This window comes from Dasypus novemcinctus, chromosome 2 (genome assembly GCF_030445035.2).
Source record: "Dasypus novemcinctus isolate mDasNov1 chromosome 2, mDasNov1.1.hap2, whole genome shotgun sequence".
Taxonomy (NCBI): Eukaryota; Metazoa; Chordata; class Mammalia; order Cingulata; family Dasypodidae; genus Dasypus; species Dasypus novemcinctus.
In genome coordinates this window covers 18,170,463-18,314,641 of record NC_080674.1, presented here as the reverse complement: position 1 = coordinate 18,314,641, position 144,179 = coordinate 18,170,463, and the positions used below count along the sequence as shown (strand labels likewise).

The following is a 144,179-nucleotide window of genomic DNA, read 5'->3' as shown; positions in this document are numbered from 1 at the left end:
AAATCTTCTTCCTTCCCCAACTCTTCCCCATCTCCAAGTATTCTAGCTTCTCAGGTAAAAAGTGTTGCCATAATTTTTATTCCTCTGTTTCACTCATTCCAACCCATCAGAAAATCTTGACTCCACCTTCAAATATAATCAGAATCTGACCACTTTTCAGCACCTCACCACTGTCTTTGTAGTCTAAGCCAGGCAGAACTACCACAATAGCCCCTAAGTGGTCTCCCAGTATCCACACTTATTTCCATACCCTCTAGTCTCCACTCTAGAACCAGAATGTAAACAGAAACCAGATCACGTGCTTCCTATGCTCAAAACTCTCCCGTGGTTGCTGATCTCACTTAGTACCAAATTCCAAGTCCTGGTCACTGACAGATTCTCCTCTAAACATTTGTGAAATAAATACTATTATTATCCCTGTTTCATGGATATTAAAATTGAGGCACAAAATAAATGACCCAGGCAAGATTCAAACCCACACTTTGGATCCTCTACTACTTCCAGTTTTATTAAGGTTACTCCACTTGCTCTTTTACACTGATTATCCTACATAGTAGAAGTAGTTCAACCAGGGCTATTCCAAGGTTTGTTGGCTGACCAGTGCCTGATGGGAATTGTTTGTTACTAATCCACAGCAAGGTTACTTCAGAAAACAAGGGTCAGCATTTAGAAATGTAATTTGGCAGAGTAATTTTATGTCTGGTGATGCTAATAATTCTTTTTAAAAAAACTGGTGCTGCATTTTGCACATATTTTTAAATTTCATTTTCCTAGTAAATTTCATTTTCCTAGTAATCCACTGAATTGTATTTTATAGAAGTAACAGTCCAGGACAGACTTGGAAGTTAAAAACAAATAAATGGAAGTGGACTTAGCCCAGTGGTTCGGGCATCCATCTACCACATGGGAGGTTCATGGTTCAAACCCCGGGCCTCCTTGACCCGTGTGGAGCTGGCCCATGAGCAGTGCTCATGCGCACAAGGAGTGCCGTGCCACGCAGGGGTGTCCCCTGCATGGGGAGCCCCATGCGCAAGGATTCCACCCCTTAAGGAAAGCCACCCAGTGCGAAAGAAAGTTCAGCCTGCCCAAGAATGGTGCCGCATACACAGAGAGCTGACACAGCAAGATGATGCAACAAAAAGAAACACAGATTCCCATGCTGCTGACAACAACAGAAGTGGACAAAGGAGACGACACAGCAAATAGACACAGAGAACAGACAAACAGGGTGGGGGGGTTTAGGGGAAGGGGAGAGAAATAAATAAATAAATCTTTTAAAAAATAAATAAATAAATGAATAAAAATAAAAAATCAATCTTAGTGATTTACAAAACACTAATTTAAACAACTAAAAGTTAAATTCCTTTATTCCAGTATATTCTGGATTCCAATTATATTAAAAGAGAAAATCTCTTCTAAAAGATCATGGTGTCCCTGAGCCAACTGATTCAAATTAGATGAAGCAGATACTTAATTAACACTGAATATCAATTGAAAGCCTTTGGAATAAAAAATTTTATTCCTTTCCCAATGTGTTTCCCCAACTCTTCCTCTCCGCCTTATAATAAATGTCTTTGTACCTGATTATGTGCAGGATTATCCTTAAGGTAATATTTTCAACTTCATGAAACATAAAATTTTGACTGTATTTTTGCCTATCTTACTATATATACACCATACTTTTTTCTCATTATTGAAACTTAAAACTAGAAATTAGAACAAACCAAAAGTAAATAGTCTCATAATTTCACTTAGATCAGTACTCAAATTTGAGTTGTATCAGAACTACCCAGAAGGCTCATTAAAGCTCAGATTCCTGGGCCTGACATCTGGGAAGGGCTCATGATTTGCATTTCTAACAAACATTCAGGTGGTGCTGATGCCAGGCGATTGAGGAACACTGCTGCAACAAACAGGAAAAGCACCAGGGTATTTTGTGAATTCAGCCAAATTGATCAATTCATTTAATTATTTTGCATGGAATACATTTTTAAATATTGCTTTAAAATTTAAATTTAAACAGATTCGATTAAAACCCAAGATCATTGATAAACATCAGTTTTTGAAGATAAATGTCACATACTTACCAGCACATAATATTTTTCAAATTATGGGTATTTCATAAATATTCACAGAGAAGAAAAGAAGTCAGTAGTGACAAAGAGGGCTTGTGGACTCATACACACACACATAACTGGAACTATTGATTTTGGGACTGTGCATTATTTTGATCTATTCTAGTGTAGCCATGTAAATTAAACTTTGCCAAATATTGCTTTCTCTTCATTTCAGTCCAAAAATGTTTCCAAAGAATCTCCTCTGATTAAAATATCACAAAATTCTCAGACAACTGGGATTCTTGCTTTCCCATTTTCTATTTACCCCTTCCATATAGCTTTCCAAGTAACACACCCATACACCTCCACCATCCACACCGTAGGAAGTGGCTTATAGATCCTAGTTTTGAGTTTGAAACTGAACCCCCTTCATCACAGGGACAGTAAGGGTTCCCAAAGGACACTTTTTCTTTGACTTACATATTATTTATACAAACACAAATAGTTAACACAGAAAAATGTTCCCACCATATGACGATGAGGTTGTAAGCTACCTGAAAGGAAGAATGAATTGGTTAAAAAATGTAAGAGTGCACCATTCTTTGATATTTCCCTCCCCTGTTTTTCTGTTCATTCTTGTTGGTAGTGGATGTGTTTTATAAACTAAAAAGGCAGTTTCATTTACTAGTTTATTAAGCTGTCAGCTTCCATAGAAATTAATGGAAATACTGAAAGAAAAATAACAAAACTCAATGATCTTAGGTACAATTAAATCTGAAATATCAATTTATTTCAAAGGGCTGTCAATTGCTTTGTGTATGGCAGTGGCCCTATGTTGGAATGCTTAAACATTGTGGAAAAAGTAGTTGGGCCCTCCAGTATCTTATATTGTTTGGGGTAGGTCTGTTTCCTTAATCCAAGGAAAGATTTCATTAAAAACAGCTTGCATCTCATTGTATAAACATAAATGAATTATTCTTTCTATGGCACTGATTCACTTTGATACAGAACCATGAAAAACCATATTCATGGTGCCTTTTTCACAAAAATTAATGAGTACGTAGCCAAACACATCATAGGATAGGGTACCCATTTTAAATCTCCAAGTTGTAAAATTTCGTATCAAGTAAATTTAACTCTTACCCTCCATTCAGGAAACATGTATTTAGCTAGAAGTAAATAATGAGCAACCTGAAAGAGTTCATTTCCTCCAATGTCCTGACAATCAGTCCAGGGAACTGTCTAATTCTTTGGAGATGAAAATACTTCATCTAACAGGAGAACTAGCTGATGGAAATCATGTAGGCAAGTATTACATAAGCAACCAGGTTTTCCACATAAACTGGTTTAAAGTTCTCTTGGAAAGTGGTTTTACCCAGAGACAACCTGACACATTTCCTAAGGAACTACCACAATTCTAATTTTTTTTCTCACAAATCTTGTGCCGCTCTCAAATGGCAAAATTAACCTGATAAGTTGCTTGTCGCCCCTCAGACCCTAGTTGTTCACCTCAATTCAGTTTGCAGCGGCTGCTGGGTAGGACCCCTCCTGTCTTTCATTTATGAGTTTCTTGATAGAACTCGACTGAAACAAACATCACATCAATGAAGGTAGTTATGTGCATTGGAGTTTCTTATTTTCTCCGACTGTCTTGATTTTTGTTCGGTGTCATTACGATGATGCTCTTGACCACAGCAGGGTCTTCCAAGTGTTGTTTGTGGCAGTTTCGTTTCAGAAGTCACAGAGAATAGTAAACACAGGATATCAACCCTGGCCTTACAGGTATAATTTGGCCTCTAGGTCAGTCACTACTAGCATGGGTCCTTTCTGTCAGTCTCCCGGTAAATGTGCTGAAGCCTTCTGGATGAACCCAATGTGTGTTGTGAGAGAGTAGTCAACCTACTAAGCAGACATATTAGAGATCATCTTATTTGATAACATGTAAAAAGCTGCCAGTTAAGTATTTTATCTTAGGCTATCTCAGACATGATTAGTCAAAGATTTCTTTTCCAGTCCTACAGCTAGATCTTGCACAGCCGAAAAATGAAATGAGCATTCAGTTTATACTGATGTGGGGTCAACCGGACAGATTGCCACCTGCTAGCCATCTGTGCCGTGCTGTCACTGTTTTTCCTGATATGAGGGAGTTACTACTCAGCCGGTGGTACCGGCGACTCTCCTAAGAGGTCACTTGTTCATGTTTTACTGCCTATAACTTTTATAGAAAAGGAAACTGAGGTCTGGAGAAATAATTCGTGCAATGGAACAATGTTGCAAGGATTATAACTCAGGTCTCCTCAGTCTCAATTCTGTTCATTTAATCAAAGTGAAGACCAATAGCAAATATTCAGCCAAAGATTTCATATAGGTGGGTGTTGAGGGTGGAGAGGGCAGTAAATTCCAAAGCTGGGGAAGAAAATACGCACACACCTACATACACTTTAATATTAAGGAACAAAATCTGAGAAAAAAATCAATGTTTGATGAAAGACAACCCCAAAGTGTTGAAAAGAATACAGAAAGAGGAAAGAAAATTACCTTTTCTATGAGAAAAAGGGAGAAATGTTCCCAAAAGGGAGAAGGAGCTAAGGGGGAGAAATTAAATTCAGCTTTTGATCATATTTATACAATGATACTTAGACTTTTTTTAATACAACCCTATTTTTATTTTCACTGCAGAGCAGTGTGTATCCCAGAGCATGCACTCAATACATATTTGTTGCATTGAAATTAAATTACTTCAGTTTAGCAAAATTATTTCTTTCTCATAGGGCTCTGAGGGAAGAATCATTAAATGGATTTTTTTATCTTGCTTTTCATAAATGTCTCAATAGCACTTCTCCCCCTGAGGTTTTCCCTTTGCAAGAATTATGTTTCACTTCTTGTCTGTTATAGCTCCTTTCTCTGTTCCTCTACAAAAACTGTAAGTAACAGAGACCTCCTCAGTCCATACTGCCAAATTTCAAAGACTTGAAAAACATGCTAAGGGTCTTGAAACCAGCCAGTTCTTTCCAGGAGCCTGCTGAATGCTCATTTTTCCCTGCATGGGGTTGTTGCTGTTGTTTCACTTCAACTGTCTCAGGCAGAGAAGAACAGGATATTTTCTTGGACTTCAATTAGTGTGTTTATTTATTTAGAGCTTTGCAAGAGACTTGAACATTACTAGGAATGAGAGAAATCTTTGGGGAACTTAAGAACTCCATTTGGACAAATTATTTACTATAAGAACCTTCCATTAGTGATTAGGTTTAATGATCCATTTAGGATCTTATCAGCTTGTAGAATGTTTTAAATATGGTGTTAAACTGTCTTGAAAATTTTACATCAATAAATCTAGCTTCAAACACTCACCACTTTTCTAAATAAGGGTTGTTGTTTCCAAATGCTCAGAATATATCTTAGAACCCTTTCTTTCCACATTTCACAAAATTATACTAAGCCACAGAATTTTATGTTGGGAAGAGATTTTCTTCAGCTTTCTTCTGCTTTCAACTTGCCACATGATCAGGGTGGGAGAAATAACTGACCTTATAACTTTCCAGTCAAGGGTGATTTTCTGCTTATTTAAAAGCACACCACTCTGTTCCTTTGCACACACATGTGCATAATAATTAAATAAATTGTAGATTGGGCCATAAAGACTCTCTGGTCCCACCTTCTAAATTGACCAATGAGAAAATTAAGGCCCATGGAGATTAAAATCCTCTCTTGAGGGGAGCAGATGTGGCTCAACTGATAGATCATCTGTCTACCATATGGAGGGTCCAGGGTTCAAACCCAGAGCCTCCTGACCCATGTGGTGAGCTGGCCCATGTAGTGCTGTGGCGTGCAAGGAGTGCCATGCCACACAGGGGCATCCCTGCGTAGGGGTCACCCACATGCAAGGAGTGTGCCTGCAAGGAGACCCACCCCACTTGAAAAAAGCAGAGCCCACCCAGGAGTGGCACTGCATGCACCACCCACATGCAAGGAGTGTGCCTGCAAGGAGACCCACCCCACTTGAAAAAAGCAGAGCCCACCCAGGAGTGGCGCTGCATGCACGGAGAGCTGACGCAGCAAGATGATGCAACAAAAAAGAGATGCAGTTTCCCAGTGCCTCTGGATAATGCAAGCAGATGCAGAACACACAGTGAATGGACAACAATGTGTGTGGGGGGGGCAGGGGGGGTAGAAATAAATAAAATAAATCTTTAAAAAAAGAAAAAAATCCTCTCTTGAGATGAGTAAAAAAGCCAGAATTAGAAATGGAGCTGAAAGACTCCAAATGATTCTCTATGTAATCTTAGTAGTCTCTTGAATTGTCATTTAACTTTTTGTTGACCTGTGTCTCATCTTGCCATCCAGATTGTCTTTACTTTAGTTCAAAACTATTTATCAATCACATTCCCTTTCTAGATACCATTTTAGATGTTGGAAGTAAAAGGTGAATAAGACACATACCCTTCCCTCAAGAATTTTAAGTTTTTCACCATGCCAATGATGCTTGATTGCAAAGGAAACCAGGACTCAATACGGCATTCATTCATGTATTTATCACATTATACATACATACTTGACTATCTGTTTCATGCCAGGCACTGTTTTAGACACTAGCCATACAAAAGAGAATAAAAATAATAAGATTCCTGTTCCCATAAAGATTATATTCAATTGGGGGAAGAGATAGAGAATTGACAATTATATGTCAGTTGGTGAAAAGTGCTATAAAGAAAAGCAAAGGGTGAGAAGATGAAAAGTGATGGGAAATGCAGAAAGGATGGGCAGAAAGGATAATCCAATAAGTAACATTTGGACAAAGACCAGAAGGGGGTAAGACCAACCTAATGCTCATTCCATCTCCATGGGTCAGTCAGGGTTGTTTCAAGAAGAAAATAAAAAGATGTGAGTATAAGGACCATAGAAAATTAGATTCCTTTGGTTTTATTCTAGTCTTATGCTCCGTCCACTGCCTGAGATGACTCCCTCGTCTGTATGCTTATTGTTTTTGCTCATTGTTTGTGCTCGTTTTCTGTTCTGTTTTTTCTTTAGGAAGCAATGGGAACCGAACCTGGGACCTTCCATGTGGGAGGTAGGTGCTCAACTGCTTGAGCCACATTTGCTCCCTGCTCATTTATTTTTGCTCATTGTCTGCTCATTGTTTATGCTCAATGTCTGCTCATTGTCTGCTCATTGTTTGTTAGTCTTCTTTAGGAGGCAATAGGAACAGAACCCAGGACCTCCCTTGTGGGAAACAGGCAATCAGCTGCTTGAGCCACATCCACTCCCCTATTCTTTTTTTATGGGAGGGAAATTCATATAACATAAAATTAAGTATCTCAAAGTGTACAATTCAGTGGCATTTAGTCATTCACATTATTGTGCAACCAATCACCATCTTGCTGTAGTTCCAAAGCATTTCCATTCCCATACCCATTAAGCAGCCACTTCTTCCCTCGAATACTAAACTAAAAACAATTAAAAGAAGACAGTGCTAAAGTATACATAGCTGAGTGCAAACTTAGCAGAGACTTGTTCCACTCTGGAGGGTAGGAGGGAGTGGGGGGAAAAACTTGTGAAGAAACAAGCTTTTCACCGTCTGTCCTCTACAACTGTTCACCCACCTCATACACTTTTCAGTGGTTAGAAAATTTGGCTGGGAGTTTTTCGCAGCATTCATGTTATTTATCTGTCATTACCAGAAAATAAACACTAGCCTCCAGATTTGTCAGTAGATTTACTCTGGGTTTCACCTTGAAATTACACAAATCTTGTAAAAAGCAAATGGGAAGAGGTCGTTGTGTTTTGTTTTTTTTTTAAGGTTTATTTTATTTATTTCTCTCCCTTCCTCCCTCACCCACCCCCCATCGTCTGCTCTCTATGTCCATTTGCTGTGTGTTCTAAGTCCACTTGCCTTCTTGTCAGCAGCACCGGGAATCCGGCTCTCTTTTTTTTGTTGCGTCATCTTGCTACATCAGCTCTCTGTGTGTGCAGCACCACTCCTGGGCAGGCTGTTCTTTGTCACTTGGGGCAGCTCTCCTTGCAGGGCACACACCTTGCGTGTGGGGCACCCCAATGTGGGGGACACCCCTGCATGGCAGGGCACTCCTTGTGCACATCAACACTGCACGTGGGCCAGCTCACCACATGGGTCAGGAGGCCCTGGGTTTGAACCCTGGCCCTCCAATATGGTAGACAGATGCTCTATCAGTTGAGCCAAATCCATTTCCCTGTTGTGTTTCTGATTGTGTAACTTGGCATTAAAGGAATCTCTAATTTGTTTATTTATCACACAACTGCTGACATCATTGCCTGAAGCAATATCAAGCAGGTCTGATCCCAGCTTGTTTGCCACTCAGACAACAACATTTGAATGAGTTGGGACACTAAAAATTCCATTTTAACTAGAGCCAAAGAGCTCAGCAAAGAATCACTTGGCCACCATTTGAAGCACTGGCATTTGACAGATCTACTGAAGAAAGTTTCTGAGGCCTTGGACTATTCCAGTGTAGCTCTGACCTGTTTTGTCATCTCCAACGGTGTACCTCTTGCATCATTCATTCCACTTCCCCGGTATGGGGAGGTTATTTTACCTGACCCTGTGTACCTCACCAAAGTCTGCAAGACTTATTCTGTATTTATGATAGTCTATTATGGTCAGTTCCGTCAGAATGGTTATAAGTTGCAAAAGTCACTACTTAATGAAGATCACGTTTTGATTCCTAACATGAACTACGCCATTTTTTTCCTTTTACTTCAATTAAGGATTCCTTCATTTATTACAATATTAATAAGGTTGGCGAGAAAGAATTATAACAAGCGGAGTAACTCTGCAACATGTAGCTCCTAGCAAGTTAATATTCTCACAGAAGTGGCAGTTTTAATAAAGACTTTTTGTACTCCTTAAGCAAACAAAACTTTTCTCTTCACTGTAAACAAGATCCTTATTAAAATATTTGATATTAGGGCTCTTCTACTTGCAGAAACTAATTCAAGCTCTGTTTTTAGTCACTATATACACCCTCCTTCTCAGTGTTTCAGACTGCAGATAGATGGAAGCTCTCAGAAAATTCTCCCTAAGTGCTAAAAGACAAACACAGCAAGAGGTCTTCACTGTCTTAGAACCGAGTGACCCTACCACATTATCTTCAAAACGTAGGCCAGAGATAGCTGTGATCTTTCATTCCAATCAAAATGGTGACGTAAGATGCCTCAGGGAACCATCCCCCCACAGAAGCTCGAACAGTCAGCAAGACCTGGTAGAAACATCTTTCTCAAAGTCCCCAGGAAAACAATTAAAGTACCACAACAAGAGGGCAAATGCTGAATCAAGAAAAAGGCTACTTAAAAGCAGTAGGATCTCGTGGCACCCTGTCTGGCCCTTTCCCCACCCTTCACTGGCTTGGCACAAAGCTGACCCATGGTCCTAATGTCAGTCACTGTCACTGGTCCCAGTTCTGGAGGAAGAATAGTAAACCTTGTGCACATATTGGAATCAAGTATATCTGGCCCTATAGGTATTGTACAGTATGTAAAAGGACATTGTGGAAGAGCAGTCAAGTGACTGCCTGGACAAGAGATTGTCAACTGTAGGACATATAGTGCAGTGGCCCAGGACTACAAGGAAACTGTTTTCTAGACAAGAGGGAACATCTGTATCCATGAAAATGGGGCAATTCCTTGAACCAAACCTACATGCTCAAGACAAGAGACAAGCACAGGAAGGACCTTTAGCTTGGAGCTATTCTCTAAACTTATTGTATGGATAAACCCTGAAAGAGAGCACTGGCACAAGTCAACCTGCAAAGGTGTTTTATTTTTTCCTTACTTTTTTTGTTGTTGTTGTTAGCTCTTAGAATTCAAGGAAAGTGCTGTCATAATACTATTTTATAAGATTAAGGGACAGATGCCATAAAGTCTGAATTCCAGCAATAGCACATTAAAATATCAAAATTTCCAAGTTTCAACAAAAGATTAAAAATATACAAAGAAATAGGAAGTGAAGGCCCAGGCAAAGGAGAAGACTAAAGCATTATAAACATCAAAGAAGGACCAGACCTGGGGCATTTCAGACAAAGACTTTTTTAAAAAATGGCCTTAAATATGATTAAAGAGCTAAAAAAAGACATGGTTAAAAAAAAAACAAAACTAAAGGAAATCAGGAAAATAATGAATGAACATTCAGAGGACATCAACAGAAATATGGAGATTATGAAAAAGAACCAAATAGAGCTTAAGTCCACAGTAACAAATATTATAAATTCTTTTGAGAGGTTTCAGTCTGCCAAAGTCTGCCAGAACAATGTACCAAAAATGGGTTGATTTTTATAAAGAGAATTTATTAAGTTAAAAGCTTATATTTCTGAAACCCTGAAAGTGTCCAAAACAAGGTGTCATCAAGAGATGCTATCTCACCAAGTCACAGCTTTTGGTGATCAGGCACATGTCAGTGTCATCAAAAGATGCTTTCTCTCTGAGCTTAGGTGTGGGCAACCAGGCACATGGCAAGGCATAATGGCCACTCTGCCTATATCTTTCAGTTTCTCTGTGGCTTTTTTTCTGTGTCTCTGTAAAGCTTTTATTCCTCCATCTATAAAGGACTCCAGCAAGAGGGCCAAGACCCACCCTGGGTCATGCCTCACTGAAATAATACAATCAAAAGGTCCCATACTCATTCACAGAAATGAACCAACTCCAAGACCATGATCTTTTCTGGGATCAACAAAAAGCCCCAAACTGTCACAAGATTCAACAGCAAGTTAGAGTTGGCAAAAGAATCAGTGAACTTGAAGATAAGACAATTGAAATTATCTAGTCTGAGCAGCAAAAAGAGGAAAGAATGAAGAAAAGCGAGCAGAGCCTGAGGAATCTACAGGACACTATCAAGTGAATCAATATGCACACTGTGGGAGTCCCAGAAGGAGAGATAGGAGTAGAGAGAATATTCAAAGAAATAATGACTGAAAACTTTCCAAAGTTAATGAAAGACATGAATATATACATCCAAGATGCTCAACAAACTCCAAACAAGATAAACCCAAGTAGATCCATGCCATAGCATATTATAATCAAACTGCTGAATACCAAAAATAGAGAGAATTCTGAAAGCTGCAAGAAAGCAGCAATATGTCACATACAAGGGAGACTCAATTAGAGTTAATGCTAATTTCTCATCAGAAACCATGGAGGCAAAAAAGCAGGGGAATGACTTGCTTAAAGTGCTTAAAGCAATAACTGCCAACCAAGAATTCTATATCTGGCAAAACTGTCTTTCAAAGATGAGAGATTAAGACATTTCCAAATAAACAAAAACTGAGAGAGTTTGTCATCACTAAACCAGTCCTATATGAGATGCTATAGAGAGTTCTGCAGGTTGAAAAGAAAGGACAATAGACAAAACTTCAAAGCAGAATTATAGATCTCCAGTAAGGGTAATGACAGGGGTAAATAAAAATACCAGTACTATGGTTGGGTTTTGACTCTACTTTCTACTTCCTACATGATCAAAATTCAAATATATAAAATGTCCTGATATATCAGTAGTTCTGGACTCATAATATATAAGCATGTAATTTCATAGAACTACATACAGATAGGGGAAGAAAGAGGTACAGGAACATAGTTTATGTATATTATTGAAGTTAAGTTAGTGTAAAGCAAACAAGATTGTTACAGATTTAAGATGTTAAACTTAAGCTTTGTGGTAACTACAAAGAAAATATCAGAGAACACCCAAGCTCATAGAGACAGAAATTAGGGAACAGGTGGCCAGGGGGTGATGGCAGGCGGAATTGGGAGTTTATGCAAAATGAGTGTAATGTTTCTCGGGGTGAAGAGTATAGCCCTAGTGATGGATGGTGCCTGAAGGTATTGCAACATTGGGAATGTGATTAATCTCACTGAATGATATGCTTAGGAGGGACTGGGATGGGAAGATTTATGTTGTATATATGTTTCCAGAATTTAAAAAACAAAGAATGAAAAACTAAAGAGATCATGGAATGGAATATGAGTCAGCAGTAAAAAGGTATGACGTTTTGATACACACAACAGCATGAATGAATCCTGAAGACAACAAGTTGAATGAAATAAGCCACATACAAAAGGATGAATATTGTATGATCTCACTGATATGAACTAATTAGAATAATCAAACTCATAGAGTCAGAATCTAAAATACAGGTTTCCAGGGAACAGGAAGGAGTAGGAAATAGTGAGGTAAGGCTTAAAATGTACAGAGTTTCTATTTAGGGCAATGGAAAAGCTTCAGTAATGGATAGTAGTGATAATAGTACAACATTGTAAATGCACTAAATTATATATATGAATATGGTTGGAAGGAGAAATGTTAGCTTGTATATATTGTACTAGAATAACAATTTTTTTAAATCCATGAAACTACATAACACAAACAACCTTGATTTAAACTATGGGCTATAGTTTAAAAAAAAAATGAATGAGCAATTAAAGAGATAATGACAATTAAAAGCAATACATGATACTGGATAGGATCTAGGAATGGAAAAGAAAGGCTCAAAAGAACATTATTGGGACATAAGGAAAATTGGAATATAGACATAAGCTTTATACCAAGGTTAAAATTCTTGACCTTTTTTTTCAGACATTTCCCTGGAGGTGGTGAGAATATGTTGGATTAATTTGTATGGAATTTGTTTTGTTTTGTTTTGTTTTGTTTTTTGCAACTTGCAGGTAAAATTAAAATTATTTCAATATAAAAAGTTCATAAAAGAACTTTTTCCAAAGATGGCTGATTAGAAAGACATAGAACTCTCTCTTCTCACAGAAAAATAGTTAGAAAACAGGCAGAAATGGCCTCGTGAAAAACGTTCTGTGGTGTAGGACACCAAAGGAAGGCTGGACACAATCCAGAAGAGAGAGAAGCACAGGAAAGGAACCTTGGCAATAAGACAGTGAGTGGACTGCAGTTGTAGCTGCCAGCGCTCCTCCCCACCCTACTAGGAGAAAGCACTGAATTCTTCAGCCTCAAACTCTAGGCAACAGAGAAAGGGGGTTGCAGGGATCCACCTTCCCAGGAAATGGAAGAGCGAGGGACACAGCCTGTATTAGTCACCAAAGGGGTGCTGATGCAAAATACCAGAAATCTGTTACCTTTATAAAGTCTATTTATTTGGGGTAGAAGTTTACAGTTACCAGGCCATAAAGCGTAAGTTACTTCCCTCCCTAAAGTCTATTGCCACGTGTTGGAGCAAGATGGCTGCCAATGTCTGCCAAGAGTTCAGGCTTTCTCTTCATCTTAAGGCTCCATGGTCCCAGCTTCTTCCAATATCAGCTGTAGGCTGGGATAAGTCTCATCTCTCTCCCCAGGCTCATTTCTCTCCCGGCTCAGCTGCTCTGCTCACTCCAAGGCCAGGTATAGACTATCAGGCAAATGGCTCATCTCTCTTCCCGGGGCCTCTGCTGTGTCTAATGGAGGCTTACCTCTTTCCTCACATATCTGCTTCTCTGTGTGCTTACTTCCCAGGCTCCAAAATCAAATCTCTGTCTCCTCTGCCTTGTTCTACTGACATGGCCCAATCAAAGCCCTAGTCAAAACTTAATCAAGTAAAAGTGAAACCTCTGAACTCAATACCATCTAAGGGTATCACTAGTCTGGACTGCTTTGCAAACATAATAAGTATTTCTTTTCAAAATTTATCAATAACAAACTGCCACACAGCTTAAGGCTGATTCAGCTTTTGACCCACAAATGGCTCATGGGTCTGCTCTGTCTCATGAGCGATTCCAGGCCAGATGGACCCCTACCATTGTTTGCCTTGGGATCTAGCACAGAACTACAGCTCTTCTCAATGCCCTCCCTATTGACGAGGACTGGTAGTTCGGGACACAGAGGGAGGTGGAATTATTTACCACTTGGGAAAAGAGAGGGGGCTGCCAGAAAGTTTGGAGAACTGTCTCTGAGAAAGTTTGATTTGCAAGACTCTTAACCTTCACAGAGGAAACTCTGTCATATTGAGCCAGTCTGTGTTGCAGCAAACACACTATAGACAGGCTTTGAACTGAGCAGCCTGCCAAAGCGTATCATCTGCTGGCCAACTAAGAAAGTGCATGTGAGGGAATTAAAAGTAAATGAGGCGAAAGACTTGGCCCAGTGGATAGGGCATCCATCTACCACATGGGAGGTCCGTGGTTCAAACCCCGGGCCTCCTTGACCCGTGTGGAGCTGGCCCATGCACAGTGCTGATGCGCGCAAGGAGTGCTATGCTACGCAGGGTTGTCCCCCGTGTAGAGGAGGCCCAAGTACAAGGAGTGTTCCCTGTAAGGAGAGCCACTGAGCGTGAAAGAAAGTGCAGCCTGCCCAGGAATGGTGCCACACACACAGAGAACTGACACAACAAGATGACACAACAAAAAAAGAAACACAGATTCCCATGCCACTGACAACAACAGAAGCAGACAAAGAAGACACAGCAAATGGACACAGAGAACGACAACTGGGGTGGGGGGGTAGGGGAGAGAAATAAATAGATAGATAGATAGATAGATAGATAGATAGATAGATAGATAGATAGATAGATAGATAGAAAGAAAAAAAGTAAATGAGAGGCTCTTTCTGGCTTTTGCAGCCTACCTCCCCAAGGCCCTTGCAAGTAGGTCTTCAACCCATTCCTGGGTCCAGGGCCCAGATTTGAGCAAGTAACAGGGAAAATCCTAAAGATGTAGAACAGGTTGAACCAAGAATTGAAGAATGACAATAATAGTCTTCCACCACTAAATCCCTATGAGAGAGAGAAATTGAGCAATAGTGTAAACTCATCATCATGATCAGATGCCTAGACATCTGCAAAAACTTACAAGCCATACTAAGAAAATGAGAGAAATGGCCCAAGCAAAGGAATATATTAAAGTCCCAGATGAGACACAGGATTTGCAACAACTAATCAATGAGATTCAAACAAATTTCCAAAATCAAATTGATGAGTTGAAAGGCAATATGGCTAAAGTTATAGATGACATCAAGAAGACAATACTGAGTGAACACAAAGAAGAATTTGACAAACTGAATAGAAAAATAACTGAGCTCATGGGAATGAAAGACATACTAGGTAAGATCAGAAACACATCCGAGGCAGACAATAGCAGACTTGAAATGAGAGCAGAAAGAATAGGTGAAACCAAAGACAGAAATCAAAGAGAGAAAAGAAAGGAAAATTTTGAGAAAGGACCCAGAGAGTTGAATGATAACACAAAACACAGCAAGATACATATCATGGGATTTGCAGAAGGATATGAGAAAGGGAAAGGGGCAGAAAGAATATTTGAGGAAATAATGGATGAATATTTCCCAACACTCATAAAAGAAATGAACTTACATGTCCAAGAAGCACAATGTACCCCAATCAGAATAAATCCAAATAGACCTACTCCAAGACACATACTACTCAGAATGCCAAATATCAAAGATAAAGAAAAAATTCTGAGAGCAGCAAGAAAGAAACAAACCATTACATTCAAGGGACACCCAGTAAGACTTACTGTGGATTTCTTACCAGAAACCATGAAGGGAGAAAACAGTGGTATGATACAATTATGATGCTGAAAGAGAAAAATTGCCAGCCAAGAATTCTTTACCTGGAAAAATTGTCCTTCAAACATGACGGTGAATTTAAAATATTCACAAACAAACAGAAACTAGGAGAGTTCAAAAAAAAAGGACTCACCTGTGCAGGAAATATTAAGGGAGATTTACAGCCTGAAAAAAAAAAAAAAATAGGAGAGAAAAGCTTGGAGGTGAGTGTAAAAGGCAAGAATAGCAGAAAGGATAACCAAACCAGTAAAAAAGACAGATGGAAATAAGATATGACACATGAAAACCAAAGAATAAAATGGTGGAAGTAAATAATGCATTTACAGTAATAACAGTGAATGTGAGTGGATTAAACTCCCCAATCAAAAGTTATAGACTGACAGAATGGATAAAAAAAACACGAACCATCCATATGCTTACCTTAGACCCAGGGATACAACTGGCTGAAAGTGAAAGGTTGGAGAAAAAAAAAACTCCAGGCAAACAGTAACAAAAAAGGAGCAGGGGTAGCTATACTTATATGAGAAAAAACAGACTTTAAATTCAAAAATGTTATAAGAGATACAGAAGGCCATTATATATTCATAAAAGGGACAATTCACCAGGAAGAAATAACAATCATAAATGTCTATGCACCTAACCAGGTGCCCCCAAATATATGAGACAAACTTGCACAAAACTGAAGGGAAAAATAGACATCTCTACAATAATAGTTGGAGGCTTCAACACACCAGTCATATCATTAGATAGAACAACTGGGCAGAAGATCAAGAAGAAAAAAGAGAACTTGAACAATATGATAAACAAGCTAGACCTAACAGACGTACAGAATGTTGCATCCCAAATCATCAGTTTATACATTCTTTTCAAGTGCTCATGGATCTTTCTCCAGGATAGAACACATGTTAAGTCACAGGGCAGGTATCAATAAATATAAAGGAATGAAATTATACCAAGCACCTTCTCAGATCATAATGGAATGAAAGAGGGAAATTCACAGATGTATAGAGGCTGAACGACACCCTCCTAAAAAGGGGGGGGGGGGGTCAAAGAAGAAATTGTAAGTGAACTTATTAAAAATATTGAGACAAATGAAAATGAGAACACGACATATTAAAACTTATGGAATTCAGTGAAGGCAGTGCTAAGAGGGAAATTTATAGCCCTAAATGCCTATATTAAAAAAAGAAGATCTAAAATCAAAGATCTAATTGAACAATTGGAGAAACTAGAAAAAGATCAGCAAACCATTCTGAAAGCAAGCAGAAGGAAAGAAAGAATAGTGATTAAAGCAGAAATTTATGAAATTCAGAAAAAAAAAACATAGAGAAAATCAACAAAACCAAATGCTGCTTCTTTGAGAAGATCAAAATTGTCAAACCTCTAGCTAAACTAACAAAAAAAAAGAGAGAAGATGCAAATAAAAACAATCATAAATGAAAGGAAGTTACACAACCAACATCAGAAATAAAAAGTGTCATAAGAGGATATTATAAGAAACCATATGCTAACAAACTAGACAACCTAGATGAAATGGACAAATTCCTAGAAATGCACAAACAGCCTACACTAATGCTACAAGAAATACTAGAATTCAAAAACCCAATCATATTTAAAGAGATTGAATCTGTCATCAAAATCTCCCAACAAAGAAAAGTCCAGGACCAGATGGTTTCACAGGTGAATTCTACCAAGCATTCCAAGAATTAACACCAATACTGTATAAACTCTTACAAAAAATTGAAGAGGAGGGAAAGTATCCAATACATTTTATGAAGCCAACATCACCCTAATACCAAAGCTAGATAAAAATACTACAGAAAAAGAAAATTACAGACCACTCTGAACATAGATGCAAAAATTCTCAACAAAATACTTGCAAATAGAATCCAACAGCATATCGAAAGAATTATATACCATGACCAAGTGGGATTTATTCCCGGTATGCAAGGGTAGTTCAACATAAGAAACTCAATTAATGTAGTACACCACATTAACAAATTGAAGGGGGAAAAAAAACACATATCACCTCAATTGATGCAGGCATTCAACAAAATCCAGCATCCTTTCTTGATTAAGAACACATCGAAAGATAGGAATAGAAGGGAAATTCCTCAATATGACAAAAGGTATTTATGAAAAACCATGGCCAACATCATACTCAGGGGGTTAAGGTTGAAAGCTTTCCCTATAAGATCAGGAACAAGATAAGGATGCCCACTGTCACCACTGTTATTCAACATTGTGCTGGAAAGCAATTAGAAAAGAAAAAAATTAAAGGCATCCAAATAGGAAAAGAGGAAGTAATAATACTCTATTCACAAATGATATGACCTTGTATTTAGAAAATTCTGAAATGTCTACAACAAAGCTATTTGAACAAATTAACAAGTTTACCAAAGTGCCAGGATATAAGATCAACACATAAAAAATCAATAATGTTTTGGAAAAATTCCATTTATGAAAACAACAGAAACACTCAAATACCTAGTAATCAATTTAACCAAAAAAGTACAAAACCTACATTCAGAAAACTACAAAACAATGTGAAAAAAGATAATGAAACCTAAACAAGTGGAAAGACATTCCATATTCAAGGATTAGAAAACTAAATATTGTGAAGATATCAATCTTACCCAAACTGATTTATAGATTCAAGGCAATACCAATCAAAATTCCAACAGTCTACTGTAGAGAATAGAAAAGGCAATGACCAAATTTATTTGGAAGGGAAAGTACACCTGAATAGCCAAAAATATTCCAAAAAAGAACTGTAAAATGGGAGGAATTTCACTGCCTGGACTTGAAACATATTACAAAGCTACTATGGTCAAAATAGCATAGTATAAGCATAAAGATAGACACATTGATCCATAAAATAGAAATGAGAGTCCAGAAGTAAACCCTTAACTTTATGGCCAACTGGCTTTTGAAAAACCTACCAAGTCCATGTTAACAGAATAAAATAGTCTCTTCAACAAATGGTGCTGGGAGAACTGGATATCCATAACCAAAAGAATGAAAGAGCATCCATATTTCACTCCCTTCACAAGAATCAACTCAAATTGGATCAAAGATCTAAATATAAAAACCAGGACCATAAAAGTACTAGAAGAAAACATCAGAAAGCATCTTAAAGATTTTTGCTGTAGGTGGTGGTTTCAGGGAATTTACTCCCAAAACATAAGCCACAAAAGAAAAAATAGGCAAATGGGACCTTCTCAAAATTAAAATTTGTACCTCAAAGGACTTTGTCAAAAGGGTGATAGGGCAACTGACTCAAAGGGAAAAAATAGATGGAAATCACATCTCAGATAAGGGTTTAACATCCACGATATATAAAGAGATGTTACAACTCAACAATAAAAAGACAAATGACCCAACTAAAAAATGGGCAAAAGACTTGAATAAGTATTTGTCCAAAGAAGAAAAACAAATGGTGAAAAAACACAAGAAAAAATGTTTAAAATCATTAGTGATTAGGGAAATGCAAATCAAAACTATAAAGAGATATCATTCATACCTATTAGAATGGCCTCTATTAAAAATACAAAGAACTACAAGTGCTGGAGAGGATGTAGAGAGATAGGAACACTTATTCACTGTTAGTGGGAATGTAGAATGGTACAGTCACTGTGGAGGACTGTTTAGCAGTCCCTAAAGAGGTTGATTTACCATGTGACCCTGCAATACTACTAGGGTATATACCCAGAACTGAGAGCACTGACACAAACAGAATGCACACTGATGTTCAGAGCAGCATTATTCATGATTGCCAAAAGATGGAAACAACCCAGGTGTCCATCAACCGAGGAATGGATAAACTGTGTTATATATACATGATAGAATGTTATGCAGCAGTAAGAAGAAATGAAGTCATAAAACATGACATCATGGATGAACCTGGAGGATGTTATGTTGAGTGAAGCAAGCCAGACGCAAAATGACAAATACTGTTTGATTGCACTATTGTGAACTAAATATATTGTGTAATCTTATGGAGTTAATAACTTGAATATGGGTCATCAGAAAACAGAATGAGTTTAGAGAATGGAAAGCTGAGGGCTAACCAGTACAAAATTGGTGAAAAGAATGTGTGTTAATTCTGGAAATGAATAGAAAAAGTGAAGGCACACCATAGCGTTGGTAACTAGAAGTGCTATTATACGGGTATGGCAGTGGTTGAAAGGGAAAGTCTATGGTCATGTAAATTATCAGAAGGAAAGCCTAAAAATGTAACATGGGACTGTATAGCATAGAAAAAACCTCATGTGAAATATGAATATGGGTAATATTGTATATATAATACTGTTTTTTAAACTGAACAAATGCATGTTACAAGATGTAAATATCACATAAAAAAAACAAGTTATGCTAAGTGAAAGAAACCAGAAACAAAGTACTATATATTGTATGATTCCATTTATTTAATATGTAAATATAAATCAATTTGTAAAGATGAAATAAGATTAATGATTATGTAGGGCTGTGGAAAGATAGAGGAATTGAGAGGTGACTGCTAAGGTGTGTAGAGTTTTTCTTTTTGAAGTAATGAACTTGTCCTAAAATTTTGAGGGTGGGGGGTGGCAGATGTAGCTCAATGGTTGAGCACTTGCTTCCCATATATGAGGTCCCAGTTTCGATCCCCAGTACCTCCTAAAAACAAACAAACAAATGACAAAACCAACTCTCATTGGGGAGAGGATGTAGCTCACTGGTTGAACTCCTGCTTCCCACATATGAGGTCCTGGGTTAAATCTTCAGTATATCTTTAAAAAAAAAAGTTAAATCTTTTTTGGTGATGAATCCATAACATTGTGATTATACTAAAAGCTAATGATCATACATTTTAGATAGATTGTGTGGTATATGACTATATCTTAATAAAACTGCTTTATAATAAATATAGAAGAATAGTTAGATATAACACCTATGTACAGCAGGGAAAGCATAGAGAGATTGTGACAATGAATTTTTTGCTTGTTTGTCTGGTTTTTGTTTGGCATTATTATTGAAATAATGAAAATATTCTAATAATGATTGAAGGAATGAATGCACAACTGTGATTATGCCAAATACCACTGATTGTATGCTTTGAATGGATTGTATGCTTTACTAATATGATCAATAAAATTGATTTGCTTAAACAGAAAAAAAGGTCAAACTGCAAGCAAGGCAAATAGCATCATAAGCAGTATTTCTCTATAAGAAAAATACTTTCCCACCTTGCAGTCTTGTTGACCTTGACACAGTAAGCTATATGGTACAGACAAACACACCGTCTGAAACACACTGGTCTATGCCTGCCACAATTTCTATCTTCCACTAAAAGGTCTGTAAGGGCAAGGATTTGTATTCCTAGTGTCTGGTAATTAATGCTGGGATGCTGAACAAGTATGGAAATGAGTAAGTGTTCAATTCATATTAATTGCTGAGCAAGTAGGTTCAGTAAATTCCCTTTCCTAGAACTTGAAAGCTCAGAAAACAAGTTGCCAGTGTGGCCAAGACTCCTGGAAGCTTTTTAATCTTTCACTTGCTAGTATTGAATAGATTGTTCAGAAAAGAAGACTGCAGTTGTTTTGTAAGAAGGCACCATCTTCATTTCTTTCAAACCTTCTCTGATCACCTGTCACTCTTTCTCCTCTACTGGACAAAAATTATTCCAGGTAAGGAGCAATGTCTTAATCATTTATGTAATTGTACCAGCCAGCATAATGCCTCATATCATAATAATTTCTAGAACTGATCTATTGTTGTTAAGCTGAGTCTTTAAGGGGTGAATCATGCAATAAATGAGTAAGGTGGGGTAAGGGGCCCCATCACCAAATGTAATTCCCTCCCGACTGAGAAATTTTTGCAGAGGGAACACCAGTTCTTTCAAATCTTCTGATGAAGGCATTCTCTCCATCTAGCGTAAGTGAAGCAGGGGCAGAGAGGGAGATTTTTGTCATCTTCATTTAGAAAGACTTAAATTCTTTCCCAAGTCCTATCCCCATGGAGTACAAACTCAGAGTCATCAGATCTTTTTTTTTTTTTTTTAATTTCAAGACATATACTTGTCAAATTGTCCAATGATCAAGACAAAGAGACAATACTGAAAGCAGCAGGAGAAAAGAGATCCATCACATACAAGGGAAGCTCGATAAAAATTAAGTGCTGATTTCTCATCTGAAACCATGGAGGCAAAAAGGCAGTGGTATGCCATAGTCAAGTGCTAAAAGATCTTAATATTGATTTCTTAGTGAAACTGAGCCTTCTCAAAGGAATTCCAGTGTTTCTCCTTAAAATAAAAATAAATCACGTTTCCTGAAAGTACAAGAGCATCAGGTAGGAATCTTTCTGAGGCAAAAGATGTTGTCTGCAGCAATGTTTTCAGATGCCAACCTGCCTCTTCAGCCACCTCTCAGATCAGTAAATGCGACCAAAGTCAAGGCAGCCCAGTTTCACTGGGCCCACTGGGAAAGGGTAAGGGCACAGAGAAAATACATAGGCCCATCCAGGACCAGGGACCAGAGAAGGGAAAGAGCTCCTTTGGGGCATGCTACAATGTTTTTTTGGAAAATGAATGATTGAGTTTTCCAAAAGTTATGGTATAGGAGAAAGAACCCTGGAGGAAAAGACAGGAGGAAAAACCGCAGGGAGGAAGGTGGGAAGATAAGAAGGGAGGGAGCTAGGGAAGAAGAAAGCATAGATCTGATGCTCATGGAACCCTTGTAAGGAAGGTAAGGGAGGGGATTTGATTTCTGTTTTATTATTGAGGAAATTGAATTATCTCAGAAAGGTTGTTTGGCCCAAATCTCACAAGAAGTAGAACTGAGACTTGAACCCATGTCTTCTGATTCTTTGTCTTGTGGTTTCCTGCTACAAATAATACAGCATCTTTTTGTTTATTTTTACTCGAATGCAGCCACTTAAAATTTCTGGACAATATGTATGGGAACATGAATGAAATCACATGGATACAGGGACATTTACTGTAACATCTTCTGCAATTGAACAGTTTAGAAGTTTGTCACAGGGGAATGGTTAAATAAATGATACCATTTCTTCCCTAAAAGCACTAGATATGGTGCAATCTCTAAGACACATTGTTAGGGGAAAAATGAGCAAAAGCAGAACAGCCTGCACAGCATGCAGCCCGAGGATGCCAGGACTGAGTGCCTTTCAACCATGGGTAGGAAAAGACTCATCTCCTCCTTTCCTCCATGGAATCCTCAGCAGCTCTTCTGCCACCAGCCCTCCAACCAGACGGGCCACAGGGCTGTAAACACCACCCAAAATTGCACCTTGGAGCAGCTTAGTCCCTCTTGAAAGGAGCTCTCTGCAAGATTCTGGGCTCCCTCTACACAGAAATTCTCATGGGAGAAACCCCAAAAGAGGGAGTTCCTCCAGGGAACAATTTACTCCCAGTAGGTCCTGTAGCGTAATAATAAGCAAAGAGACCCAACTGCATCCAAATAATACAGAGTTGGAAGGCGGCACAGAGGAAAGTAAGTGTACAACCTGCTTCAGCAGAAACTGTGGGGCAGGGCAGAAGCAGAGATAGATTTCAGAAACTGGGAGTCAGAAGCCGTGCCTCAGTATTTGAGAAGTGGCAGTGTCCAATGGTGACCTCAAGGCACCAACTCAGACTACCAACTGGCCACTTGGCTAAGATCTAAACGAAGCCATCTTAGAGCAATGATGGATTCTTTGAAATACCCAGAGATGCAAGGATGATAAAGGAGTGGAGATTTGAGGGTAAGCAGGGTCCAAGGAGAAGTCACGCAAGTATGTCCAAGGTGAGCAAGGGACTCCCTGGAAATCATACCTGCCAGAGGCCAGGCAGTATGATATCTTTGGAGATGGTGAGTATCCTAAGGATCACCAAGGGGTTGATATCTGAGAAATAAGGTGTTTTGTCTCACCCCTACTCCCACCCCACAGGTCTGTGTAGTTAAACTAATTGTCATAAATCTCATGCCACAAACCCAACTCAAAGCTGAAAAACTTTGAGAACTTCATTGCCCAAGACTAAACTGGGCATTATTGAGGCATACATCAGAGGGAAAAAAAGGAAGTGATTAGTAGCAAGGGTGAATGGGTGGCTTTTGTAGGTTTTATGGATCCAGAACGTTGCAGAGGGGTTCATATGTAAGAGACCAAAAATTTATATTTACTAATCCAAACTAAACTAAAAATGTCAATAAATGTTACTCGGGAAACGGACTTGGCCCAGTGGTTAGGGCATCCGTCTACCACATGGGAGGTCCACGGTTCAAACCCCGGGCCTCCTTGACCTGTGTGGAGCTGGCCCATGCTCAGTGCTCATGCACGCAAGGAGTGCCCTGTCACGCAGGGGTGTCCCCCGCATAGGGGAGCCCCACGCACAAGGAGTGCACCCGGTAAGGAGAGCAAAAGTGCAGCCTGCCTAAGAATGGCGCCGCCCACACGGAGAGCTGACACAACAAGATGACACAACAAAAAGAGACACAGATTCCCGTGCCGCTGACAACAACAGACGCGGACAAAGAAACAAGACGCAGCAAATAGACACAGAGAACAGACAACCGCGGTGGCGGGGTAAGGGAGAGAAATAAATAAATGAATGAATAAATAAATAAATCTTTTAAATAAATAAATAAATGTTACTTATGACCAATACAATCCACTCTGACTTTCCTATTTCCATGATTTGATAAAATGTATTTATTGTACTGTGGAACTGATTGTAATTACATTTCACTCAAATTAGAATTCTATTCCTACCTTCTTAAATTTGCCCTGGCCACATCCTAATAGTTTAGAGGGTTATGCACAAGCATTGAAGAATATTAAATAGAGTTTTATGGTTTTTATTGTCAATTCATGTTTTTATCTAAAGAAATATGGTACATTCTTTTCTCTCGTTATTCCAAAGCTTAAAGATTAAGTAAGCCCGTGAAATATAAGAATGTTTTTCCCAAGATGCCATTCGTAACTAAAGTGTGTATATAATCCTATTGAGAAATATATCACAGTCCACAGTTATACTAAAATACAAGAGTACTATTGTCGTTTTGCCTGACATAGCGTTTTAACACATTTCTTTGTCTTTAATATGCATCCGCTTGATCACAGATTAGAGTAGGAGTAGACTCAGAGATGGGCTAAGCAGTCTGAGGTGAATTGACCCACAAATATGCTTTGTTTGTCTTATATACTTTTAAATATTACATTAATTCACATATAAAAATTCAGAGATTTCCCATAAAAATCCAAATTGTGGCCTTCTTTTGAGAAAAAGGTTCGGCCACTCTGAACTGCCTTTCCCTCATAGCAACGGTCTGCAGGGGCTGAGCTACATCTGACCTCAGAGCAGTTTGCCGCAGCCCCCACATACTTTGCTCATCGAGGCACCCGAGTTTGCACCCTGAAGCAGACTGACTTATGCACCCCAACAAAGTCATGTTCTTAATCTCAGTCTGCCTTCCTGTGGGTGTGAATTTATTTGTAAATAGGACCTTTGGAAGATGTTATTAGTTACGGGGTGGCCAAACAAACAAGATGAGTCTGAATCTGTATTACCGGAAGACTTATAAAGAGACCACAGGAAGGAGCCAGAAGCCGGAAGTCAGTGGAAACCAGAAGAGCAGACACAAGGAAAGACCGCCATGTGACAGGAGGCAGAGGTGCAAGCCAAGGCACACCAAGGAGAGCAGCAAGCCAGCCCTGGACACCGACAGGCTCTGGGGAGAAGGCAGGGCCTTGTCCACACCTTGATTTGGCCTTCTTGCCTTCCAAATTGGGACGCAATAAATTCCTTGTTAAGCCAACCCATCATGTGTTATTTCTCACAGAAGCCTGACAAACTAAAACACAACACTTGGGGTAAGGTGTCTGGCAGAGAAGAAGGACAATGAAGGGATAAGAGTGAGGAATGAAGTCAAAGTCAAGGTAATAACTCTGTGTTCTTCAGTGGTCAGACACAAAGACTTCACATTTTGATGTGGCATCAGAACGTTCTGCTTAAGGTCAGAGACTGCTTGGGGCTTTGCTCAGGTGTATGGAGATGTGAAGGATTAAAGGAGGAGAGAGAAAGTACTCCTCGTAACAGCATAACAAAGAACAATGAGTGTCTGGTGGGTAAATTCAAAAGAAACTGACCCATGAATGACATTGAACATAAGTTGAACTTTATGCACATCAGATATTTTCTTATGGAACTCTTGTTTCCAAGAGTTCCTGAGACATGTAGCAACACTTGCCCCATTGGGGACCCTGATGGACCCAGCCTATGGTGCTTCTTCCACATTTTAGAGTTGTTCTGTCTCATCTCTCTACAGACAACCATCGCTCCGTACCCATTTTGCCATCCTTCTCATTCCCTTCTTTATTTACAGGCAATTGTCTAGATGAGGGACTGAGACTTACTGGTGAGAATTTACTGTAATTTCTGCTCACGAGATTCTTTTGCTTATTTCCGGATTCACTTCTGATGAGTTTCCAGGAGCCAGATCCCCAGGTAAGAGGGCCATCCTCTGCGACTGCGTCCCCAAATTGTGCTCTTTGCACTTCACAAGATGCATTTGCCAAATTTCAGCGGTACAAAGGAAAAAAAAAATCTCCCTTTAAAACTAAAAGTTACTGTGTATAGTTGGAAATATGCATGACAGTCCAATGTGCTTCAATCCATAGCTGTTTATGTTTTTAACTTTTAGTATCTTCTTCTGCAGGGGGGAGGGTTCTTTGATTTATAGATGATCCAAGACAACAAATATATTCTTTTCAATGACAAGACAAAAGTATGATTAAAAAAAGCTTGAGAAGATCTAATCCTAGATCTGTTTTCAGTTCTACTGCAATTTTATGGAAAGAAGTAAACATGTTCTTCCTCAAATTACCACCAACATAGCAATTATTCTTCGACTCTGCCAGCTCAGGAAAGCAGAGAAGAGAGTGAGAGCAGCAGTCATTTTTCCTGTATGATACTGGCTGTCAATCAACCCTCTGATAGGATCTCTGACCTTCTACGCTACTTTAGTGTGTTATTTGTTTTCCACCTACTTACATGCAGGTATGTGCACATGCCAACATATACATGTAGAGGTGGTCTCCACTAATTGTGATTTATCCACATGTAAACTTACAGATAATCTAATATTTGTGCCTCCACTTGCAATGCCTCAGTCTGAGTTCTCTTTCTTCTTCTTATCTCTAATAAATATGGACATATCGACCACACCCTTATCTGAACTCATTATCTGTAAATAATAGCCCCTCCCAACCACATTAGTAGTTCTCTAGGAATGTTGCCCTTTCAGAGTTCCGATTAACTAGACAAACAGAGCACAGAACTCTGGCGGTATTTCCAATGCAAAAAAAAAAGTAGCCTTTTGTTTTAAATTATTGTTTTTACCAGTGCAAATGGTGACTGTAATTTATGAAGACCAAAATTCATAATTCCTCTAGGCAGTAAGTCATTAACATTGCTCTAATTGTGGGAGTCAAACTTTGGAAAATCTAGCCAGCCACCTCCAGCACAGAAATGAAGGCAAAAATAAATTAAGGCCAAGTACAGGAAAATTCAGGAGATTATTAAGTTAGAAAGTGTACCTAACATTGTATGCCTTTAGCCAGCTGCTTGCTAAGCCTGTGCCACCCATGTTTTTGCCCAGTACTTGCTGCTTTCTTCTTTGAAGAAATTCAGACAAGAGAAAGAATTTACCTTCAAATAAACTGGCTATTCAGTCATGGACAAGTCAGGTTTTAACCCTGATTTAAACTTAGAGACTGGCAAAAAATCCACAGAAAATTGTGATATTAGAAAGCAGCAACATAAAAACGTGTGGAGGGTGTCAAACATCTATTTGAGATTGAGATCTCTATACACTTAAAAAATAAAAATCAAAAATGCATGCAGCACTTACCACTGGCCAGGCTCTGTTAACCCTTTGCATCCCTACAAGAACCCCATGGAGTAGGTACTTTTATCATTCTCATACTACAAATGAGGCTGAGCTTAATTAGCTCCTTCAGACTTGCCATCAGTTACAGACAGAGCTAGAATTCAAACCTCATGGGTGAAACCCCTGAGTTTGTGTTATCAACAATTATGAGAGCTGCTAACAAGGTGACAATGATGAAGAGAAACAAATCTTTACTTTTTACACTTTGGTTTGGCTTTTTGTAAGGGATTTGAAATGCTAAAATAGAGCATGTGGTTCCTTTGTTAAAAACACCTCTCACCTTCTGGCCAAAACTTTGTATTTTATATCCAGATGAGTTTCCCTCCTCAGGTATAATGGCACAGGAGGTGAGTATTTAGGACAGCCCTTATCATCAGGCAAAGAAGACAGTCATTCACTCATGCAGTGGGATTTGAGAATACTCACTTTCCCAAAATCTTGCCTATCCAGGGATGATACTGTCTAAAATTGCAACACCAGAAAACTTGCAGGAATCGGTCACATTACACTGTTCAAATGTGTCTTCAAATTGATTTCTGCCATCCCAATTAATCCACAGCAAAGAACACTTAGATAATAGGATGTTGTAGCAATGGCAGATTAAAGGTAGGCACATGTGAAGAGAGAAGCAAGGGGACAGGTGAAGAAAAGTCAAGTTTAGGGAGCCGAGCGTGAAGGATGAGCTGCTTAAAAGAGTGGGCGAGAAGCAGCAGCCAAAAGACTCTCTGAAAACGTCTCAAAGGCAGGGTTTTGCACAGAGAAGCAGCAAATAATTTGTTTCTTTTTGCAAGGTGGTAGTAAGTAGTGACAAAATCAGTTAAGGAAGCTTTTTGATCTTATTAATAAGAGGAATGGATGTGATTCTGAATCACCTTTCACTTTTCACCTGACTGTTAAAGACACAGCAGGAATTATGATCAAAGTATAACACAAGCATATATGGTTTCCATTGAGCACGTGCGCAGTTCAGTCATGGCTCTCCATAGAGTGGGACGTCAATACTGGAAAATGGCAGGATAATGTTGGGGTGCTTGGAAGACCAAGGTGAAATCAGTTCTCCTTTAATCCTCCCAATGAAAGCCAGGTTAAAGCCTCAGTTACAGCTATTAAGTCTTGAACCCCACTCTAGCTCCTACCACTCTCACCTGAGGGGGTGCACCTCCCATCCAGAGCCTGTGGCAGCCCAGGCAACCAGCTAGAATGCTAGTAGTGTTTAGTGTTTTCAGGGACCTTCTAGTTAGGGCAGGTTATACTGGATTTCCATGTTGATAGTGAAATGAGCATTCTTTTTTAAATAAAAATGTCTACGTTAAAAAAAAAAACCAAACACCTCAGAGAGCTGATTTGAAGAAAAACATTAAGTGAACAAGTCCAGGTGTTATATGAATGTAACAAAATCATGAAGTGCATGTGTGAGTGACTGGAAGAAAACCCTCAATTATTTACAGTTTTACTATATTTATATATGTATATATGTGTATACTTATCTATGTATTTTAATTAGTTTCAATATTTCTTGAGAAGTCTAACGAAATATAGTTTTGGGGTTTTTTTAAGGAGCTAAATGTCTAAAATGCTGAATTTCTTTTCATAGGATTAGCTGCCACGCCCCAATGTTAAAACTTGTGAACGTCCAGTTTCTCAAAGAAATGTTTTTCCTAACCAGCTGAGAGTTAGTATAGTAGATGATTAAACATATGGACTTAGAGATGTCTAATGGTGTATGAAGAAGAAAAACTTTATCCTTCTCAGTAACCAGAAGTATGCAGCTCATGAAAGTGAGGTCCTGCCCAAGCAATAAGCAAAGAACACTTCCCAAAACTTCCTGTAACGTCCTTGTCTCAAGATTACAGGTCTTGGTTCTTCTGTGGAGTGAAAACATCAGCAAATACCCAGAAACAGTAGGAACATCCGCTTTCCGGATGCCCATGTCCCATCTCAGGACGGTATCAGGCAGAGTCAGATTCACTGTGGCGGCAAGATCAGACTGGAGGAGGTGAGACCAGAATTAGGTTTGCCCCTTAAAATGGGCCACCTGGGAGTGCCCCAACTCCTGCCAGTTCAGGATTAGAGTGGAGTCTGGCAACAAAACCCCATATTCTGAGAACTGAGCAAACTTCTACCAGTGCAGACAAGTGACCAGTGTTCGAATGCATAAGATATAACAGCAAAACAGAATATGCAGGTAAGCTAAATGGGAGCAAGGGCTAGAAATAGATGGAATGCAGAGATTTTCTTCTGCGGGTGGAATCCACAGAGATTCTGGGAAGCTTGTGTTGGCTCCTGCCTGGGATCCTGCCGTTCACAAGGGGCTCAGACCCAGGCATCCCCATCCTGCAAGGAGTAACAAGATGGTGGTGGGGCCAGAATTCTGGGGGGGCATGGTTAGGAAGACCATTCTGGAGGAGCATGGTTAGGTTCTGGGATAAGCTGCAGATCTACTTACCCTAAGTGAAGTCCAAGGTTGGATTGGGCCTCAGGATCAAGAACACAATGCCATTAGTAAACATCAAGATTATGTTAAGGCATCCTAAACCCCCAAAACTCTCTAAGGAATGGTCCTCTACACTGGTAAGGAATGGTCCTCTACACTGGAGTGGCAGTTTGATATTGTTTATGAATTCCAAAAAATAGATATTGAATTATGTTTGTAAACTGGTCTGTCCCTCCAGGCATATTAGATTATATTGGATTCAGAGGTTTCACTTTTTAAATAATGATTAAGGCTTTGATTGGGCCACACCAGTAAGACATTGCATCCCTACCCTCTTCATGGGAGGGGACTCCCAGAAAAAATGACATGGCAAAGACAAGAGTTGAGAGCTTTGATCCTGGATCCTGGGAGGTAAATACACAAGAAAAGAACACAGAGGAATAAAGACAGATCCACAGACACGGCAGAGGCCCTGGGAAGAGAGATGAGCCATTTGCCTGATAGTCTACAGCTGATCTTATGGACAGACACAAGCCTGAGCCAGGAGAGGACAGAGCCCCAAGGAGAGACACAAAGCTTAGAGAGCCTGATGGCCTACAGCTGATACTGGAAGAAAGCTGGGACCATGGAGCCTTAGGAAGAGGAAAGCTTCCTTGTAGATGGCGGCAGCCATCTTGCTCCAACAGGTGGCAATGGACTTGGTGAGGTAAGTAACTTATGATTTATGGCCTAGTAACTGTAAGCTTCTACTTCAAATAAATACCCTTTATGAAAGTCAACAGATTTCTGGTATTTTGTATCAGCACCCCTTTGACAGACTAATACAACTGGGAATAAAGGTGAATTTTCTTGTGAGAATGGATTCTCCCCAGAGGTAGGAAGAGCAAGGACTCACTGCAGGAGAACCTTGCAGGGCTTGTTCACATAATGGAGGGTGACAGTCTGGTCTTCCCATTTCTATGTGGAACAACACTTGTAAGGCCTATTGATGCCATCTTCTAAGTTGGCAGATTATGCTCTGAATTGGTGTTTCATGTTCAGGAGCAGGAATTACATTAGCATCTATTCTCTTTGAGAAGATTATGCCAAAATGAAGATTCCAAGCATACCCAGTGTCCTATAAATACTCCCTTATGCAAAAACCAAATCTTTGCAGGCTTAATTTAAGTCTATTTCTATTTTAGTCCTAAGCCAATATGTGGGGGGAAATGATCAGCCAACCTTTGGGGAAAAGAATACAATAACTCTACAAGCACTTAAAGATACAAAAGGTATCATTTAACTGTCTCTTTTTGGAGGCCAAGCAATTTCCATTCAATATTTCACCAATTAAACCTAATAATCATTCAAATATAGACAGCAAAGTACAAAATCTAAAGACACTTCTTAAGCACTGGGTTAGAAGAAAATAGATACATTGCTATCACATACATTTTCAGAAATAGATAGCTCCCACTTGTATGGAATAATATTATTCAATTCCCCTAAGACCTTACTACTCAGGTTTTGGAGAAAGGACCAGAAGGATGGACATCTCTTGGGAATGTTTTAGAAATGCAGGGCCTCCCATCCCAGTCTAGACCTACTAAATCAGAATCTGCAATTTAACAAGATCTTTATGTGATTCTTTTTTTTCCCCCAAAGATTTATTTATTTATTTTATTAATCCCCGTTCCCCTCCCCCCTTGTTATTTTTGCTGTCTGTATCCATTAGCTCTGTAATCTCTTTGTGTCTTCTCTTCTCATCTTTCTCCTCTAGGATTCACTAGGATTCGATTCTGGGAACCTCTGATGTGGAGAGAGGCTCCCTGTCAATTGCACCACCTCAGTTCCTGGTCTCTGCTGCACTTCACTTTGTCTCTCCCTTTCATCTTTCTTTTTTTGTTGTTGTTGCATCATCATCTTACTGCGTGACTCACTTGCATGAGCACTGGCTTGCTGACCAGGCACTGACTCACCTCGCAAGCATGCTTCCTCTTCTTTTTCACCAGGAGGCCCCAGGGATCAAATCCGGGTCCTCCCACATGGTAGGCGGAAGCCCAACACTTGAGCCACATCTGCTTCCCTCTATGTGATTCTTAGGTATATAAAGCTTGAGCACTCTAAGATCTATACTAGCCCATTTCTTTTTTCAGTGTAATGGTGAAGAGATAAAATTTCCATTGGCTCATATGTGGGAACTGTTGATCATAGTCTTCACTGATGAAAGTAAATAAGCCACTACTCCCTATCTCCACCCTCCACCTCCACTACCTCAAGAAGGTAAAATCTCTTTTACACTGCAAACCTATTCTCAGAAACACAACTGAAATGAGGAATGGTGCATGCAAAAAGAGGGCAACCCACATGTTTAGGCAAAGCCCTGGAGGATTGGGAAGAAGTTGAAACAAAGAAGGGAAGAAGTTGAAACAAAGAAGGGAAACTGGGGAGATGTCAAAAGCATTGAAAGTCTGCAGTAAATGCACTTTTGGTTTGGTGTTCTGCTCTACAAATCACAAAGAGTTCTGATTTCTGATCTGGTCTACAGACTGGGTTCTCAAATGGATGATGAGCTTCATCTGTGTTTGATTTGATAGTTCCTGGTTGATAGGCTCATTTCTGGGCCCAGAGGAGGCTGGTTTTCAGACATCTATCCTGTCTACAACTATTGTCCCAGAAACTTGACTCTACTAAATCCTCAAAGAGCATGTAAGACTCTCTTCTAATGCTTCCACAAACCCAAAATTGTTTCAAGGAATAATGCAGCACTGCAATCTAAGATATAAAAAAAGAGCCAACTTTCAAATTAAAAGTATATTTAGGCTCAGGGCAACATAATTATGTCTAAATCAACAGCAATACTTTGGCTTCCTCCTACCTTTGAGAGTGGTAGAGCTTGGAGCTGGTGTGGAATCTCTCTTCAGTATGAGAGTCTATATCTACTTCAGAGATCTCACAGAAAGAATTCCAGTGAAAATGTCAGAAGGACTTTGTGTCAGTAAACCTGAGTTATGGACTGCAGATGGTTAGGTGGGAATATATATCCAACCAAGAAAATGGTGGCCTTCATGAAAGTAACTAAGAGCTTACTAGAATCTGAATTTTATAAACTACTGATGGAACCAGATGTCTTCTCAAAGACCAAGATTATAAGGAAGTATCCATCAGGCTAGCAGATATCCTGATACCCACACTTTCTCCCTAAAATCAGATTCCCAGATTAAATAAACTTACTACAAATGCAAATTAAAAAAAAAATACAGAATGAATTTACATACATTATAACTTTATACAGATTATTTTCATTGTTTTATATGTTCGATGATTGACCAAGTTTATGTATATGAAGATTCTTTCTCTTTAAAAGCACAACATAATTTTAGCATCTTTTTTATGTTCCATATATAGAGGAATTTGTTTTTATTACTAAAATGCTATGAAGATCTAGAAATATACATGCACGCGTGTTATAATGCACTATATTTTTTCTTCCATCAGGAAAAAGAAAACACCATGGATAATAAAAAAATAATCTGTATAGGAATCATGTATATTTCCACTAGAACTTTACCAAATCATCATACATTACATGTAGAAAGAAGATAACATTTATGTTAATTCATTATAGGGGCTCTGCCAGAATAAACTTACTCATTAGTTACTTAATAACTCTGATGGATTGATTGTAGACTTTGTACTTAAACCCCTATTTCTTCATTTACAAAAGATAAAGTTATTCAATAATTATCAGTTGTCTTTACAAAGACTCAGAGAATTAAGTGAGAAAATGCCACCTCTTCTAATCAGTCCATACCAGCCCCTTAGACTTCCTATGAAACCTCAGGAAAAGGCCTCAGATTCTAAAACATATGTGAAATTTTCAGGAAACCAAGAAGCCAACAATAAAAGATCCATTGTCCAAAGAATATTGAGTATTATTGAAGCGTTTTAATTGCTTTTACTTTAGTAACACAATATTTCCAAAAAGATTGCTATAAAGCTATTATGAAGACTGTTGGACAGCCATTGGAATGTATTTGGAAATAAGAAGCTCAAGGAGGCAGTTCATTCAACACCTGCACAAAATAATAATGCTTGACTTCGATCTGGAATCCACAGATGTGTATTTTTCACTTATAATATTAGAATTAGGACAAGTTCTTACATCTTTTCTTTCTTAAATGCAAAAGATTGTTGTGTTGTATTGTACATTCATTAATAAGATAAACATTATGTTGCCACCAAGTACAGGGAATTAATTGAGGAAGTAAACAACAGCAACATGTAAAGCAATTGTTCAAAGGTGCTAGGTTCCTACACGTTAATTCTCACATGTGCAAAGTAATGAACGCACAAGGATTTTTATTACAGCATTGTTCGTAATTACAAAATACTGGAGGCAATTTTAATATAGTGAAAGGTTAAATAAACTGTGATGACCAATAAAAATTTTAAAAAGGTGCTGGGATGACCCTCTCCAACAGAACAGTCTCCCTCACCCAAAATCTCCCCACTCTTACCCCAAATAAATGCCTTCTCCTTTGCTTGACCATTACCTGATATTGGACAATTGAGAGTCATTGAGAACCATTTTTATTTTTATTTTTTTATTTTTTTTGGTCTCCTTTTAAAAGGACTAGAAAGGAAGTATAAAAAGTCATACAAGTCATTTAAATCTCCACAAATATTTTACAGTACCTGGTAATGGGACAACATTCAAGGTGTTGGGGATAAGAAAATGGGAAGGAGTGCCCCGGCCCTCAAGTTACAGCCAAGTAGGGGAGGCCCATGTGCTAATGGTCCATGTAAGGGTAAGTTGATGGTTGCTATGAAGTTGCTCACGCAAGTCACAATGGGACCTTAGGAGAAGCTATGCTTCAGTTCTCAGAAGTTGGTCACTGCTTCAGAACAGGTCACAGGTAGAGAATGAGTAGAAACCTAAGGCACCCTTTGGGGGATGGTGGGCAGCGAGGACAGAAAACACATGGAGGTAGTGCTTCAGTTTCTGAAAGCTGCCGTAACAAAGTACCCCAAACTAGGCAGCTTGAAATAACACAGATTTCTTGTCATATAGTTCTGGAGTCCAGAAGTCCAAAATGAAGGTGTCAGCAGGGCCATGAACCTCCCTGGAGGGGAGAATCCTTCCTCACCTCTTCTACTTCTGGTGTCTGCCAGCAATCCTTGGCATTCCTTGGCTTGTAGGTATATATATCTCTGCCTACATCTTCAAATGGTGTTCCCCCATGTCTGTCTGTTACAAGGACACTAGTCATATTGGGTTATGGCTCACCCTAATCCAATGTGGCATAATCTTAACTAGTAACATCTTCAAAGACCCCATTTCCAACTAAGGTCATATTCATGGAATCAGAGAGTGAGGACTTGAACACATTCCATTGGGAGACACAATGCAACTCATAACAGGAGGGAATATGAAAGCGAGGAATGGCAGGCATGTTCAAAGAAACGGAGGTGAGCACAGGGTAGATCTGGGGAAAAGTCTAGGATAGCTGCTGTTTAGGGAACGTGGGGAAGTGAGGAGAAAAGCTCACTTGGCTGCCCAATCTCTTTACACCCTTACTGGGATCCTCGTGCTGTGCTCTAGATACATTTTATCACAGAATTCCCCAGAGTTGGGTGATATTACTGTTCCCACTTTAAAGATGAAGATGAGGCACAAAAAGGTTAATTAACTTGCCCAAAGTCACCAAGTTCATAAAGCCTCAGAGCCAGGCTTCAAACCCAGGCAGGCTGCTAACCTCTTCTAAATTCAAGTTATGAGTGAAGGATGGTTAGGAGAGCATAAAGACGTGGAAGGTCTTGGGAGAGAGTTGAGATTATCAGAGTTAATTGTACTTAGCCCAGGTGTGAAGTTGGTTCAGTCACTACTGCTTTATTGAGGGCCAGCTTACAAGGCAAAGTGAGGGATATCATAGAGAAAATCAAGGACTTCCTCCTTTCTGCTCATTAAGGAAGCATCAACCTCCAAGAAGTCACCACATGTTTTAGCTTGCTGAAAGCTGCTGGGAGCAGTATACCAGAAATGGTTGGCTTAGGAATTTATTAGGTTAAAAGCTTACAGTTCTGAGACTGTGAAAATATCTAAATCAAGGCATCATCAGAGATATTCTCTCATTGAAGGTCAGATTCTGGAGAACCTGGACTCCTGTCATTCTGTGGTTGCTGAGGCTTTTATGGACCCCAGAAAATCATGTCCTGAGGGTTAATCCATTCCTGTGGGTGTAAACAAACATATTGTAGGTGCAAACTTCTTTTAATTAGGTTACTTCAGTAGGGCGTGTTGCAGGGTGGGTCTTAATCCTCTTACAGCAGTCCTTTACAAATGGGATAAATACAGAGAGAGACACTGAGAGAAAGTCACAGGAGCAGAAAGAGAAAGCCACAAGACCAAGGAGCTGACGTCAACAGAACCCTGGAGAGAGGAAGCCAGAAGTTGAAGCACTGAAACCTGGAAGAGAAGGGAGAGAGCAGAAGATGCCTCCATGTGCCAGTCTTTGGGGAGAAAGCATTGCCTGTTGATGCCTTGATTTGGACACTTTCATGGCCTCAGAACTGTAGACTTATAAATTTATAAATGTCCATTGTAAAAGTCAACCCATCTCTGGTATATTGCTCCCAGCAACTTTTAGCAAACCAAAACACATTCATTGACTTATTTCCTTCAAATAAGATTTATTGAACATCTACTTAGACTCTGGTGGTATATCAGCAAAAATGTTCTGACTCCATGGAGCTTACACTTTAGAAGAAGACATAGAATAAGCAAATTAGTTAAGAAAAATATGCATTAATGATTACCACTACAGAGGAAATAATCAGGAAATGGGAAGAAGGTAGGCAAGGTATGCAGAGGGGCGAAATGGTCTGTTGAAATTAACATGGTCAGGGAACCAAGTTATAATGTTATAAATTGACATTTGAGCCAAGTAGTGAAGGAGATGAGAAAGTTTGGAAGAAGTCCAGAGAGAGAAGTTGGCCAGCATAAAAGTCCAGAGGCAGCAGCATACCTGGGGTCTGTCTGGGGTCTTCTTACTGGAGGAACAGCCAGGAGACCAGGTGAGTGAGCAGAGTGGATGGAAGGAACCAACATCAGAGAGGCAAGGGAGGGAGGGTGTTTTGACACTGTTCTCTAGAGAAACAGAATTGGTAGGAGATATCTGTAAACATTAGGAGATTTTTATAAGAATTGTCTCACATGACTGTGGGGATGGGCAAGTCAAAATTCCATAGGACAGGCCACAAGAGGGGAACTCCAACGAAGGTTTTCAGTGACTTCCCCAGGAGAAGCTGGCTGGCTGAAGTAGAGATAGAAATTCTCTTCTGGCTGCTGAAGTCATCACTTCTCCTTTTAAGAGGCTTCAAGAGATTGGATGAGATGGCTTTCATTGTTGAAGGCAATTTCCTCAGTTGACTGCAGATGTCATCAGTTGTAGAAGCAATCAACTCACTGATGATTTAACTCCACAAAATATCCAGCCAGTGCTTGCTTGCCCAAACAACTGGACACTGTAAGCTGGCCAAATTGACACATGAACTTAACCATCACAGAAAGGAGACCTGATGGAAAGCCTGGAGAAAGTGCCAGTTTCACGGGGGTATGGCCTAGGCAGTCATACAGAACCCCATGCTCAGAAGAGCCCCAAGCCTGGTTTAATGCTCTATTCTTGCCATCCTGAAATTCCTAATGATTTATGCACAAGGCCCATCCTGGCTGTAGGACCTAGCAGGTTACTATGTCCTCCACTTCATCTAGTCTTGTAAAGATGTTGACTTTTCTAAGTGATACAGAAAGCTAATTGAAGATTTTGAGCAGAGGATTGACATGATCTCTTATATATGTTGACAGGGTCACTCTGGCTGCTCTTCTGAGAAGAATGTAAGGGAGCTAGGATGGAAGGAGTGGAGAAGTTGGTGAGAGCGCTCTTGAAATAATTCAGATAAAATATTTGTGGTGGCTTGGGCCAGGGTAGTGAGATTGGTTAGATCCTGTGTACGGTTTACACGTAGTGTCAACAGAATTTGCTGCCATGTGGGATATGGGGTATGAGATAAGGAGAAGAGTCAAGGATGGAAACAATGGTTTTGTATCCAGAGGCTAGAAGTGCCATTAGTTGTGCCACAGAAGGCTGTGATGAATGAATGAATCAAGCAAGCAAACAAATAAGTAAAGTAGAAGTCACCAGAAGAGCTGGCATACAGGGAAAAAAAATCCTATATAAAACATGAATAAAGACTGAACTACAATTAATCCATAAAGCAAGATTTTTCTTCAAAAGAGAAACTGAAAATAAAAATCAGGGTGAAGGAAAATGTGAAATTGCCTTGGTCTCTGTTGTGCACATGTCCCAGAAGAAAATGAATATCACAGCAGTGCATCCATTTAACGAACACTTACTAGGCACCAAGCACTGTGCTGTCCATTACCTTCAATCCTCCCCACACCTCCCCCCTCCCCCAGGCAGATATTCTCTACTTCTTGGAAGAGCAATTGAGAATCAGAGAAGCTAAATCTATGCCCAGGTCACAGAACTGACCTAGTAGCAGAGGAGGGACTCGAACTACTTCACTGCCTAGTCACAAAGGCAAGTTGTTCTTCCATCTTGAGTCAGGTTTTAATTTTCTCTGGAATCGAATTTGAATATTCCCAGGAAAACCACCTTGGATTTTGACCTTGTGTGTGTTATATTTTTTTCCTACAAACTAGGCCAAATGTGCTCTCAATTTTATCTCAATTCTGTGGTCATTGCCATTTTTCTTATATTTGCAAGGGAACATTGAGAAATGCCTTCCTACAACATATTCCTCTATAATTGATGTAGACCTGAAATCTTTTTTATTTTAATATCCAAGCAATATCTTACATACCCAGGATATAGTCAAGGTGCATGGTACTTAGGAACCACTGCCCTGTCTTCTGAAATAGAGCATCTTTCAGGATTTCTTTTTTAATGGATTCTTTTTTTAAGGACTACTCCAAATTATCTTAGATGCTGAACAGATTCTCTTTTATTTTCCTTGTTATTTGTATCAATAATTTGGGAGGGGGACGGGTGGTAGGAAGAAGAGGAGTAAAAAAGAGGTAAGCTCCAAGCAGACTGTATTTGTTTTACCTGAACAAATGAAGAATCAAGGTTTTAAAATGTATTTAAGAAGTCTGCATTTAATATGTATATAATTTTTTAGTTCTGGCCCAATGTAAGCATTTGCCTTAGTGTGACAAGGAAAGGAAGGAAGGAAGGAGGGAGGGAGGGAGGGAGGAAAACAATGACACTTTCACTACAGAAGTTAATTAGCTGACAAAAAGAAAAAGTAGAAGTAGGAGATTTGACTGTACAGAGAAAATATAGAGAAAACCAAATAAGGAATAGAGGAAATAAACAATAGGCCAAAAAAAAAAGGTATAATTAAATACTGATAGCATCAGAAATGCAAACAAATCTTTTATACATATATACTTCAATTAGTCTTATAACTGCACCTATTATTGGTTTTATTGTTTTTACCGGGGTATGTATGTTTTACTTTGAAAAGGTGGATTTCGCCCTGAATGTCAGGGCAATTTCAGCTCCTGAGAGGGAAGGCTGCTGAAGAGGTAGCAAATAAAATAGTCTCTATTATCCTCCAGCTCAAAAACAGAAAACAAAAAAAGCCAACCCCTCAGGCATTTGCATACTAGTCAGACTCTGGTGAGCTGCAGTGGGTGGTTCCGGCTGAGTGTCAGCTCTATTCTGGGATGTCTGTGCTGAAGCAGAGGAGGATGAAGTTGTTTACTGCTGCTCTAGACCTGACGGCCAGTTCTTTCTAACAGGGTTCACCTGTAAAGATCACATTTCCCACTCCTGTAACAAACAGCACACCACTCGCTTTATTGCATGGCAAAATTCAAAACTGAGCTGTCTAGGGTCATTTAAGTTCTGAAATACTATCTTTTCTTTTAAGGGGATGGGTTTCTTTTGGGGGTAGAGAGAGATTTTTCTTCATTTTTCTTCCCCACAAAAGTGGATTACAAATAAATGTGACTTTTCTCTGGGTAAACCAGACTCCTTTCTCCTTTGAGCAATACATCACTTGCTTGACTTTTTGGCTGTGAGACTCTTAAACACTAGCTAATCAACATTAAGGATTATTTTATTCAATTACAAACCAAGGGTCTTAGAACCCTCTCCAAACATATTTTCTATATGCATTAAGTTCATAGCTTAAAAAGCCAAAAGATGGTGAGATCGACGATGACAAACCCTCCCTTCTGGGGACTGGAACTCAGTCTTGAAGACAATTTTTTAAAATATTCACATACATTTTAGAAACTGAATATTTTACAGCTTTAGTGTAAGTTTCTACAAACAAGACTGTACAAGCCTGTAACCTGATGTTTTGTTTTTATCTGAAAGCTAAAAGTTACATGCAAAAGACTATTCTTAGTCTCTTAAATCTGAGACCACATAAGCAAAAACATGTAAGAAAACAAATACTCTCTAAATTAACCTAAATACATAAATTGTCCCATCATTTTGTCATATTAGAGTTTAACACATTGACCCAAGAGAATTGAAAGGGAAAAAAAAAAGGGGGAGACTTGGGAAATAAAAAACTACCTTCAAAGAAAACAAAATGGGAACAATTGTGATGTTCTGACCTTAATAAAATATGAAGGTTGAGAGTACACGATCTAGATGCCCATCACCTGTTTATGATGCATATGGATATGTATATATTTTTAACTGATTTTTCTATATCAATGTGCACATTTGTACTAAGAATATCTTTTAAGGATTATAGTTCTTTTTCAAAATTCCTCAAGGAATTTCCATGTGAATGGAAGCGTAAGTTTCAGCATGATAAATAGCTCTTGAAAAAAAGAAAACTGGGAAAACCTTAGAGAAACCTGCTAAACAATATTTCCTGGACTTTGGGATTTCATATACTAATAAAATTTCTGTCATTTAAAAAAGCAGGATGAATATGTGCTTATAATAAGGGACAGGGCTTTAAAACCGGAGAAAAGCCTTCATGAAAAACTCACTACATTGCCCTTTTTAGTATCCTGTTAGCATTCAGGGTTTAAAAAAAAAAAGAGAGAGAAAGTGACACCCTGGCCAAATAGCAATCCCTGAGCCAAATATTTAAAATATAAACTATAGAGCAGACCAAAACTGTCAGTTAGAAATCAAGCACATTTTGCCTCCTTTCTAAAAAATGCATATGGAGAGCAGATGTAGCTCAGTGGTTGAGTGCCTGCTTCTCAGGTATGAGGTCCTGATTTCAATCCCCAGTACCTCCTAAAAAAAAAAAAAAAAGAATGCATATAAAATTTCACTTGGTGAACCCTACAACTCTCGGTGGTACTATCTGGTATATTATTAAAATTGCATCCCAGTATCGTTTTTATTGTGCAAATTAGTTAACTATGAAGCTCAAATAGCTGCACTGTTGCCCTGAAAATGTAGACTAGAAACCAAAAGAATGGACATTACTCTCTTCAATCCTGCGACAAAATTTGGGGAACACCAAAATAGAAGTTTTATAAATTTATACATTTTATAAATAGACTACCCCCCCCCAATGGAACTTGACAAAAATTTGCTATTTAGTCTTATAGCTACAAAGGGACATAAAATCAATGTCCTAACAGCTGGCTCTGACCATGGACATTAAATGGTATGCTGTGGGTTTCAATGAAGATATTGGGTTTCAATATACTGTGATGTTTCATTTAATGACAGTTAAGGCTTTGGAAGAATGCTTTATGAAAACAAAGTCTGTGCAGGAATTGACCACTCCTGGCTTTGCTGGTACCTAATAACCCAAACTATTTAGGCAGCTGAAGAGTATTTAAATCTTGGGAGAGGGTGTAAACTACAAAGTAAACTTTAATCCACGTTTAGTGGCAATGCTCCAAAATGTGTTCATCAATTGAATGAATGTACCACACTAATGAAGGATGTTGTTAATGTGGGAAAATGTGGGAAGCGTAGGGACTGGTACATAGGGAATTCCTATATTTTTTATATAACATGTATATAATCTAAGTATCTTAAAAAATAGTAATAGGTGTAATATGGTGGCACTTCTGGGACACTGGAATTGTCCTGAATGATGTTGCAGTGACAGATACTGGCCATTATATATCTTGTCATAACTTACAAAAATATGTGGGAGAGTGTTTAAACCAAAATGTAAACTATAATCTATGCTTAGTGGCAGGGCTCCAAAATGTGTTCATCAATTGCAACAAATGTACCACACTAATGAAGGATGTTGTTAATGTTGGAAAGTATGGGAGGGGTAGGTATCTTGATGACATCCTTTCTGGTACTAATTGCTTGGACAATTAGAGGATTTAGGAAAGAATGTATATATTGCTCAGATTTCAATTCTTTCACACTTCACCCAACCCTAAGTGTAAATAAACTGAGAAAAAGGCTTCCTTGGTTTCAATTATTTACCCTTATATGGCAAGCTACGGCAATAACTGCTAACCTAGGAGACTGATTTGACTGTTCTAGTTACCTAAACGCCTAGTGCATTTTTTAGTTATGGGAAGTAAAAAGACACTAAATATATAACATACTGCTTCCACCAAGCACATTTTTCTGCAAGAAATGCACAGTATTCAATATGGTAACTATATATTAATAAATGTTCTCTATGGTTCATTGAATGTTATCTCCACACCCTGCCCTAAGCTATTTTATACTTGCTAGGATACACTGGTACCAATCTGGACATTCCCCTGGTATTTTTCTTACCTAAAAGAGTTGCTTGGTGGTTAATGTGTTTACATATTTCTTGTTTGCTGTGCTTCCAAGCATTAAAGTGCAAACTTATTTCACTATACAAACAAGAATCAAAAGTGCCAAAAGGTGATTATAGTCATGAATTGAACCTGACGTGTAATATTTGCCTAAAACTCAGTTTCACCTTTTCTTCTTCCTCAATATTATGCACTGGCTTTTAAGGAGGGGTGCACACTGCAGACTACTTGGAATGTACCTTGCAGGACTTTTCCATTAACGATATGTAATGCAACCGGTAATGATGCAACCAGCCGCAGCCTCCTTCTATCACTATGCTCCTTTGGAAATTATATGCAGTATTCTGCCTCCAGAAATTCCATAAGTAATTTCCTATGTAAGAATTTTTCTAAGGTGTGAAATTGTGTTTATTAACCTGGATAGTCATCTGCAACCCACACCCCCCCAAAACCTCACATGTAACTGATTCAAGCACAGGGAATCTTGGGAGTGGTTAGGGTAAGCTCATTTTAAACAGTGTTTTATACCCAAGATTTGGTTTCTAACATCTAATTAGAAAATACCCAGAGAACTGAGAAGCAAGTCTTCCTTTTTTTGCTTTAAGAAATTGATGTGCACGCCTGGCTGTCCATCTGGAATCTGAGCAAACCAATGGTCACTGTTGAAGTTTTTCAAGAGAAATCAAGGGACAGAGATGACATGACATCTGTTAGCATATTCCTCTCCAACACAATATGAATTGTCACCAGGCACATACAGAAACTACTGAGTATTTCAGAATTGAAAGGGGCCTTGCCTTATAGAACAAAAAGTCTAGGTCTCCTTGTAGGTAAAGCAGAAGAGAGGTTAGATTAGTGACAAAACCAGGAGAATCCGGTCACCATGAAGGCGAGTTCCCTATTTGATTTCACACTGCTGCTGTCTCATTGCCCCTCTTCTCCCCCCCACCCCCCCTCCACCCCAGCACTCGAGCCCCCTTTCCTGGCCCTACCACAAGTATACTATGGAAAAGGGATAGAATAAAATGACCATTGGTGGCTCCACAGTTTGCTTATATCTGGCTTGTTGTTTTACATCTTCTCATTCTTTTCTCCCCAGCCTTCAAAATCAATTCCACTTTATTGTCTTTTAGGGTGTTTTATTAAAAGTACGTTCTTTTTAAATAAACTAATTGCACCCACATTTTTATGGAGTGAATATCCATAGACATAGTAAGCTTTCAGCTTAACCTCCTCCAAGGAAATGTATTGATATTGAGCCAGTGCTTTTTTTAACACAGAAAATGGTCATAAAAAGTTGAGGACCCACTTACATTTTCTATCTAAATATATCCAACAGAAGGCCCAACACAGTCCTCCATTCTCTCCTGGAATAGCTAACAGGAGGGAGGGGGAGACCAAGTAAAAGAAAGCCAGCAGTCTTCATTACTTCATTTAATTGTTTAACTTTATTACTGTTGCACCATTTATACAATTACATATAATTTCAATGCATCCATTGTACATTTTTTTGTGTTTTTTTTTTATTTGTATTTTCCATTTTCCAATGAGTGGTATGTTGGTGTCTGTGACACAGAATGGAAGAGAAACTGGAACTGCAATGAACGCAGACTTTTTTTTTTTTTTTCATTTCCACTGACCAATAAACAGAACTACAGGTGCACCCAACCACGGACATGCATTAACTCGTCATGAGAAATCTAGGTAGGCTAAGTAGGATGAGAGAATGTTTGTTACTCCCAAAAATATCTGGAGAGGGAGGATGGAGGATCGGCATTGAGATACATGTGGACAAGCTAAGTGGGCTCTGCCTGAAACGTGGCATTCATCCACAAACATTAAAAAAATATCAAAATAAGAAAGGCTGTAAATGAAAAAGAAGACACAGAAAATACTGCTTTCATAAAGATCTGATTGCCTTGGCACAGGCCCTGTGGGCAGACTCAAACACATCGCTCCCAACCCCCATCGTAGAAGAAAAGCTATTGGGACCTTAGCGGTGGAGGGCACGTACAGCAGTTCGGGTACAGAAGGTGGACTGTACTTTCAGACATTTATCATTAAAATCCAGGACTTATTGGTAAAGTTGACTGAAGGTCTATTAGATATTTCCCCACAAAAATACTATTTGGATTCTCCCCACCCCCTCCCTCCCTTGATGGGACAACATCCTTTTTATTTTTCCCTTGGGCAATACATATCATTACTTCCAATTTGAAACAAGTTAGTATAGCAGAGAGAGAGAGAGAGAGAGAGAATGAAAGAGAGAATCTGGTTGTTGTTTTTTTAACGTGGTATTATTTTTTCCCATAGGCTGTCCTTGTTACTCTTTCACTGCTACGGTTTGATCCAAATTAGCTGCTGGGGCCTCAGGAGGTTTAACCTCATCCGCTGGGGCTGCAGGGGCCTGGGCCTTAGGTGTAGAACTAGGTGCTTCCGTGGCTGCTGGGGTCTCCTTGGAAGCTGGGGCAGCCTCAGCGCTGCCGGGTTTTGAGTCTGAAGCTGGGGCCCCGTCGCTTTTCGTCTCCTGGGCGGCCGGAGCTGCGGGAGCCTCAGTCTTTTTGGGTTCCCCTTCCTCCTTGCTCTTGTCATCCGCTTTGGTGGGCGCTGTGGTTTCCACCGTGGCGTCGGCGCCCGCCTCCGAGGCTGTCGGGGCATCGCCGCCCGCGGCAGGCGCGGAGGCCGCCACCGGCTCTTGCTCTGTATCCTTCGGGGGTTCGGGCTTGGCCTCGGCTGCTCCCTCCACCTTCTCCGGCTCTGCCTTTGGAGCTTCTTCCTTGGCCGCCGCTGTGTCTTTGTCCCCTTCCTTTTCTTCAGTCTTGGTGGCGGCGTCCTGGGCGTCCTTCTCGGGCTTCTCCTCGCTCTCCTTCACCGCCGTGGTCTCCGCCGCGTCCTGGGTCTCATTCTCCTTCGGGGTCCCCTCCTCTTCCGTCCCTGTGCCTTCGGCCTTCTTGTCTTTGTCCTTGGCTTTCTCGTCATTCACGTTGTAACCCTTCTTCTTCTTGCTCAGCTTGCCTCCCATCTTGGAGTTCTGTGACAGAAACACAAAAAACACAACAAAAAGGAGTTACTTGTGGTGTCTGGTAACAAAAGGAGGCTTCAGTTTACAGAGTAAAGGGCGCAGTTACAGAGCTCTAATCAGAGCCAGAGAAGAAACAGTGATTAGGGGCTAAGCCTGTCAACCGTAAAGAGAGGTGGGGCAGTATTTGTTTCTTATCTAATTCAAACACCAAGGACTGAACATTCATATACAAAATGGTCGTGGCAGCCATTTTACATCTATAGTAGAGCTTAGGTGGTAGAAGTAGCTTTATCATTTTAAACTTTTCCAGAGGAACTGCACAGCTGTGATAAAGCACTAATCACAATTTTCTAGAAAATAATCTCAAATACAAACTCTTTAAACTGTTATTCACATACGCGTCTATATAAGCAAACACGTCCTCAAAGACCAATGTCAAGGATTCAGCCTATCTTGTTATCACACAGGACGGGTTAAAGGAAAACTATCACCCAAGTCATGAAAAGTATATTGTTGTATTTGATTTGCTTTCATTGCATTTAAAGCTATTTTTGGCATTAAAAAGAAGTTCCAAAGTAATATACAATTGTTCTTCATTATCAATTTTCCTCTTAGAATTATAGTTATATATCCAAGTTCAATGGCCATTAACAGCCCTTTTCACACAAAGTAAAGCATGACACTTTTTAAATTCTAGCTTATGAACCTTTCATTTTATTTGAATCCTGAGTTTTTGTACTCTGGTATGAAAGCATAATTTCAAGGCGGTCCAGAACTGCTGCCAGAGCTAAACAGGCATAGTTTGTTTTTAGTTCAAGTGCATTTTTACGGCATCATATATGGGTGAGAATGCACTGAAAAGTTCTTTTGAGGAACACTGGTCAGTCATCCTGGACAGGGCATGACCCTTCAACCTTTAGTCCCCCAAATAAGAAACATTGTCCTGTGCCCCAATAGTAGTGATAAAGTCCAGGTGACACTCCTTGGGTTCTTTCCCTGGTCAGGACAGAATTGCATAGCACTCCTCCACCTGGCATTTTTTTTTTTTTAATATTGGGAAAAGAAAATTTGCTGTGATTCATTACACTTCTTGGAGTTATGATTCATGATAGTGAAATAGCTACATTTATCTTATTTAAATATTGGGTGTTGGTAGGAGAGCACTAGTCTAATTTGATTCAAAATTTGTCTCACAACTCTAAATGCAAATTTCCTTTCTGGAATGTCTTGAATAGTTGGAGGGAGAAAAAAGCAATATACTTAAAAATGACTAAAATATTCTTCCTATTCTCGAGGAAGGTCTTTAATACTTTATCTAAGAAGGAGTTCTTTCATGTCTTTAAAAAAAAGTAGCTCTTGGTCATAATCCATTTCAGACATCCAACAGGTTCTATTTGAATGAATTTTTTGGTGATTTCTTCCTCAGAAATGGAAACAAATATATATGTACAAATATAATAAATATAGTTTTATCTCATAAGCAGTTGGAAAGCAGTAAGTGAAAAATAAAGAAAATAAGTTGGACCAGTATTTTAAATTGCAGTTTGTAAGTCTTTGAAATTTTAACTGATGGGTGTGAATGAATGTTCTATATCGAATATAATTCCAGCTCTGCTATTTCAAGATACATTTTGGTATATCAACAAGCTTGCTATCAAGATCTTCTCTTAATTCTCTAATAGAAACCCATCCACAAACTAGAAATTACAGAATATGAAACAAAGTGTAAATGTACCATCTATTGTGAACATAACATAGTAATACTGTGTTATGGTTTACACAGCATGAAATTCTACATATCTTTTCCCAGAGGCTTAACATCATTGGTGTCTACAAACCTAAAAATCTAAGTTACTAAAACTGGTTTTCTAAAATGCAGTTAAGACCACATGTTCTTCTTTGTTTCCCAGCTGTGGTTAGTATCCAGGCAGGAAGTGAACATAATAATAATCTCTGAGTAAGAAAATTTGTCTTAATTACTGTTTGGTTTTCAAACTTAAAGTTACTAACCATTCCTGCTTTGTAGTAATTTACCTGTGTTAGTTATGGTGAGACATGAGAGGGAAGTTTACAGAATCAGTTAAACTCTGCCAAGGAAGGTAGTCTGGTTATTTCCCAAGAAGATATGGATAAAGATGTTGCCAGACACAAAGATAAACAATAATTACAATTTAATATCTATTGTTTATTAGGTGCCAGGCGCAATCCTAAACACATTACATAAATCATTTTATTTAATCTTCACAACAGCACTATGAGGTAGTATACCATTAGCACTTTCTTTTTACTGACAAAGAAATTCCAACTAGCTGAATTCATGGAACACGTACTATGAGCAAAAATCCAACAAATGTGGGCCAGGCAAGAAGGCACCATTTAGGAAATCAGATGGACTTGCACTAAGCAGCAGATACCTGGGGCAGGGTTCTCCGCCGAGGAATGTTACCTGCCCTGAGTTACAGGTTGGCGCAGCCTGGGGCGATTTGGAGCTCAAGATAGTGACAGTATAAGGAAGAAAGTCAGTCCTTCGGGTACTCTCTGACCCTAAACTGTTGCTCTTCCTATTTGCCAGTAGCTTTGAATCACAGATCCCTAAGAAAAGAAGAGAGACGAGCAAAAATTTTAGCTATTTCTCTAACTTCGATTACTTCCAATTTTGAAGGAAACCATTCGTGTAGACCCTTGAAGTTGAATCTGCTAAGTTAAAGGATAAAATTAAACAAACAAACAAACAAAATACAGCCAACAGTACTCCATCCTGTAAGTCACTGACACCTAATCCTAAACTGGAGTGGCCAAGGACCAAGATTGCCTTTGCATCTCTTCCCATTTAGGAGTGGGTAGTCATGCCATGACACAGCAAGAAAACCCAACCAATCCTGACTGTGCTCTGTGTTTATACAATAGCTGAACACCAAAGGCGGCCGCTCGGTTATGACGCCTCAAAGGAAAGAAAGGAAACTCAGAGCTGGGCCTCAAAATTAGGAGAAAATTCTTTGTCACAGGGACTAAAACTAACACTAACACTTATTATGGCTTGAAAATAGCATAGAAAAGAACCAACAGTGTACAGCACCAGAGGCAGGAACTAGAGTATGTTTAATCCGGAAAACATTGAACAAATTATCGCAAGGAGTTTTGGTAGCATGGTAGACTCATGAGATGTCAAGAATCCCAATTCCCCAGCACACATGGACTGAATCCTCAGGCAAGTCACTTAACCTCACTGTACCTTCCTTTATTTCCTATAAAATAAGAAATGTCAAACTTGGGAGAATTTTATGTGAGGCATCAGCATGACATTTGATATTTTGAGGGTCTGCAATAAACCTTAGTCCCTCTCCTTGTTTAATTTTTCAAGGCTTAGATGATGCTGTGTTTGTAAACCCTAAAATAATAATAATAGAACATAAAGTCCCCCAGCCCCACAAGTTCTAGCATCAGGCATTGTATGCACCATAATTAAAAGAATATCTAAGACATAACCTTTTTTAGAATGTCATCAAAAAGATTTTTGGTGTGTGTGCTCCCAAGCAGGCTTCTGCTGACTCTATAGGTAGAAGAGGAGAAATCTGTACAATGATCTGTTGTCCCTGTATTGCTGAAATTAAAATTAGTCTACGTCTCTGATCTGAATGTTTTATGTACTAAAGAGTGTCAAGACGTAACAAGCCTTTATATATATATAATATATACATATATAATAGAGAGAGAGAGAGAGACTATTACACCAAGGAATTATTTTCCAGATAAAAATAAAAATTCTAGCCTAGTCATCAAATCTGCTTCCCCCTATCCTGGACTAGTATTGGAGAGATCGCAGAAGCTGTTTTATTTCCTCTTTACCTCTTCACCAGTTTGTCCAAAGAGACTCCATTTCAGTCAATAGGATAGAGAAAAAAACAATTCTTTAGGTAAAACTCAATTAACTGCTTCAAATTGTATGTGAAAGGTAAAAAAACAAAACAAAATGAAACAACAACAAAACGCCTTGACCTATGCTTTCCTTCTACTTGTAAGCTAAATATATATTGCTTATGAGGGAAGGTAATATTGTCAAATTCCTCCTTTTTTCTTTTCTTGTTCTTTTTTGCCACTTTCCACAGGTGAAATTTTTCCCTTTGTAAAATATCAAATAGTTTAATGTTCCGTAATAAATGTACTAAAGTTCTGCTTTTTGGAGACTAGAGGAGAGAGGAAAGAGTCTTTTTCTAGCACTTTCAGTTGGTCAGGGCAACCCGAGTGGGAAATGAGAGAAATAGGGGAGGCAGTGGAGTGTTAGAGGGTGGGGCCGTGGTGTTGTGTCTGTGTGTGTGTGATAGGTAGATGGGGTTCATTTATTTATTTTATTTATTTATTCTTTATTAGAGAAGCTGTGGCTTTACAGAGCAATCATGCATAAAATAAAGGATTCCGGCATACCATCCCACCACTAACACCTTTGCAGTGGTGTAGACCATGTGTTACAACTGATGATAGCACATTTTTATCACTGTAAGTATTAATTAATGTCCATGGTTCAACTTCAGGTTCACCATGTAATGGAGTTCCAAGGATTTAAAAAAAATTTTATTCTGTTAGACCCATGGAGTTTGTTAATCACACGAGCATGTACCCTCTTGGGCAGTTCCAACAAATAGCATACACCACCTCCTGAGACCCATTTCACAGGGTGCTGTTGACCAAAACCACACAGTCATTCATGCACACACAGCTCTTCTTTGTCTACTGGCAGCAAATTAATTCTTCCTAACAAATGGAAGTGTGTATTTATGAACTTTTATGATTTCTAAAGCTATGTTTCTCTAACTTTTTCATACCTAGGAAAGCACATACATAAAAGAGCAACTTCCTAGCCAGGAAATGTATGTAGGGGAAAGATTTTCGTGTCCTCAGAAATAAGTGCATAAAGGATAAAATGGCCCAAAGATTGGGAATTAATGATTCCTTCAAAACAAATTTGAGAAGAATTCTGATGAGGCTTGGGACTGACAAGTATTTCCTTTCTTACAGAGAAAATCCTGTATACAAACTGATGTTCAACTTTACAAGGAAATAAAAATATGATCCTACAATATTGCAACAATAGCAAACATTTTAAAATTTGACTTACTATTTAACTTTACATAAAATTTTCTTTGCGTGATTAAGGACAAGAAATAGTTAGAAATGTATGTTGCGATCAAGATACTCTGTAATAGGCAGAAATGATCTCCTCGACACAGTTCTTTTAATTCTTCATCCTTTAGCACCAGAAAGTCAATCTGGGACCGTGGAAGAAACTGCTGAAGCCTTCACATCATCCAGGTCACGTTTATGTCATACTCACAATCGTAAAACACACAGGCCCAAATCAATCTTTCTACAAGCTGAATTACCCTGGAATTTCATCGAACAATCACAATTCTCCAAAACTGTAACAGGACTTCGTTGCAGACATGATCAATTCATCCAGGCTTTAACTATCTGCGTGGAAATATTCTTACCTTAGAATAAACCAATCTCTCAACACAACCTACTGGAATAAAAATTCAGTCGTTTCAATGTGAGACAATAAAGGTGAGCAGATGATAATATGCCAATTTTGGGGGAAATTAAATAAATTCTAAAATCTTTTGTTCAAGACTTGTGTCAAAAACAAGTCACCAAAAAATAAAATAAAAACCCTAAAAAAAATTTTTTTTAATCAATCAATCAAAGGGATTGGACCATGTTATCTTTAAAGTTTATTCTCATTCTTAAAATAAATAAATCTGTGAATGCTCAATAAGCAAAATGCTATGTGTGAGAAAATGTGATATAATCCATAAAGGTTTATACTTCTGCTAAATTTTTACCATAAAGCCTTACATCACCTTACACCCTGAAGATTAAACTGACAACCAGCTGCTTTATTGCTCCAATTGGATGTTTTTATATGTGATTTCCACATATGCGAAGCTCGTTAAAAATTAGAAATAAAAATTTATAGAACAGATATCCAAGTATTCATTTTAAAAGTTTGTTTTAATGTGTTTAATTACATTTAGGAAATGTTTTCAGAATAGTGTATCTGCTTTATAGGTTATGAGTTGGAATGGGATTCTACACTTGAGAACTTGGATGAAGTCATGACTGTTGGAGAAAATTAGGTTTCATTAGCTTCATTCACCTACAGCTGTTTAACCATTATGTGGTTTTAGAAGACCCCTTTACCTACTTAAAAACTACACATATCAAACCTTTTATTTCAAAATCATTTCAAACTTACAGGCCAGTTGCAAAAATAATATGAAAGCCATACAGAGAACTCTACCCAGGTTCTCAGATTCACCAACTTTTAACATTTTGCCACATTTGCCATCAGTCTACGTCTACCTATCCATCAATCTATTTACCTAATCACTGAACAACATTTGAGAGTAGACTGCATATATCATGCTCCTTGAACACTTAATATTTAGATGCATATTCACTTATCCTTTACCTACTTTTGATGGGTCATCTACCAACTCTAGGTGGTCCTATCCAGCAAGATTTACCCTATGCTCAAAGTCCTTGAGCCAGGATCCTTCCTAAAAATAACTACATACTGTTCATCTTTTCCTTTGATATAATGCTAAGCATTACCACCCTAGGAATATTCTTAAACTACCTCTTCAAATATAATTTATGTCAATCTAAGGAAGACCAATCACAATTCTTGCAAACTCACAGGATATTCTGCTTTGTGCTGTGTAGAAATGCTGAGAAAAACTAAGTGGGAAAAGTTCTTAGACCCAAATTTCTAGATCCATCCACCTAGTACTCTAAAAAAATTAAAAAAAAAAAAAAAAAGCCAGGAACTTCTAACAAATAGAAAGATGGCCACACCATTTAAATATATAAATTCATTATTTAGTTATCTAAGACTAAAATTCTATTGCCTATCTATCAAATCCACTTATAAAAGGTAAACTCATCCAAGTGAAGAAATTATTTTTTTGCCACCGTCATCTCCGCCAGGATTGGTTGATATTGTGAACAGTGTTCAAAAATCCTGCAAGAGCACATGCTTGATGTAAATGAACAGCTTGTCTTTTTTCTAAAGCAAGACTGTTCCTGTTTCACAGAATACTGATACTACAAGCCTAGCCATGTGTGTCCTCCCTACATAGTTTATTTTGTCTGCTAGAAATCTGCTTTCACTCACTTGCTACTGGAGAGGCACCTCAACTAAGTAAGCTAGATTCACTTCTGCCTCTCAAATTCTTGGTCATAGAATCCTTTGCCCCCAAGAACTGACAAAAGAAACAGCTGCAGGTCAATTTTATGTACACCTAGGTTAATCTTCTCAGACAAAAAGAAATCCTGAATTTTATGAAGAAACTGGATTAAGTTCTTTAGACAAGATAAATGTTGCTATTGACCAGGACCACAAAATATAGTCTAAAAGTTGCCAAAGTTGAAGGATTTAACTATTGACTCAACCCCTTTTCCTTCCCTCAATTTCAAATCTGAGGGTCTTAATATGTGAACACTTTTATTCCCAATCAGTTATACCATTTTGAGAGAAGTTATTTTGTGCTGAACCCAGAAATAAGGAGAATTTCTTCTAAGGGAAAAAAAATTAATTTGTTAATAAAGGCCCATTCTGTCTTGTGGATTCTCTTGTATGTGTTCGGAATCTGATTAAATAGTCTCAACTAAGAAATCAGTCCTGAATTGCCTTTTTTTTTCCTAACACAAAACAAAGGTATAGCTCTGTGGTGGTTTGAATTCTGCGTACCCCAGAAAAACATGTTCTTAAATCTCATCCATTCCTGTGGGTGTAAACCCACTGTAAGTAAGGGTTTTTGGTGAGGCTACTTCAGTTAAGGTGTAGCCTACTCATTCAGGAAGGGTCTTAATCCTATAAATTGGAGTCCTTTATAAACAGAATGAATACAAAGAGAGAGAAGAGAAAGCCAAGGAAGTAAGAAGCTGAAATCAATTAAACCCAGAAGGGAAAGGAGAGATTAGCAGATGCTGCCATGTGGCAGAGGAGCCAATGATCACCAGCAGCCCATCTTCAGGAAAAAACTCATTACCTTGATGTTGCCTTGGTTTGGACATTTTCTCCACCTCAAAACTGTAAGCTAATAAATTACCATTGTTCAAGTTGAACCATTTCATGGCATTTGCTTTAAGCCGCCTGGGAAACAAACAAATTTGTTCCTACATTTTGCTGGAATGGAAAAGCTACCCAAACAAAACTGGGACATAGCTCCATTTTTACAGAAAGATCAGAATGCAACATTTTAGAAACTTCTGTTTGGACTTTATAAACTAGAAAAAAATTTCAGGCCAACTTCTAGCTTTTAATCCCAAAAGCTTTGCTTTGGGAAGATCAGCACATAGTGACTTCAAACACATTAAGGTCAAAGATTCATTACCATTACATCAAAAAGAGAATGAGACAGCGACAGAAGGAGATTCGTGTTTGGAATAACATATCTCTTCACCCTTTCTATATTGCTGCTGCGCTTCTGAAAACCTGCTCCTCTGCTGGACCCAAATTTCTCCTGCATTTTTAACTTACGGAAATTAAAGGAATAACTTCTGTAGCAGGTCATCTTCAGAGGCAACACGAGAGTGTAAGTATTCAGGAGCATAGGATTTGAATACTCCATTCTGCACTAAAGGAAAAGCAATGGTATGAATCTGGAAGCCCATGGGGATTATGTCTCTTGTCCCCCAGTGCTACAAAAGTAGTACAAGTCAGCAGTCACCAACTGCTGTGGAGAGCAGAGCCACTACACCGACCTGGGTCCTCGTAGTAAAAGGGCACCCCTATCATGCCCTCCACAGAAGACAATGCTGCCCCTTCCAGGGACAGAGTCTAAAATCCTACTGGGGGAAGCAGATGTGGCTCAAGCAGTTGAGCTCCTGCTTACCACATGGGAGTCTCCAGGTTCAGTTCCCAGTGCCTCCTGGAGAAGACAAGCAAGACAGTGAGCCAGTGCAACAGGCAGTATGGCGAGCTGATGCACCAAGAAGACACAAAGAGGAAAGACAATGAGAGAACAACAAAGCAAGGGGCTGAGGTGGCTCAAGCAACTGAGAGCCTTTCTCTCACCAGTTCCGTTCCCGGTGCCTCCTAAAGAGAAGATGAGCAGACACAGAGAGCACACAGCGAATGGACAGAGAGCAGACAGCAAGTGCAAACATCGAGGGGGTGGGGAATAAATAAATAAAATAAATCTTTAAAAAATAAAAAAATAAAAGCTTATTGGTATTACCAAGTAAAAACGCTGCCTTGACACTGCTTTGCTTTTGGTCAAGACAAACACCGGTGTTCTGCGACCTGGGAAGGCGTAGCCATACACATCAAGACAGTGTCTAGTGGGCATTTTCCCCAGGAGGGAATCTGTTCTTATGGTTTTCCAATGAAAATATGAGGTTTTCATGAGTAAGCACTTGCTGTTTCCTTTATTTGCTCATCTGTGTTAGGCACAGATGAGGAAGAAAGGGAGAAATGTTGGCTCAAAAGGAGTTTTGAGTGGGAGAAACTTTAAGAGTTTAATCCTTTGAGGCAGGTCTAAGCCATGGTTTGCCATCAGGCTTCCTAGAAGAGCCCGTCTAGAGACCTGGGCCATCAAATAGCTCTCAAGAGCCCTTCTTCATCTTATAAAAGTATTGTCAATTAAATGTCAAGGTATATCCCAGCCTACTTACTGGATTGTAGATGTTCTGATAAGTAGCTGATCATAGTTTGTAATTGTTGGATCTTCACTTTGGTAGCACCTTGTTGGTTATATCCATTACTTAGTGTAGCCCAAGTCTTTGAATGAAACATGCAAACTTTAATTATAGCATTACCCCAATTCAGAAAATGCAATCTTGTACAATGGCACAGTTTCCAAGAACTACTCCAAAACTGTGGAGCTTGTGTGCATTGTATTCTTCCTACAAGTACTATATACTCCATGGCATCTTCCAGTTCCATTTTTCATTAGCACATTTTCATATTTATATTGCATATATTTCCCCCAATCGCATGTCTCATGTTCCTGCCATAACTACTTCAATAGAAGCCCAGTTAAGTGGTGGGTTCTAAAATAAAAGACAATTATTGACATCTAATTTTTACATAGGTCTTCAAGTGCCTATAATCTCAATTTCTTGTGCTAATAATATCTAGGCACTTTTGAGATAAGATAGTTTGAATCATACAAAAGTCTTATCCACTGCCAAGTGTCTATCTTCAAATGAAAACATGGATTAATTAATAACCAACCACCCTTCCATTTCATCTAGAGCCAGACAAATAGAGTTCTTAAGGATGACAGCAAACAGGTTCCAGGAAGAAGATGATATGAGGCCTATAGAAAAACCCAACATGAACATGCAACATTATCAGCCAGAGACTAGAGTGTTATTTTTGGCTTCATCACTTCTTCATCGCATGATCAAGACAAGAAGTAACCTACTTTGAATACTGTTTCCCCATTTTAATCAAAAGAAAATATATCTGCCTCACAAGGATGCTAGGAATGAATCAATGTTCCTCAGCAAAGTTCAATATGTGGTCGCAGCATATGAGCTGTGTATCCTTGGGCAAGTATTTGTCACTCTGGGGCACCTCCACTGGTAGGATTAAATGAGGTACTATTTGAGTCAGGAATATAGCATAGTGCATGCCTGGCAAAGAGTCACTTCTCTTGAGTTCTATTTTCCAAGAAACATAATAGTGACCTAGAGTGAACAATCTCAACTAAGTGAATAAAAAACTAATAATTTTGGAGCATCCATTGTATGTACCAAACTTTACATGTGATCCTTGTTGAATACTGACACTGCGGGTATTATTGAGACATGCGTAAAAAGCATCTTGTGCTAAGTTCTCTCACAAACACAGTGCTGAGCGGGGATTCCACCCCAGGTGCAAAACTCAAGCCCTTCCAGTAATCACCCTGTCATGCTTGTTTCTCACTTTAAGCCAAACGATTTTCTTAATCTGGGCTAAGTGCCTTTCACTATCACCATTTCTGCTTATAAAATATCTCCTTTTTGGCACACCTAGTTCTCTGGTATTTGGGGAGGGAGGCAATTAATCACTTCACTAAAAGAACATGTGGGGCTCTGTTTACCAAGAGGAATACAAGATACTGTAAAAGTGGTTCTTTTTACATTTGCTGGGAATTAAATACTCAAACAATTTGAGAGGTAATGTGTTGAAAAAAATAAAATGAGACATTAAGTAATCATAGATTTGGAAATTATAATTTGGAAAAGCTTGGTAGTACACGAAAAATGCAATTAATAGCTCACATTTTTTCCTCTATATATTTTGGCTTTTTTTTTTAAGGAGGTACCTGGGAGATGGAATCCGGGACCTCATACATGGGAAGCAGCTACACAGGCTCCCTCTGACTTCTTTTAGCATTTTTATTATTTAAAAGTATGTTGCAGAGGTCATGACACTTTACCCTCCAACACTTCAGCATGCCTTTTCTAAGGATAAGGTGTTCTTCTACAGGCATCAACAGATACTTTTTGGTCAGGAAAAAAATGTAAGTGGTTTGAGTGGATTTTTGCTTGCTATGTCTCAGCAGCAAGACAGTCTTATCAGATTAGGATAAAGTGAATATCCTTTCACCTCTGTTTTTAACAGGGATGATGGTATGCACAGTTGGAACATGCCAGAAAGTTTTGTAGTTTTCCAACAGCTCCGCATTTTCATGCCTCTAGACAAGACCGCAGGGTCACTGGCTAAGCTTTTAAACTATCTGATGGTTAAGGAAGTTTCTACTATAATGCAGTAGCCAGACAGACCACAGCAGATATTTAAATAGAAAACTTGAAGCAGCAGCTATGAGAGGGAGTCCCGTTCCAGTAGTCTAATACTGCTCTTCTTGCTCCCAGATTCTACTTTGGCCCTGCTTAGCCCTAGAACTGTGGCCCCAGATCTCAGGTCCTCCTTTTCTTCAGCTGGCACGTCTCAGGCTTCCTCCTACCACGGCTCTATAATCGAAAACTGTAGTTCACAGTCAAGTTAGGTGGTCAAAAGTCATGGGAAGTAGTGAAAACTTGCAGAGCCTTTTGTATAATCCTATTGAATTATTCTTAAACTAATCCACTTCTCACTAATGTTTACAATAAAGATGCCACTAGCCCTCCTAAACTGTAAGAACCTTAAGAAGAGGGGCCTAGTTTTCTTCATTTGTCCATCGATTAGTTAACATATACTTGGTAAATTGAAGCACATTGGCCCTCTTATATTCTCTTAATTCAACTAAACCTACCATTTACTAATTTTGAAAAAGAGTAGGATACTTCAGGGAGTCACAGCATCTGCTCAGTTAACAGTCAAGAGCCAAGATTATAACATAATAATACAAATCTTAAAACTACATGTCAACCTGGTACTAAAGTAAGTATGAGGAAAAAAATATTGGAGACTCCTGTTTTAGCCAACTCTGGGCTGTAAAGATTAAACAATAGCTGTAGTCTATGCATCTATTAATTTGACGCATAAAGTTACAACTGATTCATATGAGTTGCATCTGCAGGTAAAAAAGCAACACCACACAAGTTGGGTTTATGATTACTCAGATCAGAAGAATCCAAGTTACTGACCAAACCAAACTAAAGAAAATGTTGGGATAAGACAGAAAAACACATTTTACCTTCAGAAAAAGTTTTCAAAGTACAAAGTAGCCTAATTACATGCAAAAAGTGTTTTCAATGAGAACAAAAAGAGAATAGAAAGCTAAAATGCTTAGTTACGTCCAACAATTTTAAATATTCAACAAATGATTCGCCCTTTTCTTCTAAATGGGCAAAATTATTACTCTTACTAATAGTAGAAAGAAGAAGGAAATGGACTAAAAGATAATGTGGGAATGTACTCTGTCTCAAGCGTTGTCCCTGCAATTCGCTGTCAGATTATATCAACGCCTGGTAATAAATTTCCATTGTTGGAACTACTGTTATTGTCAATGGCTGGCTCAGTCAAAGCTTCCATCCAGCAATTCTAGCATTAACAACATTTAGGGGATGGGAATATTCTCTGGAGAGAGGGAACTATAGTAAAAGTTATCAACCCATGTCTGAGTTTCTAATACAAACCTGTTAAATATCATTAATAAAAATTTAAAGAAAACATTTTCAAAAAATTTATTTTGTCACAACAAACTGTGTGGATCCAGGCAAGATTGTAAGAAAACCCCATTCACATTTAGAAAGCAGGTGAAGCTTCTCATTTACATGGAGTGGGGATGATGGAATATAAATCCATAATGGTTGCCTAATAGGGAAAATGTCTACATTTACAAGGTAGAATGCAGAAAAGAGCTCTTGAAGGAGTTAGAAGGAAATACTTATGTCTCAAAAGTCAAAAAGAGGAATTTTAGGAAGCAGCTTGGAAGAGTCATATGCTGCCTCAAAAAAGGTTAATTAAGAAAGATAACAGATTGTGCAGTGTGATCCAGGGCAAGCGGATATTGCTGACCTTGGCATCACTTTGGTAGGAGTAAATGTAATGCCCTTTTGGAAGGGCTGAAAGAGCTTTTGAGGAGCCAGAAGAGGGAGGGATCCACAATGGACAGCAGAGTGTTGGTAGAACAATGGCCAAAGTCAAGGCAGGAGCATGCAATTTTGGCAAGGAGCATGCAATTTTGGCAAGACTGAGTTTTGTCTTTTGATTATATGGATTTAGGAGAACTGAGAATATGTGAGGGAATGAGAATAATGAGACAAACAATAAAGGGCAATTAAAGTGGAAAGACAAGGGAAAAATAATTGATAAGAGCAAGGTTCTGGAAGACTAAGGAAGGTAGGTCAGAGTTAACCTTGGTGAAGAGGGACACTCTTCAATTGGTAGAGGCAAGTTAAGAAGTGAGATAAGGGAAACGGACTTTGGCCCAGTGGTTAGGGCGTCCGTCTACCATATGGGAGGTCCGCAGTTCAAGCCCCGGGCCTCCTTGACCCGTGTGGAGCTGGCCCATGCGCAGTGCTGATGCGCGCAAGGAGTGCCGCCACGCAAGGGTGTCCCCCGCGTGGGGCCCACGCGCAAGGAGTGCGCCCGTGAGGAAAAGCCGCCCAGCGTGAAAAGAAAGTGCAGCCTGCCCAGGAATGGCGCCACCCACACTTCCCGTGCCGCTGACGACAGCAGAAGCGGACAAAGAAACAAGACGCAGCAAATAGACACCAAGAACAGACAACCAGGGAAAGGGGGAAATTAAATAAATAAATCTTTAAAAAAAAAAAAAAAAAAAAGAAGTGAGATAAATTCCAAATCCAGCGGCTCCTCCCTGACTAGGCATTGCTTTTTTCATATGAGCAATGGTCATATGAAATGGTCAAATCTGAATTATCCAGAGCAAAGACTTGTGGGTCTTTATCTAGTATCCTATCTTCTCAGTTCTCCCAGATTACAACACTTCAGATTTCTTAAGTACTAGGTGGAAAAGGGCAGACATTTCACCAACTAAAATGCTAAAGTACTAAGGAGGTGACCAACAAGTAACCCTGGAGAGGTCTTCTTGTGAAATAATTTGATGTAAAAAAGTAAAGCAAGTAGGATTATTGCAATATGAAAGGTCTTATGAGTTTCTTAGAAAAGAGAACGTACGGTTGTTATCTAGACATAATTCTCAATTTAAATATAAAAAGGACCTTAATTCTTTAAAAGAAACTCCTTTATTTTCCCTATTCTTTCCTTTTTATGAAATCTGCTATAGGTCTTCCAACAAATCATCCAACTTCGGTCATTTATCTGTGTCATCATCATTCCTTAACCAATTTATAATCTGTTGTGTTGTGTTGGAAGTTCTAGCCATAAAGTAGATCTGTCCTCACCTGCATACTGACTTAAAGCCTTCCTTCCAATATTTAATCAACATATATCTGATGACTTCAGTACAAAAATTTTGTTTTATGGTTATTAATGCACCATGTATACTTGTTAAGTATTAGACTCACTACTCACTGAAACAATTTTCAAAATTAACTTCTAAGATGAAAGAGTTAATGTAACCGTGACTATAAATTGAGCTATGTAAACCCAGCTTTCACTTAACAGTAGGAGGAAAAAAAACCAAATATACAATTATAACTGAAATTTCCATTCCATTAATAAGACAAAGCCAAATTCCAGGTGGCATCATCTATGATGGCAAACTCTACCACTAGACCCACCATATATTGACCAAAATGTAGAAATCACTACAATAATACTGAGAAAATTTATTTCTATTAAGTTATTACATGCATATTGTAGATGCCAATTTTTCAAAATATATCTCTGAATTGATTCTACAAGTTTTAATGATAAAACCCTGACTCAAAAAAATGCTGCTATAAAAGTGATAGATGATGTGGAGCAGGTGTAGCTCAGTGGTGGAGTGCCTGCTTTGCATGTATGAGGTCCTGGGTTCAATCCCCAATACCTCCGGGAAAGAAAAAAAAAAAAAAGAGTGGCAGATGATAGTTAAGCTCGACTTTATTGTAAAGACTGACTGTACGTAGACAGCATGAAGTCTTTTTCTCCTTTTAAAAGTATCCTGCCACATGCAACAAATGCTATCAGAAAACATGTATTATTCATTCTCGTCAATAGTCTAATATGCTTTTCGAGTCCACTATGTGTTCAAATGGTTATTTATTTGCACTTAACGGGTGGTCCCTTCAAAAGCCCTGGTTGTTGCAGTGTCCTAATCTATGACTTCTACGAATCACCTGCTCTTTTAGTGAACCACAACCAGCTCAGGAAACGGAAGCCGCTGAAATCGTTTTGGAAGCATTCCTCTCTTCCACAGACCCGGGGACGAATAGGTCTTATCGCCGCAACTAATTTTGAACCCTCGAATAAGAATTCAAAATAAAGCACTGGGGGAAAAAACCTAAGGCAGTTGAGATATGTCTGCTGCTTATTAATGAACTGGCCAGACCACGATGGGCTGGGAGCTATGATGGGCTCACTCAAAGGCAGGTTTCCCGCCACAGCCCACCTAAGCCAGGAATAACTGCAATTTTATTTCTAGTAATTTCTATCTCCAAACACAAAGGGCTGGTTCACACTTTCCCTGACCATCTAAATTGATACGTACTGGCATTTTTATGTATCCCTTTCTTTTTCTGGCACCAAGAGCAAATGCCATATTTCCAGTCCTAAAGCTATTTCATACTTGAATCATTTTCAGTGACAACCATTCTACAGTTCATTATGCATGTCCTTGATGAGAAGACAGAATATGTCTTTGATCCCCAGACCTGGTCTTCAATAAAAAACTCAATATGTATCTTATCAATGAATGAATTCTAAGTGAAACAACTAGAATCCAAAAGCAATTTGCTCCTTACTCATGATGTGACTTGAAGCCAAGTTACTCAACCTCTCTTCTCTGCCTATATTTCTGTATCATGTGTCAAATATGCAGTTTATATATATCCATGGCAGAAAACTTAAATGGGTATTACCCGAAGGTGAGGGTAGAAAGATGAGTGTGGGTCACCCCAATAAATTTACTGCCGAGATTGCCAATGCCTACCCCAGGTCTTGGGCCATCCCTTGTTACCCTAGCAACTTCATCCAGTGGTGAGGGAAATACAGCACTGCCGTTATTTGGCTTGTAAATCCCTGTCTTACATAATGTGAGGCTTCAATTGTTGTTCAAAGTTTACAGCCTGCCCTGTGAGACAATACTGTTTTCAGAAGCATCCATTTTATGTAATTAGAGTTCACATTTCAGAAAACAGGTTTTTCTCTTTTAGTTTAAAGGGAACTTTCATGGCTTGCCAACCAGTTTTGAGTCTGATCTAATATACTCTAGGAGAGAAAGCATATGGGCAATGGGGTCAGCAGGCCAAGTTCAGTTATGTGAACTTGGGCAGGGAAATTTGCCTCAGCACACTCAATATCACCTATAAAAGAAGAAAAGGGGAAGCTGGAAGGGTATTAACAGAATTGAATAGAATAACTGCATGTACATACATAGTTCAGTTCAGGAAGCACAGTAGGTGGTCAGTAGATTTTGTTTACCTTTCTTTACCTAAAACTATCTCAACTCTGTTAATATGTATTAAGGAGTAATCTTCAATTTAAAGATTGAGAAACACAGAGGTGGAAGAAATTACTGTATTCAAAATTGGCAAACAAATGGAAATTGGTTCAATTATAATAAAAATAATAATCACTTTCCCTAACAGTTAAATCCTAGATTAAAGCCTGCAATATCCACTAAATAAACTGTAGCTGTTAAGAGCAAGTTAATGTTACAAAATGGGCAAAATCTTACAATAATAAGAACAGATGCTTCACGTTGGGAAAAGATGAATGCCAATCAGGGACCCCAGCACACACACAGGAAAATGCTTCAAAAGGCAGAACAAGCCTTAAAATGTGTTTTAAACTGACTCTGAGAAAAGTCTTTTTCAACCTCTATTTTGATCTTACTTGTTTTAAGTTACAGTTGTGGCAACAGACCACACACATTGTTCTGTTTCGCCCAGTTCACCCCAATTTGGGTTCAGTAATTGCTTTAAAGTTGAAATATTGGTAAACCTTTTCCCTAGGAATATTTTATTTTCCATTCACAGCTATGAAATTAATTTAATCAAACCCAAGTGAAAGGAACGAATAGCTCTTCTTGACTCTCAGTGTAAAATTCAGGTAAAAAGTCAAATACCATTATCTTTTTGGTACAGGCTTCGAGCTAGATTGCCCAAATCCAGGACCAGTTTTCCTGGAATTTAGAGAGCCGCTAGGGAATGTGGCACTGTATTCCAAGCAAGACCAGTCACGCTAGTAGGTATTCAGCCTGCTGACCAAAGGCTAAACACCATCCCGACCGGTCAAACTTAGAATCAGGGCTGCACTTAAAGTCCCTCTCGGGGTGCTCAAGCCCTGCTAGAACTCACCTGCATCACTGTCCTGAGCGAAGGAGCCGACATCATTTTACATGCTTCTTTTTTGACTTTGAATCCATTTCAACTTGGATGGGGTCTCATCACAACACTAGCTGCTTATGGGAAACAAGCCACTTTTAACCTCCCAGGACTTAGCTGTTTCATTATAATATAAATGATTAGAATTGTGTCCCTTAGGTCAATAATTTGCAGTCTTTACATAGTGTGGAGAAATAATGTTTGCATTTAATTGAGTTGTATTGAATACTCAAATCCACTTACTCATCTATTTCAAAAATGCCACAAATATGCAGGCAGTAGGCTAGGTAGATAGATGGGTGGGTACCCAATGGAAACATAGGGTCTCTAACCTCCCAGAGACCTTTCCTGCTAGTCTAGATTTCAGGAAAAATGTGCCGTGGGAACAACTAAAAAGTGGGGACTGAAAAGCAAAAGTGGAAAGTCATGCTGATACCAGACAAGTAAGAGGAACAAATTAGGGAAACCTCAAAAGTCAGTGACAGGGGGAAGCGGCTGTGGCTCAATCGATTGGGCTCCCATCTATAATATGGAGGCCCTGGGTTCATGTCCCAGGGCCTCCTTGTGAAGGTAAGCTGGCCCCCGCCCATAGGGCTGACAGCCCGTGGGCATGGAGAGCTGACGCAAAAAGATGATGCAACAAAGGGAGACAAGGAGACACAGAAGAGCACGCAGCAAATGGACACAAGAGAGCAGACGTCAAGCAAGCTGCAAGGGGGGGGAATAAATAAAATAAAAAATCTTAAAAAAAAAAAAGTCAGTGATAGGCACCCCAAGAGTCATCCCACCAGGCATACATTCCTTCTGCTGAGCTCACCACGTATTTTTTCCTATATACTCAGTCCCTACCTCCTACCTGTCGGCATCTGGACTTCCGTGTCTGTAAACCTACTCTGGCCTGCAGGACATTGCTAACCGGCATAGACGTGACAGCAGGAGTCTTAAGCAACACAGAAGTTGCAACAGATACATAAGATGAGAGTAGAACCGACTCAGTAAGAAAGTCTAAGGCAAATGTACTGTCAATTTAAAACAGAAGGTGGAAGTGATAGCGATCTGTTTCGCATGAGAAAGTTTATCTAATACAAGCTGGCAAAACTCGGCTTCTGTGAAGAAGATTCTGAGTGTTCTGTTCCTCACAACCAACGTCAACCACACAACCCAGCAACTTCCTACCCTGTAACATCGTCAAGGGTGGTGGGTTTCAAATTTCAACATTTCCTGATTGACTCTGGGCATCCAAGGTGGGGCAAGAGATTTCAAAACGCACAGCTGCCTCGGACAGGCTCAGGTGGCACAGATTCCCCCAGACTCTCAGACTTGAAGGCAAGTGTATAAGAAGGGCTGTGACTCGTGAGTCTATTTTAATGGGGCGAAACCTAAGGAATTTATTATAGTATTAAGTGGGTAGATTATCTGACTTGTCATTAACATGAGACTGAAGAATCTAACGTAGATTAAGCTGAAGCAGGGGGAAGGAGAACGCTTTTTAGAACAGCGTCTTCTGCCTGTGACGGTATACCCACCCCTTCTACCTCTGGACCTACAGGGTCTCTTCTGTAAAAGAACAGGATTGAGCTACTGCATCTCCAAAATCTCATGTGTCTAAAACACTAAAAAATATAACAGAGAAAAATTTGCATGGGGAAAAACTGTTTACGTTTTGAACAACGTGTCCAAAATAAAATGTTTCTGTTTAGATAATTTGTCACATAACATGAAGAAAAATCAGATCTATATCTTCAGTCAGTTGGAACACTAAAAAGAGGCAGAGGGTAAAATGAAATTGTCAAAGACCACGCAAAAAAGAGGTGTCTACTGAAATAGTATGTACAATATAGATGGTACTTTAAGATTCACCTCTCCGTTTTTATGATTTAAGTGAATCCCTTAACATCTAATTTAAATCTAACATTTTTTAGAAAAGATTTATTTATTTATTTCTCTCCCCTCCCTCCCCCCAGTTGTCTGCTCTCTATGTCCATTCGCTGTGTGTTCTCCGTGACCACTTCTATCCTTATCAGTGGCACAGGAATCTGTGTTTCTTTTTGTTGTGTCATCTTGTTGTGTCAGCTCTCCGTGTGTGCGGCACCATTCTTGGGCAGGTTGCACTTTGTTTCGCGCTGGGCGGCTCTCCTTACGGGGCGCACTCCTTGCGTGTAGGGCTCCCCTACGCAGGAGACACCCCTGTGTGGCATGGCACTCCTTGCGCGCATCAGCGCTGTGCATGGGCCAGCTCCACACGGGTCAAGGAGGCCCAGGGTTTGAACCGCAGACCTCCCATGTGGTAGGTGGACGCCCTATCCATTGGGCCAAGTCCCCTTCCCTAAATCTAACATTTTTAAGGGAATCAAGGCAAGCACAATATGGGGTAAAATTTCATTGTTCCACATCACAATGACTCATACTTTGTGATGCTGTAGACATGGGATTTGCAATTCTTATCAAATTAAAATCTGAGAAATAAATGCAGTGGTTCAAAAATTCACTACATACTCAGGCCCATTGCAAATTAAATGTTCCGATTAATTTACATCACTTTACGTATTCATACACTAAATATTCAGTTTATGACGAAGCTTTCAAAGTAACAGAACTGCACTCCTAAAACACTATGCTAAAATCTCAGCCATCCTCTACATCAGGTAAATCTGTCTTCTTTTACTTGGAATTAGTGAACTTGACAGTACTTGGTGGTCATAAAAGATTCAAAAGCTTCTCCAAACCCAGTGAAGGCTTCCCAGCTCCCCCTATCACTGCAGCAAGAAGAGACATTCTGCACCAGGAAAAGTAATTTATTTTCTGTATCCAGAGGAAAGTCAAAGGCCAAAGAGATAAACAGCATGCCAGAGCACAGCCAAAGAAAGGTACGTTGGAGAGGCAGATGTGGCTCAATCGATTGGGCTCCCATCTACCATATGGGAGGTCCTGGGTTCGCTTCCTGGAACCTCCTTGTGAAGTTGGCCTGTGCCCATGGAGAGCTGCCAGCCCACACCCGCGGAGAGCTGACAGCCCATGCCCACAGAGAGCTGGCACAGCAAGATGACGCAACGAAGGGAGACAAGCAGGCACAGAATGCACGGTGAATGGACACAGAGAGCAGACAGCAAGCAAGCGGCAAGGGGGGGCGGGATAAATAAATAAAATAAATCTTAAAAAAAAAAAAAAAAGGTACATTGCTGTAGCCTTAGAATAGGTGGCTGGCCACACCAGCAAGAGCAACCAAGTGATTAGAGGGGTCAGGTTTTAAGCTGCTTCATGTTGACCTCACCTGGAAGGTATAGAGGCTGGAGAGTGAGTTAAACCTGATGGACAATGATTCCACCAGCAACGTCTACATAGGGAAATCCCATATAAATTTGGGACACTTAAAAGCCAAATACTTAGAGCAGACATGGCTGAAGTGGTTGAGTGCCTGCTTCCCACATGGGAAGTCCCGGTGCCTCCTAAAAACAATAAAACAAAACAAGCAAGCAAACGGAAAAACCAACTCAGGAGCCGATGTGGCTCAGTCGTTGAGCACCAGCTTCGGGGTTCAATCCCCAGTCCCAGTAGCTACAAACAAAAAACCAAATGGACTTCCAGGACTGATAAGATAAATGGCTACATCACTGTGCCGGGAGGTCATGCATCCTGATTCCACCAGGAAATAACACAGAAGCTTGTCTTTGAGACATTCCCAGACCTTTCCCCTATGGGGTCTCTTCATTTGGCTTCTTCTTTGTATTCTTTTACAATAATAAAACTCAGTACAGCACTTCCGGTGAGCTCTGGGAATCGTTCTAGCAAATTACCTAACCCAAGTGGATTGGGGGGTGGGGAGGAACTCCAGTTTGTAGCCAGTTAGTCAGAAGTATGGGTGACCGGTCCTGCAGAGCCTGGTCCAACTCTGGGTAGTGTCAAAACTGAATTTCACAGTAGCGGGTGACTGAGGTTATGGAGTATTTGCTGCTGGGTTTTGACATTTTTGCTGTTGAATATACCCTGTATCAGGGCAATGACGAGGAGAGAAGAGGCACTTTTAAACAATCACAATGTATAAATTACAATTATTTTAGCACAAATTTGCTTTTTGAATTACAAATAAATTAGGAAAACACACTACAAGAATAGAGAACCTATTTATGATTCTTTGGCAAAGTAATTACGCTCATTTCTCATAATCTGAGCTTACCTGCAGACAGGGTGCTAAAGTCCCCCTAGTTTCTTCTTTTTGTGAGAAAAAATATTCTGCTTCAACCATCTGACCTAGTTCAAAATACTAAAATCTCTCAACCAGAGTGCAAATGAAGATTTGCAATTCAAACATAGCATAAAGCTACAACATGCAAATTCCAATTATACTGCTTTTCTAAGATATCCTTTTCTTCGGCATAATACAAATAAAAAATGTCAGGTAGTAATTAATGTTGAGGACTGTTCTGACTCACAAATCCCCGTGAACGTGCTAGCCTGGCAAAGTTCTCAGTTTAGTAATCGAGGATCTTGATAACTAACGAGGCAGTCTTAAAAGATATGGATTATTTTTTGAAGGATTGTCAAGATCCTTGATAATTTAGAATTACATCAAAATTACACAGGAAAAAGCAAAAACAGAACAAACTGAAGAATCTAATTTTATACTTCAGTTCTCCTAAAGCTGTCATTATATTTATAAAAGTTCATCTTAGAGATGAGTCACTTCTACAAATGAAAATTAGCTAAGCATTTTGAATTTCGGAAATAAAAAAGAATAAACAATTGACTGTTTTCACAACTCTATTGGATGGTTTTACCTGCATGAATAAAGGCAGAAATTCTAGAATTTAGCTCTATCTTTCTTCTAGAGCAGAGGTGGGCAAACTGGGCCAGCTGCCTGTTTTTGAAAATAAAGTTTTATTAGAACAAAACCATGCCCATTTGTTTACCTATTGTCTGTGGCTGTTTTCATGTTGCAACAGCAAAATTAAGTGGTACAAGAAAATGTCTATGGCTGGCAAAAGCTTAAAATATTCACTATCTGCTCATTTAAGAAGTCACTGACCATCTAGAATCTTAGCTAAAGCTCCTTACCCAGTGGCTTAGCTCCTACTATCAAATGAGAGTGTGATTCAGGTCTAAAGGATGCTGCACGGACTAGTCAGGCTCTTTTTAGTTGCAACACTACTATCAGGAAAAGAAGAAATGTCACGGAGGAATGTTTTAAGATTGGAAAACAAAAGTCTTTTTTTATTATTTTATCCTAACCACTTATTCTGCGTATTTTGACTGCCGGAGAGTAATCACACTTAGATAGACTGTGGTTATCCATGCAGCACTTACCAGGTCAAAACTCTTGCAAAGTCACTTAACCTCTCCAGAGGCATGGTGCTATAGCACAAAACTCACAAAGATCTAGAATGAGAAGACTTTCTTAGGTTCCAAACAAGAGCTCCATCCCTTCCTGTTGTGCAGAAAAAGCCAGTAATCGAAACAGTATGAGCCTGTTTTTTCATAAGCATTAAAATGAATACAATAATAATAATAAAGTGAGAGGAGTTATAAAAATTCAAGATAAAAAAGGCTGACTGCTCCTCCTGATCTGACAGCATGGACTTGAGCACCCTTCTTTGGGTTCTATCAAGTCTGACCTTCTCTGAAGTTCAAGAGTTCATCTTTGTAATGTTTCCATAGTATCAAACCACAGTCCAACTGTGAAAGCAAAGATAAAGAAAACCCAGCTTTTTTTTTATCTTGACTTTGGCCCAACCCAAAGCTTTCCTTAATTCCCCCTGGATCTGTCCTCCTAATCTTCCACCTCAACCTCAGCTCCTCTCCCCAGTCCAGGACTTCCTTGAAAGGTTTGTGGAGGCCTCGCCCTTGGCCTTCATCAAGGTCTCCTTGGCTCTTCCTGAAAGATCAGTTTCAGAGCCTTCTATGATGCTCAAGATTCCTGTCTTGTCTCTTCAGCCTAGTGACTATATATCCTGAGCTTCAAATGCACACACATGTGGTCTACCAGCAACCCAACATGGATGTCCCTTGGGTACCTCCAACTTGACATTGCCCCAGGTGAGCTCATTACCATCTTCCACCTATCTGAGCCTGCTCTTTCTCCCATGTTCCCCTCTAAGAGACTAGAACTACCATCTTCTCCACTGTCCAGCCAGAAATGTAAGGGTCCTTCTGAACCAAACTATACCACGGTGCCCACTAATCTTAAAGACTTATGTTTCCCCACTTAAATTTTGTTTTAAGTCTACTGCCATTGTCTTACTAAGTTCTTGCAAACAAAATGTGAGAAAAAAGTCTTGTATGGGGAAACTGTTTTTCCCTATTTCCTCTCCTGCTATTAGGCAAAGATGACTGGAGCTCCAGTAGCGATTTTGGACCATGAGGACAGAAATCAATGCCAAGGATGGAAGAGCTGAATGATAGGAGCCTGGAACCTTTATCATACCATTAAACTGCCTCATCAGTCCTTCAACCCATCTCTGAATATTTATGTAAGAGAATCGTACTTCTCTCTAACTTAGGCCACCATAGTTTTGCATCTTCTGTTCTACTCAGCAAAACTTAACCCTAGCCAGAGAGTAGATATCTCAAATCAACCACTCAAACACTAAAATCCGTGTTAATATATTTCAATACATCTAGTGATAAGTCATATGTATGACTACCAGCCTTTCCCAATTTTCAAGTATAAAAGTTCATAAGCTTCTCAATTATTAGTGTTCAGAGTATAAGTAACACCTAAAAATACCAAGTCTGCTAAATGAAGTCTTCACATGTAATATGTACTGATGTTGTAAAAAAAAAAAGTAATAAAAAATTAGGTTGATTTTAAATAGTTACTGTAAAATCAATGCAGATAATTCTACAAAGAATAGACAAATTAATCAAAGAACACACATAGTTAGGTAAAGCTGACCAAAATAGGTATATTTTAGTATATGGACAAAACAATGCTAGCAAGAGTGAGTCTGAGCAATAAATGAAAACAAAAGGTGGGGATTGTGGGAAGATGGCAGAGTAGGCAGCTCCACGATTTAGTCCTTCCACCAGAACAACAAATGAACAGGCAACAACTGCCTAAAACAACTATTTTGAAACTCTGGAGACCAGAAGAGCACTGTACAGCATCCAGGGAAGAGTTGTGAAAGGAACTGAAAAACTTATGGTAAAGAACAGTAAATTACTTTCCCTGGCGCCCATCCCCCCACTCCACAGCATGCCTCCCTGGAGTCCAGCCCCTGGCTGGCTGCTGGTGACAGAAAAGGACATTAAAATCCTTTCCCCCAAGACCAGGGATGGGCACAGTTGGTCACTTATCACTGCTTGTGGTTAGTGACTATGGCTGGAGAGCCAACTCTGAAGGCAGCCACTGTTTCAATCCACCCTGGACAAAGGCTGCAGTAGAGGAGACTTAAACATTCTGTGCTTCCTCATGGCTGTGGGGGACAGCTGGTTGAAGGGCTCCATTTGCTGGGCATGCCAGGAAAGCTCAGCTTTGGGGAGACACGGAAAAAGCTCTTGGCGCCCTTCCTGATCCCTGTCCCAGAACACTTTGGAGCCAGTCCACACCCTTGGTGAATCCCTGGCACTGTGGAGATGATAAAGATTGACAAGGGAAAGACATTTCCCCTCCCCTCCAAGAATTTTCCCTCCAGGCAAAAGCAACTTGAGATAATGAAAGGAATGTAAAAAACTATGGAGGTATCTGGGGCAAAGGCTTGCTGGCTTCAAACACTCAGGAGAGGGTCTGTCTCCTGGGAAACAGAGGGGACAACCAAATTCCTGTAAGCAAGGAACCTCCAAAACAGCTAGCAAAGCAAAGCCCAGGGCAAGACACAGGCCCAGAAAGATAAGAAAAGTCTGCACATGGCATTTCCCTTGGGCAGATCTTCCTGGTAGAAGGGCTGAAGCTCAAGAAAATCCATCACCAGCTGTTCACAAAACCAAGAAATGGACATCTCAAGGAGCAAATCCCAGAGTTCACAACTTAAAATATTAAAATGCACAGGTTGTACAAGAAAAGAGTGCAAGACAAAGAAACAGGATTGATAGCCCATCTAAAGGAAAAGGATAAAAATATAGAAAACACCAACAAAGAAGAGCAGAGTGAGGAAGTACTGAACAAAGCCTTTAAAAAGAATGATCCCTCAACTTGACAACAAAACAACAAACAACCCCATTTAAAAATAGACAGAAGACTTGAATAGACATCTTTCCAAAGAAGAGATACAAATGGCCAGGAAGCACATGAAAAGATGCTCAACATCAACAGCCATTAGGGAAATACAAATCAAAACTATGATGAGATACCATTTCACACCCATCAGAATGGCTGCTATTTAAAAAATTGAAAATAATAAATGGTGAAGAGTATGCCAAGAAACAGGAATACTCATTTTATTGCTGGTGGAAGTCCAAAATGGTGCGAGATAATTTGGTGGTTTCTCAGACAGCTCAGTGCAGAAGTACCATATGACCCAGCAGAACCACTACTAAATATATACCCAAAAGAATGGAAAGCATGGACTCCAACAGATATTTGCACCCTGATGTTCATAGCGGCATTATTCACTATTGCCAAAAGATGGTAGCAACCCAAGTGTCCATCAAATGATGAAAGGATAAATAAAATGTGGTAAATACATACAATGGAATATTATTCAGCTGCAAAAATGAAGTACTGATATATGTAACAACATAGATGAACCTTCAAGACATCTTGTTGAGCGAAATAAGCCAGACACAAAAGTACAACTGTTGTATGATCTCACTGATTTGACATAATTAGAATAAACAAACTCAGAGTCAGAATCTAGAAAAATATTACCAGGAGATGGGGTGGGGATAGGGAAGGTACATTTTAAAACTTAAAATGCACATGGTTCCTGTTTGGAATGATGGAAATCTTTTGATAATAGATGGTGGTAATGGTGGCACAACATTATTGTGAAGGTAATTAACAGCATTGAATTATATATTTGAATATGGCTAAAAGAGGAAGTTTCAGGTGTATATATGTTAATAGAATAACAATTTTTTTTTAAAAATCTATGGAACTGCACATCACAAACAGTGAACTCTAAGTTAAACCATGGATTACTGTTTATAGTAGAATTATAAAAATGTCCTATCATCAATTGTACCACATTTTCCACACCAATGCAAAGTGTTAAAAATAGGGTGGTAAATGGGAATTTTGTATTTTATGCATGATTGTACTATTAAACCTACAACTTCTCTAATAAAGGGAAAAAAGGCATGATTGTACTGTTAAACCTACAACTTCTTTAATAAAGGGAAAAAAAGGGGAACACACATTAGGATGAGACTGCCTTAGGAATGGTTAAGTATAAAAACAGACCAAGTGGTGGATTAAAAAAGAATTAGTAAAGCAGGAAGGTTCATTAAAGCAAGGACACAAATATGCTATAATATGAAAAAAAGTGCCACTTAGAAAATATGCCAGTATCTAAACTCAAGTTTTTGAAAGTACAGGCTGAGTGTGGCAAGAGATTTTAAGTTGGCTCATACATTCGGAAATGCGTTAGCATTGATTGCATAGGACTGAAAAAGTCTCATGGAAGTAGTAACTGAATCAGCAGTAACTGAATCCAGCTTTTCAAATTCGGGTCAGTTCATCATATCCATCTAGGTTCTGCTGGCCCACAGCTCAGGCGGGAACTACCATGCAGGAGGCCCTCGCAACCCAAAGAGCTATAACCCTGAGGTTGGATCAAATTATCTTCTGGGTGAAAGCCGGAGGTAAAACAAGACTGCAGGAAGAAATAAAGCAGTGCAAGTCAGCTACAGAGATGGCGCCTGCATGAGGCTGTGCAGGCACAGGCAAGGGTGTCTGAGCTCTCGGGGGTCCTGGAAAGGCTAAAGTTTGAGCCCTCAAAAAAGAAAGCAAAAATACAAACAGAAGAGCTCCACATTTTAATTTGTAAGCCTTTATGTGTCTACAATAAGAGTTGAGTCAACTACTTTCTACAACTCAATACATACAGATTTAGAGCTATTTAACCTACATTTACTTTGGGATGAGAGTATCTTTCAATGCTTAATATGACATGGAGCAGGGCTTCTATAAATAAGAAGGGGAAAAGGTAAAACAAGTGCACCAATATGCAAAGGACTTTAAAAGCTATAAAAGGCACAACCGCAGTGCAGTGTACACTTGTTTCAGGGCAGTACTGGTGTTAAGAGAGGAGTCATCGGGCACCATCTTGTTTCCTGTGGGTGCAGGGAGCCATATTTGTTCTAGAATGAAATGCTACACTGCAGGTCGGAAGTCACTCACATCCTACACTGGAACACAATGCCTCCCATCTTTCTGAGATTGGAAGAACACTGTGGTGTCTGAGCTTGGTTTTATTAATCCTCAAGTTTATGCAATGAGAACATTCAACAGTAGAAGAAACACTGAAGCAGTATTGAGTTTAAACACCACCATACCCCAAACTCAGACCCAATTCAAGCAGAAGTAGGTACTTTCTAGCAGTGCCACTGAAGTGACCTCCCCATTTAAATGACTGCAGCATGGTCAACTAGAGAATTAATCCCACATTATGTATTACTTTAGGAAATAAAATATAGCTACAAAATCCTTACCTACCACACACAGCAAGCACATATGAAGAAAACAAATGTATTTTTAAATAAGACGCAATGAACAGATTAAGCTCATAAGTCAGGCTGCTATGTAGCATACACTTAGGATCACCTTCTCCAGATAACAGACATTAGATTGTGAACTAGGTCTTCTAACGACAACAGTTTGCAAGAAGTGGGCTAAATTTAAGCATGTGGGAAAGGGATTGCTGCATTTATAGCTGAAGTGAGAATTCTGACAATGTGACTACAAGCAACAGTCTAAAATACATTTACTAAAATATTGACTAGAATGAAACCATCTGTCCACTACCCTAGATTTGGAATAGTTAAGTGTCTGAACAGAAGTGATCATAAGCAACTGAGAACAAGACAGAGGAAGCCTGATGACTGTGGGGCCACTGGCCAGTCCATGCCTAAGACAACTTCATGGAGAACAGATGCAGAGCTTCACCGTCTTTCTGAGTATTCACGTCCTTGTCCGTGAAAGACATGGGGCACTGCTAAAGAGGCCACACAAAATGCTTTAAGTGGTTATTTCATCAAAGGATGGAGCTTAAGTGCTAGCCCAAAGGCCACATTAAGTCGACTGCCAACCACTACCCCTCTTTTCAAAGAAACGGAGTTATGATGATTTACAGTTTCGAGTCAGCCTTAAAAGCCGGAACATTTACAGAACATACATCTACTGGGCAGTGCGGTATTCTTCAAGAACTGAATGAAGACATAATAACATTTATGTTTTCGATCCTCTCAAGCAAATGAAGTATCCCAATAGCATAGTTGTCGAGACATATGAAGTCAAGATCCACATTCCCCACCAATCCTTGTAGCATGCTCATGCTCTGGGCACCTGAGTGCTAGCCCCTCAGATCCAGTGGCTGGTATTTTGTACATTCACAACTTTCATCCAAGTGAAGAATCCAACATTCAGAAATCTAAATGACTTTTATAAGGCAACACACTCTAACAGACAAAAGATAGATGATTCTCAGTGACGTCAGCTGAAGAATCCAGATGCCCAGTGGAAATAAGGGAAGAAATAGACACTTTTTAAAAAGATCTTCTACAGAAGCGTTTGTAAAGCAAATTGGGGAAATGCTATTTCAGGAATGAGGCCCCTCCCATTAGATTCCTCCAAGTAACAAATATCCTTACAAGCCCCTATCAAGTGAAAGAACTGTCGCATTGACCCAAATCAGAGGCATGTGTAAGTAAGACTGGTTCACAAATGGTAAGATCATATAGTAAGACACAGTCCACTAAAAAAAAAGAGAAATTCACAACTGAAATAATTACACTTTGTTGTAAATGTTATGAAGGAAGCAAAGGTCTAGATTAGCGCCAAGATAGAAAGACAGTAACAACTGCCATTTACTCAGGAGTTCCTATGTGCCTGGCTAATCCTCGGAATATGTGAGTGAGACCCCTTTAGTATCAAACTAGACACAAAGCAACTGAAGCTCAGAAGGCTGGAGGAATTTGCCCAAGCCCGATGGCTCTAAGGGGTGAAGCAGGGATTTGGGCCCAAGTAGGTCAACCATAATTACTTTGCTCACCTACCACATGAACCTGCTGGACACAGCATCCAACACGTGTTCCAGAATGTTCCCTTTGCCTTATACACATGATCTGTTCTCGTATCCATATTTTAAGAAATGGCCAGGCTTGTAAAAACACCATTTTCCGAATACATATTTGCTTATTTAAAGCTATCCCACTGATGCCCCCAGAAACTCCCTTAAAAAGAAAAAAAATTTGTGTTATTTTATTTTTTAACTAAATTGATGCTTCATTTCTAGACTTCCACTCCATAAGGCTACACTGCAAATGACGTTCACCTTTTCTTGTTGTTTTGAATTATAAGGCAATACATTAGATTTTTTAAAGTACATTATTAATAGGTATAATGACATAAATGCACTTCCAATCATTTGGCCTTTTTATTAAAAAGCGAGTCATAGACAAAACATAAAAGGAAAAAAACACTACGTATTCGCTGTAGTTTATAGTCATTGCTACAATGATTACTGGTGCATGAGAAGAATGCCTTCTTACTCTGGGGAGCAACCTATCAAGACAGCACCAGCTGTGATTTTGCTCTTTTCTCTGCCACTTAAGCAAGCATGATGACAGAATGTGAGAGAGGAGTGTTTTCTTCCAGACAACTAGTTACTCTGAAAATGCAGCACTCCTCACATTTTGTGGGGAGACCCCAGTGTGGCTCAATGTCAGTAAAAAACCTCTTTGAATTAATAAAAATCAGAAAAAAGTAAAAGCCTATGTTGGAGTCCCAGAAAAACCCAAGACTGCGAGCTGACTCCATTGCACTAGGGTTTTTACAGCCTTGTCCCTAAACCATCCAGCTTGGGGGCGGAGCCTCCGTTTGGTTTTCAAAGGCCTGGCGACAGGAAGCCCTGGGATGGCCGAGGGGCACGAGAGCTGGTAGGAACAGCGACCCCAGAGCACACGGGCTCCACTCCAACGCCAGAACAGATGCGTGATGCTTCAGAGCTGCGCCCCTTTCCCACAAAAGCGGCTAATGTGCAGGCCTTCCCTGCAAGCTCAAGAAAACGTATGCAGCCTGGAAGCAACAAATTAAGAATTTTCAAGTTAAATTTTATCAAACTAAGGTTTAGGGGTATGCTTCAGGGCAAATTAAGAGCATGGAACGTGGACCAAGATGGCCTGGTTCACACGGGCTAAATGACCTGGGTTTCTTTCTGCGCCAGTTTCCCCATTTGTACAATGGAATACTAACAGTACCTACTCATCGGGTTGGTGTATTTTTTAAACATTGCCTGGCACATGGTAAGAACCACACAAGACTGTGCTCAATAAAAGAAGAGGTTTTATTTGCAACAATATAACTACAACAGATTATAAATGTTTTAAGATGCCATTTTAAACCTTCCCCGGGATAATGGTTTTATGTTACTGGCTTAGAATTGAAATCACCACAAGGATCCAGGCTTTTTATTTAGGAGGCTCTTAGGAAACTGCATGGCCATCGATTCTGACTACAGGACGACAGACTAAAAGAGAGAAAGAGCAGCCACCACCACACTCTTGGGATGCCCTTTCCAAAGTCCAAAAGACTCCCCTGTGAAAGTTACCTGTAAAGAGGCTTTGGGATCAGTACAAATTCACAGATTTTAGACGGAATCCAGACTCTCAGGCAAGAGTTTTGCTTCACCAATTTGAGCTGTGTTTTCAACAGTAAAGGGACATTTTCAGGTGCAAACAATGTCACAAATATCTGAATTCCTAACTGGTTGGTAACTGGCATCAGCTTTACTTTGCAAGGCTCTGGAAGGAAGATAAGAGACGCTGTAATTAAGACGGATGGCCCTGACCTATGTAGGCCTGTGCTTTGGGAGACTGATGCCCCACTCACAGATTGGGTGTGGGGTCAGTGATAAACAGAAGTTATCTCCCATCATGCTGCCTTCTGTTCCATGAGCTAACACTGACCTATTTTATCTGGGCCCTGAGTTCAGTGACCTCAAAAAAGATTTCCCAGGAAAAAACCATAATGAATGAAGAGACCTTTCATATATGTCATACCTTCTTTCAAAAACAGTGAAAGGCAGTGCATGCCATTTAATCAAGTGTTTGTTATTCAGGCTAAGGCTACAGAGCTCTGTGGCTTCATGTCCCAACTCCTTTAGACACTCCACTGGATGAACCCAGCTAAACTGGCTATGTACATGGCTGATATGAGCAAGCACAAAACCAATTCTCCTTTCTATACATTTATCAGACAGCTAGGTGGTCCTGTAATGAGAAGAAAGATTGGAGGTTTACTGATGTCAACCAAAGTTGAATGGAAAATAGTTTACTCAGAAAACAAACATTTTACATAATCTTTGAAAACTCATTAAGGTCACAACAGTATTTAAATTTAATTCATAATGAATTATCTTTAAAGAGTCGTATAAGTTATGCCACAAAGCAGAAATTATGAACAGTTAACGGTGCTTGGAAAATAAGAGGATGAGCTGGAGGTGCCAAGAGATAGCAGATGAAGGCCAAAAGGGGGTCAGGTTCAGATTTGAAATGATGTGGCTATAATTCTGTGCATTGGTTGAGGCTATCATTTCTACAGCTAGCATTCATGGGGTCCACAGAGCTGTCTCTACACCGTTCAGAAGCTTGCGATTAGTCTCCATTAACTTAACTGCATGTTTCGCCAAATAAACATCAAATTATTTCCAAGATAAGCATCAGGAGGTGTTAGTTGAAAGAGAGAGGAGGGAAGCTCAAGCTTCCTCAGGTTCTTTGAAGGTGTATTTTGGTTTCAATAAAAACCCAGATAGCCAAGTAAGCAAACTGAGTTGGCTGAAAAAAGTGACCCCTTGTCCTGTATAAAATGTCTTAGATGTTGAGAACACCAAACAACACTGGAGAATACTGAAGTTGAAAGACCAGTGCTGTGCTGAAAAAAGAGAGCAATTTAAGTAGGGAAAAAAATAGCAAGGCATAGTGGGCAGGTAAAATTCACAAAAATATTTCAAGTCACAAATAAAATTAAGAGTGAGTTAAACTTCAATCCATCCAAAAGGGAATATGACTGAGAACTAGGAAAACACAAAAAATCCCCCAAATAAACATTTATAAAATTTAAAAAGCCTTTAAACGTACACATGAAGTTTTATACTGGTTTGGTGACATTGAGAATAGCAAGTACTCCGACATGAGAAAACAATATCAGAGAACACCTACCTAGCAAAAGCCAGATTATAAAACCCTTTTAAACTCCTAATTTCCAGAGACCCACACCTATAATGAGTGCAAGACCATAGATTTAGGCATTTTCTTTCTTCAAAATGAAAATACACCCAAGTCGCTATTATTAAGATCAGACTTTGAGTCCATGCTTGAATTGAGAAAAGCATTCCAGATGAGCTCAGAGCTTGAAAGGTTTCTTCGGGGCCCCTAAAATCAGACAGCCCAATCAGTCTTCATTACAACACCTCCAGGAAGAATGCTTGGTTGTTTACTGTAGCATGGACTGGGAGATTCCATTAGCAACCTTTCAGGATATACAGAAAAATCCCAGCTTTTGAGAATTTCACGGAATTGCACAGCAGCTCAAGTAGTGCTTTTGATATGCAGCACTGTGATTTATTTACAGCAAGACTGCCCATTAAGAATTTGTTCTTAAGACATGGATCAAATCAAAACAGTACATTATTTACCACATTTGAACCATTCAACTTTCCAATGGCAGGATCTATGAGGACTTGATATAAATCCTTGATTCCTATTAGCTCTTTGAATAATTTGCCCCAAGACCCCCACAAATAAAAGCAATGGATGAAATTCATCTAATAATAAAGTTCTGCTTTTCTCCCATGAAATAGAAAAGCTGCGAAGATTAATGCATTAAGTCTAGGGGGAAAAAAGCCAGGTAGACAGGGTGTTGACTTCTAAGAAATTGCCCTAAAAGGTTGAGAAACAGCCATTCCAGAGGATGGGTGGTACAAATCTGACTGGAAGGTGAAGGCTAGAGGAATGATAAGAATTACTAACCTTGTCATAAGTTTGTTGAAAGATTAAAAGAGAAAAAAAAAACATCACCACCAAGTCCCAGTTACCTCCATATTTGCTAGTCAAGAGCAAAGAGAAACCAGCACTTTGGGTCAAAAGTGGCATCTGTAACTGACTAGATGTGTAAGGAAATACAGTTCCTGTGGCGTTAAGCATTAATAAGAAAAGGACATGGTGTCAACTTCGCCATTGCAAACCTACCCAACCCACAAAGAAACTCTGGAATTCACATTTTTCCAAAGAAGGTGTATCAATAAAGTGTTTTTTGTTTGCATAGAGACACCCCCTTTTGTTGCATTTCACATGCAATCAATGCCAAAGAATCACTTCCAGGAGTCTCCAGCAGGGTTTCCCGGCGAGAATACGTCATCCTCTGAGCAAAGGACAAAACACTATTTGGTCCCTGGACTCAGGGAGTAACTTCCCTAGAAGATTTTATCCATTTTGCAAACTATTGTGAGCTTTTCCTGGAATCCTGAAGATGGGAACAACAGCAATTTTTCCTCTCGTGTCCCAAGCTGAGCATCCTATCTTAATGCAATTAGGCTGATGCAAGGGAGCACCTGCTGGGGACATAAACCAAAGAAGTCCAGTAGTCAGTGTAAGGACACCACCCCAATTCTAAGACACTTTTACTGAATTTGAAGAACTAGTTCTCTTTGGAAGTCTTTTTCTTCCATTTCTAATTCCAAAGTCCTTGGATTCTGTTAGCAACTTAAGGTGTATAAATGTCTTTTCAATTAAGGCTTTAATTTCATGAACTCAATCCTGAGCAGCATTTATACAAAACTCTTTAAATAATATCCAGTTGAAGGTGGAATATCTCATGTGGCATTTCACTTTCAAGTGAAAGAAGTGGAGCTATTGACAGCAGAAGAAGGAAGGGGCAGAGAAAACAAGTGGCCAAAGTAGTTCATTTATTGGACCTACCTACCAACACTGGGCTCGCTGTAATTACTTGTCTCCTAGTTTGTGGTTTGAATTCCCCCACATTGCATTTGATAGAGTAGAAAATCCTATGTCAGTTGTTCATTCATATTCAGACAAACAGATTTCAACAATTCTTGAAGAAAATTTCTGAGCCATTGTTTTTAAAAAGGTTATTAGTCTAAGAAACATGCCTACCAATGCCACAGATATTTCAACAGAGAATGAATTAATCACAAAAGCAGTATACTATATAACTACATAGTATAGTAACTATACAGCAACTACATACAATAACTTTTCTATTTATGACTTCAAAAGTATGAGTGTACCACATGCGCATCCAACTCAGTAATATTTTATATAGCAGAAATACAGAATAATCCTCATACAGTTCAAGGGAGTCAAAGCATGCACCTGCAATAGCAGGAGATAGAGGCCTGTGTTGAATGTTTCCTAGAGTTTGAAGATGGTAGCATCTATACTTCTATAGCAATCCTTCCTTGAGCTTCCTCAATCCAGCCACAGCAGCTTTTCTGTTTGTATTCCTTAACTTTAAAACCATAGCCCTAGCAAGTCACGTCAGAAGAGGGTTTAAAAAAAAAAAAAAGCAAGCCAAATATCACCTAGTGAATCACTTGGAAATACACATCAAAAGGTAGATCAGGCAGCGGACTTGGCCCAGTGATTACAGCGTCCGTCTACCACATAGGAGGTCCACAGTTCAAACACCACGCCTCCTTGACCCGTGTACAGCTGGCCCATGTGCAGTGCTGATGCGCGCAAGGAGTGCCCTGCCACGCAGGGGTGTCCTCTGTGTAAGGGAGCCCCATGCGCAAGGAGTGCGCCCCATAAGGAGAGCCGCCCAGCGCGAAATAAAGTGCAGCCTGCCCAGGAATGGTGCCGCACACACGGAGAGCTGACACAACAAGATGACGCAACAAAAAGAAACACAAATTTCTGTGCTTCTGACAACAACAGAAGAGGACAAAGAAGACGCAGCAAATAGACACAGAACAGACAACCACGGGGGGGGGGGTGCAAGGGAAATAAATAAATAAATAAATCTTTTTTTTAAAAAAAGGGAGATCAGTCACACAGTTATACATGTGTCATAAATTGCTGCTCAACCATCGATACCTTCCATTCCACCTAAGTTACATATTCCAAGTACCTAACCTACAGCATGAGCCAAGACTTTCAAGCAGAGCATGAAGTTTCATAAGTGAGAGATTAGGAAATTATATGGAGAGTTGGAGAAATCGACAAATGGCAAAGATTTAAAAATTAACTGCAAAAAGCTGATCACTGCCCTTTACAGTCTACTACCCAATTTATATCAAGCTAACTTGAGCCTATGGGTCAGCAGTTCAGTGGCTATGGATTCCCCTTTCCTGAAGGCTGGGGGCAAGACTTAGCTATGAAAGGGTTCATGGCTATGTTGGGGACAAGGGGCAGTAAGCAAGGAGGGAGGAGATGAAGGGGTTGTAGCTGCAGAGACAGCCAATGGCAAATTCATAAACAGAATTTATTTCAAGAGACACAACTTGAAGACCAAGCATTGATTTAATAGCCAAAGCTGCAATTGTCTATAGTATAAACCATGGTAGGATAGTGTGCAAATGTCACACCCAACTCAGCTCACACATATAGACAATTACAGCAACTGCTTTAACAAAAATTACACCTTTAATCTGTAAAAACGAAGCCTGTTAAAGTAAAAATTTGGTACATAAGGTGTCAATATCTAGAAAGGTTTTGGAATGACTAAATCATATTGCTCAAATTGGGCTTGCTTATCGGAATTCTGCATTACTATTTCTCAATTGTGGATTACTTTCAAAATCAATTTCTGTGCCATTTTGAAAAACCACTAATATTTTTTACTGAATAAGATTCCCATCAATAAGAATTAGCTTTAAAAAACTAGACATTATGAGTGATCTCAGCATTGCCATGAAAATATTTATCTCCATTAATCTTAGTTCCACATAAGGCATGCAGGCACAAAACAGTGAAAGGTAAATGCTGACCTGCAAGGTGTATAAGAAAATGCGGGGAAATAAATCACATTGTCTTAATTTTTCCCTCTTCCTCCCATTCCTCACTGCCCAAAAAAAGTTGTGTATTTCACTCAAGATCGTTGCAAGCTAGTTCCTGGAAGTGCAAATGAACATTCTTATATGCCTTACTTGTATGATATAGATAGAGTGTGATGCTCAAATGGCCGTGACATTCAGCCCTGGCCTGCAGGCACTATGCTAGAAACTAAACCCCCAATCCCGAGTGAGTGATCACAGCACAGAACCAGGTCTAAACCCACTTCACTTTATTAGGTTTGGAGCTGTCAAATGTGTAAAGATTTAAAACCAGAGGCTCATCTAGTGGCCTCCCGACTTCACAAAGTCTAAATGCATTGGTTCCAACGCAACCGATCCAGAGCACACTGGGGATGCTCAACCATCCAGAAGATCGAGAAGAATGTAACCACAATTCGCCCCAGCACTCTGAAAAAAGTTCCCACAAATAATATACAATTAATTCTTCATTTGAGATTCTTCCTTGAGAGGATGCTTAGAGATGGGAGCCATCCGTTCTAATTACCCATAACGTCTCAGGGCTTTAGAACAATTACTACCAAGGTTACTGCCTGGAAACAGAATAATTACACTAATTGGAGTTCTTTAGATATTCATCTTCATTGTAAGCCAGACTGGTAAAAGGAGGTGAATTTTAGTGCCCATATAGGGAAGTCATTTCAGTCGCCAAAGGTCATGGGTCATAACCCTACCGTTATGGGTCAGCAAAGTCAACACATCTCAGCCTCCTGGGTTTTTTAAATAATCCCACCAATTTTGAAAAGTGCATGGACAAAAACGCCAAATGCTAGGAGAGGTGTGAGGGGCAGTGGGAAAAGGAGTCTCTGAGAAAGCAGAATTTAAGCAGAGACCTGCTCTAGGAGGATTTTGGCAGGGGGAAAGGAATATTCCAGGCAGCCAGTGGGGAGGGTGCGAGGGTGTGAAAGGAGTTTTAAGAGGAAACTAGAAGATAAATGCCAGACCTTGTAGATCAGCAAAGAATTTTGAATTTTATTCTAAGTATAACAGAAAGTCCTGGTGTAAAGTCCTAGGCACGAGTGACATCCTTGGAGATATAGGAGGGTATTAGGGCAAAAATCCAGGCGAGGGACAGAAGCTTCGACTAGGCTCATGGCTAGAGTGGAGGGAAATAGATATATCTAAGTGACAATGTCAAGGTTGACTAGAGAGCTTTGTTACCAGGGAAGGCAGGAGATGGAATTGCCGAAGACACACCCAGTGTTCTTGCTTGAAAGGAAGCAGGTGCTCCTGATCAAGAAAGTGAGCACTAGAAGAAGGACCATGACATTGGCTTGAAAATATATGTTGCATCAATTAAAGAGTTAAAATAAAAGTCTTTAAAAGCTCAACATCACATGGTCTATGCAGCAAATAACTCACTAGTGGAATTTTCACAAAAGATTTTGAAAAGTATTAAATTTCAATTATCTTAGGGCCAGTTGTTTATCTGGTAGAATAAAATTGAATTGTTATTCAATTTCACTGGGGATTAATGAGGTAATGCTTTTATCACCATAGTTAACACAACACGATGGGACCAGAAATGTGAAACAGAGAAGCGAGGATTGAATTATTGGAGAGTGCACCTCCACAAAGTTGTAAACTGTTGCTTTGGGTTAAAAAAAAAAATCCTCTCAAAAAAAGTGGTATATAGACAGACTTGCTTCAACATGTATTTACTAGACCCTCAAAAGAATCCCTTATGGGAGCAGGTGTAGCTCAAGTGATTGAGCCCCTGCTTCCCATGTACGAGGGGTCCTGGGTTCAATCCCCAGTACCTCCTTTAAAAAAAAAATCCCTGAGGTACCACTACTTGATTGCTTGCAAAGTCTCCCAAGTTCATGAGCCTTGACTTTGTTGTGATCATGAACTTCAGAGGATTCCTCACACCTCCACAGTGTCCCACTGAGTCTTAAACTTCCATCAGACCACCAACCAATCGTTCTCTTTGCTTTTGTTACCTCTCCTTTCCTCTAATGTCTTCAAGCCCAAGTCTTCATCCAGTAAAACCTGTCCACCAGGAAGAGCCTGTCTGTTGAATCCCTACAAAGAAGCACAGATGCTCGAGTAGGATTTTAAACTGGCCCACTCATCTGTTCAACTAAGTCTTCCCTGTAGAAAGACAAGGATTCTACCACTGCCGCTGCTGGGAGATTTTGAAATGAACCTACCCCAGAATGACTGTGTGTTAATTTAGAAAACTTGAGACTGGCTAGTTACACTACCTTAAGCAAATCTTCTTCTCTACCATCATTTGCTTTCTTGTAAGGTTTGGGTATGTGGATATCCAAATGGGAAATGTGTGCCTTCGGGAAGAGGGAAACCACCCTAATAATATACAGTGCTAGAAAGAAAAACAGGTGTCACCATGCCTTAATGCCTGCCAATTGGCAGCCACCGCCTGGAGCACTGAGTTGAGGACCCCAAGGCCTCTTCCGTGTACCCACACGCATGGTGAGTTCAACCTGCACACGCCCCTTTGCCATCACCAGGTCAGCCTGACTTCGAATCCCCCACGGGGCTCTATCTTTTCTAGCTCTGTGAACCATGGAGAAAGGAACTTCTCTGCATCTCATGTATAGAATGGGGACCGTGGATTTGTGAAGATTAAATTGGGGGGGGGGGAGCTTAAGGGCTCCCGATTACCCCACTCCCTTCCTCTTGAGCCCAGGGATTAGTCATGAAGCACGGGAGCCAAAAATGATCTTCGCTGCAAACCACCTTTCCCACGGGGGACAGAACGAAGGCACGTGCGCCCTTCTATTGCTGCAGGTGCACCCCCACCCTCCCCCAGCCCTGCCCGTCCTCCTCTCCTGCTCCATCCTCCTTCCTTACCAGGAGTGGGGAGAGGGAGGGCTCAGATTGCTGGGGGTCCTGCACTTGCCAGAAAGCCCACCCACAGAAGGGGAACCAGCCGCCCTCCCCTCCCCCAGCCAGCCACAGGGGAACCTGGGACTAGCCTGCCTGCCAAGTCACCGTGCTGAAGCTTCCCACCAAGCACAGGCGTTTCCTCCTTTTAAGAAGCGTTTTACAAACCTACCTCACTGTTAACAAGAAACGCCACTGCCCGTCAACCCGGCTCCCTGGCTGAGGGCTGGACTGTTTAATTAGCTAGCCAGGGAGTTCAAGATGTTGTGAGCTCAAAATGCAAATGCATCCCTCGCCAATTTAACTCCACACTGGAACCCAGGGGCATGCCAGTGTTTCAAGACACGTGTTCTAGCAGTTGGAGATTTTCTCTACCAGGTAAACCAGGCAAACAATTGCTGAACATGCCAGGGCCTGCTGGTTTGCCACGCTTTCCATCACTAACATTAACAACTCCAAGGGATTTTTGTTGGGTGTGTATGTTTTTTTTTAAAGAGACAGCTCACACCCAACTCAAAACTGGCTTGAATTTCTTTCACCCCCTTAGGAACAACAGTAATGTTTTTTTGCAGTATTACATCATTCTGGACTTCTCTGCCCTGTATCTAAAATTCCTGGCTAGTCCACGACAGCAATGACAAAGGATCCTCATTCGGGTACTCCGTCTAGCCAGCCAGTGGGGATCAATACAGACCTGCAATCAGGAGCTCTGGTTCTACATAAAGCAAGTTGAAAGGGTGGCAGGAGGTGGCGGACTTGGCGCAGTGGTTAGGGCATCCGTCTACCACATGGGAGGTCCGCGGTTCAAACCCCAGGCCTCCTTGACCCATGTGGAGCTGGCTCATGCGCAGTGCTGATGCACACAAGGAGTGCCCTGCCATGCAGGGGTGTCCCCCGTGTAGGGGAGCCCCATGCGCAAGGAGAGCCGCACAGCCTGCCCAGGAATGGCGCCATACACACGGAGAACTGACACAACAAGATGACGCAACAAAGCCGCACACACGGAGAACTGACACAACAAGATGACGCAACAAAGCCACACACACGGAGAACTGACACAAGATGACGCAACAAGATGACACAACAAAGAGAAGCACAGATTCCCGTGCCGCTGACAACAACAGAAGTAGACAAAGAAGACGCAGCAAATAGACAGAGAGAACAGACAACCGAGGCAAAAAAAAATAAAGTTAATTTGCAAAAAAAAAACAAAAACAAAAAAAAACGGTGGCAGGAGCCACTGGTCCTAATTTGCCAATCCCTCCCTCTAACCACCACTTTCTTTCCCCTTTGCTATTGTAGTATTTGTTGCTGGAAGCAAGGTTATAGTGGAAAAGAGTGTATTGCTATTGCATTAAAGTTTCAAGTGCAACAAAGTAATGTTTTAAATAAGACCTGCTAATTTGCATGGGGGTGGGATGTAGGTGGGAGAGATGTGAAGCGTGTTGACGTTTCGATTCAGTTTTTTTGTTAAATTCACATTGTGGTAAAGTCTCCACATTCCATGTTAGTAGTAAGTGAAACATAATATCTTAGAGATCCTAAAAGAACGCTGTCCCATTAAAATTTTTATTCCATTTAAAACAACAACACTTACCTTAGTGAACTCATTTGTTGTAATTCCACTTGTGTAGTTACTTGTCTCTGCATTATGATAAACTGAATCCTGCTATGACCATCCTCCCACATCTACCCACCCAGTAAAACCTTACTACAGATGAAATCAATGCCAACCTCTCTGGACAGCAGGGAAAAAAAACCACATGCACAAAACCTACACACACACACACACACACACACACACACACACACACCAAACCACCACCATGTTGATTCGAAAGGGTAGAAGTGAATGGAACGAGCTATTAATGTTTTGTTTTCTTGTATTGGGCTTTTACACTGATGAAAGAATAACCTACCCTCCAATAAGACTTTTCATTGATCAGTCATTGGGTTGGATGAGGGGAAAAACTAGTAACACTCTGATGTATGTGAGTCTTAGGTATCAATCTTATATTAACCCTGCTGAAGAATTTAACATAACACGTGTACCGTATGTCTGAAAACCGTCAGTGAAAATTCTGGAACCAGGCTTCCAAAGCCCATTGGATGAACCCTGGGAAATCAGAGCTGAGGGTCTCAACAAAACACAGCCAGGGCTGCCAAGACCACTCGAGTATCAGATAAACTTCCCTGTCTCTCTGGCGGACACACTGAGGCTGGGTGATCAGGAAAAGGTCCAGGAGCCTCTGTGGCTACCAGCTGTTATGGAGACGTTTCCTTTTTCCTTAGGAAAACGAGTCTTTCACAGCACACTCCAAACACCTTATCCAGTCCCATTTCTGCTTTAATGGCCGTGCCATCTGGTTGAAGTACAGAATAAAGAAGGGGAGAAAAACTAACCATACACCTCTTTATGCACCTCCCCACCAATAAAATCACAGGTTTCTCTAGTTTTCCTTTTCCACAATCGCCTTAAATATGCTGAAGACAACAGACACTATTACCTCCTGTTGAAAGAGCTCAGAACATTTGTTCTGTCAACGACAGCAAATACCCCTAGAGCCTCAGCAGTTCCCGAAGCAAGCACAGAGAAGCTGAGCAAAGAGCTCTGTGAAGAGCCCACTGTGCTAAGGAGAACTTTCTTCTGCATATAGTTAAGACACAGGGACATCCTCAATTAGTAGATGGTTGCCCACTGCTTTCCCTTGAGACATTCACTGCTTTCCTAGTTAGGCCTTGTTACTATTTAACTTCACTTTTGTGTGAGTCTATATGGTATTCTTGTTTGAATTGCCAGTCAAAGGGTAAATGATTGGGTCTTCTCAAAAGCACTTACCAAGCAATCCAAGAAACTTGTTTATGTCTGCAGAAACTTGAAAAAAGAAATTTTTACTTGGGTTCATTCAAGGAATATGCTCATTTCTGAATCTGCATAACTAATTATTAAAAAGCATTTATAAAAACTGAATAGTCATTGCAGGTTTCTTTGGAAAAGTATAAATGCATCGAAGCTTATTCTCCACTTATAAGATCCTCTCAATAGATCATTTTAAATTTGACCACAAAATTGCATCATACTGAAAACTTAATGTACCAGGGTCCAAAAACAAATTCATATAAACAGCTTACCTTGCTAACATTGGGCTGAAAATCCCAAAATTAAGCTTTGGAACATGTGTTTTAGTAACTTAAGTACTTGAAATTCCATGTTTTAAGATCTACTTCAGAAACTTGAGAGATCTTTTCAATCCTTAAAACAGGCCCAAACAGCATATATGATCATTCTAAGGAAAAAAGCGTAAGCCTCACGTTCGCATGCAGCTCTCAACCCAGGAAGCCAGGTAACACAGGTACCTGGCATCCAAATTCCTCTGCAGCATCGTCTCCCCACAGCCAGGGCACGAGGCACTTCCCAGGGGCCTGGGCACTCCTGAGGCAGGACGCCAGTCCATTTCACTTGCTCCACATCTCCTGCGGCAGTCCCCACATTACCTCTAAAATCAACTGGCTTTCTTTCCAAACAGGTACCCCTTCCCCACCCCGCAGGTCCCCAAACTTGCACCACTGTCCGTGGTCAGGAGGAGATCAAAGCTCTAACACCAAAATTTAGTCCCATGAGAAAAGGTGCTTTTAACACATGCCATATATTCTTTGGTATATATGAAAGAAATAGAATAAAATGCGTATCAGGTAAGAAGCACAGATGAGTTGAGGGGGAAAGATGACAGGTGGATAACCTGGTGAGTTCTAGAGGGAGAGGGAGAGAGGGCACCAGAGCGGGACACACAGGGTCAAGTGCTGCGGTCTTCCAAGAAATGGTATGACAGGAAAAGGTAGGAATTTTTTTTCTTTTGTAAGTTGAAGACAGTAAGAGTTTGACTCAATTAGACATTTTGTGATTATTTCTTTCTCTCCCTGGGCTTTTAATTCTCTCTGAAGAGGGTGGAGGGGAGGGCAGTCAGGGGTGAGGTTTTATTGGGAAATAACCTGGGTTTCCGCTCAGCCGCTAACCAGCTCATGTGACCTTGAGCAAGCCACTACCTTTTCTAAGATCCTTTTCAGTTCCAAAATAAGTGTTTCAGTCATGAGCTTTCAAACTTTCTGCCCTTATGACATAAGCTGTTTACAATGGATTGGGGTCCCAGTTAGGGTCAAATTTAAATGCAGCCCTCTAATTTTTGGAAATGAGTCCTGCCTGGAGGTAGAATGAAACAGGTTAACAAATTTAGGACTTGGGTTGTTTCCTATCAGGCAACCCTAACTACATAGCTGGAAGCCAGCCGACTAGAATCTTTGACTAGGATCTCAAAAAGCAAAAATCACGGACATGGCATTTGGGTGACACCTGTAAAGTCTAAGGAAGAAAATGACAAAGCCAACCAAATCCACATGCATCTAGAGTTCTTAACAACAGCAGTCATACTTAGTCATACTTAGAGAAGGTATAACTTTAGGATATGAGCCCAAGTTCACGGTGACAAGAATCCCATAATTCACAGGCTAACTTAATGTAGGCACTGATTAAATATTTAAATTCTATGCCGTATCTTCCAAGATAAACAATTTCTTATTGAAGAACTTAGTACGACTCTAACTCCTGGAGAAGGGACTATGCTAGAAGGTTGCCTTGCTTCCCCACCGGTCCATATTCCATAAGATAAAATGACCAAGGCTTATGGGAAGGTCAGGGTAGCGTTGAATAACGCAACAGGGCCAGAAACCATTCTGTCACTTTCTGTTAGCTCTGGGATCTTCTGTACATTATTTATCCCTCTATTTTCCCAATCTCTCAACAGGTAAAAAGCCACATTACAATGTGTTTGAGGGAATAAAATTCCATTAGAGAATGTGCGACATAAAGAAGTAGTCAACAAATGCCTATTCTCATTCTTTAAGTTCCCACCAAAAAAACTCAAAAAAGCATACAGAAAAAATGCTCTGATCTTATTTTCACATTCTAAATCTAGGAAGCTTTCAAACAGCTACAACCACCATATCAAAAAACCTAACCAATAAATAAGGTAAATTATAAATCTCCCTCCTGAAGCCAGATAACTCAAAAAACTGAAAAAAAGAGAGAATTGATCCAAAATGTAAATAACCTCATCTTTGCTCAACAGAAAAAAACAAGCACACAGAAGGCAAAAACCAAATTACTTGGGCACATGTCCCCAAATTAACTGCCTGAAAGTTTAAGACTGACTCCAGAATTGCTGGGCCCAAATATCTGAAATTCTAAAGAACTTCCCTTTTGTTTTTAAAAGGCCACAGTGACTATGCTTCCCATGGAGAGAATTGCTTCTAAAGGTCAAGAAGGTGACAGCACCTTGACATTCCTGCATAAAATAAGTTCAGTTTTACTCCTGGTGTGGGGGGGGTTGTCGGAATGTGAGAAAGTAAAAAAGGATACACCAACATAAAAGTATGTGTGCATCTAAATGGGAATCACCATGTAATACTGGTGTTATCCCAGAATTTTTAAAAATCTAAGTTTGGTTTATCAGTCTTAATACTGATGTGACCAAGACACGTTTTTCAAAGGCTAATGAATGTGTCTGGACTCAAGACACAAGAAGCTAAAGTAAGGAAATTCCAGGAGTCTGAATGAATTATGTCTTATGCCCAAGGTCATGCAGCTAATCAAGTTCAGTCCAGATCTCAGCAAATATCAAAACAGTGAGCCTTTCTCTGAAGGTCTCTGAAATTCCAAGGACTTTCCCATTATTTCTCATTTTAAAAAATACCCATTCAATAGGGAGGCTGAAATTGTATTAATCTTCTACATGCTTCGGACTTTTCAAACTAGTACCAAAGCCCTGCGAACATTATTCAAGATACCATAATCACGAATCGAGGATCTTTCTAAACCACAAACTTGAGTTTTTTCCCACTACTGTTGAAGGCACCCCCACTGACTGGCCTCTTTGAAACAAGCAGAGGAGTCGATACACACGTAGAGGATAAAGTAAAGAAAATGAGTATTCTCACCACTTTATGAAGAATATATCCTTAAAAGATGTCCTTAATAAGCCAGGCATTTGTCCTAAGTTTTGACAATTTCTCTGAATCCTTACAATGATTCTCTGTTATAATCCCCACTTCACAGATGAGAACTGGGGCACAGAGGAGCTAAGCAATTCTAAGGTCACATTGCTACTGGTTAAGTCGCTTAGACAGGTTCCAAGCCAGTAAATCTGGCTCCCAAGACCATTTCCATCACAACTAACCCTCCAGTCAAACTTTCTGAATCACGTGTTCCCCTCCACCATGTACAATTGCTGAAATATATATTTCAAAGAGACGTTCATAAAATTAACCAGTGAAGCCTCCTTCCTCCCTCGTCCAAAATGGGAGGGGGGGAGGCAAACAATTGAAACCAAGTTCATGACATGTTGAGTGATAAGGGAAAATATTGTGCAAACGCTTTTGCCTTCCCTCACGGAACGCCATTTTTCTATATTATCTGAAGTGTTTCCTTATGCCCTGAGCTCCTATTGTGCTTGCAGATGGTTTCTATTTCTAAATCTCTAAAGCTTTCAGGAATTTATTCCTAGACTCTGAAGCCTGGTGCAGTGGCAACCGCACAGCCCTGAGAGTTGGCTGTTCAAAAAAAAATAATCTCTGTTCTCCCCGTGTTTGTTCAAAATTCTACTGGCTTTGGGAAGTCTGAATTTAAAGTTACTTAAATTCTTAGGGTCCAGAGAGAGGAAAATACACACTATGAGAACCTTTGTGCATCCATTTTATCCCATTTCTGACTCCCAGAGGGGGAAAAAAGACAACGCTGTTTAACCACACTGCCTCTGTGGCTTGTCTTCTCAGAATTACAATTTAACTAGATCCTGGTTTAAGAATTTGACTCTATAATTGCTGTTTACTCTCGGTAAGGTACACCAGACAATTTTTCTCATGTGACACTTACCTAGATATCCATCTTAGCAGCTGCAGAGAGAATGACGTTTAACAAAAATCTTCCTTTAGCAGGTTGAGTACTGCTGTGGTTTTAAGAAAACCCGTCCCTTTTCTCAAAAAGAACTTAAATGTCATCTTAAGTTGCATAGGCAGCCCTGGGCAATTCAATGAAATTGGCCATCCTGACTTCAAGCAATTCACTTTTCAACAGAATACAGTGCTTCTAGAGTTTCAGATAAGTGTGTCTGTGTGTGTATTAGGAATTATGATATTTGGGCATGTTTTGCGATTGAGACATCTTATTTCTGACTGAAGTCACCTGAGAACCTCAGGGCCTTGTTAATTTACCTGCAGGTCAATAGACAGAAATGGATGATATCAGTCCATTGAGGGGTCCTTAAGAACCAGCCATCATACTCAGGCACCTTTTAGACATTATGTGCAATCCTTAATGTACCCTGGAAATAGAAATTATTATCCCAAATTTACAGTTGAAGAGCATGAGATTCGGAGAGGTTTGAAGTGAACTAATCTGCCCAAAGTGGCCTAGCCAGTGTCTGGAGATTTTGAAACCTGATTCTTCCCAATATTCCTTGGGGAACCTCCCCTAAACATCACCCACATTTTATCTAGAAAAAAAAAATGTTGCCTTTTTACAATGTATAGTTACCCTGATGTTTGTCCATCATAATTAAGCCAAAGAATTAAGCTCATTCTGTTCTGGGTTCTTGAAAGTCTTAAGGGACATAATTGAGAAAACTTGGAAAATTGAAGAAGATTTCCGCAGCCCTTAGCTTGTCTATATATTCAGGATTTTTCCTCAGCAGTTACCTGATTTCCAGTTACAAGTTAAGATAAGATGTTCGTATTCTTAAGATAAAGAAAGTATACAATGAGTAGACTATACCTTCAGAAAAGTTAATAAAAGACAAATATCAAAGCATTTCTTTCAACAGAAAGCGATGGCAAAAAAGAGTTTACAAGTTTTGGGGGGCTAGTATTGAAAACAAAACTTTACAAGAGATCACAAAAATATAAGAGAATAATTTTATAAAGCATTTATGCAGAAAGCATTGTTTATTCCAGCTTTTAAAATTCAGTAGCCCTCAATGTGAGTTTTTAAGTCTAAATCTGAGCATCTTAATTTAAAGATAGCTTCCTATGTTCAATGTAACCTTTTTATTTTCGGGGTGCACAGAGAGAAATTAGAAATGACCTTATTGATAGACTAGCTACACTCTCCCCTTTTAAATGCATTTTTTTAAAAAGAAAGAAAATTGATTATTTTCCAAAGACCAATGTAAAAGCACTATAAAATATTCTATATCAACTAGCCAAGTTTCATGTCATTAATAAGATTTTATTTTATACAATTTTAAATTAAATTAAAATTTATTTTATTTTAAAAAGTTTTGGATTTTGCAAATGTTTACAAAACTACCATGAATGACACAAACACCCATCTTAGAGTGATGAAATACCCACTCCCCAACCTCTTTTGCCATCATTTCATACACCACTTATCTTGACCATGGAATGAACAGGGACTGAAATTGTCCTTTATCTGAAATTAGGGGAGGAAAAAAAGCTGAATACAGCGACCACTTCACATTTTAGACCTTAGCATGGCTTGTTCTGGCACATCCAGAAAGAGTATGAAGATGCCTCCAAGGTCAGCCAAACCTAAGCTCCTAGAGCTTTTCCATTAAAACATTAAATTAGAGTGTTCTGGGAGGAAAAAAACTTTCTCGTTCTTTGCTTCATGCCATTTGCTCCACGCCACAATTAAAGCATGAGTACCAGTTAACAGAAATGCCACTGAGGATGTAGTCACTCTTGTTGCTTTTTGTCAAAAGGCCCAATTAGCTTCCTTTCTCCACCTGCTAAGGCTTGGCAAAAAGCTAGCTGATTAAAGGAAAAGGGTTCCTGATAGTATTTTTTAAAATTCAATTTTAAAATTATCTTGCTCAAAAACCTCAAGACTCATGTAAACTAGGGGTACAGAGGTATGTATTTGGTATTGAAATTTGATGTGTATTTCAACTCATTCTCCCACTCCCAAGTAATATGGTCTAATGAGAAAGGGGGGAAAAAAGTACGGGTAGCCCCCTGGACCATAATAAACCACTCAATAAGAACTAGAAAAGGTATAACTCACACTGCCTAGAAGACAGGCAGGCAGCTACCTTACCAAGTACAGGCCCTGATACATTAAACTTGGCCAATATCAAGTTTTTATTAAAAGGAACAAAAGAGATGATTCCTTTGGCTGCCAGGTATTGTTCCACCAGGGTACATAATATTCTTTTTAAAATAACCTACTGTTGCATAAATAGTTAGCTATTTTATTTGCACAATGTCTTCTTTGGGATAGTAAAAACCAACTAACCCAAAAAAAGAAATCTAAAGAGCTACAGACTAGACAATACACCATTCGAAGAAAATAGCCATCAAAGGGATACATATGCGGCATGGCTCAGTTAGTATGGAGGGGAGGGGCAACATGAACCACCTTGAAGGTGGCTAATTAAAACCACCTCCACCCCAGCTGCCCCCACTGCCTTCTTTCTCCAGATCAGTGGACTTCCATCTCCACGGAGTCCATCTTTCGAGATACTTAATGAAACAATAAGGTGGGAAGCAAAAGAAGAGGAGACACCAGGAAAGCGGGAAGCGTTGAGATCCTGACAAGGTAACCATTTTCTCTGCTCTGGTTTTTTGTAGGCCATCTTGTTGGTAGAAACGCCGAGATGTCTTCATTTTTCTCAAGAGTCACCAGGGGCAACGCCCACGGTCAGTTCTGAGACCAGTGCCCCTTAATCAAATGCCCAGCAACAAAGATCCTCAGACGAACGGTTAATTGGAGCAAATTAAGAAACCCACCATCACTTCAATGCGCTACGGAGCAGGAAAAAGAACAATGGACCGTAGTAGAAAGGAAAATAGCAATGTGCGGTTGAAAAATAGATTTTTTAAAAAATCTACAGTTTAGTCTTCATCCTAAAGGCTAACCTTATTTTTAGTCCATTGAAATCCCTAAGGAAGCAAAAGATAAGAGCCTGGAAAAGAAGACGCGCGCGCGCACAGGCACACACACACGCAGAGGAAAAAACTGTCATTAGCATCCAAGGGTTTCCCGCAACATTTAGCGCAAACGCCTTTGTTCCTCGGCTTGGGAAGGGAGGTGGGTGGGTGGGTGATGGAGAGATCAGATGGGGCTGCCCGGGCCCTCCACACCCTGCTCTCCGGCGCATGCGCGAGGCCGAGACAAAGGAATAGGTAATTACAGTCCCGATTCATTCATTTTCCCCGCAGTGCTGGGGAGCGCTTAGGCCGGGCTGTGATCTCGGGGGGCTGATTCACACCCCTAGCGCAAGAAGACCACCTCGAATGTGGCGTTTGATTTTTACCCCGCCACACACGCGGTGGTGGAAACCAAGACGGACCAAGGCGGTGCACGGTACTGAGCAAGCACCCGGGTGCGCCGTGCCCATTTCAGCAGGGAGAAAATTACACGGCCAGAGGCGGCCCGCCGAGTTCGTTTAAAAGCGGAAATGTCTCTGGGGAAGCAGATAAGGAGTTCAGCCAAACGCTCGATGAATATTCACGAAAAGAATGCGGTCTGCAGCCGGCCCGGTGTGTGCGGTGCCATCCCGGGATCCCGCAATTCTCACTTAGCTGATGGGGGTTTTAGGGAGAGGAGGGCAGAAACCTGGCGTCGGGTTTCGGAGTTAGCGCTTTGGCCCAAAGCCACGAAACCCAAACGTGGCCGCGGCGGGAGGGAGCCGTGCGCTGTCAGGTCCCGGCTCAAACCCCCAGGCTGTGAGGGCTGCGGGAGGCGCCCCGCGCCGCCGCCTCGGGGAAAGCTCGGGCAAAGGAAACGCTCTGAGGTAGCCCCCTCCCCCCAGTTGGGGGTGGGGGTGGGGGGGAGGCAGGGCTGGCACGTCCGAGGCTGGGGCTCCGATCCGCTACCCGTGGGCTTCTGGATTGCGCGCACGTCGTCGTGTGAACCTGGGGTTCCTCGGCCACCCGGAGCCGAGATTCACGAGGCCCACGGATCAAGGAAAACCCATCTGCCAAACCAAAGTGCCACCCCCTTCCCCTTGGCCGGGCCAGATGCCCACCCGCCGCCGCCACCTCCGTCTCCCTCTCCCCCTCTCTCCCGCCCCACCCCGCCCCCACCCTCCATCTTGGCCGTGCCGCCCCTCGCCCCTGCTGCCGGGCTGTGACTCTCCGATGACAGATGCAGACGCTCCCTCCAACCCCACCGAAAAAGCCGTCTCCGCGGGACTCAAGGCGCTCAAGGCATTTGGCATTCAACCATTCCTTCCCCGAGCAGCAAGCCCACCCTCCTCGGTGGTCTCTCCCCATCCCCCCCCCAACTCCGCCTAGCGGCTTCGCCAACGCCCCATCCTCCCCACGCCAGGAGTGGCCGAAGCCGCGCTCCCGTGCGCCGCGCATCCACCCGCATCCCCGAAGTGCCACCACGCCCGTCGCCGTCCAGCCCGGCCCCCACACCCGGGCTGCCGCGGGGAGAGCGCAGGGGGCCGCGGGGGAAGGGGCGGAGGCGGCGGGGGCCTGGGGATCGCGGCGGCAGGAGGGCCTTCGGGGCGCCCCTCCTTACCGGTCGTGGGTGCCTGTGCCGCCCTGGGTGAGCGCGGTGCCGCCGAGGGCCCCGGTGCCTGGTGTCGCCCGATGCCCGGCTGCTGGCGGAGGCGCTCTCCCCGGCCCGACGGCCGAGCCCGGTGCGAGGAGCGGGTTGGAGCGCTGCCGCCGCCGCCGTCGCCGCTGCCGCTACTGCCGCCGCCGCCGCTGCAGCCTCTGCATTTCTCGCGCGCGCTCTCCCCCTCCCCTTCCTGCCCAGCGCCCTCCCCCGGCGCGTCCGCCCGCCCAGCCTCCCTCCCCTCGCGAACCCCGCCCGCCTCCCCTCCCTTCCCCTCTCTTCCACCCGGGTCCCCTCCCTCCCCCGCCTCGTCTCCCCTCCAACCCGGCCTCCCCGCCCCAGCCACGCAGCTTCCCCTCCCCTCCGCCCCAGGCCATCCCCCACCCCTCCATCTCTGTCCCCCTCCCCTCCATCTCTGTCCCCCTCCCCTCTCTTCCATCTTCCATCCCGGTCCCACCCCCTACCCCACCCACCCCCAGTTTCCTCCTCTCCCCTCTCCTCCCCCACTGCTCCCAGGCTGTCTGTGGGCTTCTCGCTCCCTCTCTCATTTATTCATAACGGTTGCCTAAGAAGCGATCCGGATCGCTCAGGCTTCAGGGGCTGCCGCCGGGTGGAAGGAATGACGCCCCCCGCTCCAGCTATCCTTCTCAGCACCCCAATCCGGCCCGCTCCCGACGCCAGGGAGGCGGCTCCTCCCGCCGCCTGAGATCCGCTACCCCGGGAAGGCAGCGGGTTTGGGGGTGACCCAGTGACTCCCCCCCAGCCCCACGGGACGGCCGTCTGCGGGGTTTGGGGTGGCCGCCAGCAGCGCGCCTGGGGCTGAGGAGCGCCACGGGGCTGGCTCCCACGCCCCCGAGACTGCGCCCAGAGGCTGAGGGTTTGGGGAAGGGCGACCGCTGAGGATGCTCTCGGGACTTGGTTGAGGCGACTGGGAAGAGCAGCGTCCAGGACCGAGGCCGTCGTCTTTTTTGATGCATGTGCCTTAGCCGAGGCACCGGTTCTCCCAAGGCGGGAGAAGTCGAGGCAGCCTGCAAGGTGCACTCGGAGGCGCACTCTGCAAAGCCGTGGCCAGCTGCGGCGTGTCGCGCGTCCTGAGTGGCCACCGCTCCGCGTAACACCAGCACACAAAATAACCACCAGGTTGGCAGGCACCTTGCTTACCTGTTGGCAAGAGGCAAATGCCAAAAACAACACTATGACATCGCTTCCAGCGGCCGCTCCTTCGTTAAACAAAAGCCAGTGTTACTCTCGCACCCCCTGCTGACCCTGGAACTTTAATTTGCAGCGTTTTGGCGGCCTCTGGCGGTGGTTGGATTACTTTCCTGCATGTCCATTGCCTGGCAGAGAAACCCACTAAGGTGCCAGTTCTGCTTCAAGGTGCATCTGCTCTCCGAATCTGGCGTGGATTCCCCGGTCAGGGTTGTGCCCCAGAATCAGGGTGACAAAATGTAACCTTATTTAGAGGTGCAGACGCCGAGGGCAAGTGAAGCCAGACTTAACTGAGGAAAGGTAAGTCCACTTTCGCTAAACAGAAAAATGTACTTATCAGAAATCAACGGTATATAAATTCAGGGAGGTGGCGAGAGGAACCCACTCCGGCGCTAGCGCTTTTGTAGTGGAAAATCACTCCTGAATGTATCTCCAGTTTATATGCGGTCCCCGCCCCAATTGAATCAATACATACAAGCTGGACATGTTCCCATTTTAACCATAAGATGCTAAGAAGGAACGAGGACTCTTTTTTTTCTCTTTTTTTTCCCCCTTCTCTATGTTTGCCAATTAAATGAAATAGAAGTAAATATGGTACAAGAACAGGGAAACAAATTAGGACTAGGACTGCCTCCAAAGCATTTTATTTATTTCAGTACTTATTATTTCCCTCATTCCGACACACCGTTTATGAGACCAGATGCTTGATTTCTCAACCTCCTATTTGGGGCCGGAGAATTCCTTGTTGGGGGGTGGAGGGGGGCTGTACTGAACATGGTAGGATGTTTTGTAGCATTGTTGGCCTGGAGACCTGCTAGAGGCCAGTAGCACCTCCCCAATTTTAACACCAAAAAAACATCTCCAGACTTTGCCAAATGTCCCCTGGGAGGGAAAAATCACTCCCAGTTGGGAAACACTGGGCTATAAAATTTTAAAGCTTTGTTAACAAGCCACTAGATTTTTTTACCCCATCGATTTAGATGAACATTTGCAATTTTATGCCCAAGACATTAACCAATATGTTTGTTAGTGGAGCGGAATAGTTATTTCTTTAGCATCCAGGTTTTTATCCCTGGCATGTAAATTGTCTTAATAATAGTAAATGTATGTCGCTGTTTTGTTTGGATGATAAGCCCACAGTTGTTATCTTTTTTTATTTTCTAAAAATTTTCTTTAAGAATACAACATAAAAAATCATGTTTGCTGCCTTCAGTGCTTCCGGCTAAATTTTCATGATGGAGAAAGCAAGCCTTTCAAAGGTGTGATTGGAATACAGATCACAGGTTACCATAGAAACCAGAGGCAAAAGCTTACACCAATGAGGAGAACTGCAGGCCTCCTCAATTTTGTCTCTTGTCAGGTTTCCTTGGCCTCTTAAAAGAAAAAAAAAAAAATCTGAAGAAATAGTGATGTAACTTACTGCTAGCACCACTAATCTTGAGGGCAGACCTTTTCCCAGAATTTATAGGAATATATCAGTGTCAACCAAAATGCCCACTGCAGCTACATTACTGTATAAAATCCAGTTTGGGGACGTTTTTATTCTCAGTTTTTGTTGTTCATTCCAACATTTTACATTTTTGGTGCATATGCTCTTCAAAACATGCACAAACTTTCAACATTAGGGAATTTAATGAAAAGCATTTAAAACTCGAGTTTAGAAGATCATTAACATTAAGTATTGTGGCCGTCACATAGCGGTTTTGATTATAGACTAACAGACTTGGGCGTGTATGTTAAGGGTGCAATTTATGCCAAAATTTAATGGCTTTCAAGGTTACACTCATGGAAAAAAAACAGCCTTAATTTACCCAAATAGAATATATTTTGAGTAAGCAAACCTGGACTTTACAGGTTATAAAATGAACTCCATTATCATTTTGTAATTGCCTGCATAGCTTGCTTCAGGAAAGCAAAGCCAACATCATGAAAATATTTTTATAATTATCACAAAAGATAAACTGGCCAGTGATCACTCACATTACCAAAGGATTTCCCATAGAATTGCCTGCAATATAATGGACTCGCTGTCCCTTAAGTTACTAGTCTCAAGATCTTTTGTGCATGTTCAGCCTTTCCATTTATATCTATTGCATCAGTTGAGACACCTACAATAGATTATTAAATAGACCTCATCTCACCGCCAAACCTTACTCAGCACTCTCCTTTCTGTAACTTCTATGTTGCCCACTGAAGGCTGGCACCTCCCTTCATTTCTCCATCCTAAGTAGTAAAAAGAGGATTAAGATCCCAAATAAGCAATGTAGACCAATATGAGTGAAACCCAAGAGAAGTGCCAGTAAAGTCACCCGAGCATTACCCCAGCCTTGTTTGCTTGACATCATTTTGGACAGCTCCTGTTCAAAGCCACTGAATTAACCCAACCCCCAGAGACCCATTTATAGAACTGAAAAGTAAACTCAGCTCCACTGGTAAGTTTTGAGTAGTGAACCAACTTGCCGCAAGTTGGTCACCAAGTCTTGTCTGCAAACCACCAGGTCAAGGCCGGACGATCAATATTACACCTGAATGTGTGCACCTGATTTCCCCTTATTTGTGATTTTGAATCAAAGAAACGTTTTGAAATTGATATATTTGCTTCAACAATTCCCCCTCCTCCCCACCCTCTTGATTTTTACGAGATCACTTTTCACACAGGCCAGTGAAAGAACTTCTTCAGTTTCAGTCAGTTCCCTGCCGGGAGTGATTTTGTCCCCCAGGGGGCAGTATCAGGGGACATTTTTGCTTGTCACATCTGGGAAGGGAAGGACACTACTGGCATCTAGTGGATAGAGGCCGGGAATGCCACTAAACATCCTATGACGCTCACAGGACAGCGCCTCACCACAAAGAAGTGGCCTACCCAAAATGTCAATAATGCACAAGTCAAGAAATGCTAGTTGAAATGAACAGGAAGTTGCCACCCAGCTGGAAAAGGCCTGATTTCTTTTAAGAGCACACGCTGCAAGGCAAAACTGCTGGGCGGCAGGCTTGGAGTTTCTGAAATTTAACTGAGATTTCCCCCTTAGGAGGCACCCGCTCCTACGAACTCACCCATGAACACTCGCTCTCGCAGGGACTGCCTGGATTCCCTCCATTGTAACACGAGATTAAAATCAGGGATGTTTTCATTCCATTCCCCGTTACTACCTGCTGAGCAACTGGAAGAAAACAGCTTAACCTCGGTGCCCTGTTTCACCTCCTTCTTGATGTGCTGTAAAAGGATAGCTCAGAAACTCGAGCAGACATTTGTTTACTAAGAAAGCTTCAAACTTCAGGCAGGAATGGCGTCCTGGCTGTGGTGCTACACTGAGAACATGTGCACAAGCTAAAAGGCAGATACCAAACAATCTTACATTTTCTCTGAATATTTCTTTTCCCAACTCCTCCCTTTCACAGACTGATTTCCCCACCTACCCTTTCAGGCCCTCCTAACCCAAAGCACTTTTCTACCCACCAGTATTTTCTATCAAGAGTGTGTGTGTGTGTGTGTATATATATATATATATATATATATATATATTTTTTTTTTTTTTTTTTTAATGTGTCTGTCTCATACACCAGCAAGGGCTCTCCTTAGACAGTGCCTACCTGACTCTATAAATACCAGGCAGGGATTAGAGAGGAGGGACCTCAGTCTTGGGAAAATGAGTCCTAAATTCTTTAGTTACCCTTCCTTCACAATCACCTGCTAAACTCTTTAGAGTGCAAGTTCTTTTACAATGGCAGAAAGAACGTAGCACTGATGATTCACATGGCTCCATCTTTTTAGTAAATGAGATTGTAGAGGTTCCAGATTAAACAGAATGAGTCTGAAGTCTAAGCTCCCACATCTTGGTACCACCTGCATCTACCTCTATTCTCAGAGCAGAACTCTAGGAGTAATAAAGATATTTTTACCTTGAATCCAATGCAGGGATTGGTGTCCAAAATAAATTGGTAAGTGCAAAATTCAAGTCCCCAACAGAATGCAAAATGACCACATTTTTGTCATAAACAACTAAAGGGGCACAGCATGCCTGCTTCTCCAAGCACAAATACTATGCAGATTCAACATCTACTTGACTCTGCAATTCTGATAGGCAGCCTAAGCCTCACAAACAGATGTCATAACCTTATAAGCCCAGGAACCTCCTACTCAGAGATGCTCAACTCAATGCCAGGAAGAATGATTCCTCCCCAAGCCAAAAAGTGAGATGATTAGAAATGAGAGAGCCAGAATTAAAATATTAAAATGCATGGAGGAGAAAGCTAGCATAAACAGTTGAGGATATATTTTTTAAAAGAAGCAGCTTTGTGTCAGTAATTTTTAGAACAGAATGCCCATGTATGAAAAGGAGGTATATTAGCACAAGGATGTGCCAGGGCCCTTGACACAACAAGAAAATCATGGGTACCTTCTTGAAGCATCTTTGTTACTGAAAGACTCGGAACAAAACATAAAAGTAATTTCATCATAATTAAAATATTAACATTTTCAAATGCAAGCACAGGGAGCACGGAGGCTTGCAACGCACCCACCAGAAGCCAGGAGAGAGGCATGGAACAGATTGTCCCGCAGAGCTTCTGGCAGCAGCCCACCCTGCTGACACCTTGATTTCAGAGTTCTGGCCTCCAGAACTGTGAGAGAGAAAACGTCTGTTCTTTTAAGCCACCCAGCTGAGGGATTTTGTTACAGCAGCCCTAGGAAGCTAATACACATGTCTTCTAGAGCTGATAAGAAAAGAAGGGAAAGGAAAGGAAGGGAACAGAAGGGCAGGGCACAGGGGAAGGTGTCCAAAACAACTTATGTGTCAAAAGCAAGTGTCTCCATTTGGATGAAGAATGTGGTGCCAGATCCGGCATTCCCCTAGTGGCATTGTCCCTGCATGCCCCCCCTTGTTCTGACCTTCCACACCTGATGAAAAGGTCAGCCATGCCACAGCCCAGCCCAATTCTCGTGCAAAAGACCTTCCCCCTCGAGTTTCAGTCATTGTGAAGCCAAGAATCGAAGGAGCAGTGATTGCAGGGGCAAGGCTTGAGCCTACGGTTAGTCCCTACCTACTCTATGCATATATTAGATTGGAGTGTTGTTTTTGGATTTACAGACCCATAATACACACATGCGCACACAATTCTGTTGTCTATATAACATTGCTTGTATGTCTTTCTCAGTATGTCTGAATTATGCCCCTGTTAAAAAGCATTGTTGCTGAATCAAAATCACTTGGACATTTTTCTGCTTTTGGAAGTCAGTTATTTTCTTTTCCATTTTTTCACTCTTACTAATGCTGCTTTAAACAGAGTTTTCTCTTTTTGAAATATTTCCTCAGTACCAGTTGCCTAGAAACGAGGTCCATCAATCAATGGCTATGCAGATTTGTACGGCTCTTGCTTTCCTATAAAAGTGAGCAAATTCAGTGGCACCAAAAGAACCTGAGAGAAACTGCTTCCCCAGAGTCCCAACACTAATTCATTTAACCATCTTTCATGGGTGTAAAATGGTTTTAAATTGCATATCTTTAACTACCAATAAGATGAAACTTTTTTTCAAGTATTGGTTCATTATTTGGATATTGTCTGGTGTAACAGTCCAAGTTTTTTATGAAAGGCTTAATAGCAGTTCTACTGATGAAAGTCTTCCAACTGTTCACTCTTTAAATCATTTTCTCCCATGGGAAAATGGATGCTTACCCATCAGTTTAGACACCTGTTGAACTCCACTGGAACAGTAGAAGAGGTGGTTCATCTTAGTGGTTAAGTGACCCAATTTGGGTTTGAATCCTGACTTTGCCTCTACTTTGAAGCTTTGTGACCTTGAGCAAATTCCTTCATCTCTCTAAATCTTAGTCTTTTCATCTAGAAAATGGAACTATTTCCAACATCATTGGGTTGTGCTGTGGATTTTATAAGAAAATGTATGTAAAGTATTTAGCCCAGAACCTAATTGAAAAGACACAGTCAGAAAACGTGACCTGAAAGTTGATTTTCTAGCACCACCAATAGGGCCATTAAGGAAAATATAAAACAAGAAGAGCTGGGTTAAATTAAATTAGGGCATTTAGGATGACACAGTTAGCCATAATGGAAAACCTGAAGTATGCCACTATGTTTGCACAAGGAATGTAGTTCTAAGCTTCCTGGCAGCCAAGGTAGGAGAAATATTAAAATATTATGGACTCTTTAATTCTCATTATCTAATTTTAAAAAAATAGTTTCAGTGTGTCAGGAGGGAAGAAATCTTCCAAGGACCAACTCAAAGGAATGTATTGATGTACAACTTTATATAAGAGATGCTGAATAAAGGACAGTTTTCCAATAATTTTTACTGAAGATACAGAAATTTTCTCATGAGGCCATTCAGTACATCAGCCTCCATAACTTCAGAGACCATGGTATTACAATTCTGCTAAAGCATTTTTTATGGGAAGATAAGAATAACGTAATCGGGGCAGACACCTTTGTGCCAGAGTGTCTGGCGGGGATGCCCAATGCCCTTGCAGGGTGGAGGGATGAAGCGGAAGCCTCTTGGCGCTGTCAGGATTTCATTTGGGGGGAAAGTGCTATTCAAAACCCACCCACCCCACCTCAACCCCTGGTCTCTGATGCCGCCTCTCCCCTTTATTCCCCACAGAGGTTTTTGAACCTGGAAACCCAGACTCTAAGGACACTTAGGGATGGACTTCAAGGAGTCCACGTCCTCTCTTCAATTCTTCCTACTAAATGCCTGACATGTTTTGTGACCTTAAATAAGAACCAGAGCACAAAACTTGACTTCTCAAGTATTAGGTTGACAGAAAAGCAATATGTATTTATATTTTAGTCTTTTTTTTTTATTGCCTTCTTGTAAATTGGAGACCTTGGCTTGTATTTTGGCCCAAGTAGAGGGCTTACCCCTTTCTACCCTAAGGGGCCTTGTAAGGGTCTTGCGTGGAGACTCCGCCTCTTGTTCTGGCTGCTGCTTAAAAAGTCTGCTCAAGAACTTAGAAAATTGCTGAGATTCCCTGAGAATGGAAGAGCAACCAGGGGTATCAACCACGTCGATGGACTACAGAGTAACGTATGTGGCTCCTGGAGAGCACGGGGAGGAGGTCGAGGCTGGACAGGGATGGGCTAGTGGGCCTGCTCTGCAAGCTCCATTCAGGGGTGGGGGCTGATGAAACCCAGCCGAGGACAGAGGTGAGGACACGCACCGTTCTCCATTTCTCCAAGGTCTGAGGGACACCCGTAACTGCTGATGGAAAAGTTTAAAAATACCACCCACCATCTAAACGTGTTCTACACTGTATTTCTTCAAGTTGTTGCCAAATGACAACCTCAAAGGTCCTGGTAGGTTTTTTACAAAGCAATTTTTAAAATTGGTTAAATTTTAAAAAAGGTTAAATATAGAATCGCTGCCTTCCAAATATACAGTCTGATGGAGAAGCTTTTAATCTAGAGTAGGAATCAGAAACCATTTTTTTTAAGGGCCATGTAGTAAATATTTCAGACCTAGTGGGCCATAAAATTTCTGTCACCTCTACTTGACTGTAACCCTTCTTGGTGGCAGGAAAGCAGCCAGAGGCAGTGTGTAAGGAAATGGACGTGAATGTGTGCCAATAAAATTATTTACAAAAACGTGTGATAGTCAGCAAAAAGACAACCAACCCAATTAAAATATAGGCAAAGGATTTGAATAGAGATTTCTCCAAAGAAGATATACGAATAGCCAATAAGCACATGAAAATATGCTCAACATCATTAGCCTTTAAAGAAATGTACACCAAAACCACAGTGGGGTACCATCTCACATCCACTAGGATGGCTATTATTAAAAAATAGAAAAATAACAAGTGCTAGTAAAGATGTAGAGATATAGGAACCCTCATGCATTGTTGGTAGGAGTGTAAAATGGTGCAGCTCCTGTGGAAAACAGTTTCGCAGTTCCTCAGAAAGTTAAGTATAGGACCCAGCGATCCAACTTCTAGGAATATACCAAAGGAATTGAAAACAAGGACCCTGACCAATATTTGTACACCAACGTTAATAGCAACATAATTCACAATAGCCTAAAGGTGGAAGCCATGGTAAATGAATGAATAAATAAAATATGGTATATACATATAATGGAATATTATTAAGCCATTAAAAAATGAAGTCCTGATGCATGTGACAACATGGATGAACCTTGAAGACACCATGTGGAATGAAATAAACTAGACATAAAAGGACACGTATGGTATGATTTTGCTTATATGAAAAAATTAGAATATGCAAATTCATCAAGGCTGAAAGTAAATTATAGGTCACCAACTAGGTGGGGGTAGTGGGGAAGAAAGGGGAATTAATGCTCAGTTGTTACAAAGTTTCTGTTTGAAGTGATGGAAAAGTTTTGGTAACGAGTTGTGATGGTGGCAGCACAACATTGTGAATGTAATTAATACCACTGAATTGTATACTTGAAAGTGAAATTATGTTGTATATATATTACCGCAATTAAAAAAACAAAAAATAAAACTATGCAGTGGGTTGGTTTTCGCCCATGGTCTGTTATTTGCTGACCCCTGAGCCAGACCATTAATAATTTCCTCTTGCTAAAATCACCCTTAAACTATAATAAAGTGAGTTTGAAGCATCCATTAAATAACTCAAATTCTTTTTAAATGCATCGCCTCAATTGTCTTAAGAAATTATTCTGGGGTAACAAATGGGGGAAAAGAGCTCTCTAGTGTTTTTATACATGTCATATATAGGATTTCATGTGAATATTTCTAAATTCTCAAATCAGTAGTATATTTTCTTCCTCCTAAGATGAACTTTATACTTTCCTTTAAGTCTTAAATGCAGCTGTATTTTCATCTACTCAGAACATTCATGGCTGATGCATAAAGTGGTGAAAAATTTGCATTTAATCTCAATTTCCATTAGAAGGGACTTACATTTCCTTTAAAATAATAAAATGAGCTTATTTTGATCTCATTAATTTTGCACTTATTATCCTAGTATTTCAAGTATAGCTGGAGATATTTTTTACTCTATGCAGAGATTATCTCCTTGTGAAGAAGCAAAAGCAGGGAAAGAAAACAAGTAAAATCAGCCAACTAAAAGAGAAGGAAAATATTACATCCTAAAGAAAAATAAAATATAAAGCAAAATAAAGATGAGATTTAGTGCAGATCATTTTTTCTGAAAGGAACATTTTAAAGTGTTATGCAATAAAATACTTTTCCTTCATGATATCGGATATTCGGTGAGTCCTAAAGAAATAGATGTAGATCTACTTTTCCATATCTTACATTAATTCCCAGAGTCGGCAGTTTATCATTTTGAGTTTGGGTTTAATTTTTATTCCATCACTAAAGCTTGAGAACTCTTCCAAGATTTAAGTCTTGTTCAAATCTAAAATTCAATTGAAACAATAATATTTTAAGATTCTGTCTTTTTCCATTACTCTTGAATGCTCAATGCAAGAAGAAATCATGTTGTCTAAAAACACATAACCACCCTGCCCCCAGCATCCAACATGGGCACAGATAATCCAACATGGCAGCATTCTGACCATGGCCAAAAAAATCCTCAGTGATACTATACCACAGACAGGCACTGACAATCAGATCTCACTCCACCCAAGCTGGATAATTGTACTCTCCAACATAATCCAATTCCTTCATTTTACAAACTGGGAAATTAAAGAGCCATAAGGTTGAAAGATCCCCAAGGGCTAAACATGATTCTCCTGTCCATTCTACTTCTCCTTTTTTCCAGAAATACCAGATTCCCCTGAGGGGTTGGGGGGTGGGAAGTCTGCCTTTACTGTGATATGAATTCATATGCAAACTAAACATATTTATTGATTGCCCATTAAATCCAGAAATGGTTCCTGAGGGTCAGGAGCTCAGTAATCAATAAGGCTGATGAGGTTCTTGAGGAGATGAGGGCTGACTTGGGTTCTTAGGGCTGCTGTATCAAAGTACCACAACCTGGGGGCTTAAAGCTACCAAAAGTTATTCTTTCATGTTTACAGACCTGAGGTCCAGAGTCAAGGTGTCAGCAAAACCAGACTCCCTCTGACACCTGTCAGTTTCTTCCTAGCTTCTGGTGGTTGGCCAGCCATCCTTGGCGGCGCCCTTGACTTGCAACCACAGCACTTCAATCTCTGCCTACATCATCACATGGCTGCCTCCCCTCTGGGTCTATCTGTGTCTCTTCTCCCTTCCTGATAAGGACACCAGTCACCCTACTCTAGTATGACCTCATTTTACCTTAACTAATGCTACCCAAAATGACTATTTCCAAATAAGGTCATAATCAAGAACTAGGGGTTAGGACTCAGAGAACACAATTCAGACCATAATAAGAGAGAAAAAGAAGTCAGTAAGGTAGATTCCCATAGTAATTCCTCTCTGAGGAATGATGGGTTGGGAGTGGGGAGCCCCTTTATGTTGAATGATCAGGGAATTCCCTTAGGAGAGTGTTACCTTGAGCTGGGACCTCAAAGATGGGGAGAAGCATGTTCTGGTCAGAGGGCACAGCTAGAAAAAGAGAAGAAACACAATGGATGGTGTTCAGTGCTGAGAGGCAGAGTGAGCTGAGGACAGAGAGGGACCCTTTGGGTCTGGCCCGAGGATGCGGCCTTGACAGGGGCCACCCTAGCAGACACCCAATTAGAGTGAATGAGGTGGAGGTGGAAACAGTGAAGACACAAAAAACTTTTGAGAACTTTTGCTGTGTTCTCTAATGCTAGAGAGAACTGGGCATTAAGGAGGGATTTTTTTTAATAGAAGCCATCAGAATACATAAATGTCAATGAGGATGTGCAAGGGAGAGGTAAGTATTTGATGGTGGAGGAAAAAGTGCGACAACTATGGATGCAAAGTCCTTAAGAAGGCAAGAGTTGTCTGGATGCAGAGCACAAGTGGAAGGGCTGGACTTTATAGGTACAGGAAGAGCGGTCGCAAGGATGGGCACATGTACAGGTGGAATCTTAGAGTAACAGCTTGATGAAGAGGAGTCACATCTGCGAAGATTAATTTAAGCGCACACGTCCTTATGCTATGATATGTGAACTCCATGAGGGCAGACATTCTTGCCCATTGCATTCACTGCTCGGTGCCTAGAACAAGGTCTGGCACTCAGTAGGTGCTCAATAAGTGTTTATTGAAAGAAAGGTATGCAGAGCGTTTGTTAGTTTTGGTACTCTGATTTTCCAAATAACCACAAGGTGGCAGGCTCCTTCAGGAAAAGGCAATGTTACCTGGTTGGCTAATTTCCATTCTAAGCCCAAAGAAGTGACACGTTTTTGAACACTCTAAAACACCAGAAAACCAATTTTAGCCTTGAGTATACAAGTACTTACCTGTCTTGGGACAGACAAAGCCATTTATGCAACTTTGTGAATAAATGAGACAGGAAATAAAATGTAAAGATTGGCTGGGTACCCGAGAGTTTAAGAGGTGGTTCCAGTACTGTGAAATTATTTCCCCTTAAAATAACAATACCTGCTGCCTCTCAGCTATTTCTGTTTGGCAAGTTTCAAAGCCGCATGATGCTGTAAAGAACCAGAGAATCACCAAAGTGAATCAGGACTCTCGCTGAGACCACCTGACATCTCTGAAACCTAGATTTTAGAATTTGATTTGTGAAAATGACATGAGATTGTTCTTTCTTTTAAAAAGATCTTTTGGCACTTGTCCTCACAGATAATATCTTAACATTTTATTTTTTCTTTCCCCACTCACATCCCCAAATAATAATATACAAGAAAAATTAATTCTTTCTTTTAAAGAAGTGACATACAGCGTTTGAATCTAACATGTCTGCATCGTTAAGTCTTGCCAATCTATTTTTCTTTTGCTTTGTTTTGCTCACACTTTAACTAGGTATAATTAGAGTTTGAGAATTGGATGGCACCTTTAACTGACTTTTCTTTTTTTTTTTTTTTTGGAGGTACCAGGGATTGAACCCTGGGACCTCGTAAATGGGAAATGGGCACTCAACCACTGAGCTACACCCACTCCCCTGCTTGCTTCATTTTCATCAGTAAATCGAGATAATATCTACCTATGGCAGATTGTATGATTATTTAAAATATTTGCTTCCCCTCCCAGGTGAAGGATTGTCTTCCCCAACCATTGATATCTGGTGTGACCATATGTTTTGAGATGCCCATCCACACAATAAAATAAAACCCCTGGCCCACTGAGGTTGGGAAGGACCATTTGACTTGCTTTGACCATTGAAATGAGGGAGAGAAGCTTTAAGAACCAGCTCACAGCCCTCCATCTCTCTTTTCCCTTTACCTTGAAATTACCAATATCCCACACAGATGCTGCTCTACCTTCTGGGTCCCCAGTGACACAGCCTCACAATGGACATGTCATGTGGGTGAGAAATAAACATGTGCCTGTGAGATCTGGGGGCTATTTGTTACTGCAACATAACTTAGTGTAAGATGACTGACGCAATATCTCATGGTGTTTGTAAGAATAAGGGAAAGAATGCAGGTATTAGGACCTGTGTGGGGCATATATTAAACAACAGACAAATGTTACGTTATTAATGTAATTATCATTCATTCATTCCTCCTCCCATAGTCAAGGTAAAAACATATTTGAGCTTTATCTAATTTCCATTACAAGGTGTTGGCATCATTCAGAGTTTATAATGAGGGTTAGGGTTCAATAAAGAGGCTAAGACATCCTCTACATGGCAAGCAATGAAAAGTGTCAATATGTGAGTGTCACGAGAGGGATATATATGCTCAAGAATATTTATTGGACAATTAGTGTAACATCACTGGAGGTACTCCACTATCTTCACGGGCTTTACATTCAGAAGATACGCATTTCTTTGACTGCTAGATACAAACAATAAAAAGAAATAACTTAAGCTAAGATATCCTAATTGTCTGAAATTAGATTCCATTGAAAAATTGTATTCTTTCCACTTTTAATATTGAGTCATTGAGATCCAGGAATGGAAAATGTACTGCTATGGGTTGAATGGTGTTCCCCAAAAGATAGGTTGACATCCTAACCTAAGGCTAAAATTGACTAAAATGTAAGTATTACTTTGTTATATTTATTATGTAAGGGAATTGCAAGTGGAATTAGTTAAATCAAGGTGAAGTCATACGGGAACAAGGCAGACATATGGCTGTGGTCCTTATAAGAAAAGAGATAGACACGAGAGGAGATGCCATGTGATGACAGAGGCAGAGGATGAAATGCTGCAGCTGCGAGCCAAGGAGCACTAAGGATTGCTGGCAAACCACCGGAGAGCAGGAAGGGGCAAGGAAGGAGTCTTCCCACAGGTTTCAGAGGGAGCACGGTCTGCCCACACCTTGATTTCAGATTTCCATCCTCCGGAACTCTGGGTGATAAATTCCCGTTTTCCTCCCCCACCCTGGTTGTGGTTCCCAGTTTCCATTAGCCCCAGGAAGCCAGTGCATGAACCCTTCCCTCTATTTAGAGTAGCACAGCAAGCCCTATCTGCTGTCCAACTAGAATTATTTTGAAACCCCCTGGATTCCTCTCCAAGAGTGCAATCTAATATCCCCCAAAATACTGATTTACTTTCAAATCAGTGAAAATGCAGTGTTCTCATTACAGTTTCAAATGTTGGGATGTTTAGCAGCAAACTTCTGGAGTTATGTAGATTCTGACCTGCAGTTCCAACTGATTCAACCCAGATCAAGCAACATAAACTACACCCAACCAGACAATTCACAATACTCTTTGACCCCTTCAATGGAAACACGCAGTCGAGAAACTGAATTCCAGAGGCCCCAGTCTTGTTACTGAGCCCGGAGGAGGGAGGGCGAGCCTGGGTCCAGAAGTTCACACAAGGATGGGGATACCCTGCCCTTTTCCCACAGCTTGCTCCCCAAGTCCAGCAGCCAGGCAAGTGCCCTTACTAGAATGAGGACTTCTCTGGAGAAGTGAAAAAAAGAGAAAGACCTCTTGAGATCATTGGGGTTTTTCTAATGAAAAGGCCAATTGGCTCCTAGTTGCCCTACAATGAAGCCTCTTCTCCTCTAGCTCTGCCCACATACATGTAGCTTGCAAATAGCAACTAAGGATCATCAGGTGTTTAAGAAAACTTGCAACATGAACTTGGAACAGAGGTCGGAAGAACTCTAGAAGTAATAGAGCCAATGCAGGGAACTGAAGACATTTTCGGAAAAAATAAAATAAATTTTAAATAAATATATAAAGTAATTTTTATTTTTAATATAAAATTTTAAAAATACAAATAAAAGAAAATGAATATAAATAATAAAAATAAATTAGAGCCTTTCAGAGAGGAAACAAGCAAATGGAATCAGGATTCAGAATAGCAGGCAACACTAGAAGCAAGAAGACAAGATTTTTAAAATTCTAAGGGAAAACTGATCTCAATTTAGAATTTTATACCCAATCTATCCATCAAAAACAAGGGTAGAATAGACCTTTCCAGACTTTCAAGGACTCCATAACAATAAGGGTCAAACCAAAAAGGAGAGACCAAGCAGGGTGGTCAATACAGCAGGGTACCAAAGGGATGTAGCAGTACGATAACTTGCAGCCAGCTCTGATGGATAACAAGTCCACATCGGGTCAGGGGGAAGAAGTTTACGCAAGAACCAAACCAGAAGTTTGCATGATGCACTTGAGAGTCTTGAAAATGATACTGATTTTCTGATTATATAAAATGCTTGGTAACTTGGTTGTTCTGTGAGAGCTTTTGGAAACTAATGATACTGTCAGGGACAACTAAACAAATGAGAAAACAAATGAGGAAATGTGGCAACTTCAGGAGAAACAAAAGATTGTAAAAAATATATATATATATATATATGAGCTTATATATCATACATACTTGACTCAGAGGTAAACCATATTTTCATAGTCAAAATAATGTAAGTACTAAGTGTTGAACAACGAGTTGTGATTTATAAGAAAATGCTGGGGGGGGAGCAGGTGTAGCTCAGGGGTTGAGCACCTGCTTCCTTTTACGAGGTCCTGGGTTCAATCACCAGTACCTCTTAAAAAAATAAAATAAAACAAAATAATTAAAGGCAGGGATGGAAAGGGGTGAGGGGAAGATGGGAGGGAGTGCTAGGAGAGTTATCCCCATATATCATAATGGAAATTCAATAGATAATGCCTATAACTGACCCTTCAAGAGCTTGAGGAGATGGAAGTGAATTCACTGAGGAAGGTGAAAAGCAAGGTGGAAAGGTGTGAGTGGGGGAATGGTGTTTCTCATTACAAGCTTTTTGTACTGATGACTTTTTAAATTATGCACACATACTACCTTAATATTTTTAAGTTAATTAAAAAAAGGAAGAATGATAAAACAGTGACTCATCATCAGGGAATTTCCAGTCCAGTTGGAGAGACAAGACACAAGCATGTGAAAATAAAGTAATAAAAATAACAACAGTTTAAATAACCATTCAAGATAATAATAGAAGGTAACTCACCGATCCATGCAGCTAATCGCGGAAAGAATAATATTTCCAGGGAGAGAAGAGCTCACTGCAACCTTGAGGTTAGAAGGGGGGACTTGATAGAGAGGGGAGATTTGGGCTGGATTGTCTTGGAAAAGCCAAATTGTCTACCTGGATGTGGAAGAGGCAGTCCAAGGAACACTTTAGAGACAAGACATAAGGCATGCTGGTGGAGACAGTGGGCAATCTATTTAGAGTAAAATCTAAATGCGTCCCAGTCTGGGTTCTGTAAGAACCATCCAATCACTAGGAAAGGTCAGTCTATGTTCTGAAGGTTCTAGGAAGCGAGGCTAAAACATTTGAGCTTTTTCTGTAGCGTGGACCCCAGAGAGGAACACATCCACCTCAAAGTTTAGCAAGATAGGAGGCAACCAGAGAATACAGGATGGTCTGTTTTGCCAACATTAAATATAGAGATTGACACTGATGTCCCCACTCAGTCTGTATGTCTGATGGTCAATGAGTGGGTGAGTTGATCTTTAGTGATGTGGGCAACAGAGGTAGCTTCTCCCTATTTCTCAACTTCTCACTTATCACAATGTTTTGCTGAGCACATGCCTCATGTCCCACCCCCACTCTCCAAAAAATGGACATGTGGCTTTAAAAGATTCCTGGGAAGAAAGCAAAAGTTGAAGATAGTACTGGTAATTCATGCACAGAGAAGCAAGCAAATAGCAGAACGGGCTTATCTACACCTGAGCATGAGATGAATGCAATGGTAATGGAAGCCCTCCGACAATAAGCTGGACAAAAAGTTTTTAATTACCAAGAAGATTAATTATATTTGCCCCCACTACTATTAAGGAAGAAATTTACCCTACATGTTGAAAATGCCTTTAGATGGAAGCTAATGACAGAATTGGACACCCTGATGAACAAGAAGTTTAAAACTACTTTCCATTTCAACTTAAACCTGTTTTTAAAAATTTCTATTGTTTAGTATTTTACCATGTACGTAATATTATTAATATAGTAGTATTTGCATATTATTTCTATGCAATTATATGTCAGTTTTTGTTTTTGTTTTTTTTCACTACCATGCACAGGATCAAAATGGTGGAGACCACTGCATTTCATTAGGTTGGGGGCTGGAGAACGCTGTGCTCCAAGTTCTGCAGGAAGGAAAGACTCTGCTGGCCCCATGGGGCACAGGTTCCATGAATATTTACAATAGCGCAGGCATGAAGGGAAAAGGAACTAAATGAGATTTATCAGTGAGTCTTTGGATTGAAATGGAATAAGTTTGAGAACTACAGCAAAGGGTCAGGGAATGAGATAGGGTGACTGCTGTGATGAGAGGACATTTGTCAGTATGCTGCCTGCTAAAAACAGCTGTCAACAGTATAAAGCATATAATTAAATACTAGCTTAATGAGTGGATAGTTGTCTGTTCACCCCCAGATAAGTACATATCATTCTGCTTAAATTCCTTTTTCTCAGGGTCACAGGGCTGTATACCTAGGAGCTCATTCTTGATGCTCTTGGCCTAAAGGAATACTTTAAGATTAGGAAAACTCAGTCTTTTCCCATGTTGAAGGTGCTTTCACACCAACTGGATGTCTAAGGCTGAAACGCATTAACAAATACTTGGCATTCATCAGTCCCAGTTGTTGTTCTAGGACTTTTTCTCATATTAACTCACTTAATACTAACCACAACCCTGCAATTGTGATACCCATTTCACAGATGAGGAATTGAGGCGCAGAGAAGGTAAATAACCTGGCCATGGTCAAATGGCTAATCTGGATCCCACCCCAGGGAGTCTAGCTCTGAACCACACACCAACTGCTCTAAGAGTATAATTAGGGTGTTTGCTCAAAAACACCTCCACATGACCCATATTTCCTTTTAGCATTTCAAACCATTCCATTCGAACAGTTTTCCAGGCTTATGCTTTGTATTACTCAGCCAAAGCGGTGCTGATGCAAAATATCAGAAATTGGTTGGTTTTTATAAAGGGTATTTATTTGGGGTAGGAGCTTATAGATACCAGGCCATAAGGCATAAGTTACTTCCCTCACCAAAGTCTATTTCCACATGTTGAAGCAAGATGACTACCGACATCTGTGAGAGTTCAGGCTTCCTGGGTTCCTCCCTTCCTCAGGCTTCTTTTTCCTGGGCTCAGGGTTCCTCTCTTCCTGGGGCTGGCTTCTCTTTCCTCTGTAAGCTTACTTTCCAGGACTCCAGCCTAAGGCTTCAGCATCAAACTCCAACATCAAAACTCCAACACCAAAAACCCTCCAACTCTGTCTTTTGCCATGGCTTTTATCTGTTAGTCCCCACCCTTTGGTGTCCTACTGGCACAAGAAATTTACATAATTAATCAAGTAAACCTATGAATCCAATATAATCTAATACACCCAGAGGAAAAGATCAGTTTACAAACATAATCCAATATTTCTTTTTGGAATTCATCAATAATATCAAACTGCTACATACTCCAAAGTTTGTAAATCAGAAATAACTGACTTTTTTTATGTTGGCTGGTAAGGGCAATGAAGGCTCCAGTTCTAGGCCACAGTCCATAAATTGGCAGATAAAAAGAAATGAATAGACTACGCAAAATGACTGACACCAATGGTCTCAAAACCAGAGTGAAATGTTGGCTGCTGGCAAATAACTAAATATGGGAAGGATACCAGGTAGCTCCTTTGGGGTGTTATATTGAACATAGTCTTGGGATGTTAGAGATTGTATGAGTTTCCTAGAGCTGCTGTAAAAAATTGCCCCAGAGTGTGTGGCTTAAAACAACAGAAATGTCTTCTCTCACGGCTCTAGAGGCCAGAAGTCTGGAGTCCGGGTGTTGACGGGGCACCTTCTCTATGGAAGTCTAGGGGAACATGCATTCCTTGCTTCTTCTAGCTTCTGGTGGCTGTCCCGCAATCCTTGGTGCTACTTGGCTAGTGGCTGCATCAGTCCAATGTCTGCCCCCATCTTCATATCACCTCTGTGGGTCTCTTATAAGGATACTTGTAATTGGATTTAGGGCCCACCCAAATCCAGGATGATCGCATCTCAAGATCCTTAACTACTTTTTAAACAAGGACACCTTTCCAATTAAAGTACCATTCACAGATTCTGGGAACTAGGATGTGGACTTTTTTTTTTTTTTTTGAGAATACCGTTATCTAAAACCAACCAACTGGGGAGCAGATGTGGCTCAAGTGGTTGAGCCCCTGCTTCCCACATGGGAAGTCCTGGGTTTGGTCCCCAGTGCCTCCTAAAAACAAAACAAACAACAAGCAAACAAATGAAAAAGCCAACTCAGGGAAGCTGATGTGGGTCAGTGATTGAGCACCAGCTTCCCACATACAAGATCCCGGGTTCAATCCCTCACCCCGGTACCTAAAAACAAACAACAACAACAAAAAAACAAATGAAATAGTTGGCGTGTGTAACTAATTCAAAGGTTAAGAAGATAAAACAAAGCAAGCTGAATGGTGCACAACAAACACCTAGTCAAGTAAGATTATGGGATGCACAGATCCTTAAAGAACATAGAATGAGAGAATGCATAAATTATATAAATATTCCATGTTTATTGGGCATCAGAATACCATGGCCTATCTGGGACAACACAAAGTAAATTTGAAAAAGATCAATTAAATATTTATGTAATAAGTCTTTTCGATAATGGATAAAAAATTTGAGCATGAAGATGAGAAAACAGAGAAAAGAAAATAATGGGGTCCAAGACCAGCAGGGGACAGCTTGGGAGAAGGATCTCTGGTTCTTCATCTCATCTAAGTAAGAATAAATTGCTCCTCAAGAGATTGGGGTTCAGTGTGAGATTATTGCACCAGGATACCCCACTCCACTCTACCCCACCACGGTAGGTGGCCTTGCTCAAGGTCATGATGGCCTTCTCAAAGACAATTCTGGTGAAGTCCTGCTTGACCTTTACCTCTTAGAGGCTAATTTAGAGGTTTTGTAACATGGTGGAATTCAACTAAGTGATTGTCATGGTTTGAATTGTGTTCCCACAAAAAATATGCTGAAGTCTGTTTTAGATTCCTAGGCTGCTTAAGCAAATACCATGGGTCGAGCTGAACAACAGGAATTTATTCAGTCACAGTTTTGAAGCCAGGAAAATGTCCAGATCAAGGCATTGTCAAGGTGATGCTGTCTTCCCAATGCCCTGCTCCCTGCAGTCCTCGGCTCCTCTGTCACATGGCAGCGGCTGCTGGTCTTTTTCTTCTTTTCCAGGTTTCGTTGCTTTCACCTTCTTGATTCTGTGGCTTTTTGCCTCTCTCTGTATTCATCCCACTTTTAAAGGACTCCGGTAAGAGGATCAAGACCCATCCTGATTGAGGTGGGTCACACCTCAGCTGCAGTCCCCTCACCAAAAGGGCCTACTCGCAATGCTTTCACACCCACAACAATGAATAAAATTTAAGAACTTTTTTCCTGGAGCACATACAGCTTCAAACCTCCACAGTGTCCTAATCCCAGTATCTGTAAAGACAACTTTATTTGGGTAATCACAGATGGAATTAATTCGTTCTGTTAAAATGAGTAGGGTGAGTCCTTAATCAAATACGACTGATGTCCTTACAAGATGGGGACAAGAGGCCAGACAGACACAAAGCAGAAGGCCAGGTGAAGACAGCAGAGGCAGAGGAAGGAACAGGGAAGGTCCAAGGCCAGGAGCACCCCAGCTGGCCCTGGCCTGCATGCCAAGGTGGAAGAGACGGGGAAGGCTCCCCCTGGAAGTTTCTGATCAGCATTGCGCTGCTGACTTGATTTGGAACTTTTGGTCTCCAGAACAATGAGACAGTAAATTTTTGTTCCGTTAAGCCACCCAGTTTCTGGTATTTTGTTCAGCACACCTAGGCCACTAATACTGAGATCTTAGGCCCCTTCCAGCTCAAAATTGCTGATTCTGAGGCTCTGTCCATTTCCTTTTTAGAGAGAGCATTCCACAAGGTTGGAATGCATCACCAAGGTGGGACTGGAATCTCTTCTTTGGAGGCCCTGGCTGTGAAGGTGCATTCCCATCTGTCTGGAATAACTCACTCAAGGTTCTGCACCAAACTGGGAGGGATCGACCAGCCCCCAAGGTGGTGCTGTACCCAAGATTGTATAAGGTCTGATCTATGAGCCGAGGCCAGCAGGGGACAAGTTCTGTAACTCAAGAGGGATAAGATCTCTTATAGTAATAAGGCCTGTGCATGAATTCAAACTTGTCTAATTCTGTATCCAAGTGTGCCTGGTTTCTAGAAAGCCAATTAAGTGACATAGATCACATAGGCTTTAAATATTCAGGGAAAGGATGTAGACTGAATGTGTATTCAAAGTTACATCCAGACAGAATGTGGGTGACATGTTCATTCAAGCTTAGCTGGTATTCAAACAAATGGCTAAACCCTAAAAAAACTAACGAAGAAAGTCTTTTTGACCTTCAACCTCTCCCGGCCCCATCACGTGTGTCTCTTGTATAAAAATAGCCTAAAACCCCTACTCAGGGTTCAGCTTTTTGAGGAGTCAGTCGGGCCTGACCGGTCATAATAAATCTTCCTTCTCAGAGATTCCTGAGTCCTAACCTTCAATACGTGATCACTGAATCCTCTCTGCTTCCACTACGGTAGTTCATCTGATGTTATACAACAATGTAGTTTTGAGTCCCAATTTCAAAGAAGTAACTAGTGGAAGTGCTCTCCAAATCACACCAGGGAACAGGAAAAGTTAGAGACAAAATTCTCATGCCAGTCCCCAAATGCCAGTTCACAGTGATGGGTGCCAATTCAGGACAAACTTTTCCCTGCTCCATGGTGAAATGAGAGAAAAATAAGGACAATTACATATGTGTACATATATATATAGTTTTCCCTCTTTAATTACTTTTTAATGGCATTAATTAGAAAAAAATTTTAATCTTTTTTCACTCCCTCCATTAAAAATGTAATTTTTAATTAAATTTTAATCATTTAAATTTACTTTTCAGTTGGTGTGTAGAGTCTCAAAGTCTGGGAATCTCTGCAGTAGTTTTACAATTACTTAAAGAAGCCCTGAGAAACACTTCCGGTTTATGCACTGTACAAGACAATCCTTACTGGAATCTGACTTTGTTGTCCTGCAATCTCCTGAAAGCTGCAGAGCAAGGGAAGGAGGCCAGGACCTTGGCCTTCACCCCAGCTATGGACCAACGTGAGAGAGGATTTGCCCAGCAGCTGGAGAACCTGACCTTGACTGAATAACCTGGAGATAAGCTCACAGGCAGGACACACTTTTTGCAAAGCAATTTTTAAAAAGTGGGCTTTATCTGGGGACCCACTGTTTCCTCCCCATCCATGGTCACAAGCCCTCCAGGACAAAATAGATGTCAAATAAATATTCATTGAACGAATTCATATCCCTGTTCTCTTTTTAAAATTTTAATCATAGTCTCCGTTTTAAAGCTTCACTGTAGTCGCCTTTTCGGCAGTTAAGTTTTCTAGACACATATATTATGTTACTAACCACAGTGCAAAACCCCTTCTGGCAATTTCCTAATGGGTACATTTTATTATATCTTCGTTCTCTCCGCCCTGCCCCCCCCCCCTTTTGTTCCTGAGATGAGAAGGAGAAAATTTTGTGTGAACACTTAAGAAGATTGTACATATACACAATTTGGTTATTTATTGAAGTTATTTATTCCTTAGTTGGGGGGAAAAAAAAGCAAGAAACAAAATATGGACCAACCTTGGAAAACAATGAGCTTATTGAAATGCATTCTTAATTTCTGTGAAAATTGCTTAATAGTGAGAGCCAAGCATTGCACACAATGTCCACAAGAGGGCACTGCAGTCAAAACACACGGGCATTGGCTCCAAATCCTTAACTTGCATAAACGCAGGTCATTTTATTAATATTGTTGTGGGTTTTTTTTAATGAATTGTTTTTCACAAAATGAAAGTCCATTTTTTTCAGCTTTGTTTAGACAAAAGTTGCACAAGTCACTTTGCTTAAGGGAAAAAAAAAATTCCGTTTTCTGGCAGCGGAAGCTAAAAAGTAGCTGACTTGCAGCATCCCAAATTAGCCCAAAACTAAGATTAATGTTTACGTGCTCAGGAAATCCAAACTCACACAAGAATGTGAACCAAGACGGTTGGGCCGGCGATAGCATGAGGGAGGGTCTTATAAATGTCACAGTTGTTCTTGTTCTGCTGACCCCTGTCCCCCTGCCACCCCACCTGAGGATATTCACAGCCAGTACAATTTAGATGACTCACTGAAGCTTTAAAATAAGATTTAGAAGTGGGAGAGGTTTAATTTTTAAATGCATCTGATGTATATGAGTAAGGGTATAATCTCACAGGAGAACTGGCCTTTTGCTACCAAAAGCCAAGTTCGTGCCCTCTCAGTGGCTGTAGCAAAGGCACAGGAGGGAAAGAAACGACGTAGAGTGGAATAGACTAGAAAGATATGATTCAACCCCTTTTTGTAAAAGCATTTGATTTCTTCATTATGCTAAAAATAAATGTCTTGGACTATTTGGGAAACAGCGGAGGGCCAAGGTCTATGAGAGGGCATTGTGATGGAAACTTCAGCAAAGGCATGGTCAAGGTAAGATGCACACAAATTATCGAGGCTCTTACAGCAGGGACACCATTAAGAGGCTTGCATTCCAATTCACTACACTCCTGACCCACTAAGAGGCTTTATTCACACAGAGAGGTTGCCAGTGCCTGGGTCCACCGGGCAAAGTAAGAACTGTTTTTTTCTTAGTCAGTCAATTCTCGTAGTTATTTAAGATTAAATCCAGAAAGAGAAGAGTTGAGTTCTGGAAATGGCAATGACAAGAGATCCAACTCACCAAGCACAAGGTTTTAAAGAATTTTTTTTCACTTTCCAGTATTTTTTCCAGTCCACCTTCACCCAAATTACAATGTTTTGTATAAAACTGTTTTTCCTTTACATGCACAGTTTTTAATGTGCTCTGGAGACATGGACATTTAGTAGGTCTCAAATACCGCCCCCCAAAAGGAATCTTCACAGGATAGTTGGCATTTTTAAAGCACTTTGCTTCCTTGCTTTATTCAAATTATCTGACAGAAAGCTCCCTTATTCTTCATAAAATCATAAAGGAAAAAAATAAGGAAACCTCAGGAACTCTAGAGCCAAGTGAAGCATCTTGTCTTAGATCTCAGAGACAGGTCCCCAACTCCTTGTCTAGCCTGCCTTAGACATCACACAATTATATTTTATTCTTATTTTTTCACCTTTAAAAGAAGAGTGAATAAATCTTCAAAAATGATGGCCAATCAAGAATTGTCCTTGGTCACCTTATCTGTAATTTGGATAGAAATATCCCTGATGCACTAAGGAGTCAAAAAAAAAAAAAAACAAACACCTCAAACAAAATGGTACAAGTCCATTGTCATGTTTTAATTCACCAGTACCCACAAAGGTTTATCCCTTCCTCCCCATTCCACCCTGAGAAAGGGGGTCACTCTGGGAAGGATCAAGAACAAACCCAGCTGAACCTTCTCCCCAAATTTCCTGACTCCAACAGTGCCTGTGACAGGAAAGTCACCTGTCAGCTGACTCAAGCATTGTGTCATCATTGCTTGGAATGCCTTAGCCAGGCCTCTGCCACCTCCATCTGCCCCTCAAAGAGGAGTGCTGTCTTAAAGATCCTGCCTGGGCTAGGACTAAGTCCCTCCTTTGCCTCTGCAGAGTTCAGACAGATTGGATTGTCCAAAAATGCCCAAGAACAGTTAAAGAGCAGTCAAAGAAAATGATGGAAGCACAGAAACACGGCTGGGTTGGTCCCACCATCCCAGGTCCTGCCCCAACCCTCATTGTAGCTCATACACTCAATTCAGATAATAGATACAGCTTCCCAAGTCAACGTCAGGGCTCCCCTTCCTGGATTCCTTATCTCACAGACAGTGAGTCATCGTCATGTTAAAAGTGCCATCTTACCTCCCAGCCCCTTAGTGTCCAGACAACCCACCCTTCGTTGTTGACTTAATGCCAAATCTCGGGATGAGTGAGAGCTGACCGCACTCTGCAGATGCAGTCGGGTTTGTGTTGGGCAATAGGAAGTGGTTTAGTCCCCTATAGACCCTGACAATGGAAGAATTATGAAAATATCAGCACATAATAAACATGACATTCATACAGGATGAATTACATCCACGCCACAACCCATGTTAATTGCAGTGAAAGTAAACTCTCTGACCAGGGTTGAAGATTCCAGGATAGTATTACAAACGAGGAAGAAAAGCATCCAGAATTCTAAGGGAAGGGGTTGAAATAATGGCTAAGAAAGGGAGAAACACTTACCAGGAAGAAGATGGACTGGAAGAAATTATAAACCAGGAAGTTACCATACAAGCGTGGGGTGGGATTGCAGTGCTGATGTGAGTCTCCTGGGTTAGGGAAGGCAGGAAACGAGTTGTGTGGTTCTAAGTCTCCCAAGATGACAGTGGGACTTGGCAAGGAAAGTGAGCATGCCAAATATAGTAATAGTTAACATCTACTGAGTTATGCCAGACATGTGCTCATCACTTTATTGGAATTTTCTGATTTAATCTAGTCTATAGGACTGTAATTATCAGCATTTTATAGAAGACTTAATAAGTCTACAAGGCCAAAGTCACCCAAACTAGTAAATACAAAGCTAAAATTAGAACCCAAGTCACATGAGATATTGCAACCACAGAACCTAATGCTATATACACACACACATACACACACACACGCCACTCATGTCTTGTTTGACTTGGAGAGGTGGGAGGGAGCTATCACCAGAAAGTCAGAGAGGGCACAGCAAGGAGAAAGGGGAGAGAAGAGGAGCCTGAGAATGTCAAGGACATTTTCCAAATGAAGAACGAGTAAAGGATTTCAAGTGGTCATGGGACGCTGGTAAAAGGCTGAGGTCTCAAGCTAGTAGATGAAATGTGGAAAACCAGGATAATTTGAAGAGCACTATTTTCCAGTGAGGGTTTGCATTCTTCAGAGACTCTGAGGACACAAAAGATACCATTTCCCATGGACCAAGTCTGCTTGCGGGCCCAATGGAAAGGGTCAGCATGGGCACAAAAGAGGAATCAGGAGTCAGTGGGAAAGACCCCCAGAAGAGCAAGGCTACAAGAGTATGCGGAGAAGACAGATTACCAGAAATGCCGGAACTTGGGTGGTCCCTGGCGATGACAGGATGACAGGCAGAATGGAGCTCGCCAGCCTCCAGGGACCCCAGGAGCTCCCGCTCAGGGCCCCTGTCCTCTGTGCTGCCAGGGGACCGACAGTCTCTGCCTGGAGCCAGCTGGTCACTGTCCCAAGCAGAAAGGGAATCTTCTGGGCTATGGATAGGTTGGCAGAGGAAGGACCTCTGCTTTGCCCTGCTGATGGCTGGGAGTTGCCAATCCTCATCGACGGGGAATTAGCCACTGTAGGAAGCTTTCCCTGGCGTGGCCAAGGGGAGGTAAAATAATCTGCCTAAAATACATTCCTCTTCTCCACTGGAAAATCTGAAACAGAGAACAATTTGCTCTAGGCATGGCTGTTCATTCTTCCTGTTTGGAAGGGGTGGGACAGGGAATTACCCAAAAGAGCAAGGCTTTTAGCAATTACAGTTAGTGAGAACTTAAAACGAAACACTATATTCTGGCAAATACATGGCAGTCAGGAGACTAAAGTCTCAGGATCACTGGTATCCAGTCCATTTGTTTAATCTACAAACCGTATTTCTGTTTGGAAACTATTCGCACCCGATCCCTCTCTAAACAGCATAGACTTTTTCCCACCAGACTTGTACTCATGCCATCTCTGACTCCTGCCAGGCCAGAGCATTTTGAAACAGTATTTGACTGCATCATGCTTAGGGTGCCAGTAAAATACTAAAAGGAAGATAAAAAAAAGCCTCCTTGGAAAATAAGTTTGAAATACATGTAACACGTAACTCCTGTTTCTGTTTCATTCTCCTCAAGGACTCTTCCAAGCTGAGAGCAGCCCAATACTAGAATCATAGTAATTTCTCTTGGCCACCGTTTCTTTTTCTCTTTTAATTATGAAAAGATTCAAACACACTGGAGAATAAAATAATGTTATACTATGTACCCATCACCCAGCTCCAAGAATTATCAACTCTTTTGCCCACTACATTCAGCAGACAGTGTTCCTAAACAAGCAAAAAATATACATTAAAATTTGGAATGTGTTCCTCACTCCCTCCAGATTTCCTCTTATACTAGAACCCAGACTGATATGTTTCTCAGTACAAATAACACTCAATCTGTTTTGCAAAACTATTCCTAGATCCTGAATTTCCATTCAATTTCAGGGAAATCATTATATTAGTAATGATTAGGAATTAGCAGCTTCTACAGGAGCCTCCTTGAAATGGAATTTATCTCATTTTGACTCAGTATTCAGACTGTGACTTAGAACAAAACTGTTTGTTTATGCCAAGCTTACATTTTACTTGTTGGGGATTTTAACCACATGTAGCAAATTCCAGTAAGACGCTTAAACAATTTCCCAGCTAAGGAAATGCTAGTGGTGGCAGGCAAGGTGAGAAGGAAGGGGAAGATGGCGATTCAAAAAATATTTCATTTCTGAAAAATCCAGCCAAGTAATGGAAGTAAAAGAACAAGGGTTCCTGGGAAATCATTTTAGCTGAGTCAATGGAGACAATTCTAGAAGTCAGAACTGACCACTCTTTTCAAGTAAGGATGAAGCATCAGCCTGCCGGGAGTTTCTCAAAGGTAACGTGGTGTTCCTTTATTTCTGACTTTCTTTCTTTTTCTTTCTTATCTTTAAGAACATGACTTGAATGAGGAAAAGGTAGTTAACAGCCTTCTATTTTCTTTTAGCAGGTGAAAGCAAAAGGAAAAAATATGAGCAGTAGATAACAATTTTAACTCAAGATCTAACCATGTGATTTATTATGGAAGTCATTTGAAACCATGCGTTGCAGGGACTGGTCACCTCAACTGTCCGACCACATCTACACAACAACCAACAACAGGTCTGACATGAAGTAGATCAGGGCCTGAAATCTCTGCCAGTGTGTCTCCACTTCCACATGGGATTCAGCCTGGAATAAAATGCTTACAGCAGGTGTTTACCTAAAAGGAATGCAGTCACACAGAGCAGAGGGAGCTCCATAGCTCACACGCACATACGCACAGAGCATACGCAAATGGCAAGGAGGCGAGGCAGTCACCTGGGGCACGGATGCCCAGCTGTTCCCACCTCCCCAGCCCAGCCCCAACGGCACATCCTTACCCTGCACTCCCAGGCGAGCCCAGCATCCTGGAATGGAAAAGTTTTTTCAAGGACCCCAGAGATAGACTGCATCTGTTATGGATGCAATTGTGTCTCCCAAAAAGACATGCTCAAGACCTCACCTCTGGACCTGTGAACATGAACTTATTTGGAAGTAGATGCTGGAAGCTGCTTAGTGACAATGTGCCCTAACCCAATATGCCTGGCATCATTATAAGGAGAGAAGATTTGACCAGGGATAGAGACAGACAGACAGACTGCCGTGCACTGGAGGCGGAGATTGAGGTATGGATTGCCGGCAAGCCACCACCAGAATGCTACAGACTTCAGGGGAGCATGGCCTTGCTGTCCCACTGATTTCAGACTTCTGGCCCCAGAACCTTGAGACAAGAAATTCCTGTTGTGTAAGCTAATGAGTCTGTGCTACGTTGTCACAGCAGCCCGGGCAAAGCAAGCCAGCATCCAACTGGCACAACCTTTCCCATTCTTGACCATCTACAAATGTGCAATGTAAAGGCTGCCCTCCAGAGAGTTAGTGGCTTGGGTTTTGTCTCCCTCTGTCAGGGGTGGGCAGGTGCCTGAAGTTTCAGGACCTCATTTTCTGCAGCTCGGAAGGCGAGGAAGTAGGCCAGATGGTTTCTAAGGTCTAAAGGCAGGTCTAAAAGCACAGTGAGCAAGTAACACAGAGTGGGCCCCAGCACCTGCCAGGTGTGAATTCAAACCTTAGCTGCAAGCTCCGGAGCTCCATAAACCATGGGGAAGTCACTTGGTTTCTTCCATAAACTAGATAGAGGAACGCCGATGTCACAGGGTTCTGGTAAGGACTGCATTCTTTAAGCACATATAAAGCTCCTGCCTTGTGGACTAGGGCAGCACGTGTTAGTATCCTCCTTCCTAAAATGCTTTGTTTCCGAATATCAAAGAATCTGGGAAGTTTGCCTTTCTGGAACACAACTAGATACTTCAGTCCAAAATATTTCTCACTATAACTTACTACTCACTGGAGCATAAAGTGTTTTCCAAACATTCATGAGATCGAAGTGTTGTGTAGTCCAAATCTTATCTGAAATATTTTAAATATTTTTCCCCCTATTTGTTGCAAGTCACTTAGAAATCAAGGAAATGGTGGAAGTTCAACCAAGTTGGGAAAGGGAAATCTTCACAAAGCTTATGTTGCTAATTGAATTAAGGTTTCTAGCAGATCAAGGACAAATAGTTGAGTTCAACAAAATATTTCCTTTGATCTCAACAAAACATTTCAAAAATGAACCAGCAGGATCATGTAGGCAGCTGCCAGTGGCTCTTTCTTTTCTTACCATGAAAGGCCCACAGTGAGAAGAGACTGTCTGAGGGCTGCTTCCAAGCAGCGTCTGCCTGCCCATCCAGACCCTGGTGGAGGGGGTCGGAGGGAAAACAGCTGAATCAGAAGGTAGATTTGGAGGTTTGGGTCTGCCACCTCAGCACCTCCCATATAAAAGTCATTTGACCTCAGTCTTCATGTTCTCACAGGTGAAATGGGATAACAATACCTGACTGACTTATCTCACAGGTTTGAAGTGAAGGTAATATTGAGCTTTGGATACACTAAATACTGAAATAAGATGAAGACATAAAGCCTCATCCAATGATGGAGATTAAACTCCATCATTGTATCTCCAGTGCTTCATAACAAAGCAGGAGCTCAGAATTCTTTGCTGAACAAGTGAAGAGACAAGTGGAGACTGTGGCGAGGGATGGGCCCAGGAGCTCCCTGCCACTTAGATTGGTTTGTCCCCTCTTTGGACAACCCCATTCACCCCGCCATTGCAGATTTGGCTCTTCTACTCAACCTTAGGATGCAGTAAGAAGGAAGTACCAGGATTGGAGAGAAAGGAGGGCAAGGGGGAAGGGAAAAAGAGAGTGAGGGCTCCCAGCAGCAAGGAAGGAAGAAGCATGGCTGTGGGGATGAGGGGGATTTCCTGTTCTGTCCCCAGCTCCATGTCTGTCTCAGACCAAATGTTCTCAGCATTATTTTCATAAGCCCATGTTTACCTGTGACTGAATGTACTGAACATTCACATTTTTTCCAAATTTTCATAAGCCTGGAAAGACAAACACCTTTCTTATCAGTGAAACACAACTTCAGGTCTGCCTGAAGTCTTAGTCACCAAAGAAGGTTTTGGGTGCTGGGGAAACCCAGATGCTGACTACATGATCACATAATGAATAACAGGAACTGAAACATGAAGAATATCACTGCAGCCTTGCAGCAGTTTGATACTATTGATGAATTCCAAATAGAAATATTGGATTATGTTTGTAAACTGGTCTTTTCCTCTGGGCATATGAGATTATACTGGATTCAGAGGTTTACTTGATTAAGTGATCAGTGGGGCATTGAGTACCTGCCATTGGTGGGTGGGAACAGAGTTTGAGAGTTCTTAATGTTGGAGTTTTGATGTTAGAGTTTGATGCTGAAGTTGGAACCCTGGGAAGCGAGGAACCCTGAATCCAGAGAGAAGCAAGACCCTGGAAGGGAGGAACCCAGGAAGCCTGAACCCTCACAGACATTGGCAGCCATCTTGCTCCAAAACGTGAAAATAGACTTTGGTGAAGGAAGTAACTTATGCTTTATGGCCTGGTATCTGTAAGCTCTTCCCCCAAATAAATACCCTTTATAAAAGCCAACCAATTTCTGGTATTTCTCATCAGCATCCCTTTGGCTGACTAATAAAAGCTTTTCATAGGCTTTCTAAAAACCTCCCTCTGTCTTTGAGTTTCTCATTCCCTGAATACTTCTGGATAAATTTCATTTTTCATAATCAGAGAAAAAGGGCAAATGATGATGGGTTGACCTTTGTTACAAGTTCTGGGTGCAGCCCTGATGGAATTGCCCGGTAGGTGTCACCATCCTGGTATTTCGACATGAGCTCTCCTATGCCTTAGATGGACGGTTCCAGCTCTGACGTTGTGAAGGTTTCCTAATCCCTGACGGGGAGGGTGGGTGGGTAACTAGTGAATCAGCCCTTGAAAGAGGAGTGATTCAGGGGATGACCATCGTCAGATAATCCCGATGAAGAAGACAGATAGACCAGTGCGTGTGTCTGAGGCTACGAGTCACAGGAAACCCCACTTAAAGTGGCTGTGAATGTAAGGACATTTATTAATCGAACTTAACAAGAAGTCTAGAGCTAGGTGGTTCCAGGGTTATACAGCTTCTCCACAATGCTTTTTATTCTAGAAAGCCATATGATGCAGGGATGAGGCACACAGCTTCTGCCATCAGTTTTCCTGGGTACAAATCTCAACTCTGCTGCTTCTTGGTTGTGTGACTTCAGGTATGTTACTTAACTGAGACACAATTTCCTCCTTTTAAATTGGAAGTAATAATAGCACCTCTCGCACTGGTTTGTTGGTAGCCTTGCATTAGTCAATATAAGTAAACTGATTAGCCAGGTCCTGGCATATTAAGCACTATATACATGTCAGAGCTTATCACTTTTTAATTTATTAATATCATCCCCCCCTTGTCATAAGATGGTTTCCAAAGCACCGAGCTTCATTCTGCACATGACAACATGCAGGGCAGGTATATTAGTTAGCCAGAGGGGTGCTGATGCAAAATATGAGAAACTGGTTGGTTTTTATAAAGGGTATTTATTTGGGGTAGGAGCTTACCATAAAGCATAAGTTACTTCCCTCGCCAAAGTCTATTTGGAGCAAGATGGCTGACAATGCCTGTGAGGGTTCAGGATTCCTGAGTTCCTACGTTCCTGGGGCTTGCTTTTCTCTGGGTTCAAGGTTCCTTCCTTTCTGGTGCTGGCTTCTCTTTTCTCTGGGTGCTGACTTCCCAGGTCTTCAGCATCAAACTCTAATATCAGAAATCCCAACTCTGTTCTTCCTCGTGCCTTTTATCTGTGAGTCCCCACCCAACAAGGGGTAGGGATGCAATGCCCTAATCATAACTCAATCATGACCAGGTACAGATCAGATTACAAGCATAATCCAATGTTTCTTCTTGGAATTCATCACTTATATCAAACTGTTACAGCAGGAAAGAAAGTGTGGTAGAGGACAGGGCAGGGGGCAAATGACCCAAGGTTTCTCTCATGCATCTCAGCTTTAGCAAGGAGAAAAGTCTTTCCAAAATACCTCAGCTGAATTTCCATTGGAGCTTTTGGCCAGAATTGACCACGTGCCAACACCTAAGCCAATTACTGGCAAAGATGAATAGAGTTATCATGGCTTAAGAGTTTCTGCACTGTCTAACATAGTAGCTCCTAGCCACAGGGAGCTATTCAGATGAGCTAAAATTCATTCAAATTAAACTAAACTAAAATTTTAGTTCCCCAGTCACACAAGCCACATTTTAAGGGCTCAAGAGACACATAGGACTTGTGGCTTCTGTATCGGGCAGATGTGGGATGTTTCCATCACCGCAGAGAGTGCTATTAGACAGTGCTGGACTCAGAGTCTGTCTCCTGGGACTGGATGGAGGGATGCACCTTCTCTGTTCCCAAGGATGGTAATTAGCAGGGAAAAAGGAGTGGCAGGGCCACCACGGTAGATATGGGTGTGATTGGAACAGTGGGTGGGTAGGGGCAGTGATGGAGAGGCCCAGTAAGGCCAAGAACTGGTCTAAGTTGATGCAGCTCATGAGAGGGAAAAGAAGTTTTCTTGACTTCAGCCTACCCTGCTGCCCTCTCCACCCCTCAGGATCCCTGACTCACAGGAGTCCAGCTCTTTGATCAAGGTGGAAAGTGGAATTATGAAGAAGGCTACTGTCTACATCTTGGTCTCCAAACTACTGTTATAACCAGTCTTTAGGGAAAGAGAACCAAAGCATGTGCCTCGTAAGTCTCCGCGTTGATATTGGCTCTTTTTATTATTGTTATGTAAAATGGCATAATAAAAACCATGTAACACTTCAAAACGTCACTTGAGGCATAACATACAATGACAAAGCCCTCAGGAAAGTACTACTGAACTACCTGCAAAATGCAGCAGTGGGAACATCCTGCTTACCAGGGGCCTTGGGGAGTAGTAAAATCCTCGGAGCTGCCCTAAGTACTTGAGCAGGTGTGGGTTGACTGCGGCAGAAATGCAGTAAGTGTAATCCTAGTAACAGTCGATGTTCCCATCTGCTGAACTATATGCCCAACATTTGCCTAATGCCAGGAAGTGGCACAGGGGGATCTGAACCCAGACATTTTACTACCAAAGCCCAGCCACTCTGCCAACCTTTCTCCCTAGGCCTCTAGATGAGTCAACTCTTGGGGATTTGGTTGGAGTGGTAGTTTTCAAACTTGAGCCAGCATCACAACCATCTGGGAAGCTTGTAAAAGCATAGATTGTTGGAGCAGTGGTGACCAGCTCAGGACAGTTGGCTGTGCACATCTCTTCCCAACTCCACCTTCAGTGACACTGGTAGCTTGAAACCAGTCATGGTGGGAGAATTTAAACCCCAGAAACCAACCAACAGTAGGGCACCCACCCCCTGGAGAGCTGGTTGTTGAACCTTGACCAGCACACCACTGGTTGCTCTCTATCTCTACAGTCTCTGATTCCGTAAAGCCTGGATGGGACCTGAGAATTTACATTTCTGGTATGTTCCCAGGTGATGTTGATTTTGCTGATCCTGGAACCATGCTTTGAGAACCACTGGAAGAACATTTTGGGAAGGCCTGAAAAGGACAACAGATTCTTCTCTCTTGACTAAAGCGTAAATCACCATTGACAAGCATGCTGGTGGTCTCATCAAAGAAGGTTCTTTGTTTCCTTTCGTTTTGCTTTGCTTTTTGCAGCTGTGAGGCTACTTCCCCTGTTTTCAACAACTCCACACACAGCTGGGCCCTGTGGCCCTAACTGTCCTCTGGGACTGAGTCCACTGTGGGGTAAAGCCACTTCAAAGTCTCACCCACAGCCCATACCCCACCTAACCAAGTACCTCCAACAACAACAAAATTAACAGGACGGCATCTTGCCCCACCTGGCTCTGCCCAGGGCCTGGGATTGGCCTGGGGGTGGTCACAGGTCAACCAAGGCGCCAGGGGCACCCTTGTGGGAACAAAGCACCTACTGAATGGCCCCAAGGTGTGCACAAACCCATGCCAGGAACAGCAGCTGTCTCTGGGACACACAGCCGGCACTGCCTGGGACAGGACACATGGGAGGGTGGTGGTTTTGAGAACATCCCAGGCCTGGAGAACCAGGCCACCCAGCTCAGCCCTGAGACCCAATATCTACTCAATAATAGAAGAGCTAATATTCACTGAATGTTGACTGCATGCCAGCCACTGTCCTTGTCACTGCATGCATTAGCTAATTTCATTCTCCCAAAAGCCCTATACAGCAGGATCTATTATTATAGGTAAAGCAGAAGCACGAAAATCAAATTACTTGTCCAAGATTGTACAAGGAGGAAGTAGAGGAACTGAGATGTGAATGCAGGCCGTCTAGCTTCAGAGCCCACTGTTGAACAAATCACACATGAAGCCCAATTGTAGAACTGCCAAATGTAACTCTAGTTACAGTTCCCTTCAAAAAAAATAAGAACTTTCAAAGAACCCATACACAAAGGAATTTAACATTGTTTCGCCCAACTGGACTTTCCTAGCTTAAAGGAAAATCGATTTTAAAAAGTTTTCATTCCTCTCAATTGTCTTTCCTCCAACATCATGAAAGTATGAATGTGCCAAACCCCATATCACCAGTTGATGTGGAAATTGTTCTCCTAGATCAGGGGACTGTACACATTTTCTGCAAAGGACAAGATAGGCAATATCTTAGCTTTGCAGTTTATGCAATCTCTGCTGCAGCTACTAAACTCTGTCACTGTAGTTGGAAAGAAGCCACAGACAATATGTAAGGATCAGCATGGCTGTGTTTCAGTAAAACTTTGTTACAAAATACAGGCATTGGACCAGATTCAGCTATGAGCTCTAATTTAACATGTCTTGGATTCATCTAGAAGTTACTCCTTATTCCCAAATAACTAGTAGAGCTCTACTTTTATTAAGTTTAGGCAGAACTTTACCAAACAAAAACAAAAGTAAAAACAAAACAAAACAAAAAAACACTAATATATCTGAATAATAAATTAACAGATACAGTGGTAAATTCCTCAGAAAACAATCCATTTCCTGATTTCTAAATTGGTTGTAGAAGGTCTTCCTTGGTGTTAGAGCATGGTAGGAGGCTCCATTGACTAGATAATCATGTTACTGAGTAAAGGTCCACAGATCCGAAACTGAGCTTAGTATTAGTCTTCTTGGTCAAGAGGGGAATAAGACAATGAGGAATGTATGACCTCATTTGATCAGCTCAAATATATTACGAGTCTAGAATCAATTCAGAGTATTGCTTATAAGTGAGCAGTGTTACCTCCCTTCTTAAAAGATGACAAGCTTATTCCATTGGATACACCAAGAGTGATGCCAAGGAATGTGATGATGATCTGTAAAGGACTTGAGAATTATATATCCCAGTTCCATCTTCTTTCCATTGAGTTTGCTGCCATCTTGATAAATGCCCCTATACCTTTTCTCTGAAACCCTGCCTATTCTCTCTGCCTCTAGACGTTCATAGCCCCTGATGAGCTTTTTTTAATGCACTCATGATCAAGAAACTGTCTATGGATTACTATTGCATATCAATTTAAGGCCGAACTCCTTGGCCTGGCACTCAAGAACTAATATGACCTAATTTCATTTTTTCTCTATCTCAACTTACTAAATTCCTAGAGCTGGATAATCATGTCTTGAGGTAAGAAGTTCTAAGGGCTTACTTGAATGATATGAGTGTTTCAAGTAAGGCTCAAAAACCACATATCCATGGGACAACCATAATTACAGCCAAAGGAAATAAAAAGTTATAGGTAGCAAAAAACAATCTAGAAAGAAAAGGGATAGACTGAGACAAAGTTGCAGCAATAAGGCAATAGAATATGATATTTCTGCTTTTCTATGGTGTCTGATACATAGTACCTAGACAGACCTGCAGTCTTAAAGGAACTGCTAAGGGTGATGCCCTAGGTCAGTGCTTTCCAAACTTACCTTTCCATTAGAATCACTTGGGCTGCTTTTGAATATTAAGGGGCTCCACTTCAGACCCAGAAAAAGGGCCAAAGAATCTGAATTTTAATAAATACTTGAGATTGTTCATATGATTATGAAGTTTGAGAAGATGCTGTCTTCATATTAAAATCACCTGGAGGCCATGTGGAGAGACTAAATAAAGTGGACCCATGGAGGTGTTCAGGCTAACAGCCCACCAATGTTACAGCCATCAGTCAGGCTCAACTGCAAGACAAGTTTGTGAAGATACATACAGATGAGCCCAGCCCTCAGACATCATGGAACAGAGACAACACCCCCACACACACACACACACACTTTGCCCAGTCTGAATTCCTGGCCAACAGAAAAAAATGGTTGTGGTTAAGTTTTTAAAAAAATCATCTTGGGAGATTTTTTTTAAAATACTGTATTTTAGACCTTATCACCAAGACATCCTGATTTATTTGATCTAGAGTAGGATTAGGTGCCAATTTTCCCCTACTTTTTGTTGCAAAAATTTTAAGCATAACAACACCTCAGAGTCTAAATTCCAGTGATAAGATATTAAAATATCAAAATGGTTTCAACAAAAGATCATAAAACATATAAAGAAGTAGGAAGCAATGGCCTAGGCAAAGGAGAAAATTAAACTATCAGAAACCATCAATGAGGAGAACCAGTCCTAAGACATACCAGACAAAGACTTTTTAAAACATAGTTCTAAGTATGCTCAAAGACCTAAAGGAGAACATGGGCAAAGAATGGAAGGAAACCAGGCAAATGATTGATGAACACAGAGATTATCAATAGAAATATGGAAATTATGAAAAGGAACTAAGCAGAGCTGAAGACCACAGTAGCAGAAATTAAAAATTCCCTTGACTTGAGAGATTCAACAGCAGATTGGAGCTTGCAGAAAAAAGAATAAGCGAACTTGAAGATATGACAATTGAAATCATCTAGTCTGAGGAGCAGAAAGGAAGAATGATAAAAACAAAGAGGGAACAGAGCTTGAGCAACCTGTGTGTACACCATAAAGCACACTAATATATGTATTATGGGAGTCACAGAAGAAAAAAGAAAGGGAGAAAGGGACAGAGAGAATATTCAGAAATAATGGTTGAAAACTTCCCAAAGTTAATGAAAGACATGAATATACACATCCAGGATGATCAATGAATGCCAAATAATAAACCCAAATAGATCCATGCCAAGGCATATTATAATCAAACTGCTGATTACCAAAAGAGAGAAAACCACAAGAGAGAAGCAGTATGTTACCTTCAAAGGAGATGCAGTAAGATTGAATGCTGATCTTTCATTGGAAACCATGGAGGCAAAAAGGCAGTGGAAAACATGTTTAAAGAGCTGAAACCAAAAACCTGCCAACCAGGAATTCTATATCTGGCAAACTGTCTTTCAAAAATGAGAGAGAATAAGACATTTCCATGAAAACAAAAACTGAGGGAGTTTGTCGTCACTAAACCAGCCCTATATGAGATGCTAAAGAGAGTTCTGCCGGATGAAAAGAAAGGACAGCAGACCGTGTATCAAAGCAGAATGAAGAAATAAAGATATCCAGTAAGGGTAATGATGGGGGTAAATATAAATACTAGTATTATTGTGTTTTTGGTTTTTGACTCTACTTTCTACTTCTTAAAGGATCTAAAAGGCAAATACATTAAAATGTCATGCTAAATCAGTAGTTCTGGACTCATCACATATAAACATGTAATTACACAGGGACAAGAACTACATAAAGGTGCGGGGACAGAGGACTATAGGAAAATAGTTTGTGTATACTACTAAAGTTAAGTTAGTATAAAACAAACAAGATTGTTACAGATTTAGGATGTTAAATTTAAGCCCTGTGTTCCCTACAAAGAAAATATCAGAGATTATGCAAATTCATAGAGACAGAAATTAGAGAATAGATAGGCAGAGGTCAGTGGCAGGGGGAATTAGGAGTTAAAGCACAAATGGGCTTAGGGTTTCTGTTTGGGGAAATGGGAAAGTTTTAGTAATGGAGGGTGGTGAGGGGATTGCAACCTAGTGAGTGTGATTAATCCCACTGAATAACATACTTGGGAGTGGTTGAGATGGGAAAGAAAAAAATTTTTTTTTTAAAAAGAGCAAATAAAGACAATACATGATCTAACAAGGAAAGGGAGAAGGCTCATTGTTAGGACATGTGGGGGGGAAATGGATTATATAGTTTAAGCTTTATTTCAATGTTTGTTTAGATTCCCAGGCTGCGTGAAGCAATACCATGAAATGGTTCAGCTTACACAATGGGAATTTATTCACTTAAATGTATAGTCTGGGAAAATGTACCAATCAAGATATCATCAAGGTGATGCTTTCTTCCCAAAGATTCCTCCTGGCAATCCTTGACTCCTCTGGCAAGTGGCAAGACACATGATGGCATCTGCTGGTCTCTCAATTCTTTCTGGGTTTTGTTGATTTCACTTTCTCTTTTCATTCTCTGTATTATCCCATCTATAAGGAACTCTAGTAGGAGGATTAAGATCCATCCTAGTAGGGTAGGGAGGGTGGGTTAGACTATCCATGGAAGTAGGGTGAGGGGAGGGGACAAAGCAGGTGAACTCGGGGATTTGCAGGTATGTGGTTGAAACTACAATGCTGGAATGTTCTTTTGGCATTTGGCAAATATGGCAGAGGAGGGTTACTAGTATAAGGTGCTGGACATGGGGGCACGCAGGAGAGGTCATACCTGGAGCAGGCTTCTAAGGAGTGTGTAGTGTTCATCTTATCTAGTGTGATGTATTAGATGGTGGTGATTCACACAATGAGCAAGAAAATGTTGGACTCCCATCCTGGGGCTTCCTGATATGATCTCAAACTGAGGGGTAGGAGTCTCTTGAGAGCATAGGCAGTGCCTAATAGGGGAGGACAGGCCAGTATGTTTAAACCCTCAACGTTGTTGCAAGTAACTATGAATCTGGTCCTTCAATAAGTTAATCTTGGTGGTTACCATCAGTCCCTAGGGGAGAGAGAGGGAGGAATAGAATAGATGGAGCACAGGACTTTTGGGGGCAATGGATTTGTTCTGTATGATCCTGAAAGGATATATACAGACCACATCAAGCTTCATCAAAATCTATTAAAACATACAATTGAAAATGTAAACCACAATGTAAATCATTGACCATAGTTAGTAGCAATGTTTCAATATTTCTACATCAATTGTAACAAATGTACCATCCACATGTAAAATGTTACATGTGAAAGGGGAAAGGGAGAGGATATTGGGTATATGGGAATCACCTATATTCTAATGTAATTTTTCTGTAACCTTAAGTTTCTTCGAAGACACAATGAAAAAAAAAGACATTGTGCAAATAAATGGAAGCAGATGTCATTGTACATACAAGACAACAGATCTTACAGTGATGAAAGATATAATGTTAAAAAAATTTTATTTTTTATTTTTTATTGTTATATTATCTCAAACTTTTTTTAAAAAATTGTATTTTACTCATCATTTTTAAAACCACCATTGTTACATCATTTTCCTATTAATTGTATTTGGTTATTTTGTTGCCTTCAATTTTGAAGAAGTTTTGGATCACAGAAGGGTTCCAACTGTGGCAGGCAAGGATCATTGGTGTGGGGTGTCAGAGATGGTGGATGACTGAGAGGAGACTCATGGGGGCATACCTATAAGGCATATGAATGTGTTCAAGTGTTCATGGGGCATTCTCACAGTGGGTGGAGATCCACACAATAACCAAAGAAATACTGAATTCCCATCCTAGAGAGCTCTGCCACATTCTCTAATGGGACAGAAAGAATCCCCAGAGTACAGAAGCAGAGACCAGTGAAGGACCTTTGACACGCCCTTGATTGTGATGACTGTACTTATGAACCTTTACTTTTGAAATTGAAACTTAGCATAGTATTATAGGGTGCCTAAGAGTTACCTCCTGAGAGCCTCCTTGTTGCTCAAATGTGGCCTCTTTCTAAGCCAAAACACAGCACATAAATGCATTACCTTCCCCTCAGCCTGAGACATGACTCCCGGGGATGAGCATCCCTGGCACCAAAGGATTACTACCAAGCACCAACTAGCAATGCAACTGGAAAAAGACCTTGACCAAAAGGGGGAAAAGGTAGAGACAAATGAGTTTATATGGCTTAGAGACTTCAAAGTGAGTTGGGAGGTCATTTCAGAGGTTACGCTTATGCACATTTCACCAGGAATTCATTGACTGAGGAAGTAAATATTACCTCAAATAGCAGGGCTCCTAAGGGCTCTGGAGACATCCAGACACTATAGTCAAGGCATACAGCTCCAGAGTTTAGCACCCTCCCAGTGGGCCCTACTTTGCAATTTAAACTCCCCAGTGTGATAGAGTTAGACTCTGTTGTGTTTTCCCTACACATGGCCCTGCTGCCCTCTATTTGAACCTATAGTTAATACTAGAGTTGATAGTTGTATGTCCAAGAGACTTAAATCTTTGGGCTATCTGTGTGCCATTTGAGACCTGAACTTCAACAGACTTGCAATACCTACTCTCCAGTTCATTGGACTCACCCAGGACAACTAACAAGAGGATGATGACTGACAACAACCAACTCAAGGAACAGAGAGAGTCTGCAACTGCAAGCAAGAAGTTCCACCCATCTGCCCCATGGGATCTAAGCCCCTCTCAGTTAGAAGTGAAGCGGGCGTCACCATCACAGAATCTCAGGATTGGGGAATGGACAATGGACTAGAGTAAACTTACAGTTGTTCTATTGTAGACTTGTGATCCTAGCAATGGAAGAATTTTTATCACTGATGCGGAGGCAGTGGCCACTGGAGGTTCTGAGGGGAGGGAGAGGGAAAAAATAGTGTAATTTGGGAGCATTTTCAGGACCTGAAAATTATCCTGAATGACATTGCAATGGCAGATACAGACCATTGTAATCTTGTAATAACTTGTAAAATGTGCGGGCAAGAGCATAAACAACAATGTAAACTATAATAATCACTTAGTGTCAATTCTTCAAGATGTGTTCATCAATTGTGGCAAATGTACCACACTAATGAAGGATGTTGTTGATGTGGGAAAATGTGGGAGAGCTAGGGAGTGGGGCATATGGGAATTCCCTATATTTTTTGTGTAACATTTATGTAATCTAAGTTTCTTTTTTTAAAAAAAGTATATAAAAATTTTTTTAAAAATAAAATCATTGATATTAAGGAAAATAAAAAAGATCCATCCTGAATGAGGTGGGTCACATCTTAACAGAAGTATTCTCATCAAAAGACCCTACTTACAATGGGTCCACACCCACAGGAAGGAATTAAGAACATGTTTTCCTGGGGTACATACAACTACAAACCATCACTATGTCAAATTGGTTGACCTTGATAACTGCAATTAAGATGGAAATATAAGTGAATATCCTGTTCTGAGGAAATGGACGTGGCAATATTAGAATGTTCAGTGTGACTTATCTATACAACCTGTACACAAGTGATTAGAAATAGAACAGATAGGCAGATATATGGATAGACAGATAGATGGGTTGATAGATCGATGAATAGAACAATTCAGCAAATGTGGCAAATGTGTGGCAATTAAAATTTAGTGGATCAGGGATTCTGGTGGGATAAGGGTATATCTGTGTCCTCTGTGTTGGGTGTGGAATATTTTTGTAATTATATTCTGTAAGTTTAAGAGCATTTCAAAACAAAAAGTTTAAGATTAAAAACATCTTTAAGCATCAAATTGAATGAATGTTGCATAAAAATCTGCAGACCCACCACAATTGTGAACATTTTGTAATGTGCCCTTTACCTCGATAGATGATGTAAAGATTGTAAACGGAGATGATGATGATGATAATGGCAAAGATGATAGAAAGTGAGAGAGCCGAACAATTCGAAAATAATTTGCAGGCACGGCATTTGATCCCTAAGTACTTAAGCAAGTATCTATTCCAAAATAAGAATATAACCAGAATATCATTATCACCTCAAAGACAGTAACAATAATTCCCTGATGACTAGTCCATATTCGATTCTCTCCAATTGTCTTTTATGCTATTTTTCATAACCAGAATTCAATCAAACTTCATGTATTGCGTTAGGTTGTTAAGTTCTTATTCTGTCAATTGTTTTCCATTTTATTTTTTACTTTTTCATTACAGTTACAATTTAAAGCCACTGGGTCAGATGTCTTGTAGAAGAGCCTAATATCTATATTGGTCCAATTGTCTCTTCATGATGACTTTTAACTTCTACATCTATTTCCAGTAGTTTTTGTAAACTGAAAGTTAAGTCTAAGGAGAACTAGATTCTGATTGAGGCTTTGGGGGCAAGTACAATGCACAGTAGGTGCATATAACGTCAGGTTGCCTTACCATTGGTGATGCTGATTTTGACCCCTTGATTGGGAGGAGACCGTCATACCTCTCTCTTAAATATGTTTTTCTAGGAATCTGTGAGTTGAGACTCTGGCACATGAATGTCCTGTTTCCCCAACAAAATTTCACCTCGTACTGTTGGCATCATTTGATGGTCCTTGCCTGAAAGAATTATTTGGTTGGGAGTTGCAAAATGGTCATTGTTTTTTTCTTTTCTTTTTTTTCTATTAAGGCTTAATTTACATACAGTAAAAATTCACCTCTTTTTGTGTACAGATTTGTGACTTTTGACAAATGTATACAATCACATAACCACCACAACCATTAAGAACTAAAATAGCTCCCCCACTTTCCCCAAATCCTTCCAGACCCCTTCATAGCCAACCCCTCCCCCATTGCCAGCCCCTGGCAAACACTGATCTGCCTTTTCTAGAATGTTGTATAAATGGAATCATACATTAGGCATTACCCAATTTAACCCTGGCTTCTTTCATTTACCAAAATGAATGTGAGATTCATCCATGTTGCTGTGTGTGTCAGGAGTTATTTCACTTTTATTACTGAGTAGCACCCCATTGTATGAGGGCCTTAGAGTTTGTTTATCCATTCCCAAGTTGAAAGACATTTCAGTTGTGTACTATTGGGGACAATTACAAATAAAGCCATAAAAATATTCTTGTACAAACCTTCATGTGAACATAAGTTTTCATTTCCCTTGGGTGAATACTTGGAGTAGAATTGCTGGGTTGTATGCTAAGTGTATACTTAGCTTCATAAAACAACTGCTAAGGAATTTTCCACACCTGTATCATCTTGCATTCCCACCAACAAAGAAGGAGATTTAACTGGCCGTTTTTAAAAATTCTATCATACTTGGCATATTTACTAGCTGGAATTCTCCCATGAAGAAACCATATCCTCAGCAACTTAAGATGAACTACAATTTTTTTCATAAAAGCAGAGTAAATGCTTAATTCTTTCATTTAATTACCAATTTCCAGAGTAAATTGTTACAGTAATCACCTCTAATGGTGGAAATTTTTTTTTTTACTTTTTTTCTCTCCTTTTTAATAACTACAGACTGATGAATTTTTATTTATTCCATGTTTCACAATCAATGACACATTCTTTTTAATGCTTAAATTGTCCAAAATTTGCCTAGCGGGAATGCTGTCAAGCCAACCCTATGTTGTTTCTCTTTCTAAAGATTTATTTTATTTATTTAGTCTCCCCCCTCACCCCCCCTCCCCATTGTCTGTTCATTGTGTGCTCTCTGTGTCTGCTCATCTTCTTTTTAGGAGGCACCAGGAACCAAACCAGGGACCTCCCAGGTGGGAGGGAGACACTTAATTGCTTGAGCCACATCCGATCCCTGCTTGTTGTGTCTGTCATTGTGTTATCTCCTTGTGGTATCTTGTTTTGTTAGCTGGTCACACAAGCCTGTAGTGTCATCTCACTGTCTTAAGCATCTTCTTTAGGAGGCACCGGGAATTGAACCTGGGACCTCCCATGTGGTAGGCGGGTGCCGAACTGCTTGAGCCACATCTGCTTCCTCCTATTGTCTTTTGACATGACTTTATTAGCCTTTGGTACTTTTTGCCTTCTGACAGAAGATTACCATTCTCACCTTGAACTGTCCCTACATCAGTTCTAGAATCAGCCATTTTTCCAGAAGGCCTTGTTCCTTTCCATGGAGAATGGTTTTCAGAGATGGAGTCTAGGTGCTGCTGGACTGCTATAACTCCCAGGTTCTTTCAGGAGAAACACACACACACATTTTAAGCCTGGAATCAGGGTATATACATTCATATAAATCATGAATTCATACCAATATTTCAAACTAAAAAGAACTTTCCTAACTTCTTTTATTTATTTGTATGATTTTTAAATTTTTGTCTCTTTTTCCTTACATTGGAAATCTTGATTCTTTTTAAAATTAATATATTTACTAATCTCCTTTGTATCATCAAATAAAATATTTTTAAAATTATAATGCCAATATGACTACTCCTAATAAAACTATGGAAAGAAGTTTAAGATTTCTTTTTTTTTTGTCCTTAGGGATGTTCAGTCAGAGAGCTAAGTTCAGAAGTCATTGGAAATAATTCTCTCTCTGGATATCTTTCCAGCTTGTTACACAGTTAGGTTTATTTGTGTCCATTTGCTTTCAATTTGGGGATCTGGTATCAATATACTTTAAAAGCACCCCGGGGAATTCCACTGCGCAGCTAACAGTTGTAAAGCACTGGTCTGGTACCTCGCTGCCTCTTCCCCCCACCCCCCACCCCCCCAATCCCCAGTGGAACGCCTTCTGCTCCATTTTTATTTATTGAAATACCACCTTTACTCTAAGGCTCTCCTCTTCCAGCCAGGGACCTTTCTTTGATCCCATTAGTCAAAAGTAGCATTTCCTACCTCTGGACTCTTCTAACATTTTGACCATTCCCGGTAGGTATCTTAAAATATTCTACTTTGCATTACAGTCCTTGGGTCAAGGGGCAGAGAGTACATATTTTAGGCTTTGCAGGCCACATACCATCTTTGTCATGGATACTTTTTCAAGACCCTCTGGATTTTAAGGCCGCAGGGTTTACAAAAATAGGCAGCGCCCTGAGATTTGACCCTTGGGCTGTGGCCTACCCACTCCTCCCATATGTCATCTTGGTTTCGAGTACCTTGGGGGCAAGGAAAGACTCTTACTCATCTTTGTGTGCCCCACTTACAGCAGAGTACAGGCGAGAAGACACTCATTTATTGCTGGTTAAATTCATGAATAGAGGGCATAATTCTAAGACTTTTCAAGAATTTGTTATCAATCTGGACTGTTGAGCTGTACAGAATTATAAGTGGACCCTGTATAAATAAGCACAGAGTATCAGTGTAGACAGTGACACGTCAGTCAGTCCACCCTACGTGTTCAGCTATTTATCTGACCATCATCCAGGGACAAGAGCAGGGGACAGGAGTGTGCTGTGCCTGTTGTGACAGACTTGAAGTTTCTTAGGATGAAACACAAGTGTCCCAGGCAGAAAGTAGCAGCTAAAAAAAAGGTGGAGCAGAGGCGGGAGCAATTTACTTTCCTATAATCCCCAAAGTGGTTCCTAGTGCCTATTACCCCCTCCCCAGGAGAAGACAGAAAAGAGATAACAGGGTAACTCTAGTTCCCAGAAGCTTGACTCATCTATATCTGAAAGGGGGACAAAGAATGATACAATCTGGAAAAGACTGGTGAAAGACCAGGAGCTCGGTAGCTCATTCTAGCACTGACTGTGTTTGTTAGAGCTGCAAGGAAAAGAAAACAGGGCATGATTAATCCTAGGAAGGAGGAGAGCGTTGTGCTAAAATTTGCCTCTCTGAGCACCTTTGTGATAACACTCCTAAATTTACACCCTAGTGCAAAATGCTAATGTAGACTAAGAAAACTCAAACAGAAATGCTGTTTTAAAAAATCTCTTTTCTCCTGTCTCAGGAAATTTCTACCGATACTAAATTTCCGTCTCTGATCTGAACTCTCGTGTCCTGGTGATGCTGCTTCCCACCGCTGGGAACTCCACCCTAAGCAACTCAACATCTCCCATTAAAACGTAGATGTCTTTGTGATGACTGCCAAGGAGTTTAATATACCATTTGAAGCATTTTCATTGTTAAGAACAT

General features: G+C 40.6%; 1 protein-coding gene across 3 annotated transcripts; it reads right to left on the bottom strand.

Annotated features, from left to right (window-relative positions):
- Positions 1-44,144: 44,144 nt before the first annotated feature.
- On the bottom strand, positions 44,145-124,271 carry BASP1 (brain abundant membrane attached signal protein 1). Of its 3 annotated transcripts, none has more exons than XM_058307235.2 (2): positions 124,000-124,271; positions 44,145-45,746 (listed from the first exon to the last, which is right to left on the bottom strand). In XM_058307235.2, exons 1-2 carry the CDS (start codon positions 124,252-124,254, stop codon positions 45,039-45,041), a joined length of 963 nt encoding a protein of 320 aa, XP_058163218.1. In that variant the 5' UTR covers positions 124,255-124,271; the 3' UTR covers positions 44,145-45,038. The 3 variants fall into 3 exon arrangements, with proteins under 3 accessions (XP_058163218.1, XP_004453972.2, XP_058163225.1); XM_004453915.5 differs by lacking the exon at positions 124,000-124,271 and adding an exon at positions 97,197-97,409; XM_058307242.1 differs by lacking the exon at positions 124,000-124,271 and adding an exon at positions 63,600-63,647.
- Positions 124,272-144,179: the final 19,908 nt, after the last annotated feature.

What these genes read in the sequence shown, in the direction of transcription:
- BASP1 (XM_058307235.2), bottom strand. Translation starts at nt 124,254, where the DNA reads ATGAGGATTGGCAACTCCCAGCCATCAGCAGGGCAAAGCAGAGGTCCT. An exon ending in CCCAAGTTCCGGCATTTCTG is followed by an intron (nt 45,747 to 123,999) that starts GTAATCTGTCTT and finishes TTTCTGTCACAG; the next exon opens with AACTCCAAGATGGGAGGCAA.